The following is a 144,179-nucleotide window of genomic DNA, read 5'->3' on the forward strand; positions in this document are numbered from 1 at the left end:
TTGAAACTGGAAGAGACCTTAGAAGTCAACTAGGCCAACCCCCTCATTTTACATTCAAGGAAACTGAAGCTAATCAAGGTAAACTGACTAAGCATCAGAGCTAGAATTCAAACCCAGGTCCTCTGACTCCAAATCTACTCCTCCAAAGTCAGACAGTCTCTCCCATCACTGTAGTTGTCTTCCCACAGCTGATTGCAAGGAATGCTAGGCAGGTCACAATTACATGACTATCGTTTGAGAAGAGAATGGCATTGAGTTTTCATTTTTTCCAGAACAAAAGTTTCTAAATCACATTCCATTTCCAGTATTTGGCCCACACAATCAAAAATATGTAGGGTTAAAAAAAGAGATCATATTGGTATTCCAGACAAGACAGAACAACTCTATTGTAGCTGAATTTTTTTTATATTTCCGTATAATCAAGCTTCAAAGGATTTTAAAGACAATGGATGATTTGTAACAGATGGCTGAAGATACATAACTGGGACAACAAGCATGTGATTGTGCTAATGTGAATATGATGCATTTCATAAACGTTCAATCATGATGAATGACAAGGGGGTATTTACCTGGCCGTATCAGCTTGCTGGCACAAAAAAAGGGTTTAGAGACTGGAAAATGAATTGACTAAATACATTTTAAAATATTCATGACCCATGGTTCTCAACATCAGCATCTAGTCTTCAATATCCCCATTGGAGCATGATATAATGGCAGGGCATGCTATAAAAGAAATTAAGTTAATAGGACTGCCCATTTAAAGACATTTGCAATTTTCCTATTACCACCATGGCCATAGAGAAGAATCGTAATGAATATAATGAGGAATTCCTTCAATGAATACATCTTGATATCTACATTTCACTGTCGAACTTTCTTTACATGACAGACAGAATCTTTTTCTTATTAATACTATTTGATGGCCATCTTTTTGCAGGTGACATTGTATTGCTTATTGACATTGAGTGATGACATTTTATTGCGGATGCCATTGATGCTTATTGCCTCAAATTGAGATAAGCTATGTGAAGTGCTTTGCAAAACCCTACATAAATGTCAGTTATTGCTATTATTGTTATCAAGGATTGGACATTTCAAAGCCTTCTAAATGAGATCTAACATCAATCAAAAAACTTCCATATTACTGTATCTACACAGGCAAAAACAAAACAAAAATAAAAAGTGGATTAAAACACCTACTGTCCAGACTACATGCTTCAGCTAGGTAGCCCATTGGGTTGGTTCATAAGTATATATTGCATATACTTATGGATAGACACTGCAGATGGGCAATGAACAGGACCCAAAACTAAACAGGACAGCAAATTGGATTGAATTTGAGAAATTATATGGTGTTTTCAATGACCTCAAGATTCTCTCTGAGACAAAATGACAACCATTTAACATTAATATTCTATTAGAATAGAACATTTTATTCTATCACTGATAGCATTTGAATAAGCATCATAAATATAATCTTCTATAATCTCCAAAGAATCAACATTGTGGGTCAGTCAAGAAACAATGGAGAGTGTTATGGTAGGCATGGGTAGGATGAAGTATTTTAGCAAAGATAAATTTCCAAGCAGCTTAAGAAATATTGTCAAAGAGATGTGCAGCTAGCTATGGAAGTGGACCTGGCATGAAACAAGAAAAGGGGGCAATCAAAGGATGGCATGAGTGATACATTGATGCCTGTATAATGTCCTTAAGGACCCAAGAGATGGTATCAATTCCTTGTGGATAATTTGAGGGAGAAAATGGACAATAAATCCTTCAAATTGAAATTATATGGATGAGTTATGATTGGTACCATACAATCAATTTAATCTAATAAATATTTATTAAGTATTTACTTCATCAAAAGGAGCTAGGAATTAAAAACAAAAACAAAACAGTCACTGCCTTTAAAGGACTTAAAACCTACTGGGATAGATACCATGCATCCAAAAAGAATGCAAGAAAAATTGAAGAGAGAAACAGGCCTCAAAACGATAGGGGAGATGGATAAGGAAGGAGTCCATGTCAAGGAAGGCTTTGTGGTAAATCTGGCACCTAACTGTGTGGGCCATTTTTTTTTTATTATTATTACATATCAGTTTAATGTAAAGCTAAACTATATAAAACCAAAACTAAGCTCCAATGAAATTGCATTTTCTATTTAAATCAGTTGATGAATTTAACTCTTAGACTACAAAGCAAGGAAATAATAATTATAGCATTACATTTACTTAGTTCCCTTGGGGCAGGGAGTAAATCTAGATATCCCCTGCCTCAATGACTCTCCATTCCCTTTCCCACAATTACTATATAGAATCATTTCCCAAGTAATTTAATCAATCATAGTGTATTTATTCAGTGCCTACTATATATCAGGCACTGTGCTAGGCCTTGGAAATAGAAATACAAAATATGAAACAATCTCTATGCTCTAGGTGTTTATAATCTATAACTATTATTGTTTATACCCTCCCCAATATTTCTTGCATGTTGGAATTAGACTCAAGGACCTAAATTCCATTCCTGTTATGTGTATTTTTTTTACTGTTCAAATTATATAACATGATTTGGGCTTTTCATTTTTCTTTTGCTATCATTAAAACATTAAAAAATCTAAAAGTGATAAATGTCATCTGACTTTTAGATATCAGAGACTGAAACATGTATTGCAAGGATGAGGGCACAGAATGGAAAAAGCAAAGGTTAGGGGGAGCTTCACAGTAGTTTGTACCCACTCAGAAGTAGGGGAATTGAATTCCTTCCCTTCCCTTGTTTAAGCTTTAACAATGACACTACTCTGAAAGGCACTCAGTAGAGTTAATGGAGAGGTCCAGAGCAGAAAAGAGCTCTTAGTCCAGGCTCCAAGACAAATGCTTCTCATCTTCCCTTGTTAGAGGCATTCATTATATAGCGGGTTCTGATTGATTTCAGTAGGAGTTGTATGCCTGCAAGAGATACACAGGCAAGAAATTCTGGCTTTGAATCAAATTAACATCAGGTTTTCATTTTCCCTTCCCTTCCATTTCCCTTTCCCTTTCCCTTCCCTTTCCTTTTCCTTTCCTTCCCCTCCCTTTTTTTTTTTTGTTTCCTTTCCTTTTCCAACCATCAGTAAAGCATAACCACTTAGCTGGATCATGAAAGAATAGACTTTACATTCCATATTTTAACAGTGTAATCAAACACAAATAAATACAAAAGATATACAAGGGCATTTTATTAGGTACAATCAATTCTTTAGAAGCAGATGTACAAAAACAGCATAGCTTTTCTGATTGTAATGGCCAACAGAGCATGTTTCAAAATATCAAGTGATGATTATAAACTCATTTCTTTAAAATGTTAAACATGAAGCAGACCATATGTTTAAGATTAAATTTGAATTTGGAATGAAGGGTATTTGGGAGATTGCTTTGAGCAGCAATCATTAACACAAAAGTACCACCTATAACCTATGTCAGTAGACAGTTGAAGGTGGTTAAAGAAAGTTAAAGATGAGCAACACAGGGGGACAGGGTGGACTACAAATTTACAGTTGGAAGGAAACATGGGAGAAGATGCTGGAGAAGGGTTTGTGCTGAATAAAAAGAAGGAAATTTTTTTGTCAAGGCATTTTGGAGAGTCAAGGCCTTGTAAAAATGGCCAGAATTTGAATTTGGGGAGGAAGAATGTGAAGAAAATTGGGAGAAATTGAGAGAAAATGGAAAGGGAACATTTTCTTATTCAAGATTTTGCTTGCAGATGCTGTGAGGGAAGTTTGCAGGAAAAGGATCTGGAGAGGAGAAAATATCTTAAGCTAAAAAAGGAAAAATAAATTGTTAAAATGATTTTGACAAGTTTGGACTTGTAAAAAAGATCAGAATATGAAAGTGGGATAAGAAAATGTTGAAATAATTTAATAATAAGATGAAGGAAAAGGACTCAACTCGAAGAAAAGTAAGTACCTTAACAAAAGGCCTCAAGAAGAAGGTAGGGAAGGGAAGCAAGAAAACAAATAAAACAAATCAGGGAAACAAATAAGAGTCTAAGACTAGTATGAAAAGGGAAAGAAAGTTGGGTGTGTATGTAAATTATTGAGACAAAAGAAGTTAGCCTTGGTTATCAAGTTAAAAGGTGCTGAAAAGCTAGCAGATCTTAATGAAGTACTTAGGAGGTGAAGTATAAATACCCACAAGCAGTTTAAAAATTAAGGTTGAAAATATCAATCAATATAGAAAGCAGGTACAATTGTGCAGTGGCTTTAATTATGGGATATTTCTATTTCTGACATAGTCAAGTAACTACTGTGTTTCAACTGTGTGAGTTAATCTGCCTATGAGAAGGCAAGGTTAAATGATTCACAGGATACTTCTCCATACTCTAGGTAATCAGGGACAAAGAAAGGCCTCCCCAGCAAAAATAAATAAACAAATAAATAAAATGGAAATAGAGCTTTAATTTTAAAAAAATCATAAGGGAAGAAGAACAAGCTGATGTTTCAGGAGTAGAAAAATGTGAAACAGAGGAGAGATGTAAAAGAAAAAGAAAACTTAAACTTGTGTCTAAAAATAAAAGAATCATGCTCTTCCTGAAGAGGAAGAAGATGAATGAAGGTTCTGAAGTAAAATATCAGTGATAAATTAGATGCCACAGAGTGATATATTAGAGCCACAGAAGCTATAAGGTCAGAGATCATCCAGTAAAGGTTAGAGGTAATTAAAAAGAGCAATGCTGATCTGTAACATATAACTGAGAGGCATAACTATTTCTCAACCTGATAACAGTAGTTATACAACATAATATACATAATATGATAACATAAATAAATATTATATATAATATAACAGACAATGGCTAGTAAGACTATAGTTGCCTGATGTCTAGAAAATCTAATTCAAAGTATTGTATAGGGGATGTAGAACATAGAGCATTTAGCTACCCTTAATAAATTCATGGCACTTAGTCCAATGAACTACATCCTTGAATATTGAAAGAACTGGCAAATGTGATTCTTGTCATCATTGGTGATATCTGAAAGATTATGAAGAATAGGAGAAACTCTACAAGACTAGGAAAGGCGAGATATCCTGATTTTCCAAAAAGGGAAAGGAAGGAAGGGAATCAAGTCTATAAACTAGAAACCAGTGAATGTGACTTCAATATTTTTGTGGAGGAAAAAACAATTAAAAACTAAAATGGATCAGTAAAAAGATAGCTTATGAACACTCAGAAAAGGAAAGAAAAATTTAAGGAGGCAACATAACTTCTTCAAGAACAGGTCATGCCCAAAGAAATTTACTTCTTTTTTTTACTATAATGTCAGATCAGAAAAATTCTGTATCCATAGTATACCTGTTAGCAAATCATTTGATGAATTAGCTAATATTATTATAGAAAAAATATATAGAGATGTGGAGTAGATGATTTAAAAATTAGATGAAGGCAGAAAACAAGTATTTATTGGGTATCTACTTAATAGTGTCTTGAACTATTCTAAACACTTCACAAATATTATCTCATTTGGTCCTCACAACAATTTTAGGAAGTATGTGCTATTATTATTCACATTCTACATTTGAGGAAAGAGAATCATGTAAGGGTTAAGTGACTTGCCCAGGGTTACAGAGCCAGTGTCTAAGGCTAGATACTGACTCTGCCTTCACTTTGTATTGCCTTTATGGATTCAGAACTGATGGAATGGCCAGACCCAAAGGGTAGCATCCTTAATGGTCCCATGTCAGTTTGGTAGGAAGCTCCAGTTTAGAGTCCCAGAGATCTATAGTTAGCTTTATGCTATTTAACATTTTTATTAATGACTTGAATAAAGACATAGATGGTTTGCTTATCCAATCTGCCAATGACACAAAGCAAGGGGATGTAGCCAACACATTGGATGATAGGCAAGATCCAAAAGAGATCTTGACAGGCTAGAGTACATGGCTAAATCTACCAATGTGAAATGTGATAGGGATAAATGTAAAGATAGATAGCAGTTTGCTGAAAATAGAAAGATCTGAGGGTTTTAGATGTCTGCAAGCTTGATACGAGGTTTCAGTTTGATGAGGTGGCCAAAAATAACTCATGGTATTTCTGGCTGAAATAAGAGATATTTAGTTCCCAGGAATAAGGAGGTGATAATCCCTTTGTACTCTGGTCTAACCACATCTGAGAGGTTCAGTTCTAGGCACTAAAGTTTTGGAAGGGCATTGATAAACTGGAAAAGGTTCAAAGGGGAGCAACCAGCATGGAGAAGGACCTTGAGTTTATATCAGGTAAGAATCAGTTGAAGAAATCATGCATGTTTAGCCTGGAAAAGGGAAGACTCAAAGGATACCTCGGTTCAAGTATTTGGAGGACTATTATGTGGAAAGGGGATTAGATTTGCTCTGTTTGGCCCCAAGGGGAAGAGCTAGGAACAATGATTGGAAGTTGCAAAGAGGCAGATTTAAGCTTGGCCATCCAGAAAAAAAGGTTCTTAACCCATTGAGAGCTATCCCAGGAGAATCACTCTGGGAGGTAGTGGGGTCTTCTTTGTGGAGACCAGCAAAGGATAGAGGAGTACTTATTTATATCAAAGCTTCCTTTCAGGCATGGATCAGAATGGTCACTGAGGTTCCTTCCCAACTCCAAACTTGGTGATTTGGTGACTTTAGGAGTCATCTAGTCCAAATTCCTAATTTTACAGATGAAACAAAAGCCCCAGAAAGGATTTGCTTGCCAAAGGTAGTATGTGAAGAATCAGTTTCGTAGAGTAGAAACAATAACAGATGAGAGATCAGAAGGATCTTATCTTGAGTCTTGATTCTGACACTCATTAGCTAGGTGACCATGGACAATTCACTGCTTCTCTTTGATCTTCTTTTTCATTATTTGTTACATAGGAATAATAATGCAGAGTAAAAAGAACACTCTATTTGGAGTTGGAAGGCTTGAATTAAAATACTTTTATCTCACAAAAAGGAATATCCTGAAGAATACTAACCTTGGAGGTCGTCTTATGGGTAAACCCAGGTTTGAGAATCTTGGAATTCAACCTACTATATAGATAAAGAGGAGTTTCCTGGTGCTGTGATTCTGGAATCAAGCTGTCTAGTAAAGAAAGGAGATTTTTCTGAATAGTGCCTGCCTTCGAGGTTGACTGCTGGATAATTTCAAATTCTAGTATAATAGTATCCAATTGTCTACTCAGAGAGGGAGGAATTTTAGGCAGCATGATCCCTAAATCAAGCCTTCTAGTTAGGAAAGGGCATTTTCGAGGCAGTAACAGCCGTGGGAATAACCCAATTTCAAGATTTAGATAATCAGTCCTATATAGTCTGAAGTAGAAGAGGCTTTTATTTATTGTTGCTATTCACCCTATTTGAGGTTTTCTTGGGAAAGATCCTAGAGTGGTTTTCCATTTCCTTCTCCAGCTCATTTTACAGATGAGGATGCTGAGGCAAACAATGTGAAGTGACTTGCCCAGGGTCACATAGCCAGTTAGTGTCTGAGGCCAGATTTGAACTCATGAAGATGAGTCTTCCTGACTCCAGAGCCTAGCAACTATCCACTATGCCAACTAGCTGTCACTTTCCTTAATAGTGTCCCTCTTAATCTTCCCTGAAGCTGAAGGAGAAGTAAGGGAGAAAATTGGCCCTTATTGGACTGAATTATTTAGATAATGCATGTCTATTAGGAAAGGGGTTACCATCTAGCAGATCAAAATGGTATTTTGTTCCTGGAGAAATCCAGTCCAGCAGAATAATATCATAAAAGTAAATGTCTATATGAGTCCTTGGGGGACTAGAGAAAAAAAGTAGGGCATTGGTAAGGAAGTCAACAAAATGTTGAATGATTGTTCAGAGGAAGGAGGGAAAATGAACATGTACTTTTTAAGCTCCTATTATGTTCCAGGCATTGTGCTAAGTGCACAAATCACAAATACTTAATTGATCATTGATCCTGAAAACAATCCTCTAAGGTAGGTTCTGTTATGATTCTTTTTTACAGTTGAGGAAACTGAGGCAAACAGATTAAGTGACTTGTCTAGGGTCACACAGCTATTAGGTATTTGAGGTCAGATTTAAACTCATATTCCTAACTCCAGACCCAGTGATCTAACCACTGTGTCACCTTGTTGTTCTTGTTCAGTTGTTTCAATTGTGTCAGATTCTTCATGACCCCATTTGGGGTTTTGTTGGCAGAGATACTGGAATGGTTTACCTTTTCCTCCTCCAGTCCATTTTACAGATGAAGTAACTGAGTCAAACAGGGATAAGTGATTTGAACAGGGCCATAAAACTAGTACTTGCCTAAGGCTGGATTTGAACCCAGGTTTTCCTGACTCCAGGCCCAGTGCTCTATCCACTGTGCCTTCTAGCTGCCTATGCTGTACCACTTAGGTACCTAAAAAGACTTTCATTTTAGCAGCCCAAAAGTGTGTGTTTTTTCCCCTACCAGGAGCAATCTAAACCACAGCAGGGCATAAGGTTTGAGAGAGGAGCTGAGTAGGATCCTTTGAGAAAGTTAAAGAATACACAAAATGTGTCCAAAGGGGACCTCAAAGACAATCTCAAATTCTGTTCCTTCTAAGGGAAACTACTTTGAGGGTTTTATGTGTTTTTAGTCTTGATTTAAGGACTTCTATAAGTCTTTTGAATGCCTTATGTGTTTATAGTTCTGGGTTCCTTTGCATCTTCTATAGAAAGAATGTCCTATAACCAATTTGCATTTGTGACCTTCATGTTTGGGTAACCTAAGCTCAAGCTATAAACCTAATGTGTAAATGGAGATTTTCCAGGAGTGCAGTGCAGGTAGGGACAATGAGATGAAAAGAAAAAAAAAATTGGTGTCAGATTCCAGGATTATACCTACTCTGTATCTTTAGAGCCCCTAGGAAAAGGTTATGCATTTATCGCCTTTCCACTTGTTTTCAAAATCTGAATTTCTTAATGAGTCTGCTGTGAATCCACATTGTACTCTTTAGGCAGCTCCCTTTTTTCTTCTTAAAAACAATTTTTCCTTGTATATTCTGAATTTGATCCCATCACTCTTTAGCCAATTTCTTCACTAAGATATTGGCTTTTTGGATACTACCTATTTTTTTTTCTGAACTTTTTGCAGTCGGTTCCCCCCCAAATCTGGGAAGCTAAGTGATACAGTGGATAGAGTGCCAGGCCTGAAGACAGGAAGACTCCCCAAAATTAGGATATATGTCAAATTATAGTTAGCTCCCCTCTCCTTCATCACATAATCTTTACCATGGAGTGGTGACTTCTGGAGCTTCCTGCCATTTATACTTCAGCAACAATTCCTCTTTGGTGGTCAGAACCAGGTATAGAATACCAGTTTCTCCTTGATGCTTCTTCCACCTTTTGGAAGATAAAATTTCCATTAAGTCAAGCCATGAACATATCAGCTATTTTGGTTTTGGCAAAGAGAAGAGGAGATCCTGAGATAGTTGAAGTTCACCCATCTTGCACTAACATGGTTCTGTGCCAAGTTACATTGTTTCCCAAGTGAAACTAAGTCCCTGCTGGGGGCCAGGAACATCCTCTCATCCAGGGAATTTTCCATATACCTCTACAATAACATATCTTTTACTCTAACTCCATTTACCATCACTCAAATGTCTTCCACCATATTTTTATCCTCAGGTATCTAGATATTACATGACAGTGGATAATCTTGACATACAATGCTAGTCCATACTCATTTCTAATTATTCTATTTCATTGGTATTCACTGGTTTCTATTTCTGAGTTATCTATTCTCTTTCCTTGGTTGATTTCTCCACTTCTTTTTCAGAGTAAGTTTTATGATTATGGATTTTTAATATATTTTGAGATTTGATAATCTCCTTTTGCTGGTTTTCTTTTCCATAGTTCTTGATTTTTTTTCCTATCCACATTTTGTTGTGACTTCATTTCCATGAATGTCAGCAAGAGATAGCTTGGCATAAATGATATAGAATAATCATAACCACAATAAAAAAAAATAGCATTTATATAATGGTTTAAGGTTTCCAAAATTCTTTGCAAATCTTATCGTGGGAGTTGGTTGCTCTTATTATCCCCATTTTACAAATGAAGGAACTAAAACAAACAGAACACAGCTAATAAGTATCTTGGATAAGATTTGAATTCAGGTCTTCCTGACTTCAGAGCCAGTGCTCTATCCATCATACCACCTAGCTCTTTTACCGTCAGGATCACCTGGATTTGACACATGCTCATTATGTGACCACAAGCAAGTGTCTTAGCACTTCAATGCTCTAGTTAACTTTCTAAGACTCTAAATTGCAGTATACATGGTAACTTGCATTGATAAAGTTCTTTACTGGATGCTGCCCTCATAAAAGAAACAATAGTTCTTCTACTTATCTCTTATCCCACAAGAATCAGTATCGTATGGTGGAAAGAGAGTGGGCCTCATAGTCAGTAAAATCTGGCTTCAGAACCTGTGTCTGACCTGTACTTGCTGGGTACTCCAGTTATTTTTCTAAGACTTCTTCATTCCTCTCTAGGGTATACTCCTGACTGTCCTTCCTGGACTTTCTCTACAATATCCCAAGAAACCTTTGCACCCTGAAACCTTGCTCCACACCTGGACTTAATACATTGGAAATTTTACTCCACCCCCAACATACACCTTCCTGTGGCCTCTTCCTATGACTGGATGATTCCTCTTACAACCTCCATTTTAAGGAGAAGGTCCAGGCCAACTATGTCTTCTGTCCTCTCCAGGCTGCACTTCTGACTACCCCAGATATTTTCTACAATGTTCCCTAGCCTTTTTCAGGTATTTTTTTATGTGGTGTCATCTCTAATTAGAATATAAGCTCCCTGAGGGCAGGAACCACCTTTCTGCTTACATTGATCTGCCTCACACTTAGCATGGTTCCTGGCACACAGTAAATGCTTAATAAATGCTTCTTGATTTGACAATTTAAGATTATGATTTGGAGATCTGCATCAGTAATGGGAGCTTCCTGAATAGGAGTTTTCTATACAATAAAATCACAGGTGAAGATCAAAAACAAACAAAAAACAATGAAATAACCTACTACTGCTTTGGTTGGAATAACAAACTCAGTGCATTAGTTTGGGAACTACTGCTATTTTCACTATATTTGCTCAACCTAACCAAGGTCCACCCCTCCCTCCATTTCTTCAGTTATTTCTTGACTCTTGTCAGAATAATTTTGAAATTGTCTTTTTATAGGTATCGTATCTGTCTTGACAAGTATATACAAAATAGTTTATATTCTTTCTGATAATGGCAAAAATATTCTATTTTTCTATCCATTTTTCTTGCTCCTTAGTGGTGGTATAAAGAAAAGAAGATATTTTTGTAGGTTTACTATATACCCCACTATATTATTATTAAGGACAATTGTTACCTTCATTAATATTTTTATTGACTATCTTAGCTTTTCTAAATATGCAAATCATGTATCATGCAAATAAATATGTTTTAACATTCATTGCCAATGTTTATCCTTTTAATTTCTTTTTTCAATTCTTTGTTGCTGTGCTTAAGGTTCCTAAACACATTAAATAATAGTGAGAAGAATTGATATCCCTATTTTATATTGTTTTAATAATGCAAATATTTAAACTATACTCTTGTGAACAATATCAGCTGACTTTTGAAATATATTATTTTAATCAAATTATGGAAAATTTATTTCTATATTTTTATCAGAAGTGTTCTTTTCATCAAAATCATACAATCATGTTTTTTTTTCTCTTCTAATTCTTTGATACTTCATTTGGATCTGATCTCAACCATTCACGTACTTCTTGCATTCTGCATGATGATTGCCCATTTTTTCCTGCAAATTACCTATGGAGGGTCCACCCAATATTCTAGAGCCTTCCTGTGGTTCTCTTGACTTTACAAGGATACCGATGGAACCTATAGGCTGCCATTCAGTTATTTCTCACTCATACCATGAATAACCTCTCCTTTCCCTGGCTTTCCATTTCTCAGACATTCTTTATGATATTTCTCTTGAGTGAGCTTTTGTTAAATATATTATATTGATAATTTTCCTGGTATTAAAACACTCTGACAGTCCATTTATATCTAGCTATCATGATTACTTTTTAATATATTATGATGTTCTATTTGCAAATATTTTATGTGATATTTTTGCATCAATATTCATTAATTCTGTTGGCTTCGAGTTTTCGGCCTTTGGCTTAGGGATTGATTCCATATTTGCCTCCTGCATATAGAATAATATTGTCAGATAGTCAGAGAAGGAACTCTAAGTCTGTCCAGTCACTTTTCCAAAGAGAGTGATTGGGAGGATATTGGTTTATCTCTAAAATTTACTACCCATGCTGGCAAAATAGCACAACAATAACGGCAACATGATCTTTCCTTTATATTTTGTTCCTTTTCAATCAGACATTACTTTCCAGATTCAAATTTGAGGCATGAATGCCCTCCCTTGAGACTTTGTGATTCCATTAAACCCAATTTGCCTTTGTATTTTGAAGTCTATTATTCACTTATTTTCCAAGTCCAATTGCTAATTTACCTTCTATGTGGCAAGTTGGTGGTAATCAAACCAAGCCCAACCTTCAAATTTTTAAACTTTAACTTAGAAGAGCTATGTATAATAGGATCTCAGACCTTACTAAAAATAAAGAAAGATAGGTATATATAAAGTTTTACTGTGATTAGAAGGAAAGATACTTTGCTTAGGAATGATTGGTACAAGCATTGTAATGGGTTTCAAATGTCATTCTATGGCACAAGTGGGGAGGTGATCTACATACTTTATAACTACTCACTCTCTGTATACCATTATGTATCCCTGTAAAAAGACCAAAACAAAACCCAGAAACATTTTGTTTGGTTAAAAAGAGAGTGCAAAGAAAACATTCCTATGTTTCAACTGTGGGCTTTTTCCTACCAAACATATTAATTAATTTTGCCCACAGAACCAACAGAGTATAGCTGTTCAAATGGTTTTCATTCTAGTATGAGCTAATGTTCATGTGTAGAAGTTGGCACCCACAGTGGATCTCTTTGCAATGGGTAATTGCTCATGATAATTAAGTCCACCAGAGTCCAGTTAGTCAATTCACACAATCCAATGGAAGACGCCAAAGGAAGAACCACTGCAAATTTGGTCCACTGTTCTAGTTGTAAATCAAAAACCAAATAGGACAATTCTTTAGTCTCTTGCTTTCAAAAAATTGAAGAAATATCTGTCCACACACATTGACTCCATCAAGAGTTGCAAACACATTAGTCTTTGAGGATTATAACAATTGTTATATTTTAAAAACTTGAACATAGAAGTTAATTCATTTTTCTTCCTTGTTGTGAACTAACATTTTATCTGCTGTATTTCCAGGCTTTGATCTAATAAAAGTTCTTTTGTTTTTTATCCCAGAAACTGTATGTAAAATTATAACTAATACCATCCACTGTTTCATTTCTAATTAAATTAATTATATGAAATTACCTATTTCCTCTTTTTGCCTTCTTTCCCAGGGTTTCTCCTTCTTTAAAAGGTTCAAGACTTCACCATGTTTCCTATCGAAAAGATTCAATCACTTGGCTTTATCAGTGGCCACATCGAAGTTCACTTATCATGCCTTCATTTATACAGTGCTATAGTGATGCCATTATATATCCTTTAAAGAAATATCTTGGGTTGGGGCTCAGCATAAATTATGTAAAGTATCCACTGAGAAATCCATTATGAAAAGGAGGTGAAAAAAGAGAGCAGCCACAAGATATAGTTCTGTCTTTTTTAGTCAAATATGCTTACATGCTTAGCTAAGTATAGATCCCATTTGATGGGACTAGTTTCAGAATTCAATTCAACCATTTCTGGATATGAGTTGTGTCTAGTTCTGGCCAAATGTGACTTCCTGACTCAAAGGGGAAAAAAGACTTTAAGAAGCTTGTAAAGGGGGCTCATAAGGTTTCCTGGACATGAAATGAAATAAGTATTACAAAACAATATTTTGATGAGTTAAGTGTAAATGAATTAGAAACACACGGATTAAATTTCCCTTGAAATACACGTGGGTTTCAAAATTAAGGGAAATGAACTTCACCAAATGTGTTTTCAATTTCGCTTAACCCAAAATGTTTGATGCATAGATTGAGACATTTGGCTCTATGCCAGTTTTGCCTATCCTTACCATAGGCATTACTTAAAAAAAAAAAACTATCCTGTTTCTAAATGTCCAGTATCATACTATAGCATGATGTGAATTGAAGCATAACTAATGAGTTCATATACAGGTCAAATCCTGTTACAATAAACATTATTTAATGGCAAATTTTGTATAAAAAAATTCTAAACCCCCAAACCAGTCAATTTTGTATGTAACAAAATTACAGCATAACAAAATAAATTAAAGAATCCCTTAGAATTCATTATGATTGAACTTGACCTGTAGTGGATAAAGCATGTTCTCCCAAAGAATGAATGGTCATAATTCTGAGAATTTCCAACCATCCTATTATTATATCATTATTTATCATATCATCTTTTTTTTTAATGTGGCAAATGACAACTACTTCAAAAATTTAACAAATGAATAACTTTAGACACAAAGGGACTTCTCAGAAAGGCATTTGCATTGAACATTATGGCTATGTTTCTTTTTTTTTTTTTACCATTGTACAATGTTTAGGGATGGCATGCCAGCTCATTAGACCTTAGTTCAAAACTGCACAAAGTTTCTGCCTTTTGTTTCCCAACATTTCATGCTTTGTCATCTCCATTCTTTCTTCCCTGCTAGAGAAAAAAAAATAGCAGAAGGGTATCAAGCTTACATATCTGTCTGTAGATTTGTGTTTGTATCTATTTGTATAGATATGTGTCTGTAGATTATATAGATCTAGGCATAGATATAGATATAAACATTTACACATATGTATATATGTACATGCATGTATGTACACATTAGCATATCTATGTGTGCATACATAAATATGCTCTATACTTAATCTATATTTAGCTAATTTTCTACACTTAGCTAAACATGTAAGCATGTTTGACTAAAAAGTAGGCATTACAAAAGGCAGCTAGGTGGCGCAGTGGATAGAGTACTGGCCCTGAAGTCAGGAGGACCTGAGTTCAAATCCAACCTCAGACCAAACACTTGACACTTACTAGCTGTGTGACCCCAGGCAAGTCATTTAACCCCACTGGTCTAAAAAAAAAAAAGTAGGCATTACGTCTGGTAGCTATTCTTCTTTCCTCTAATTTCTATAATGGATTTTTCAGTGAATAGATGACTTAGTTTGTTCTGAGCTCTAATCTAAAAGTTTTCTTAAGAGAGATAATGCTGTCATTATATAAACAAAGAAGTGTGTGTGTATGTGTGTGTGTGTGTGTACATATATGTATTAAATGCGAAGTTTGTATGCAAAGCCACAGGTTGCAGTGATACCTCTCTGTATCCCCAGTACCTAATGCACAACATAAGTACAATAGATGAATATTGATTAACTAACCTTAGCTCTAGTGATGAATAAGCCAAAATGAGAGGCTCAGTAAGCTCTAAGTCCCAATTCTCAAATGCCAGACCTACAAAGAAATGAAATTCTAGGTGCCTTAAATGCAGATTTCATGTGTAACCCTCTAGGATGGCAGTCATGCTAGGATTGTCAACCCATGGTACTATGGGTATAGTCAAATCAACATCCTCATTATGCTCTCCTGAAAGGCAATTGATAATCCATACTATAGCAAAAGTTATTATCATAGGCTTTCTACCTAACGAGGAATGAGAAAATTCATACATATGTTGAAATTGTATATTCCCATAAAGGACTTTGTTTCTGTCCTGGCTAAATTGCCTGTCATAACTAAGAGGTCTTGAGTTCTAATCCTAGTGAGACTTTTCTTAATACTTAAGATATATCAATAATAGCTATTGGAAAAGAGGTTACCCAAGGTTTTGAGGTTTCAATCTTAGTTCCTTGACAAGTCAAAGATTTCCTCATTCCTATTGGGAGGAAAATGGTTTAGCCCTCAAAAAATTAATGTTATATGAATAGGGAAAGGCAGAATAATTAATAGTCTTTTATATCCTTCCCCAGGTATAAATACAGGGTATACCAAAACTTTTTAGTGAAATGTTTAGCTTTAATAGCTCAAAACTATCACTTCCTCACTATCTGGATGAATTTAGTCCTGGCTCCATCACTCTCTCAACTTACTGTCATTCGATAGGACTTCAGTGTCCATGTTGGTAACTTCTCAAACAACCTGACCACATAACTACTCAATTTCTATGTCCTTCTCTACCCCACTTCATCCACACACTGCTATGGTTACACCTAAACTCTTGCAACTGCCTACACTGATATTGACATTACACTTCATGATTGATATTGACTATACTTCATGACATTATACTATACTGATCCTTTGACATTACACTTCATAACCACAACATCTTATTCTATCATCTACTCTCTCACTTAGAGTGAGCCTACCCTTCCCCCTTACCATATTCTCATCTCTTAGCTCATTCTCTACTCCCCTACACCCTTTCTCTTATTCTTATCTCTATACACATCCCTCACCACATGTTTAGTCACTTCAACAGAGACAGATGGATGCATGGAATGAGGGACTTGGAGTCAGGAAGACCTGACATTCAAATCCTGCTTGTTTGACCCTAGGCAAACAAATTATTTAGCCTCTCTTAATCCTCAGTTTCCCTATCTATAAAATGGGGATAATACTGGCACCTACCTCCTAGGATTTTTGTGATATGTCAAATACTGGCACCTACCTCCTAGGATTTTTGTGATATGTCAAACACTCTCTCAACTTTAAAGTGATATAAAAATGCTAGTTATTATTACTTAACAGTCCAGTCATTACCAGCCTAAAGTTCCTTATCTCTCTGACCTTCTACCTTTCTCAATCTAAAAATCTTTATCCTTGGCCAACTCCAACCATTAGATTTTTGAAAATGGGGATGGATATGGGGCTGGAAAAGAATCCAGAGATCATCTAGTTCACCCAACTCATTCTATAGACAAAGTTTCTAAGGATCAGGGAGGTTAAATGCCTCTTTCTCAGTAATACAGTGGCAGAACCAGGATGTGTAACTAACATGTTCTCTGACTCTAAAACCGATGTTCTTTCCATTATAGAATGTTATTATCTCTTACTCTAAGCTGCCGAGAACCACCAGGGTAAGCTCTGAAACAGAGTTGTTTTTATTTGCTATAAACTTATGGTTCATAACTTCAGATGGGCTTTCCCTGCCACTCAACAATCATCCTACTTGTCAACTCATCTCATTCCTGAGAATAATTTTGCAAATCTTTCCTTTCCTCTCTTACTTCCAAGAACCCTCCTATCCACTACTCTTTTGGCATATGACCCAGTCTACAACTTCACTTATATGACTGAGGATGTTCAACATAAATTTCCATATATGATCTCCTCCATTTCTAAGAACATCTCAGAATAATTGCCTTCTTTCTTACTTTGCCCTCTGGCTGCAGAAGCACTACTACTTCTTACTAAGTATTGCTACTCCTTACTAAGAGTTGCACCCTTAATTTCTCATTCTCCCATGTTCTTACCTTTTCCATGTTTTTTCTCCAATACCATCAACTCTCTCTTGGGGAGCTTCAATTGTCCCTACTCCATAGGTTCATTTCTACCTGACTACAAATATGGTTGGATCCTAAAAAAAAAAAAAGACAAAAAGCTTACATGTAACCATTCCAAACTCTCTAGTTACTATCTCATCTTTTCTCCTTCACTCTTACATCTTGTTGTTGTTGTTATTGTTATTGTTGTTGTTGTTGTTGTTGTTTAGTTGTGTCCAATGCTTTGTGAGCCCATTTGAGATTTTCTTGGCAAAGATATTGGAGTGGTTTGCCATTTACCTTCTTCAGCTGACCCAAATCTCTCTTAAAAGGTGTCTATTTAGCTGTCACTGGGCCTTAGTTTACTCATCTGCAAAATGAATTGGGGCACCTAGGTGGCCCAGTGGGTACAGTGCCAGTCCTGGAGTCAGGAAGACTCATTTCCTGATTTCAAATCTGGCCTCAGATATTTACTAGCTGTGTGACCCTGGGCAAGTCACTTCACCCTCTTTGCCTCAGTTTTTTCATCTATATAATGATCTGGAGAAGGAAATGGCAAACCTTTCTAATATCTCTGCCAAGAAGACACCAAATGGGATCACAAAGAGTCAGACACAACTGAAAATGACTGAAAAACAACATGATGGTTCCTAAGGTCCCTTCTAGCTTTAATCTATCCTAGATAAAATGATATCTAAATGTAATGCTTCCTCTTTCTCAATATCATATTCTACTCAACGTCTTGCAAGGAGCTTTGTCTCCTACCATCATACTAAACTGCTTCCTCTACGGTCAGAAGTTATTTCTTGTTTATAAAATATGAAGACTTCTTTTTAAATTTTGTCCTTCTTAACTTTCCTGCCACTTTTGAAACTACCAAACACCCTTCCTTTATATTGAATGTTTTCTATTTCCTGGGCTTGGTAGACACCACAAATTCTGCTACTCCTATTTCTCAAACATCTTCTCTTCCTCCTCCTCATCTTCCCAATTTCTTAATGTAGATATTCCTGAAGGTGCTATTCTTTTTAACTTTGGACCTCTTCAATTCAAATAAATGTTTACTAACAACATGTGTATGGCATTGTGCTGAATGCTAGAAATACGAAGACATAAATTAAACATGCCCTTCCCTCAAGAAATTTACATTTAACTGAGAGCTTGAGGAGGGTGGGGTGATGGGGAGAAAGGGTGTACAGTATGCACACAAATAAGTAAATACTAAGTATACACAAAATTTAAAAGATGATCTTAAAGATAATGCACCAACAATGCATAGCATCAGGAAAGGTCTCATGGAAGGGGTATCACCTTTGCTATACTTTGAGAAATTGGAGGCATTCTAATAGATGGAGTAGGAATGCTCTTCCAACACAGAGAACCAGAAGTTCAGATGTAAAGAAGTGAGAGATGAAATGTCATATATAGGAAACATTTAGTGGGCCTTCTTAACTGAAAACAGGAGTGTATGAAGGGAAGTAGAACGCAGTAAGACTGGAAAAGCTGATGGGAGCCAACCTGTGGCTTACTCTTTCCCACAGGAATCTCATTTGTTATCTTAGCTTCTATTACCACCTATATGTAGATGATTGTCAAATCTCCATCTCTTCTTTTCTCCTCTCTCCTGAGAGTCAGACTTCCTTCTATAATTTCTTATAAGATGTCTCCACCTGCATGTCCCACCAGCACCTCAAACCTAATATTTCCAAAACTGGACCTATTATTTTTCCTCCTAAATCCATTCTTCCTTCAAACTTAATCATTTGTCTGTAGCACCACCATTTAATGTGTCCACCGTGTTCCAAACCTTACTATTTTTTTTATTCCTCTCACTCATTTGCCTGTCATATCTAAATCAATTACCAAGTCCACACACCCAACTCGTCCTCGTGGCCCTCATTGAAACCCACCTAGACTATTCATTGGCCTTCTAATTTCTAATGCCCCCAATCTCTCCATTCTACAATCTATCCCTCACACTACTATCAAAATAAATTTCCTTAAGCATACTTTCCATAAGTCATGTTACTCTGATCAAAACTCTTCAGTAGTACCTTATTCACTACTAAATAAATTTATAACTCTGTGCTTTAGAGGCCTCTCATAAACTGACACTATTCTACCTTTCCAGTCATTTCATATTGGTCTTTTAGGTATTCTGCATTCAGACAAATGGATACTTTTTATCCTGCCAAACACAGCCTGTACTCCCTGTTTCTGTGTCTTTGCTCATAATAATCCTTATGTCATGAATTATTTAACTCCTCTCTTTACCTTTTGAATTCTTACCAATCTTTGAAAGCACAGTTCAAATTTTGGCTTATTCAGGAAGCCTTCCTTTATCTCCTGGGTTGGTAACTGACTTCCTTTTTTTATGTGACACAGCACGTTGATGTATAACTCTCCAATGGTCTTACCATGTCTATTTAATAGCCATTTGTATTGCTTTCTTTAAGCTGCTCCTAGACTGTAAACTTTTTGAGGACAAGGGCTAAGTTTTATCTAAATTTTTACTTTCCTCTTCTGCTTAGAGAGTGCCCATAGTAAATGTTTAATAAATACTTTTTTGTTCTTCTTGTATTGTATGAATAATGGCCTTGACTTCCTAAAAGATTGAGCTCAAATCCTGCCTTCTACAGAGGTTCTTTCCCAGTGACCCCAGATGCTAGTGCCTTGTCTTCTGAGATTATTTTCCATCTACTATGCAATAGTCAACAGTCAACAAACATTTTCTTAGGCATTTAGTATGTGCCAGATACCGTGTTAAGTACTGGGGATACAAATACAAACTATAAAGAAATCCTCAAGAAGAATAGATTCTAACATGGAAAGACAGCATATAAAAAGAAGCTGAAAAGGTGGGGAGGGAGAAGAGGTGAAGGAGACATAGGTATCCAGCAAGGGAACATGGCAGAGCAGTCCAGAGTGCAGCCTGGGGAGAAATGAGACCTGGTTGGGAACCATCCTTAAATGAAGATTCTGAGAGGAACTCTCTAGTTAGAGAGAGAAGCAGCAGAAGCAGAGAGTGCTTCAGATGCTTCTGTTCTACTCATATTATGTGTACCTATAAATTTACATGCATACATTTACATGAGAACATAAACTCTTTGAGGTAGCCTTTCTTTGTATCCTTAGAGCTTAACAGCATTTTTTTGACTATCTGTCCTCACCAGCAGCTTATATAAAAAAGGTTAAAGATAACGTTTAGGAAAATGCCTTTGACTGACCAGAATAATTTTTCTTTAATATGCAGACACCTAAAATGAGGCAAGAAAGAGGGAAACAAAAAAGGTATAATTCCTCCAAATGTTGAGTAATACAGAGCTGGACATGCTAATGCTCTAAACTTGGTCCTGATACAAGAGGCCACTGGTTTCTGCTCATGGGCTTCATATGTGCACATCATAGGTGCCATTGGCTGTCTAATATCGGCCCAATTTACTCATTATTTATGACAAGACAATCCCAAGAAAATTTCTATGGATGTACTTTTCTCAAATTCTTGGCAAAAACAATTTAGTTGTTAATATGTTCCTTATGAAGCCATACCATTCTTTTGGAATCTCAAAAGCTTGTCAGACTTTTTTTACCTTTTATAGTAAAACCAAGTTTCTAAAAAATTTCATCTTTCACCCCATATTTTTTTCCACACTGTACTTTCTATCTTCATTCCCACTTTCAGCCCTTCACCATGGGACCACTAAGCTTACCCTTTCCTTCCTCTCATTCTTCCTTAATTAGAATAACCTCCCCTCCCCCTTCTCTTTAAACATCAAGGGCAGGAATACCAGTTCTCTCTCCAGCTCGGAGGAGTGACAGCTGCTCTCTGACCTTAGTCAAGGCTATTTCCAACTTTGCCTGGATAGTAGTCATCTGGAAGGAGAACAAACTATTCCTCATTAGTGGATGTGATAATTGATGAAAAAGATGCCTACCATATGGATAATCCCTCTTTTGTCTGGATTGAGTATGTTCAACACTGTAATCTGTTTATCATCATTTTTTCCCCTTTTCTTCCTGCTAACAATGTTTTCCAGATCAGTTCAGGTAATGTGCAGTTACTGCCACATTTAACTGCCGAACTATTAACATTGCGATTTGGGAGGCTTGGAAAATTCTGGGAACACACGCACAAGGTATGGTTAAGTTTATAAAATGAGCCATATTGTAAATGTTAGCATTTGGAACCAGTTTTGATCAAGATTATGGTTCCTTTCCCTCTTGCTTGATTACAATAACAGTTAAAATATTTACTTCTCTTATCTTCAGCTATTCCTCGTGTTTTTTAATATATATCCAATTCTATAAAGACAAACTAAAGACAAGCAACTGCATGTACCCCTTCTTTTTTAGTGGCATATGTCATGACTCAGTTACATTAAAAAAGCTAATGGTTCTTGGTTCTTATCTTCCTTAGCAACTGATAGTTCTGCTGAAAAGTAAACAGTAACCAAAATAACAAGTTCTAAGCTCTATGTCCTAATTAAGTGTAATGCATTATTAAACCACAATGTGCTGAAAGCTGGTGCTGGATCAAGCTATACAATTAACTTTGTGAATTAAACAAACACACTAAAGTCAGCTCTACAGATTGGTACTTTCAGAAATCTACACTTAGCAAAGAAATTGAGAACCTGGGTACCACCTTTCCTTTTAAATTTGGGACAAAGCCCAAAGGGTTTATTTTCATAATCAGGTGAAAACTCTGTCAGTTCAGGCTCTGTTCATTCGGAGTCATTGGTCATTTGACCTGGGTTGGGCTGGTGCCCATTCCTAGACAAATAATTCATTGCACTCTTTGTGAAGAAAGAACTGACTTACTAAGCAAATTGACAATGCACAAAAGATTTCTGAGAGAAGGAAAGGGAGAGCATTCATAGGAAGTTAGTAACTATAGATGGGCAAAAGTAATAATATAGGATTTCTTTTAACATCGGTAATTTCAAGCTAGTCTATAGCAATCAAATTAAGGTTTTACTCTAAGTTTTTATAAAATACAATTAGGAAAGAATATCTATCATTGCTCCTTTGCCGCAAGTGAGAAAATAGATACATCTTGCACAGATACAAGAACACACAATATAAAATAAGTACATTAGAAAGGTGCAAGGCCTGAGGTCAAAAGTCAATCCAGATGAGCGAAAATCAGGAAAGACTCCATAGAGCTGGTGTCATTTCATATCAGCTTAAAGGAATGGTTAGGAACTCAATCAGAAAAGAAAGGAAAAGAGGACATTCCAGTCATTGGGGAACGACATGAGCAATGACCTGGAGCTGATAAAGTACAGGGTATATTTGTGGGTCCTAAAGTAGTCCAACTTCTTAAAAGTGTATAACATAAGTGTAGGGGAAAAATGGATGGTATTAGATTGTGGAAGGCCCTGAATGTCAGACTTGCTAGGTGGTAGGGAGCCTCTGTAAATTTTTAAGTAAACAGACAGATGTCTACATAAGAAAGCTTCTGGCAGTGCTAGGATTAATGGAAAAGTAGGTCTTACCTCACTACTCTAACTCATTTTTCCCTTAGTTCTTTAGGTTTGACAAATATTCCTTGGAAATAGCAGTGTATCCTAAATTATGCTCTTGTAATAGTAGAGTTTGAAAGGCTCAAACTATTGGGCCTGAAAATCATAGTAGAAGCTATTAAGCTGTAGTTCCAAATTTTCTGTTTTCTGTATCTTGTAGCTATTCTTCCCCCACAAATAGGACTACCGATCAAAGTGATTACACTGTGCTGGTGGTGATGGCTAGTGCTCATGGAAAGTTGGGAGGAGTCACAGAACACAGTCTTTCAGTACAAGAACTGTAGTTCTGAAACCCACCCTTTCTTTAGAGCTGAGTTTCACATCCTGATAAAGCCTGACTTTTATGTTGTTGTTTCAGATGCTTCATGATCCCATTTGGCATTTTCTTGGCAAAGATGCTGGAGTGGTTTGCCTCCAGCTCATTTTATTGCTAAGGAACTGAGGTCAACAGAGTTAAGTGACTTGCCCAGGGTCACACATCTAGTAAATGTCTGAGGCCAGATTTGGCCTCATGAAGACGATTCCAAGCCCAGTGCTCTATCCATGGCGCCACTTAGCTGCCGACCTTTTTTTTCCACTAAATTGTAAGCTCCGAGAGTAAGGATTGGGTCCTTTTCAAATTTGTATCCTCTACACACACACACACACACACACACACACACACACACACACACACACACATTCCCAACCTGCTGGGACTATCCAGAGTTAAAATTAATACCTTTTAATTTTAAAATTAGGTGACAATTTTAAGTCATTTTAACTCATAGTTAAATAAGATAGGTCTAGAAACTCTAGTCTTCAAAGTTTCTTTAGAGAAGAGTTGTAGTCAAGAGTGAACTATAAGTGACTGATATATTTTGAATTGATCAATGACTTCAAAGCAAAGAAATAAAGGATTCCACTTAAGATGATAGGCTGGTTTGATTTTCTAAATATATTTCATTTCAGTGCGAAAGAGTAGACTCCTGCCCAGTGTTAATTTCACAAGTTAAAACAAGAATGCTTGAATGTCCAGTTCTCAGTTTAGCCTGCTAAATTCTTCTAGCAGCTCAACAAACATGTGTTAAGCTTTTACTATGTGCAAGGAACTGCAATAGATGTTGGGGGCACAAAAAACAAAATAAAAAATAAACCTGCCCTCAAAGACCTAACAGTCTATCATGCAGATACAACACATAGATGGATAGAGAGATAGATGGATAGATAGATAGATAGATAGATAGATAGATAGATAGATGATAGATAGATAGATAGATAGATAGATAGATAGATAGATAGATAGATAGATGGATGGATGGATAAACAGAAGGTGAGAGAGAACTCTAAAACTAGAGGGTCAAGGAATAGGGAAATCAGTAAAGATTTTTGTTTTGTTTTATTTTGTTTTTTCTTGGAGGGTGGTACATGACATAAGAATTGGAGTTAGATATTTCTAAGAGGTGGAGGTCAAAAGAAAGTGTATTGAATCATAGAATAGTATAAAAACATAGAGATGGAATATGGAATACTGAGTTTGGGTAACAGGAAGTTGACCAGTCTGTCTGAAAAGTAGTGTGTGAATGGGGAGAAAGAGGAAATAAGTCTGGAAAGACAGGTGAGAATCAGACTGTGAAGGCCTTTAAATGTTTGAATGAGAAATTTTACTTTATCCTGAAGCAACAGGAAGCCATTGAAATTTTGTTTGTTTCGGCCTATTGCTTCTCTTTTGCATGCAAATGTGACACCATTGGACCATGAACTATGATTTGCTTTTCTATTAATGAAGATGAGTTTGTGCTATTCTACTGTATGTTGATGGATAGGAGATACTAATGGCTGGTTTACAGTTTGCTGAACACAAAATATGTTGATGGCAAAGATGTTAACAATTAATTCGAGTTTTCCAAACTAGAAAGTGTGCCACACTGGGGGAGATGAGGAGAGAGAAAAGATGAAGGAACTTGAAAAGCAATGAAGAAAATTATTGAACATATTTAAGGATAACTCCAATATAAAAGTATCTGTTTTTTAATGAAAGTATAGTTCAAATAAAAGCAAAGAAAAATGAAACACAGTGAACTCAATTCAACCAACAGAGAATTCAGTGAAGCAATTATGTAATAGAATATGAACAAATGAGGTCAAATTTGTGTTGGTGCACATTGAATGTCACAACCTGACACCTTCATCACCAGATGGAGATGAAATACATAAACTCAATGTTTAATAAGCTTTGTTAAACAATGTTAAACAAGTAGCATTGTATCTGTTATTTATGCAGCTGGGTGGTGCAGTGGATAGAGCTCTATGCCCGGAATTGGTAAGCCCTTATTTCACATCTGACCTAAAACACTTACTAGCTGTGTGACCCCAGGCAAGCCTCTGAACCTCTCTTGTTCTCAGTTTCCTCATCTGTAAAATGAGGATAACAATATCACTTACCTTACAACATTGTTGCAAGGATCAAATGAGATAATACAAAGAGCCCTTTGTAAACGTTAAAGAGTTATACAAATGCTAAGTATTGTCATCATTGATATTTCTCACTAATATTAATAAAATATATTAAACTGTTGTTCTAAAATATCACATCATAAATTACCTTAAAATTTAAATATTTTGACTAATAATCATTAACATTTTTAACAATATATTTGTCAAATTTTTGTTTCAATTTTAAGTGAGATAGTATCCTTTCATAATTGAAAATTATAATACCGGTTTGAAGAGAAAGTCTACTGGAACTACTGAAACCAATATAAGCAAAGACAATAGGAAGAGTTTAAGTAGCAGACACATAGAAATACTAAGCAAGAAGTCCAAATATAGATAATATGATCTACTATATTTATCACTGGAATTCTCAAGTTCTGTTATTGATAGAAAGAAAAACTACTGTGTTTGCTCCATGGTCAGCATATTCCCTTTCACTGGAGGTATGATACAGTAAGGTTTTCTTTTAGATATCAGTTGGACTAAATAGCTACTAAAGACCCTTTCAACATGCAAATTCATAATACAATAAATTAAAATGGCATCTTCAAAGTGTTATATAAAATGCATTAATGTTTTTTAACAAACAACAACAAACTCCCTCCCCCAAAATAAGTATGTGAAATCAAGAAGATAGTTGCTATTAGAAAGGCTACCTATGAAATAGCAAAGTACAAAATTTCTCATTTCATAGGAAGGAAGTCAGAATTTTCTAAGCACCTACCATGCTAAGTGCCTTACAAATATAGTATTGCATCATTTGATTCTCAAAAGAACATTGGGAGGTAGGTACTATAATTATCCCCATTTTATGGGTGAGGAAACTGAAGCAGAGAATAGTTTAGTGGCTTGCCCAAGGTCACACAGCTAGTAAATATGTGAAGCTGGACTTTACTTCAGACCTAGTGCTTTTTCCACTGTGCCATCTCACTGCCTTTCTTAGCAGAGAGATTGATGCTACCTGACACTCAAAGCAATGCTTGGGGAACCTCAACTTCAAATGATTTCACTTACAAATAGTATGGTGGAAAAGAACTGCCTGCAATATGTATGTTGGAAAATCTTTCCAATCAATTAATTGAGAAACTAAAACTTTTTTTTATTTCAAGGAGATCAAACAATAGATATAATTAGATGTGGTCCTTTGATTAAATATGTATGATATGCTTTTGAAATGGATGTCATGGAAGATCAGTTACTTTGAAGATTTACTGATGATAATCAAGTCAAGAAAAATATTAAATATAATTGATGGATTTTTAGTGAAAATCATATAATATAGGCTCTACAATGACGCCATGATGAAATGCAGTTCTACAAACACAAGTTAAAAATATGGCCCCTTATGCAATTTGGTTACATGGCAAGCTAGAATTTGACCACCATGATTCAACTGAGTTTTCTCACCATTCAGTATCCCTCTACAAGGCCACCTTCTTTCTCCTATTTGCAAGTTCTTTTTGGTACCTTCATTTTAGAGATGGTCCCAAGTTGGCCATGCATCATCATTCTACTCCTGACTATGGTTCTTTCTGGAATTCATCATCATGCTTGCACATAGTTTTTTTTTTTGTCTCCACCCCTCTTTTTCAGCCTTTTTTTATATATTGTCTTCTCTCATCAGAATGTAAGATACCTGTGGGCAGGAATTTTCTTTGTGCTTATATTTCTATCCCCAGTGCTTAGCACAGTGTCATTCTAAGAAATGCATGTTATCTGAATAAGTAAGTATTATTCTTACCTACCCCTAAATGCAATTTGAATATATCAAAAGTTTTATAGGTAATAAGTTGTATTGAGAAATATGAATAGGGAGTTAGAGTCAGGTTCTGAAGTAGGCTAAAGGGAAGATTCTTTGCAAAACTATGTTATCATATGATGTTGCAAAGCAAGCCAGCTTTCTCTTGCCTGACTATTTTGTAAAGTGTTTAAAACAGAAGAAGAATTGAGGTACCATATCACATCTATCAGATTGGCCAACATGGCAAAACAGGAAAATGATAAATGTTGGAGAAGATGTGGGAAAATTGGAACACTAATGCATTGTTGGTGGAGTTGTGAAGTGATCCAACCATTTTGGAGAACAATTTGGAACTATACCCAAAGGGCTATAAAAATGTGCATACTTTTTGACCCAGCAATAGCACTTCTAGGGCTATATCCCCAAGAGATCATACAGATGGGAAAAGGATCCATATGTACAAAAATATTTATAGCAGCTCTTTTTGTGGTGGCAAAGAATTGGAAATTGAGAGGATGCCCATCAATTGGAGAATGGCTGGCATGTGAATGTAATGGAATACACAATAGTACAATAGTGCTATAAGACATGATGAACCGGCTGACTTCAGAAAAACCTGGAAAGAATTAGAAGAAGAAATCACCATTTTTCTTAGTGGTAATTATAATGATAAAGGAAGTTATTTTATCAAAAATATCTGCTACTGAAACTTGTATATTCAGTTGTTATTGTTGTTTCTTTAAGTGGAATATCCTAAATAAATATGTGGCTGTTAAATTGATATTTTGATCCAGAAAGATAAAATGGTTGAATTTATGAAAAAGCTGGAGATACAGATTATAAATTTATAAAATAATATTATATTTAATGTTTCCCAACTTTTATAAATATTAATGAAACAGAAAATTCTGCTAATGAAATAGAAAAAAAATAAAAACCTGCTTACTGGTTATTTGAATGTATTACAGAAGCAAATGTGATTTTATTTTAAAGACTTAAAATTTCTACATATGAGTGTATAAAGGTACTCATTTATCTTGAACAAACATAACAAATTTGGTCTTACTGCAGCTAGATTCAGAGAGACATATTGAGCGCTTATTAAATACTATCTTCTAGGCAGTATGCTAAGTGCTGGGGATATCACACAAGCAACAAAACAGTCCCTGTTATCAAGTCTTTTCATTTGAATGGGGGGGAAGAGAAAGAGAGATGAAGCAGGGGAGCTTGTTGTTGTTGTTGTTGCTTGTCCTTCACTCTGCAAGAGGACCAAGACGTCAGGAAGGTGATGCCATGATATGCAAGTGAATTGGATTTAAGTGAGGCAGGACTGTACAAAGTCACCAGCCTCACTTTCACCTCTGGAGCCATCTGGGTCCAGTGACCAGATACAGATCAGGATGACTGGAGATGGCCTTGGGTGTGGTGGAAGTGAATCCAGGGAGCAAGGTGAAAGAAAAGAAGGAGAAAGAGGAGAATCTGGACAACAAGTTCAAGGCCTGAGCGAGCTAAAGCATAGCTTCACAAAATGGTGCTCCTGGGGAGGGAGTTACCTATTTGGAGAGGAGGGCCTCAGGTTTCTACAAAGCAACAGAGCAGCAAGAGAAGAGAAGAAAAAGAGTGAGTTTAGATGTGATAACATGTTGAAACAGGTATTTGGATCTAAAACCATTTGCTTGTAAATAAAAAGTATCTGTAAATAAAAGCAAATAAAGTAAGTAAAAAAATGTAACTGGTTTATCAAGCAAAACAATACAAATCTGATTTCTGTTCATAATATCTTATTCATGTGAAATGAAGTTCTCTGCTAGAGCTGTTATAAAAACAAAAATTTTCCTCACTTAGTGGTTGAAAAAGAATTACAAATATCATTGTCAGTGATGCCATGTTTTGAATAACTTTTCATTCAGCAAGCCCAACCATCCCAATAACATTATTATGATGATAATTATTTTTATATTATAAAATACAAATTGCCCATGATTTTATTAATTTGAAAGTATTACATCATAAAGTATTTTATATTGCTTTACTATATTTAATATTTTATAAGCAATGTTAGTAAATCATTATTTAAATAAAATATGATAAAAATTATTTTCCTGAGTTATTTTATAGAAAATATGAAAAATGGATAATTTTTCCTACAAACAGAATGGATTATATAAAGTTTGGAAACCACAGTCCTAAGTATTATGTGAGAACAATAAAATATGAGAGCTGGATAAGGACTTATAGATCATTAGTCCCTCATATTTCAGATAAAGAAACTGAAGCGCACATGAGTAAAATAACTTGTTCAAGATAGCATGGCTTATAACTAGGCCAGTAATTGAACCCAAATATTTTTAAACTCCAAAATGCTTCTATATTCCACACTGGCTGATTAGGTTTCCCATCTCACCATTTACCATCCATTTTGTCAAATTATCATTGCCCATTTCCCTTTCAGAATTCCTCTAATTGGACCACATGGGGATCAGACCTGGCACCTTGGCTCTCCTTTACTCAAATTAACTAACTAGCTACCTGTTCTCAGTAAAGCACTAGTTCTACCCAGAGAAAGGTATTTTGGTACAGCAGAAAATAAGACAAGCAATTGCCTTCACAGTTTTTTTTTTTAAGTGTCATTTAATGACTTTTTCTCTAAGCACTTACTTTTTTTTCTCCTCTTCTTGGCAGATTCCACTCCTGTGTTTCTTTCACCATTTGGCGAGCTGGACTATACTCGCTCACACATGCAGTTGGATGAGGCATTGTAAGTAGGACCAGTCTCTTGGCATACGTGCCCTGCCACATGCTTAGAATGCCAATCTGCGACTGTTGAATGTTCACTGGTGCTGTTCCTCAAAAGCTTTTGGAAATTCATTCGCTAGAAAAGACCTTGCCAAGGCTTGCTAAAGTACAGCTCTCATTAGCTCTGATGAGCCCCATATGTAGGATGGCTCAGGCCTCACTCTTCCAGAGTAAGATATCTCTCTCAGAGTTCTAGGGACAGTCCTAAGGAATTATGAGCTGTTAATATGATCAATTTAAACTCCCATTCAGCTATCCCCTCAACCCCACTGTTAGCTTCCAACGATTAGTGCTAATTTATTTATAAACAACTCTCTTAGCAAGAGGTATCTGATTGTTAGCTATAATAGTAATAATAAAAGTAGTTAACAATTGTATAACACCTTAAGGTCTTTGAAGTGATTTAGTTTATGCATATTATCTAATATGATTAATAAGTATTTTTTGCAATTTGGAACAATATTGGACCATATGAGTTCAATCGTTTCTTTGCAGTTGACTCAAATTTCTATTATTGGCCTGACTCTCTAAGACACCTAGGCTCTTGACCCCTCACTCTCTCACTGGACTAATCCAATCAGTTGCCAAGTTCAGTTGCTTCTATCTTAGTAACATCTTCTGAATATGCACCCTTCTCTTCTTTGACACTGTTGCCACACCGTTACAGGCCCTCCTCACCTCAGGGCTGGCCTATTGTAACAGCATTACATAGCATTTGGTCTCTCTGCCTTAAGTCTCTCCACACTCAACTGTCCATCCTCCACTCAACTGTCAAATTGATCTTCCTAAAGCACAGAACTGACTTTGTCAACCCTCTTTCAATAAACCCCAGTGGCTTCCTATTACCTCTAGGATCATATATAAAATGCCGTTTGGCTTTGAAAGCTCTTGATAGCTTGGCCTTTTCCCACCTTTCCAACCTGATTATATCTCATCCCTCTCTTCCCACCTACTCTCTAATCCAATAATACCAGTCTTGCTGTTCCCCACACAAGACATTCAAAGTCTTCAGGAATTTTCACTAGCTAACCCCCGTGCCTGGAATTCTCTCCCTCCTCGTCTTTGCCCCCGGTTTCCTTCAAGTCTCAGTATCATCTTCTTCAAGAAGCCTTTCCCTGTTCTCTGAAGTCCTCCCTATTCTTAATGCTTTCCCTCTGAGATCATCCTCAATTTCCCCTGCATATTCTCGTTAGTACATAGTTGTTGCATTTTATCTCCCCCAGTAAGCTCTGAGCTCTTTGAGAACTGGGACTGGTTTTTCCTCTTTGAATCCCCAGAACTTATATGTAGTAGCCTTAATGAATGCTAGTTGACTTGACTCCAGAGCCAATAAATTGTCATGTCTTGTCATCCTCATTTCTACAAAATCTCTCGCATGGCCAGCATCTTAGTTCTAGCCCATATCACAACTCACCTGAACCAATGAAAAATCGTGTTATTTAGTCTCTTTCCCCTAAGCCTCTCTCTCTTCTATTCTATCCTCCACATAGCTGCCATTCCTAAAGCATGGGTCTGACCGTGTCACTCTCCTGCTCAATAAACTCTAGTGGTTCCCTATTATTTCTAAGATCATATATAAACTTGGTCTGGCATTTCACAATCTGGCTCAAATCTAACTTTCCAGGCTTATTATACATTAATTCCTTTCACGCAGTTTTTGGTCTAGCTAAAATGGCTTTCTTGTTTTCCTCACATCTGACCCTCCATTTCCCATCTCCATTTCTTTCCACAGACTATCACCTTTCAAGGAAACTAGACCCCCTACTAGGTGCTTAATAAATGCTTGTTGGTTGATTGACATTTTCCTAATTCAACATTATAGCTACCGCCTCCATGCCCTCCCAAAATCAAATTCCCATGGCATAGAATGCACTCCCTCCCCAGTTCTGACTTTCTAATTTTCTTCCTTTAAGCTTTTGCTTAGTTTCCACCTCCTCTAGGAAGCCTTCCTTACTTCCCCCTGTGTTGTTAATGTTTTCTCCCTTCAAATTGCCCTTTATTTATCTGTGTGTATGTTATACGTCCAGAACAAACACACCTTAAGTGAAAGGACTATTTCATCTTTACCTTTTTAATGTCAGCATCTAGCACAGCATCTGGCATACAGTGAGTGCTTAATAAATGTTTGTTGCATTAAGTTGAATTTTTAGGAACTTGTAGAATTGAGCTTGCTGTCCATCATTAGGATTATAGGATCACCTATGGAAGGGACTCTAGAAGGAACCTAGTAGATATATGAAAGCTAAAGGCACAAGAAGGGATAATAAGTAGCAGAACGGAGACTTGAACCCAGATCCTCAATTCCAAATTCAGTGATTTAACTTTTTTCTTCATGGAATGCCTTGTACACTTCTTAATAGAACCAGGTTCCATGAAACACTGAGAAACACTGGTCTAGTTCTTAGAATCTAGTAGGAGAGGGTGACACTCACATAAACCATAACACAAAGCAGAACATGATGATTGCATTACGTATTGTCCTTTTTCTCCTCTAACTCTTGTTTCTTACTAGAAACAGCAACAAAAGCTTCATAAAAGAGGCAAAGTTTGAATTGGGCCTTGAATGAGATTTTAGCCAGCAAAGTAGGGACCAGGAAGCATAGAGGAAGGAAATTCCAAGCATAGGCATTTGTGTAAGCAAAGACAGAGACAGAAATTTAAAGGACAAGTTCATGGAACACTGAACAGCCTGCTTTAGTTAAAATATTATCCTTATAGTAAGATTAGAATTTAAATATGAACATGACTTTGTAAATTATCAGGTACAGTTATTTTATTCTAAACATGAAGAAATCAAGACACAGAGGAAGGGAGGGAGAGGGAAGAGCATTTGTTAAATGTCTACTATGTCCTAACAGCTATGGGACCTACTAGGTGGTACAGTGGATAGAGTACCAGGCCTGAAGTCAGGAAAACATCTTTCTGAGTTCAAATCTTACCTCAGACACTTACTATCTGGGCAAGTCACTTAACTCTGTTTGTCTCATTTTTCTCATCTGTAAAATGAACTGGAGGAGGAAATGGCAAACCACTCCAGTATCTTTGCCAAGAAAACTCCAAATTGCATGTGAAAATGATTAAATGACAACAACAAAAAGAAGGAGGAGAAATACAAATAGTAAGGAGGAGATGAGAATTCAAACCTTGATCCTAGGACTCCAAATCTAATGTTCTTTCCACTAAACCACACGCTCTCATTATTATTCCCATTTTTTATTAGGAAATTTAGGCTCAAAGAAATGAAGTGGCAGAACAGGGATATAACATAAAAACCAGTTTTCTATCTCAGTCTCCAGTTCTAGCATTTTCATTACGCTTTGCTGAGAAGTCACTGGTTTTGAGTTTTACAGTCAACGATTTCCCTAAAACAACTGTCTCATTCTCCTCAAGTACCTCATTTGACATGATCTGGTGGTAGGTGCACTATCACTATCCTGTCATCAAATAAATGAATAAATGACTTAAAGTCATTCAATAAAGTCAACAGCTTTTTTTCAATTAATGCATATCCCTTCCATTTCCAATTCTTTGTCACCATGAAAAGAGCTGCTATAAATATTTTTGAACAAATGGGTCCTTTTACAAGACAATGTTTCATGGCATTTACTTTCACTTAATGAGACATACTTAATCAGTAAGTATTTGTTAAGAGCTTACTACTTTTCAGGACTTGTGCTGAATCCAGGAAAACAACCAAAAAAGTAAACAGCCCCTGCCCTCAAGAAACTTACATTCAATTGGAGGAGAAAGGGTACATAAAGCAAAGTAGCCAAGATGAATATAGGGGAGATGGAAGGTAAGGATTAGGGCAGAAAACACTGGCAGCTATAAAGGATGGCCTTCTGCAGGAGGTAGCACTTAAACTGAAGAGTTAAGGGAAATTATGGATTCTAAAAATCGGGAGTGAAAAGGCAAAGCCCTCAAAGCATGCAGGAAAGTCAGAACAAAGGCCAAAGTCAAGATGTGGAGTGTTTGTATATGAGAACAACAAGTAGATCAGCATGGCTGGACTATGGAATATGTAGAGAAAAGTAAAGTAATAAAAGACTAGAAAGATAGGAGGGGACCAGGTTGAGAAAATGTTAAATATCAAACAGAGATTTATATTTGATGCTGGAGGTGATAGGGAGATATTGGAGTTGTTGTTGTTGCTGTTGTTGTGTTTCAGTTGAGAGCACCATGGTTAGATTGGCATTTTAGGAAAATCACATACTCCATCCTTTCCAACTCCATCCAGCAAAGAGACCAACTATTCATCCACATATATACCAATTGTTCTCAAAAGGATCTTGACAGGCTGGAATATGAGCCAAAACAAGAGAACAATTTGTATAATAATTACAATAATTCAAAGGGAAACAACTAGAGAGAACTTAAGAACCCTGAACAATGTGATGGCCAATCCTGATTTCAGACAACTGATGATGAAGCATGTTCCCCCTATTTCTTGGCAGAGAAGCATACAATGAGAAATAAATTTTCAGATACAGTCAATGTGTGAATTTGTATTGCTTGACTACATTTATGTGTTAAAAGGAAGATATTCTATTTAGTGGTAGTTAGTTCATGGGAAATGAATGTAATGGAAAAGGAAGGAAAAGAGGGAGGGAAGGGGGTTTGTGGTTTGTCTTTCATTCTCAAAGAGGACCATGACATCAGGGAGATGATGATATGACCTGCAAATGACTTTGATTTGAGAAAGAGAGAGAGAGAGCTATGCAAGGTCACCAGTCTCACTTTCTCCTCCAGAGCCATCTGGGTCCAGTGTCCTGATATTCATCAGAATGGAGGGAGGAAAGAAAAGAAGGAAGGAGCTCAAAAAATATTTTTACAATGCATAGATGTAACCAGAAGGTAGCTTGGAAGGGGCACAAACTAAACAGTTTTGTTGTTGCTATGCTGGCCTTAATATATCGATTTTTTTTTTTAAAGCTAGGCAGTGGGGTTAAGAGACTTGCCCAGGGTCACACAGCTAGTAAGTGTTATGTGTCTGAGGCCAGATTTGAACTTGGGTCCTCCTGAATCCAGGGCTGGTGCTCTACCTACTGCGCCACCTAGCTGCCCCAATATATTGAAAATTAAAAGAAAAATCTATGTAATTGAAGTTCACTTTCATAGGTATTTCTCTTTTTGTTGTTTCTTGTATACTGGCAGATTCATGTTTGTTGCTGTTTGGCAATTAAAAATAAAATGAATTTTTTTGAATGATCTAAAGGTATTCATGGGCAGCAAACTTTGTGAATCAGCAGTGACACAGCTGCCAAGAAAACTGAGATAGGAAGCTTCATCAAGGCAGCCAAAGCATTCAAGATTAAGGCAGTGACAGCAACTCTGATCCTGCCATGGTCACATTCAGATCTGCATTATTGTGCTGAGTTTGAATTTTACAAAGAACATCAATAAACAGGAAAGAGACCAGAGGAGAGCAACCAGGAGGGTGAAATGCCTCAAATTCCACCGCATGTGGATAATTTGAAGGAAAAGGAATATATAATCTAAACAAAGAAATAGTGGGTAGAGGAGGTGTTCCACACCTAGCACAGTGCCTAGTAAATAGAAGCTTAATTTATTAGTTGATTTGATAGTTATCTTTAATCACTCAAGGAGCTGTCACCCATTCAGTCACTCCTTGATAGAGTTAGGGGTTTAGCCCAAGCTCCCCTAGAAACATACCATGTGGAGTTCTGTCCTCCCTTAAGAAACAAAACTTAAACTGAAGTGAGCAAAGGGATGTTTATTTATTTAAGATTCTTGCAAGAAGTGGGTGTGTGATACACACCCTACTGACGCCAGAGCAAGGCTTTTATGCAGTTATTTCCTTCTTGTCCCTCCCTTCAAAGCCGGGATTGGCCCCTGTTCTTCCGGGTTACCCTCTTCCTGATACTCCCACTTCATAACATGTCCCTCCGCCTGAGATAAGAGATGAAATGTGCCTAGTTCTGAGCTATTGCTCCCCTCTTGGTCGAGAGGTTAGTATTAATGAGCCAATTATGCATGTGCACTCTAAGTAAAGCTTAACGTTTGTCCTGTTTCCAGCCTTTTTAACCAAACAACCAACTTCATCCACTTTTAGACTGTTCTAGAACCTCTGACCTAGAGCTACCTTTGCTCTAAATTTCTTTATAAGGAAATATAATTGCTTCTTACCTCTCACACCCAGAAGAAGGATTCCACTTCCTTTCAGAAGGCAGAACCAGAATCAATGGGTGGAAGGTATAAAGAGTCAAATTGCAGATCATTATAAGGGAGATTTGGTAATAAAGTTTCCAAAAGTAGAGGTTGGGTAATGAATGTCTCCCCTCTCCCTATCTTTTCCCCACTTCTAGATGATTTAAATCTCATTCCTCAAAAGTGCTAATGGTTATGGATGTCTAGGAGGTAAATTACCAGCCCCCTGGAAAATGAGAACATCTTCCTGCCATAAACCCTGAAACCCTCAGGCCAGAAGATCACATTGGCCCTCTCTTTCTTTGAGCCATCAGTACTAATCTGTTCTCTGAGATACTAAGGTTTCTCTAGAAAATATCTGGCCCTCGTTTGGGCAAAAACCTTTGTTTCCTTAATGAAACTAAAGCATAGATGAAGTTTTTGAAATCTCACTTTTAATATTAATGGACAAATTATGATATTCACGGAAGTACAAGATTGTCAAGTTTGTGAAAGCGCAGACATCTTCAATCATCACTTACCTATACCCATCTTGGGAAGTTCTAGTCTCACCCCTAAACATTCAACTACAGCAAGTGAGCCTGCTTATGTCTTGTCCTGCCTGATGACCTACAGTGCACAGTTGCTCCAGGTCAATAAAAATCTAGGCTAGGATTTCCACTCAGCTGAAATTCCATTTCTTTGTTTCTACCCAGAATCTCCGCCTAGTCTATATTTAGTTCACATAGCAGTTAATGGCTCTGTCAGTTTAAGCCAAAAGCCTTCTCTGAATTGGGTTTCTCCCCTCCATCACAGCCTTCCTTTTCCATTTTCCAAGCTCACACTCTACCACTTTCTAATACATTCTAGCTTCTAGTCTGACTATGCTTGCAGGACTGGATTAATTCTCAGACCACCCAAAGAGCTAAAATAATTTATCTCTGTTCTCCCCAGTTTATAAGCACAACTGATATCTCTAAGTGTTCTCCTTGCTCTCCAGTTGATGAGCCATGTACTCAGGAAGTGGTCATCAAAGGGTTCATCTTCTAATTTTATATAATCCTACTATTTCAAGCACATGATAACAACAGAGGCAATTTCTTCCCCCAAAAGAAAGATATGTTCACACTATAAGATTGGATTTTTAAAAATCTTAATAAAACTGTTTTCTTAGAATTCTGGTCTTATAACACAAAGAGTTAAACCAAAAAAAAAAAAAGGAAAGGAAAAGGAAGAAAAATTGGCATTATACAAAGCTTAAACTTAAATCTGGTTCAAAAAGTCAGGTTGGATTGAATCCTGATCTCCAAACAGACATCCCACCTTTCAGTTTGCTGCTTGCCTTAATCACCAAACATGCTGAGCTGGACCATGCAGGCCCGATGTCAATAAATGGGTTGTATCAAAAGCCGTATACCTTCTGCATCTTGAAATAATCCAGCACCAAGTTATTCCATTTATCCAACTCTTTTTACTTATGCATTAGGTTCCATGGAGAGGAATATTTTCTCTTGGTTACACCACTATGGTTTCTGGCATATTGTCTTATCTCCAGGGGTCATTTCATACATGACGATTTGCAGTTGTAAAATCTATACTGATCTGGGCAGTGTACATCCAGCACATGAACATGTTTCTCATTATCAGCACAAAAATCACTGGCTGGGCCTACTTTTATCAAAATAAAAATAACTTGGATTATAAATGATTGTTAAGAAAAGCAAAGATCTTTGGTGGTAAGACTGCTGCCAACAAGATCAAAATTTCCCTTTGTTTTCCTGATCAAACAACTTAGATATCTTCATTCATTCATTTTTAAATGGTTTTCAGCTATATCATTTCCTGCAGCTGCCTCAAACATTAGTGATAATGAGTTTAGAATAAATTGCTATATGGGTGACCTCTGGATATTGTTGACTTAAGTTGGGTAAATTATTACCCTGTTTATTTGCCCCTGTGATGTCTACTAACCAAAGGAACACCATGTTATGAATGTCTATACAAACCAATATGGGCATATATCATCAGTAATGCATCACTGAGGTTTAAAGACTTGTCAGCATAATGTTGAGCTGTATTTCTCTTTACTCTGTTTCTGATTTGGAGTCTGTCAAACAGCAATCATTGGGGAACATCACATTGTTCACTAAAAGGGAACATAGCAAAATCTGACTAGCAATGGACCAATTGTAAACATATTACAGTTCTGTTCTCAAAGTCATTTTGTTCTATTAGAACACTAATTATTAAACTAGGATTTGCTTTGAAATAGTTACCAACAGGCATAAAAATTCTTTCATCACAGAAGGCTTGGAAAAAACCCTTTTTCGGGAAATTTCAAATCAACTCTTTCAGCATTGTGTGTTCCAGAACAAACATTTTCCCTAAGGACGACTGAGGGGGGAAGGGGATTCAAATGGGCTGTTCTCACTATATGCTAGCCAGATAGTCACTCAGAGGTGAAGCCAAGGAACAGAAAGAAAAGTGAGTTGAAAGGTAGTGCAGTCAAATAAACAGAATTGGACTTGGAACACGGTGGGGAAGGAATCCGGGCAAACTTCTTTACCTCAAGGACTTGTGGGTAAGCAAAGAAATCTGGTTTTGGCGGGGAAGGGCTGCCCTGAGTGGGAAGTTTTCGCTTAACATATGATGTTTTAGAAATGCATTCACAGTGTATCAATTGTGCATGCCTTCATGAAAGCCAAAAACTGGCATTCCAACAAAAATGTATGAGCATCTTTTCTGACAAACACAAAGAAGTTCAAGGAAGATATTTCATCAGTATATGCTCAGAGCCACTTCCTATCTGGACTATTGCAGTTCTTTCATTTGAACACTCCCTAAGTGCTACATTAGAAGGCATCCAGAATGCTATGGTTAGACCACTCACTCTCTCAGTGCAAAAGAGAAAGTTGCATCAATGGCTTTAAACTCCTTTTCTGCCTTATAGCCTGGGATGGCAGTCAACAAAAATCGTAACATTAGGTAGTGTTTGGGTTCATGGAACCCAGGAATCAAGAATGTTTGAATTCAGGGAGTTCCCATCTATCCAAGACCATAGCAGCTCTTCTGTCTTCCCCTTCCCAGATTCAGAAAGCCACTTACCATTTTCTGGGCAAACTGCCTAGTGAACAGTTATTTCTTTAACTGGGATGTTTTCCCTGGTGTCATATAAGAAATATATAAAATTCCCAGTAATAGCATTTATATAGTGCCTTAAGATTTGTAAAGTGCTTTACACTTTTAGACTTAATTTCATTTAATCATCCCAACAGCACTGGGAAGTAGGTACTATTATTATCTCTATTATACAACTGAGAAAACTGAGGCAAATAGAGGTGAAGTGACTTGACCAGGGTTGGGGTCACTCAGCTATTAAGTGTCTGAGGAAAGTTTTGAATAATACCTTCCATAATCCATGTCCAAAGCTCTCTTCATTGCATCATCTAGCTACTTCATGAATTGCTTTTTCTCCTGAAAGAAGACTATATACTAAAACACTTTTCTTGTGCTTTTTTTTTTGCTACCACTTGTACAACCAATTCTTTCTCTCTCATTAATGTTTCATTTGTATCTGTTCCAATGAGAAACTAGATTTGTGTGTGTGTGTGTGTGTGTGTGTTTTACTCTTGAGTTCTGATTTATAGATGAACAATCTGCTTAATCCCAGTGGCTGCATTTTAGGAGTTCCCTTTGTTCCATCCTTCAACATTTTGATTTTCAATGAGGTATAGGAGAAAGAGTGCTGGATTTGAAGTCACAGGACCTGAGTTCAAATTACACTTCTCTCAGACTGCCTACAGGAATTTGAGCATATTAAATCACTTCTTTAGTCCTTTTTCCTCACCTATACAATTAGGGAGTTGGACTCAGTTTCCTCTGAAGTCTCTTCCAACTCTAAATCTATGATTCCATGAACAAGTATTTACTGAGATCCGGCCATAGTATTAATACTGTCTTCAACACTGTGGGAGACTTGTCTTAATCTATTCATCTATTCAACTTCAAGGCTGATGACATCTACCAACTGCCAAACATATGCATTAAGGCTTTGGGGACACTTAGAAGTTCTTTTTCCAAATTCCTCCCGGCATCTCAAATATTTACTTTCATTTCTGACTCAGACGTAACAAAACCTGTTCACTGTGCTTCGGAGGCTGCAGTGGAATTGTGGCATGTCTACAAGAGATGCATTAGAAAGACTCTAATAGAACATGTATTTACAGTACCTATAGCAATTAACCCAACAGTTGTCTGTCAAGGGCTTAACATTCACAAATTATTCAAGTGGCAGTTTTATTGGCACAGGCTATGCCAGTTCTTTTAAATGTCTTGGAAAGAAATCTGAGTTTGACCTTGATAAATAAACATACCAGTATGTGCTGAAAACTCAGGACTAACACTCCTTAAGCATTTCTAGACTCATTTCTGTGGTAGTAAAGTTTATACAATAACCAGGTGCTATTGTTTTCACTTGAAAATAGTGCTACTCTGTGAGTTTCAGTGGCAATATTTAGTATGCAGAAAAGAGATGGGTACACACCCTTGAGAAGTCCAGAACAAAATAATCATCATGTGATTAGATCTGTTATATAAAATCTAATCAAATGATAATGATTTTTCTCTGGATTTCACAAGGGTATGTACTATTTCTTTGGGGGGGTACTAAATAATGAAGAAAATGTTATAGATAGTTAATATGCTTAATTCCATTAGTAAGGAAACCACTATTTATCATTAAAGTGCTTTAATCAATGAACTTGGCTGGGTTTTTTTGTGGTTGTCAAAAGGTAAAAATGATATCTAAAAATCATACTCTCAATTTATGTATGGGAATAGTGTTACCCTGGATTTTTGGGAAACAGACTATAAAAGATTCAGGGGAAAGAAGATAGGATCCCATAGGCCAAAATGCTTCAGACGGTACAAGCCCAGCAAGGATGAAAGATACTCAAGAATAAAATTCTACATACAAAGAGAATTATTTCCAGTGAGGAGGGAAAAAATGGGATATTTCTGAAGAGATCAATGTGAATCCACAGAGGACTCACCAGCCAACTTAGATTTAAGTAATAAATATATAGTATATAAAATGGAAGCAAGGCCAGGCAACAGAAAATTAATGAGTGGCAAAGTCCTGTAAACAACAATGTTACAAATGCTCAAGTAGAAAATGAATGAATAAATAAAAAAGAATTTATCATGTGCTTACTATATGCAAAGTCCCGTTAATACAAAGAGAAAAAAAAAACAGGATAATCTTTGCTGTCAATTGACTAATATTCTAGTAGAAAGAGATGCAAGTCTGGTGGAAAGAACCCATTGTAATTAGGGTGTGTTGACAAAACATATGGTAATAAAAATTTTTAATGTTATTTCCACTGATAAAATTGTTCATTTCTTATGTTTAACCATTTAACAATGGAAAGGAATTTTGTTGCAATAATTTCCTTTTCCAAACCTGGGAAGACATATACAAACTGAGACAAAGTAAAGTGAGCAGAACCAGGAGAAGAGTATACTAATTGCAATATTGTAACAATGACAGATTTAGCTACTCTGATCAACGCAATGATACATGACAATTCCAAAGGTCTCATAATGAAAAATGGTATCCATCTCCAGAGATAGAAATAACTCTAAGTGCAAATTGAAACACATTGTGTGTGTGTGTGTGTGTGTGCACGCATGCGTGCGCACACGTGTTTTACTTTCTTTACTTTTCTTGGATTTTTGCCATGTGAATAATGTGGAAATATGTTTGTATGACTCTATATCTATAATTGATATCATATTTCTTTCCTCCTCAGTGGGTGTGGAAGGGGCTGGAGAGATGAAATTTAAAACTCAATTTAAAAAAAATGTAAAAAATAGAAAAAAATTTAAAAGTAAAAAACAGAATTTCTTCTGGATTTTCAGTAGTTATGGCTACTGAGGATCCAATTGTTAGATTCCGTCTCCACAAAGGCTGATTTCCTTCATGATGGACGTAGGGGTTGAGTTCAAGGTAGAGCTGGTGGCCAGGATGAAAGAGGATGAAAATCCTTGGGATCTCAGGCTTAGTGTATAGGATTGTCTCCGTCAGAGTGTGAAGGGAGGTGGTTGTTGTGGTTTAACTCAGTTGGCACCTGTAACTTTATAACTCTCCCTCTGGGTGCCTTGCTGCTTTAGCTGAACTGGCTTGGTTAAAATTGCTTCTAGTCTAATTACAATCCAACATATAATCTTCAATAAATGAGCTGAAGCTGATGAAGAAAACTAAGGACAACAAAAGAAATTTGAGGAGTTTTGCTTTTGTTTTAACTATATTTGGAGGAAAAGAAGGATTGAGACTTGTGATTGAAAAGATGAAATAATAATTGACAACAGCCAGAAGGTAAGAGTTGCTCAACTTGTATTTTCCTTTTTTCTCAGCAAAAGAGAATGACAGTTACTTAGAAAATGACAGGACAAAATTATTAACATGGTGTTGATATCCAAGATAAATAAGAAGTTAAGGGGAGGGCGGCTGGCTGTCCTTGATGAATTCAAGTCACCTGGCATATATAAGCTGCATCCTTACCTACATCCCTATCATACTAGAAAGTATGATTTCTGTGCCACTGTCTGTCATATTTGAAAGACTATGGAAAATGAGAGAGGTACCAAAAGAGTGAATAATATTAAATATTGTCACAATTGTTAAAAACTGTAAGTAAACACTACAAATTATAAGCCAATGAGCTTGACTTGATTCCTGGGAAAATTCCAGAAAAGATTGTTAAAGAGACGATTGGCAAACATCTAGAAATGGAAGCAGTGATTACAAAGTGTCAATGTGGCTTCATCTAAAACAAGTCATTCTCAGGATCAGATGGATTTACAAGCTAATTCTATCAAACCCACAAAGAACAATTAATTCTAATACTATATAAATTGTTTGAGAGATAAGAAAAGATGTCCTAGCAAATTTCTTCTGTGACAAAAATGTAGTATTGACACTTAACCAGAGAGAGAGTCAAAATAGAGAAAGAAAAATATAGAACAATATTCTTAATGAATATTGATGCAAAAATGTAAATATAATATTAGCAAAAAGACCACAGCAGTATATCACAAAGATTATACATTATAAACAGATTAGATTTGTAGCAGGAATGCAGTGCTGATTCAATATTACGAAAATGATAAGCGTAATTGGACAAATTAATAGTAAAAACCAACTCAAATCATATGACTATATTGATAAGTGCAGAAAAAAAAGAGTTTTTAACAAGATGCAACATCAATTTCTCCTAAAAATACTAGAAGCAATATGGAAATGTTTTGCTTGATTGCACATGTATAATCTATGTCAGATTGCTTGCTCTCTCAGTGAGGCAGGGGGAGAGAGAGAGTGAGGGATAGAATTTGGAAGTCAAAACTTATAAAAAAAAGAAAGTTAAAATTGTTTAAAAACACTATAAAGCACAGGAATAAATGGAGCTTTATTTAAAATGATAATTCTATGATTATAACTAAGAGCCAGCATTATCTGCAAAGTACATGAGCTACAGGCCTTTCCAATAAAATCAGAGGTGAAGCAAGGATGTGCCTCATCACTATTACTATCTAAAATAGTCCTATAAATGCTAGCTATGGTGCAAAGAGAAGAAACAGTCATTGAAAGAGTAAGCGTTGGCAACGAGGAATAATAGTTATCACTTTTGTAGATGATACGATGGTTTACTTAGAGAAACCTAGAGAGATAACTAGAAACTAATCAAAACAATTAATAACTTCAGCAAAGATGCAAGCTATAAAATAAATCCACACAATTTCTATTTCCTGTAGTCTACATTCCAAATTTCTACACACACAGCATTTCCATATGTGACCAACAAAATCCATCATGAAAAGACAGAAAGAGAAATTGTATTTAAAATAATTATAGAAAGTACAAGATATTGGAAAGTCCACCTGCCAAGACACACATAGGAACTATATGAACATAATCACAAAACACTCTTTATATTAATAAAAAAAATAAATATTTGGAGAAATATTCATTGTTCATGGTTAGACCAAGCCAATATATTAAAAATGACAATACCACTTATCTTAATTTATTTATTCAATCTCATGCTAATAAAACTACCAAATAATTGCTTTATAGATCTAGAAAAAGTAATAACAAAAGTCATCTGAAGGAACAAAACTCAAGAAGAGCAAGGGAATTAGTGGGAAAAGTGGGGAAGGAGTTTTAGCAGCACCAAATCTTAAGCTGTATACAAAGCTATAATCATCAAAACAAATTGTTGCTGGGTAAGAAATATAAGGTTTAATCAGTGGAACAAATTAAGTACACAATATATAGAAGCAAAAGAATGTAATAACCTAGAGCTTAATAAACCCTAAGATCCCAGCTATTGGGTTAAGAACTCACTATTAGACAAAAACTTTTGGGAAAACTGGAAAGAAGTCTGGCGGAAACTAAGTATAGACCAACATGTCATATTATATATCAAGATAAGCTCCAAATGGGTACATAATCTAGACATAAAGGTTAACATCATAAATTAGAAAAGCATGAAAGAAATTATCTATCAAATCTCTTAAAAAAGAAAGAGTTCATGACAAAACAAGTGGAAGAGAGACTTGCGAAAGTTAAAATGGACAATTTTGGTTACATGAAATTAAAGTTTTTGTACAAACAAAACGAAAACAGCTAAAATTAGAAAAGAAGTAATTAACTGAGGAAGTGTTTTTTTTAGCAAATTTCTCTGATAAAAGTCTCATTAAGCTGTAGAGAGAACTAATACAAATTTATAAGAATAATACTTTCCTGATAGAAAACCACAATTTGGCTCTTTGAAACATTTTGAAATTGCCAAATGGTCAAAGGATAGAAAATGGGCTTTTTTTTTTTCAGAAGAAGCAATTCAAGATATCAAAAACCATATCAAAATGATCTAAATAACTAATAATTAAACACAAATTAAAACAACTCTGAAGGAGCAACTCACACTCATCTGATTGACAAAGTTGACAAAAATGGAAAATGGAAAATTTTGGGAAAACAAGGACATTAATGCACTGTTGGTGGAGCCACAGATCCAGGCCCATCCATTCTGGAAAGAAATTTGGGACAATGCCCTAAAAGTTATTAAACTGCACAAACCTCTGACCCAGTGATGCTGCTACTAAGTCTTTACCCCCAGTGAGATCAAGAAGGACTAAAAGGACACATTTGTACAAAAATTTTCGTAGTGGCAAAGAACTGGAAATGGAGTGGATGCCCGTCAGTTGAGAAATGGCTGAACAGGTTATGATGTATGAATGTGATGAAATACTACTGTGCTATAAGAACTGATGAAGGGGATAATTTCAAAGAAACCTGGGAAGACATATGAACTGATGCAAAGTGAAGGAGACCAATTCATACAATAACAATGATATTTTGAAGATAAACACCTTTGAAGGACTTAAAAGCTCTAATTAACACAAGGACCAACCAAAGTTTCAGAGGACTCATGATAAAATATGCTATCTACCTCCAGATAGAGAGATGATTGAAGTTTGTTCTTCTTGAGCATAACTAATGTGGAATTTTTTGTTTGTTTGTTTGACTAGATTCATAATGGGTTTTATGCTTCTGTAGGGAGGGAGAGAATCTGGAGCTAAAAATAAAATAAAATTGAATTTAAAGGGAAAAAAAGTGTCCTGCTAGACTAACTTCACTGCCTTTCCAAGTCCTCCTTAGTACCAGTTCCTTCTCTCTGAACTAATCTTCCATTTAACCTATGTATTTTTAGGTATACATAGCTAATTGCATGTTGTCTTTCCATTAGAATGTAAGCTCTTTGAAAGCAGGAGTTGTTTTTACCTTCCTTGTCTGTCTAACTCTCAGTACAGTGCCTGGTGCACAATAAGCAGTTTAATGAATGCTTCTTGATTGCTAACTGACCATCAGTAAGCTCCCAACCCCAAAGAACTTCCACATAAGACATAGTATTTTCCACATAGTAGATGGTCAGTAAATGTTTGATAGTCAGACATTAAAACAGATTGCTGTGGCTTGTCCTTCATTCTCGAAAAGGACCATAACATAAGGAAGATGATGCCATGACTTGCAAGTGAATTGAGTTTAAGTGAAATGCAAAGGGCAAAGTCACCAGCCTTACTGTCTTCTCAGGAGCCATCTGGGTCCAGTGGCCAGATATGGATCAGAATAACTGGAGATGGCCCCCAAAACAGATTAGTAGTCCACTTTCAAGCATCTTCAAGCATCATTTCCCCAACCAGAGATTTATGTAACAGGAAAAGCATGATGTTTTGGGACTAAAATGCCAAGAGGTCTAGATTCCATAACACCACAGACTTCAAGCTGGAATGGACTTAGCTGAAGCCCCTTATAGTAGAATAGAAGCTCTTTAAGAGAAGGGGCTGGCTTCTTCTCTGTCTCTATATTCCAAGTTCCTGGAACAGTGACTTACACAGAGTGGAATCTTTTGGAATTGAACCTTTAAATTTGATGAATGAGGAATTTAAGGCCTAGAGACGATGAAAGATTGCAAAAAGTCACACAAGTAGTAACAGTGCATGAATTCTAAGCCAGGTCTTCAGATTTCAAAGCTAGGGCCCTTTCCACTACCATATTAAGAATGGTTTCTAGAAGCTTCTGAAATCCTGGCATTTGTGATATGATGCCATGGGACGCAAAATGTTTCCTATGTACCATCCCAAACTTTTTAATAAATGTTCTCTCATTAAGCCCAGATTATGGCTCACTGGTACCCCCATGAGGTTTCAAGTTGTTTTCATTTCCATTTGCTTAAGGAGTTCCACAAATTTCAGTCATCCTATAGGGGAAAAAAAGAGCACACAGTCACTGGCCATGGCCTGCAGATACCTGTCGTTCCCTCATCCGTTTAAATTCTAGGAAAAACGATTTTCTGATATGGACCCCCAAGCTGAGTTACCAGAGTTTCAAGTACTGACCCCTATATCACCTTTTTGAAAGGCCTCCCTGTTTTTGCCTTTTTGAAATAGCTTTCCCATCTTCCTTAATGTTTTAGCAAATTTAACCTTATTGCCACCCCACTTGAACTAAGCAGGACTTCAGTCATCCCCAACCAGTCTCTCCACACATCCATTCCGTATCGCTTACAGAACCCATGCTTCCCCTACATTCTTACCACCCCCTACTGGACTAGCTGAATGACAGACACACATAGTTCTCAGCTAGGGATTCAAATATTTCCCCCACTTCAGAGTTGGGCCTCACTGGTCCAGCTTGGACATCTCTCCTTGACAATTTGCTCTGAAAATATAGGCTGCTACAATCTGACCTATCAAAGGTGATGTGCACACTCTCCCTACTAGAGAGAATGATTTCATTTAAATCTGCCTTTATAGATGTTGAAGAGCATAAGAAGTTAGAGGAATTCTATGAAGGACTATGTAAGACTCTCCAAATTAAAGTAATTCATACTTTGATAAGAATAAGCTCTAGACCTGTCTTCCATTGGTAGATGGAAAGTCTCTCCACCAATGATAATTTTCTAGAGAAATGAGAAATTAAGTGATTTGCCCGGAGTCTCACAGAAGCAGAACTTTACTGCAGGGTAGCTCACTACCCACTATGTCACATAGCATCTCTTAGACTTTAATAGGTACGTATTTAATGGTAGAAGCAATGTTGGCATAGGGGATAGAGTACTTGGAGTTAGGAACAGCTGTATTCAGATCTTGTCTCTAATATCATCTAGGACACCATAGACAAGTCAACTATCTTCTAACTAAGGAAACTCCCTAGGCATTATCTACAAAGTAGTAAATGGATGGTGGTTGTAGAGTTTCTATCCCTATAATTTCCCCACAGAAGGAATCATAGTTCCTTCATTAATTTCCCATTTACTTTCATACTCAGCAACTTTAATGCAAAAGTGAATATAGGGGAGGTATTCTTCCCACCCACCTGCTCCCAGTAGATCCAAAATATTTTTCCCCAGTGTGAACTACCAATTTTTACTAAAACATAAGCTATGTTGTAGACTATGGACATTCTGCTGGGAGAAGCCTGAAGCAGGCAAGTTCCCATCTCTCTACTTAGTATTTTGGCTAAGATTCCTGAAAAAAAAAGTCTCAGTATGATTCAATTCATTTACTGAATATTTCTTAAGTACCCACTATATGAAGAATACTTTTCTAAGCATATAAAGCCTGAACTACATATAGTTGCAACCCTCATGGAACTTATTATGGTTTAGTAGGAATGTTTCATAATATGCAAGGTTGAAGCTCTGCTGATAACTAGCAGTTTCCACTAGTAGTTCTAACAATTGGGAAGAACTGTTCTCCATTATATTTCCACTTGAAAGAGTATGGTACTATGTTTTTCTATCCATTAGCCGTAGGGATTGATTGTTTTGCTTGATTCCTTGGTATTACCACTATTACACAGTTATTTTTTGCCCATTAGGATTTCTCACTGAGCTCTATCTCCTGGTTGAAAGAGAAATTGGTTCTCAGCTTTTCTCTTGGCCTACTATCTACAAATCAATGACCCTGCTTTAGGTTTCCCATGGATTTTTACTCCCAGTCACTATTAGCAACACAAGTCTCAGCTCTATCCTTTACCACCTGGGTAACAGCCTCTCTAGACCTTAGTTCACTCATACATATAATGAGTTGGACTATATGGTTTCCATCACCCCCTGTCAGCTAAATAATGTGATATTCTACATTCCCGTGGGCCGTGCAACCTCATCTTCACCTTGGACATTTTACACTCTACCTTGGCTTCTGCTGCCTGTGCCACCCTCTAAATCATATCACCTGAGATTGTGTTTCAGAGGAGCTAAGCTACTTAGTTCTGTGCTTACTAGTTCCCTCATCTTTAGGTCACCTATTTTCTGCCCTGCTGTTTCTCTTACCAATTCCACCCACCCACCCACACTCATAATTTCACCTTCTAATATCATAAGAGTAATGAAATCAACACTACCATGGCCTCCTCCAGAAAGGGTATGTCCATTAAAGTCCCCATAACTGTATTCACCATCTTTGTGACTTCCCAAACTCCCTTCCTGGGCCACCATTTCCCTATATGCATTCTCTCCATTATTAGAATTTAAGGGCCTTGAAGGCAGGAATTAAACCAGAATCATAAAATTTAGGGGCTAGAAAGGACCTCAATGGCCATCCAATCTAATCCATAAATGAAAAGAATTCCCATTAAAATATGTCAGAGATGTTATAATCCAGCTTTTGAAGACCTCTAACGAGAGAGAGAACCCACCACCTCTGAGGCATTTACTCTCAGAAGACTCTAGGTATTAGAAAATTTTCCTGATATGAAGCTTAAATTAGTCTCTTTGCAACTTCCCACCCTTGTTCTTGATTCTTCTCTCTGGGGCCAACCAGAACAAATCCAATTCATCCTCCAAATGCCAGCCCTTCAAATACTTGAAGACAGCTATTGTCTCCATGAATCTTTTTCTTTACCAGGCTGAACAGGCCGAATTCCTCCAACCAATCCTCATATGTCAGCCTCCAACTACATATACTGGTTCCACCTCTGAACACTCTAGATTATCAATTTCTAAATTTTGTATGTGTATTCTCAGAGTTTAATGTGTTAAGCATATAGTGAGCTCTTGATACATGCTTTCCATTCCACTGTCAGTCTTTCATAAGTGTATCATAGAGATAAGGGAAAGATTGGACCTATGATTTCATTGAAAGAGGGAATTCCCAGGTGATGAAATTCCCTCTATCAATGCAGTTTGACATGTTCTCTGCAATTTAGAGAAGTCATGACCTAGAACACTGAGAAGGTAAGCTCTAAATCTATATATCCAAATACCTATAGGCCATAGACTTTCACTGTTCCATTCATGTTGCCACACAAGACTGGCCAAAAGTGGGAATTGTAGAATAGGACTTTTTCTCTACTATGGAACAAATAAGGAGTTGATATAATTAGTGAATAGAATCTCAGTTCCCAAACTATGTACCATATCACTCCTTGGATGGAATATCTTAACAAATGCACAAGGGCATGATGGGATATTTTAAAATTTCAGGGGAAACAGTGATATTCAATAAATATCGGATACCACACAAACTACTAGCTCAAAGTAGTGCATAGTTTCAACATTAGATCACATTCTCTAATGTTTGAGATGTATTTTTTATTTGTACTTTTGACTATACCAGTAACATACTGAACTTTATTGTTTATAATACATCTCTGCAAAGCTGCTTTTTGCTCTGATTAAAAAGTAAGTACCTCATGAAAATCACTTCAGAAAAGAAAATAAGGGTGCTGGTGTTCAGTATGACTCCAAGGTTTGAGAAGTTATGTAGTGCTCAACAGATTTACAATCCCCTTTAAAAAAAATAAGTGGTTATTTAGGAATAAAATTTTAAATGTTTTCTTTCCATTTATATGCATTTTTTTAAAATGGCTACTAAATTGTTAGTGCATAAACAGTTATCAAGCTCTTTAGACCTAACTATTAATAAATGGCACTGGTATGTGCTTCTTTTAGGCTGGTTACATCATGAAAAAAATTCTCAGATGAGGCAGCTAGGTGGCACAGTGGATAGAGCACAAGCCCTGGAGTCAGGAAGACCTGAGTTCGAATCCGACCTCAGACATATAACACTAGCTGTGTGACTCTGGGAAAGTCACTTAACCCCAATTGCCTCACAGACACACACACACACACACACACACACACACACACACACACACATACACAAAAATCTCAGACAACAAAGGTATTTTGAACTGAGAAAGTTTGGGAAACTGAGACATAGAAAAGAGCTCAGAATAAGGAAGACCTGTGTTTGAATTCTACCTCAAATACCTCTCTAGGTCTCAACTGTAAAATGAGGGGTTTGTACTCAATGACCTCTAAAGTCCCTTCCAGCTCAGAATCAGTGATCCTATGATCTTATGACTCTGACAACCATGTTCTAAATGTATGAATTATCTCAGTTCACCAATCAGCATTTAAAAGTACCTACTACATGCAACTTTCTAGGGATACAAAGAAAAAACTGAAATAGTTCAGGGAACTTCTATCCTGCCCAGGTTTTAGGGCAGGCACAGGGTATGACATGCTACTGTTGCAATAACCAATGACCTCAGTAGGAACAATGTGGTTTCTAAAATGAAATGTTGTGTGACCCAAAGTCCAGTGTTTTACAACAATGAATTGCTCTATAAATGCAATAACAATTCTCTTATTCAGTGCCCTGTCAGCATCTTTAAAATGAGCCCAAAATATAGATAAATTGCAAATAATATATTTTGGATGGCTTTCCGTATTACCAACTTTTTCTTTTGGCCAAGTGAGCACTGAAAAAAGTATTTTGTTGTTACATTTGAATGCACACTGGAGTCATGCTCTGCATTTTGGTGTATATTCAATTCATTTCTAAAAGGGCTAGATTATAAAAACATGCATGTTCAGCTCTTTAATACAGATACTCTGGCGTAGTTGGAAAGAATTTGTGAATAAGCTACTTTCATTTCCAAAATGCACAGATTCCTAAAAGGCTATGTTGGTTGGACACTGAATCAATATAAATGATATCAGCCCTTTTGGTTTGTGATGATGGCCTTGTCTTTTACATATTATATTATAATCTGCAGTCCAGTGGCACAATTATTTACATAATTGCTGCATTTCCTTCCTTTTCTAACTCTCTATTTACATTTTTGTGCCTTCTTTAATGGACCTGAGAATGAAATCCTGCAGGCATATGGATTGGGCAGGAATGTTGAATGATTTCTGCTGCATTTGTTCTTTGGCTTTAGACAATGTCCTTTTAATTGGACAGCGTGGGGATGGGGGAGGATATAAAACTTTCCTGGGAAAAAAGAACAAGCCAGTACCAGTCCTTTACTAACCCTGTGCCTACCCCAAAGGCTCAGCTGCTTTAAATTAGTTTTAATCTTATTTGTCAAATTTATGTCACTTTGTGGTATTAGAAGATTTTTGTTTGTTTGTTTGTTTGTTTTGCAACACAGAAGTTAACTGGAAGATTCTAGGAAGTTGGCTTGTCAACCTTCCTTACCCCAACTCCCATCCCTGCCATGTTCCCCCTCCTGCTTATTATTTTACTTTTTATTATTTATTTAATTGTTATTTCCTGTAACAATGACTACTGTAAATATAACTTTCATAAGACAACATTCTCTTAGAATAAAATTCAAACATTACTTCTATCCATCTTCCAAATATTCTTTTTCAGATTCTATTAAGCTGTAAAAGTTCTGTTTGGTTTAATAATTTGCCATTGGCTATACCCATATTCATCCAGGCTTCCCCTTAGCCAAGACATCCTTAGTTCTATTTAGTAAGTGCTCCATCTCACTTCACATAAGAGACATTTTTTCAGCATCTATTAGAGGATTGTAGATTTAGAGCTGGAAGGTACTTTAAAGACCATTTATAGCAGTCTATCTCTCTCGCTTTAGATGAGGAAGTGACATGTTCAAGGTAACACAAATAGTATGTAGCAAAGTCAAGATTAAAACGTGGACCTTTCCCTATAGATACTGTATTCTTTCCAACTTACCACCTGGAAAAAATACAGGTTGGTTTATCTCATGTTTGGGACTTTGGGGTTTTTTGATGCTTTGAGAAAAACTTACTAAAGTTAGGTCCCCTTGAACATTTTTTGAGTGATTATACCCACAAACACACACACGCATTTAATCACTCAAAAAATGGTCATTACATATATATATATATATATATATATATATATATATACTTAATAATTATGTATATATGTCAAATAGATAATTATAACATGAGTGTGTGTGTGTGTGTGTGTGTGTGTGTGTGTGTGTGTATAGGTCCACTCTATTCTCTTTTGGATGGGGGAGTAAGTTTATTGCATAATGTTTTGCAAACCATAATGGGGTTATAGAAATGTAAGTAACTAGTATAGATTATGGTTAAATATATATATGTATATGTATATGAACACATGTGTGTGTGTGTGTGTGTGATAAAATGGCTAGATTTGTATTCAGAAAGACATGAGTTCAAATTGTGCCTCAGATACCACTAGCTGTGGTATCCTAAGTAAGGAGCTTTAACCTCTCTAGTCTGAATTTCCTTATCTGTAAATTCCTTATCACTTAACTCCCAAGGTTGTGGATAAGAGCAAATGAGATAACATGTAAAATGCTTTACAAATCTTACAACTACAAAAATTCTACCTATTATTACTTGGGTTTTAAGCTAATAGAGATTAATCAGAGAATAAAGTCTCCTTCTGATCCTGTAGCTGAAATGAGAAATAAATAATTCACTATAGGTCAAAGCATTCTCCCCCAAATGTTATACATAAAATTTCCTAGTGATTGTACCAATCAACTAACACCAACCCAGTCCTCCCTTCTCCCCTGAACCTCAAAATAAAACAAACGAAAGCCCTCATGTCTTTGTTTTTGTTGTTGTTGTTTTATTTTTTGGCGAGGCAAAGGGGTTAAGTGACTTGCCCATGGTCACACAGCTAGTGAATATCATGTATCTGAGGACAGATTTGAACTCAGGTCCTCCTGACTCCAGGGCTGGTGCTCTCTCCGCTGCCCCCACCCTCATGTCTTTGGAAAGATGCTATACCATTTTGCAGTGAGCAGATTTAGTCAAAAATCTCTTCCAACTTCTGGCAATTTCTACCAGGTTAGACTCCCCTAGAACCCACGCACTGGGGACATGTCTCAACCTGAGAAAAGAATCAGTTTCCTTGTTAAGCAGAGAAAAGTAATAGGAAATTGAACCTTACCTTTTGTCTCAGTGTAACAACAGGGAGATATTGGGATTCAGTTTCTTCCTCTATAAAATATAGAGGTTGAACTTGAATTCTGACATCCCTTCCAGTTTGTAACCCTGTGATTCTAAGAATTTCAGACTATTTCTCAGTGAAAATGTTTGTAAGGAGGTCTCTTTTATCATTCTTCTCTAATTCATATTTTCAGTGACTTCAAGATTTACTATTCAAGCTAATCAGTCAGTCAGTCAGTCAACAAACTTTTATGAAGTGCACATAGATGTGCCAGGCACTGTGTTGTGCTTTGGAGATACAAAGAAAGAAAGAAAAAATAGTCCTTCCCCTTGAGAATCTCACAGTTTAATAAGGGAGGCAACATGCAAACAGTTACATACAAACTATAGATAGAATTGATTGGAGCTCATATCTTAGGATATTATCAAGCTTAAGGATGGAGAATTTTGATGAAAAGAAAATCATTTAAAATATCTGAAGATGGTGTCATTACTTATGCATAAATATCTAGCTTAAAATTCCTAAACCAGAATGAAATCAGTTAAAAGAGTATCAAAAGACTGTTGGGGTTGGTTGTCCTTTGTACTCAAAGAGAACCAAAATGATGTCACTATGTCAGGGTCAAGGTACAGTGTGTCCAACTGGGGCTGATCAGATCAATACTAGCTTGGAAGGCACAATACAAGCTCAGGTCAGACACACATAGTCCATGTGAACATTTGCAGTGGAGATGTCTCTAAATTCATGCATCTCACATTTCTTTTGAGCTACTACAATTCTGCTTTCCTTATAGAGCACGGCATCTTCTTTGATGTGGGCAGGCCATGCTGGATGGTCCTGTGCCAGTGTCCCCTATGTCTCACAATTGATTCCAGAGTTCTTCAGAGAGACCTTGAGAGTGTCCTTGTATTGCCTTTTCTGACCTCCATATGAAATCTTGCCTTTGGTGAGTTCACCATAAAATAGTCTTGTAGGTAAACATACATTTGGTATTCAAACAAGGCCAGCCCATTAGAATTTTGCTGGCTGTAGTAGAGTTTGAATACTTGGCAGTTCAGCTCAAAAAAAGACCACAGTATCTAGTAGCTTATCCTGCCAGGTGGATCTTCAGAATCTTCCTAAGACAATTCAAATGGAAGCAATTCAGTTTCCTGGCATGGCACTGGTATACTGTCCAGGTTTTATAGGCATACAACAATAAGGCCAGCATAAGGGCTCTGTAGACCTTCAGATTGGTAGGCATTCTAATATAGTTTCTCTCCTACACTTCCCTTCAGAGTCTCCCAAACACTGAGCTAGCTCTGGCAATGTGTGCATCCACCTCATTTTATATGTATATATATACATACATATGTGTGTGTATATATATATATATATATATATATATATATATATATATATATATATATATATACACATATGTATGTATATATACACACATATGTATGTATATATACGTATATATATATATATATACGTATATATGTATATATATGTATATATGTATATATATGTATATATATATATATACGTATAGAGAGAGAGAGAGACATCTGTGGAAAGTATACAGTCAAGGTAAGTAAATTTATCCACAGAATTCAAAATTTCTCCATTTGCTATAATTGGTGGTTCCACATACAGATGGTGTAGTGCTGGCTGGTGGAGAACCTCTCTCTTCTTGATGTTAGTTTTCAGGCCAAAATTATCACTGGCAACAGAGAATCCATCCATACTTTGTTGCATCTCAGCCTCAGAGGCTTCACTGAGTGCATGATCATTTGTGAACAAAAAGTCACATACCACCTTTCCCTCCAGTTCAGTCTTGGCTTATAGCCTTTTCAAGGTAAATGATTTATTACCAGAGCAGTAGCTGACCTTGATGCCATTTTCATCTTCACTGAAGGTGCCTGACAATATCACTGAAAACACTATGCTAAAAAGTCCTGCTTCACTCCATTGGTGACTGGGAAAGTGGGAGAGCATCATTATCATCCAGAAGCTTTACAAGAATGCTGTCATGAACCTACAGTACAATACTGATCAAGTTCTCCAGGCAACTAAATTCTGCCATGATCTTCCGCAAGCCCTTACAACTGGTGGTATCAAAGGCCTTCGTCAGGTCAATAAACATTGTGTACAGAGATGTCTGTTCTGCTCCTGGCATTTCTCCTTTTGTCAGGCAGAAAACACCACATTGACTATTCCTTGGCCCTTTCTGATGCCATGCTGGCTCTCAGATAGATGACCATCTTCCAGGTGAAGGATCAGCCTATTAAGGAGGACTCTGGCAAGAATCTTTCCAGCAATGACTAAGAGAGGGATCTGGCCCCCATAATTGCCACAGGACAATCTATTACCTTTACCTTTATAGAGATGGACAATGGAGTCATCCTTTAACTCCTGAGGGATAACCTCCTCTTGCCAAATAACCCAGAAAAATTCAGTCAGCTTTTGTAAGAGCAGTAGGCTCCCTGCTTTGTAAGCTTTAGCTGCAATAGAATCAGCACAAGGTGCTTTGCCACATGAGAGGAGCCTAATGGTACTCAAAACCTCTTCTTCAGTTGGAAATTTGGCTAGAGAGGAACTGACTTCAACCTGAGGTATATGGTCAATGGCTTTAACATTGGTTGATGATAATCTGTTAAGAACACTGTGGAAGTGTTTTGGCCCATCTCTCCAGATCAATGTGGTTCTATCAGTTCTGAGTAATTGAGATGCACCATAGGTCGTTGGCCCACAAATAGCTTTAGGGAATCATTAAAGTACTTTGAAATTGTACTATCAGCATAAAACTGAATTTTAACTGCCTTCTTACTGAGCCAAGAATCCTGAATCTCTCTGAGTTTCACTTGCATTTTACTTTTGATGTAGTTAAACTCTGCTTTCTCAGAGAGAGAAACTATCCTGCTGGCAAATTCTGTGTTTTCATTTTTGTTTAGCAGCTTCTGAATTTCCCCATAATTTTCATCAAACTAATCTTGATGTTTGTAAGTGTTCTAGCCCAAGTGAGTAAATGTGGTGCTGTACATGAAATATCTGAAAGTTGCCTACTCCTTTTTCTGTTCTACTGTTACCATGTGTTGCCTCAGCTTTCCTTCCAATTTAGCAATGAACTGTTCAGGCTCTAAGAAACTCTCTAATCTGTTGACATTAAATCTTCTGGTAGTCATCTTGCCTGGGGGCCACCGCTTTTGTTGAGTAAAAATGTTTAGCGTGGAGAGAATAAGGCTATGATCAGTCCAGCACTCTGTACCACACATCACCTTTGTCGCTCTCACATCCTGTCTGTCTCTTCTTCATAAAATGATATAGTCTATTAAATGTCAATTTTGCTGTGAGGGTGCAACTCTGAAGTTTCATTGTGCTTGAGTAAACAGAAGACAGTGTTGGTGATAAGGTCATGAGACATACAAGTCTTTAGCAGTCAGTGATGTTGGCTGTTGATTTTTCCAACTCCATCCCTCTCGAGGGCTCCCCGCCATGTCTGAAAATCTGTGTCTATTCTGGCATTAAAGTCACCATGAATCACAAGCTAGTCTTTTTACAGCATGTTGATGATAAGCCTCTAAGTCTTCGTAAATTTTTTCTTTTTCTTCATCAAGGTTTGTCATGGGGGAGCATAGGCACTGAAGATAGTGGTATGGCACTTTCCAACAAGTTGAAATTACATTGTCATGAGCCCCTAATTTACTCCTTTGGGGAGGCATACAAGCTTGTTGACTAGATTAGATTTGTTTGCAAAACCTATGGCAGCTTCATAGAGCTCCCCATTGCTGAGGCCACTCCAGGAAAAAAAAAAACAACATGTATCCGGCTGCAGCTTTGAGAAGCTGGCCTTCATTTGACAGCGTTGTTTCACTCAGAGCTGCTATTTGGATGTAGTACCTACTGAGTTCTATCATAACAAAAGCTGTTTGTCTTTCAGATCTAGTGGATTTTGCTTTGTCCATAAGCATACATCCCATGTACCAATGGTAAATGGAATCATCTTCACAAGTTCTAGTACATTTTTTATATTTTCACCACAGGGTAGGATTTCCACCTGCCAAATAAGGAAGCCAGGGTTGGGTGAAACAGACAATTTTTAGGCAGCCTCTTCTTGCCCTTTCCTCATGCCAGGAGGTAAGCAATGTTGTCCTTTAAATCAGCTGCTCAGGGGGCAGCTAGGTGGTACAGTGGATAGAGCACTGGCCTTGGATTCAGGAGGACCTGAGTTCAAATCTGGCCTCAGACACATAACACTTACTAGCTGGGTGACCTGGGCAAGTCACTTAACCCCATTGCCTAACAAAGAAGAAGAAGAAGAAGAAGAAGAAGAAGAAGAAGAAGAAGAAGAAGAAGAAGAAGAAATAAATAAATCAGCTGCTCAGACACCCAGAGGGCTGCACAGTCCCACCTGTGTGTAGGGATGTGACTACAGCTCCCAGTAGATCTGCACCTGCTGCTTCATCACTTGCCTGTTGCCACAGGACTTCAAGGTATACAAAAATGGTAAAATGGTGTGGATGATGTCTTTTGACTCACACAAAAATTGGATTTAAGTGAGGCAGAGTTGCCAAGTCCAGGGGCAAGATACAAGTAAAGATGACTGGCAGTGGCTTAGGATGACCTTGGCATCTTTGATGTCTAACAAAGCTCTAAGCTTTCCACAGCATCTGCTTCTGCCACCTTCATAGCCTAGTGAAACAAATTGTTCCACATTGTCCTGTTCCACTGAAGAAGTCTTCACATGCTTGGGGTAGACGCTCCCTTAGCTCCCTGATGGATTTAAAGCCCCTTGGTTACCCTCAACCTACTTTAACCTGTCTGCCAAAACAGTTTACCAGGGGGTGGCCATTGTTCCTGCTACAGCTTCTTGGAGCCACAGGTGAGAATTGGATGGCAGGTAGACACCAAAGGTGGAAAGCAGCCCTGAAAATGGCTCTGCATTCCTCATACCAGTGGTATTACTCTTCCCCAAATACCTATACATGCCAAAAGGGAAATGGAAGTTTTGATAAAAGAAGCTAAAAGTATGGTTGAAAAATTCACCTGAAATGGCATGGATGGACATTGATGAAGTGAATTTCTAGCAAAATCAAAGGTAAAGTTATGTTCATATATTAAAAATAAGGCTGTCCTCTTTGAGGAAAGGTAGTTGGCTAGTATTCTGGAGTACTGGAAATTGTGAATAGAAAATCCATAAATGGGTCACCTACATTTTTCTGTACCTTTGCTAATTTACTAAATATATGTAATTAAACAACATAGCGATTTATATTTAATTCTACTTTTATAATTTACATTACTTTATAATACTAAAACTGAAAAGAAACCTTATAGATCAAAAAATACAACTCCTTCATTTTAAAGATGAAACTGAGGAAAAAGAAAATGAAGTAGCTTGCTCAACATCTCACAGAGAGTTCTCTACAAAGTCCTTACTAAAATTTCCATTAAAAGAAACTGTGATTCTAGTCTACTCATATGAGCCTAAAGTGTATTTTTTTTCTACATTATAATGCATATCTTGCTCTTCTTAGGTTAGTCACCTACTTACCACCACTATATTCAATACAAGGGAGTTAGGGGCCAGTCTTAATTTGCTCGTGTCATATTAGAAAGGACAGGGTAGCGGGGAAAAGGCTTTATCTAAGCAAGGTCAAAGGAACAGTAGTAAAGGAGGGAATCCACAGGAAACCCACAGTGTGATGATATTTTCTCAGTGGTGGCTAGATCATTCATCATTGCAAAGAAAAAAAAAAGGCCCTGGATCTCTCCCTAGGTGCACATATGTTCATCATTAGCCACCCTGGGCAAAGAGGAAAGGTGAGTTGACTGCAGGTTTTGCAGACATACTCACACAAATATTGATAATACAAACCACATTGTAGGTATCTCTCAAAGGATTACTCAGAGCCATTTCCAAGTCTACTGTATAATCTGGCCCTGACACTTTCCCTCAGTCGCTGTTGCCCAACTTTGTGGCATGCAGTAAGACAAAGAGAGTGTTCAAGAAAAGGCAACACTTTTAGTTTTCTGTAGACTGGTGGTCTCAGCACCTGGAACAGGTATGAGTGGCCACGTCACTTATCTTCAACACCCTTGTCTTAATCCCTCTCTGGAATGGAAGGGTGTAGACCTTGGCTGATATTTTTGTCTTCACTCTGTCATATTATTCATCATTCACACCTGACCAATTAACAGAGCTTCTTCAGAAAGCTGAGGTCCCAGGCAGCTAAGCTGCTATGAAGCAATACTTTGGTTATAAGTGCAGATTTCTCCAGCTTAGAAGGTGAGCCATATAGGGTCAGAGTGTCTCTGTTTACTTGCTTTGGGGCAATCCAGACACAAGGCCATCCTCTATCCTTGGTGTATGCTCCCATTACTGCTTTCCAAGGGAGATAAAACAGAATTTTAAAAAAAACCAAACAAACAAGGGACAATCAGAGAAACTTTCAAGAGAGAACAAGGGCAGTACTCTTTTAGGGATGCTAGTTGAAAATTTTCAGATTTCAAGAGATTGGCTGAAAGGAAACTGAGGTGGAGTCAGCACCTCATCTCGCTCTTCTACCTCAAATTGCATCTCTCTCCTATCAGGCACACTATACCATGTTCTTCCTATTTTAGTCTCCTGACTTCTGGAATCCCAGAAGAAAATTATCTGGGCTCTGTTTTGAGGCAGCTGGGTGGTGCAGTGGATAGAGTACTGGACTTGGAGTCAAGAAAACCTGAATTCAAATGTGACCTCAGACACTTCCTTTATGTGCAACATGGGGCAAAATAACAACCTCTACCTGTGTCAGTTTCCCTATCTGTGAAATAGAGGTAACAGCAGCACCTACCTCACAGGGCTGTTGTGAGGATAAAATGAATTAATATTTGTAAAGCACTTTGCAAACCTTAAAGTGCTATATAAATGCTAGCTATTATTGTTAACACCCTAGAACACTTCATTATTCCATGACTAGAGCCCTAAGGATACAGAGTGCACAGGCTGGGTGTGCACTGAGAGGGGAAAGGAAAGGCTCAATAGTAGCGTCCCACTTTCCCTAAGGAGTGCTGGAATACCCAGATACACTGGTCTACATTCTATGCATACTGATGCTATTGACACATCTAAGACAGCCAGTGGTCCATTTTTCTAGATAATGAAAAAAAAGGCCTTGTTGAAAACCATCCAGACTTCCAGTTCTCTTCTGCTAGAGCTATGGATATGTCACTACGATCCTAAAGAACAAAGGCATAGTTAAGTACGTTGAAAGCTTGCTGGATTATGAGTATACAATTCAATTAAACAAACAGTGATTAAGTATCTACTTTGTGCCAGGTACTACACTAGGTGCCAGTTTACAAAGACAAAAATTAATCAACTAACAAATATTTACTAAGTGCCTGCTATGTGTCAGGTACCATTCTATGTGCTGAGGACACAAAAAGAGGCAAAAGACAGTTCCTGCCCTCAAAGAGCTTAGAATATAATGGGAGAGACAACTTGCAAACAAATGTATCCGAAGCAAGCTATATATAAGATAAATTAGGAAATATTTAAGAAAGGGAAGGAATGGGAATAAAGAAGGCTAGGGAAGGCTTCCTGTAGATGGTGGGATTTTAGTTGGCATTTAAAGAAAGCCAGACAAGTCAAAAGTCAGAGTGGAGGAGGGAGAATGTTTCAAGCATGGGAGATAGCCAGAGATTATATTCAGAGTCAAGAGACAGAGGGTCTTGTTCGTGGAATACCCAGGAGGCCAGCCTCTGTATTGAAGAGTGTATGTTGGAAAGTAAGGTGGGAGTGACATGATCACATCTGGATTTTAGAAAAATCATTTTATTGACTGAATAGAGAATCTATTGGAGTGTTGAGGGACTTGAGGCAGGCAGACTCACCAGTAGGCTATTGCAATAATCCAGGTGTGAGGTGTTGAAGGCCTGCACTAAAGTGGTAGTAGTGTCGGGGCGAGGTGGGGGGCGCACAAAGAGAGATGTTGCAAAGGTGAAATCTACAGACCTTGGCAATAGCTTGGATATAAGGGGTAAGAGATAGTGAAGAAGCCAGGATGACTCCTAGGTTGTGAGCCTAAGGCACTGGGAGATGGGTGTTGCTCTCTACAGAAATAGAGAAAGTGAGGACTGGGTGGGCAGGGGTTTAGAAGGAAAGATAACAAGTTCTGTTTTGAACGTATTGAGTTTAAGATGTCTATTGGACATCTAGTTCAAGATATCTTAAAGGCAGTTGGAGATGGGAAGTTGGAGGTGAGCAGAGTTTAGGTAAATTTGAGAATTATCAGCATAAAGATAGTTACTAAATTGATGGGAGCTGATGAGATCATTGAATGAAGTAGTATACAGGGAGAAGAGAAGTCCTTGCCATCTAGGAGCATATATCATGCATGGCAAACAACTAACAGGTTAGGTTGGCTGAAAGAAAGAATATGTGAAGGGTAATAACATGAAATAATGTTGGAAAAATAAGGAATCCTTATTATGGAAGTCCTAAAATGCCAGGCTGGGGACTTTATATTTTCTGTGACCACTGTCTGCAGATACCCTTGCTCTTCTGTTTGATACCATTTCCCTAAATGTACCCTCTTGAGCTCCATCTCCATTTTCCCCCCTCCCACCCTAACTTTAAACTGGGCAAGAATGAAACTGTTGTTATTGCTGATTCATTTGAAAAGATAACAGTATTTCTATGCCTCAAGTGTGCCCCAAGCAACAAATTCTCCCCAAGAAAAAGACAAAGAGACACATTGTGAAGTGCTTGCACGTGCCTCCAAACAGGGCAGCAGCATGAAGTGACACCCTTGCAATCAATTTGCTTGCTCATCAAGTTGATTTTGGGAAGTCTTACCATTGTGAAAGTGAATAAGTTGTTAAGACTATGCCCAGTTCTACTACCCTCACGACAATTTATTTGCCACTGTTCTCTTAAGAATCCTCCCCTCCATTACCACAAATAAAAAGACAGTGTTTTGAAATAAACTTCGGGATAGGTCAAAAGAATTTGAAAAAACTACATGAACATATGGCCTACAGCTTCAGGCCACAGAGGTGTGCGACAGATCCCCTTAAGGATGTTTTAATTAACTTTGCTGAGGATAAAACCTTAACTGTAATTCAATTCCACACACATTGGATCCTTCTGCATCATTTTTAAAAGTTTTACTTCTACACAAAAGAAAAATACACGTAATTTTCACCCAGGGATATCATTCATGTTGCTGTTCTGATCTGGTCTTGTCTTAGAAAAACACAGAGGGCCAGCTGAGTTGTTTGAAATCTATGTCATGAATTCAATATTAGAGAGTCACCAAAATCTCCTGTATAGTGTTCTCCACTGGTGCAAAAAAGGAATCAATATTTTCCCCCATCCCATCAGACTATTATGATTTTGTCCCTTCTCTCTATATAACTTGTTCCTCTCCCTCTAATGGAGAAGGTGAGAGAGGAAGGAATAAGCATTTTAAAACACCTACTATGTGCCAGGCACTGTGCTAGGCCTTCTTACCACATGACTCTGTGGTGGACACTTGGTATGTTCTAAATTCAGTGTTTTTAGGACCACAAATGCATTGTTCCTCTTCTACCTAAAAGTGTGTATGTTCTGCACTAGGTTTCATGCCCAATTTCTTCTGTTTCACATACTATTATTGAACTTACATAGAAACTATTTAGCTAAAATGCTATTCTTCATGTTTTGCTCATATTCAATTCTAAAAGTCTATGTTGCAAAATACACTGCTATGATGATGGAAGATGGAAAATATTTCAGAACCAAGAGGCAGCGGTGTGTAGTGGGTAGAAACTGAACTCAGAATTAGGAAATCTACATCCAAAGCAGACCTATTCCAGCACACCAAAGCACACATATTAGCTATATGATCATGAATAAATCACTAAATCTTTCAGAGCATCAGTTTCTTCATCTATGAGAATAATTATATTTTTACTACCCACCTCATAGGGATGCCATGAGGAAAACATTTTAAACACATTAAAATGACCAAATGTAAATTACAAATGTAAATGTAATTATTTATAATCTAGACAATGATCTTCTCTAGCCATTAATACTTTAAAAATTCATTAGTGTCTTCTGTTGTTACATTCCCTTTATTTCTGAATACATCACTTTCCTTCTTCTCCATAGACAGCCATCTCTCATAGCAAAGAAAACAAAAGAAATAGAAAAAAAAATAAGCAAAACTAACCAATACATCAACTGAGTCTGATGGTATATATGAAGTTTTACAGGTATAATCACTCATCTTTTCAAAGGAAAAATAGAAATATATTTTCATTCTAAATCCATAGCATTTAGTTTTGTTTGGAGGTACTTTCTATTTATATTGTTGTGGTAATTTTCCTGGTTCTTCTCATTTTATTTTGTATCAATTCATATAAGTATTGTCATGCTTCTATGAATTCTTTATATTCATCATTCCTTACGTTGTGATAATATTACAATGCATTTAATTCCAGGGGTGGAAGCAAGATGGCAGAGTAAAGAAAGCACTTAGGGGAGCTCTCCCAACATTCCCTTCCAAACAATTTTAAAATAATGCCTGAAATTGAATTCTGTAGTGATGGAGTCAATGAAAGGTCAGAGTGAGATATTCATCTAGCCCAAGACAACTTTAGAAATTCTAAAAGAGAAATCTATGATTCTGGGGTACAGGCTAGCCCAGAGTTCACATGGATGAAACACACCATTGGTGGGACTAGGTGGTGGTGAAAGAAGTATTAGAAGCTTCAGGAGTTCTAAAGCTAGAGATGGTAAGGGAACCTGGCAATTAGTCAGAAGAAGGTTACGGGGGACCCTTGCACCAATACCGAACACAGGACCAGGGGCTGTTTGGCAAAAAACACAGCCTATGGCTACTTTGGGGATATAGGTCAAAGACAGAGAAGAGCGCTTTTTGTCAAGGAGTGGGAGTCCTAAGGAACAGTATCACTTTTGGTCCAAAGAGATCAGAGACCCTGAAGAACAGTATCATTTCTGGTTCCAAGGGAGGAGGGGCCCTGAGAAACAATACTGATTGCAATGCCAATGGATAAAGGCCCAACCTAGGTAAGGACCAGAATGCAAACCAGGACAGTAGGACCACACCTCTTCCCAGAACACTCTCTCTTAGAAGCACTGAAAACTTCCAAACCTCCAGGACTATTTCTGAAAATAGCAGTGAAAAAAAAAGTCTAAAGCTTGAGATAGTGCTCTTTCTCACCCCTATGACAAGAATAGAGCCCAACTTTAACACACAATTCAAAATCAATAAATATGATGAGAAAATAATGAAACAACAAAAATAAAAGAGAATCTGACCATAACAAGCTACTATGGTGACAGGGAAGATCAAGGTAAAAACTCAGAAGACAATGAAGTTAAAACAGTTAGAAGCGAAGCCTCAAAGAAAGAAATTGTGAATTGGATACAACCCAACAAGAATTCCTTGAAAAGCTTAAGAATTATTTTCAAACTGAAATAAGAGTGGTATAAGAAGTTAGGTAAAGAAGTGAGAGAAAAGGAAGAAAATTATGAAAAGACAATGAATAACTTAGTGGGAAAAAAAGGCACAAAAATACTGAAGAAAATAACAACTTGAAAAGTAGAATTGGCCAAGTGGGAGAAGAGGTACAGAAGCTCACTAAAGAAAATAACTGCTTAAAAATTAGATTTGGGCAAGTGGAAGTTGAAGATTCCATGAGATATCAAGAAAAAAATAAAAACAAAGTCAAAAAGAAAAAAAAACAAGAAGAAAATATGAAATCTCTCATTGGAAAAACAACTGATGTGGAAAAAAAGATTAGGAAGAGATAATACAAGAATTATTGGACCATCTGAAGGTCATACTCAAAAAAAGAGCCTAGACTTAATATTTCAAAAAGTTTTCAAGGAAAATAGCCCTAATATCCTAAAACCAGAAAGTAAAATATAAATTGAAAAAATCCACCGATCACCTCCTGAAAGAGGTCCCAGAATGAAAACTTCCAGAAATAGCCAGATTCCAGAACAACCAGGTCAAGGAGAAAATACTTCAAGCAGGCAGAAGGAAAACATTCAAATACCAAAGAGGTACAGTCAGGATCACACAAGACTTAGCATTTATCATGTTAAATGAGCAGGGGATTTAAAAATGATATTCCAAAAGGCAAAAGAACTGGGATTACAACCAAGAATAACCTACCCAGAAAAACTTAGTATTATCCTTGAAATAAAAAATGGATATTTAATGAAATAGAGGACTTTCGAGCATTCCTGATGCAAAGACTAGCGCTGAATGGAAAAATTGACTTTCAATTTCAAAAGACCCAAGAGAAGTATGAAAAGCTAAACATGAATGAGAAATAATGAGGGACTCAACATGGTTAAACTGTTTATCTTTCTGAATTGGAAGATGGTACATATAACTTCTAATCATTATTAGGACAGTTAAAAGGATTTTACATAGAAAGAGAGTTCAGGAATGAGTTGATTATGTTGAGATGAAGTAAAAAAAAATGGATAGATGAGAAAGAGGGATGCCCTGGAAGAGGGGAAGATAGGGGAAGAGTGAGGAAAATTATATTGCATAAAAGTCCATAATACAACAAAATTACATTTAATAAAGTGTCTTGGAAGCATAGATTAAAAATTAATTGGAAACCAAACAACCTAATCCCAAAGAATGAAATGGTCAAAGAACACATCACAGGAACAATCAATAATCTCATTAAAAAGAATATCAATGAGGAAACATTCCAAAATTTATGGGATGCAACAAAAGCAGTACTTAGAGGAAAATTTATGTGTCTAAAAACATATATCAAGAGAAAAAGAGCAGGTCAATGAATTGGAAATGCAACTAAAAAAACTAGAAAAACAATTTAAAATCCCCAATTAAACAGCAAAATGAAAATCCTAAAAATCAAAGGAGAGATTAATAAAATTGAAAGTAAAAAAAAATTGAACTAATAAATTAATCTAGGATCTGGTTTTATGAAAAACCCAATAAAATACATAAACTTTTGGTTAATTTAATTCTTAAAAAAAGAAAATCAAATTACTAGTATCAAAAATGAAGAGTGAACACACCACCAATGAAGATGAAATTAAAGCAATTATTAGGATTCATATAGTCCAATTACATGCCCATAAAACTAATAATCTAAATAAAATAGATGAATATTTATGAACATACAAGCTTTCCAGATTAACAGAAGAGGAATGGAATACTTAAATAACCCTATGTTAGAAAAAGAAATTGAACAAGTTATAAATGAGCTCCCTTAAAAAAACTCCCCAGGACCAAATGGATTTACAAGTGAATTCTACCCAACATTTAAGCAACAATTAGCCCCAAAACTATATAAAATATTTTTTAAAAAAAATAGGTAAAGAATGAGTCCTACCAAATTCTTTTTGTGACACAAATATGGTTTTGATACCTACATCAGGGAGAGAAGAAATAGAGAAAGAAAACTATATACCAATTTCCTTAATGAATATCAATGCAAAAATTTTAAGTAAAATGTTAGCAAGAAGGTTATAACAATATATTGCAAAGATTATACATTATGTCCAGGTGGATTTATACCAGAAATGCAGGCCTGATTCAGTATTAGGAAAACTATCAGCGTAATTGACCATATCAATAAAAAAAAAACATGATTATCTCAATAGATGCAGAAAAAACTTTTGACAAATTACAGTACTATTTCTATTAAAAACACTAGAGAGCATAGGAATCAATGGAAACATAAAATGATAAGTAGTACCTATCTAAAGCCAAGAGCAAGCATTATCTGTAATGGAGATAAACTTGAAGCCTTCCCAATAAGATCATGAGTAAAGTAAGGATGTCCATTATCATCATTATCGTTCAATAACATACTAGAAATGCTAGCTACAGCAATGACAAGAAAAAAGTTGAAGGAATAAAATAGTCAATGAGGAAAAAAACTGTCACTCTTTGTATGATATGATAATATACTTAAAGAACCCTAGAGATTCAACTAAAGTTTTGTAGGTACAAGTAACAACTTTGCCAAAGTTGCAGGATACAAAATAACCTCACATAAATCATCAACATTTCTATATACTATCAAAAGAAAAACCAGAAAGAAGAGATAGAAAGAGAAATCCAATTTAAAATAACTCTAGACTACATAAAATACTTGGGAGTCTAACTGCCAAGACAAATCCAGGGACTATATGAAAGCAATTACAAAGCACTTTTTCATGCAAATAAAATAAATCTAAATAATTGTAGAAATATTAATTGTTCATGGGTGCCCAATATAATATAATAAAAATGACAATTACACCTAAGTTAATCTGCTTATACAGTGCAATGCTAATCAAACTACCCAATAATTATTTCGTAGAGCTAGAAAAAAATAATAAAAATTCATCTGGAAGAATAAAATATCAAGAATATCAAAGGAATAAAAAATATGAAGGATGGAAGCCTAGCAATACCAGATTTAAAATTATATTACAAAGTGATAATCATCAAAACAATAGAGTGATGGATCAGCAGAATAGATTAAGTACACAATACACTATAGTAAATGATCATAGTAATCTGATGTTTGATAAAGCCAAAGACTCCAGCTTTGGGGGTAAGAACTCAACATTTGACAAAAATTACTGTGAAAACCAAAAAGCAGTTTGACAGAAACTAGGCATAGACCAACATCTCACACTATATACCAAGATAAGGTTAAAAATGGATAAATGATTTAGACATAAAGGGTGAAATCATAAGTGAATTTAGGGGAACACATTAAAAATGTATCTGTCTGATATATGGGTACGGGAAGGATTTATGACTAACCAAGAGTCAGAGGATCACAGGAAGAAAAATGGGTAATTTTGATTACATGAAATTAAGAAGATTTTGCACAAACAAAACCAATGCAGCCAAAATTAGAAGAGAAACAAAACTAGGGGGAGATTTTTATAGCAAATTATTCTGATAAAGACCTCATTTCTTGAATATTAAGGTATTTAGCCAAATATATAAAAATAAGCACCATTCCCCAGTTAATTAATGGTCAAAGGATATGAACATGCAATTTTCAGAAGAGGAAATCAAATATATAAATAGTCACATGAAAAAATGCTCCATCGCTACTGATTAGAGAAATGCAGATTAAAACAACTCTGAAGTGCTACCTCACACCTATCAGATTGACTAACATGACAAAAACAGAAAATGATAAATGTTGGCTGGGATGTCAAAAAATTGGGACGCTGATGCGCTGTTGGTTGAGTTGTGAACTGGTCCAAGCATTCCAAAGAACAAGTTGGAACTGTGCCAAAAGGGCCATAAACTGTGCTTACCTTTTAATCCAGCAATGTTGGGTCTGTATTCCAAGTGGATCAAAGAAAAGGTAAAGACCTATTTGTAGAAAAATACTTATAGCAACTCTTTTTGTTGTGATAAAGAATTGAAAATTTATGGGATCCTTATCAGTTGGGGAATGATTGAATAAGTTGTGGTATATAATTGTGACAAAATGCTATTGTGCTATAAGAAAGGATGAACAGTACAATTTCAGAAAAATGTGGGAAGACTTATATGAACTCATGCAAAATGAACTGAGCAGAACCAGGTGAACTTTGTACACAGCGCTATTGCAAGGATGATCAACTATGAAAGACTTAGCTACTGGATTCAAGAAAATGATCCTAGACAATTCCAAAGGATCCATGAAGAAAAATACTATCTACCTCCAGACAGAATTAATGAACTCTTACTGCATAATGAAGCATATTTTTTTACTTTCTCTATTTTTCCTTCTTATCTGTTTTCTTTTGCAACATCAGTAATATGGAAATGTTTTTGTATGTCATTATGTATTATCAATCAAAATAAAATTGCTTGCCTTCTCAAAGAGAGGGAGAATGGGAGGGAGGAAAAGAATTTGGAACTCAATGATAAAAAATGAATGCTAATTTTTACATGTGATTGGGAAATGCTTAACATAATAAATAAAATATATTTTAAAATATCCCAATGCATTCACATATCATAGTTTCTTTAGTTATTTCCCCAATCAATGTACATCCATTTTTTTCCCGTTCTTTGCTATTAGACAAAGTACTTCTATCAATACTTTGGTGTCTATGTGACCTCTTCTGTTTTTATTTTCATTCTGTTTTACCTACTTGAGGCATATGCCTGACAGTATGATCTCTGGGTCAAAAGTTATGGCATTTTAATTAGTACTTTATTAACATTGTTCAACATTTCTTTCCAAAACACATGCACCACCAACAGTGTATTATTGTGCCTTTCTTACTGTGGTACCTGTAAAATCTGCTGTTGCCCTCTGTTGCCATCTTTGCCAAATTGTTGGTTGTGATGTGAAAATATCACAGTTGTTTTGATTTGTATTTCTCTTACTATTGGTGTCTTTTTTTTCTTGAGGCAGTCAGGGTTAAGTGACATGCCCAGGGTCATGTGTCTAAGGCCAGGTTTGAACTCAGGTACTCCTGACTCCAAAGCCAGAGTTCTATCCATTGCACCACCGAGCTGCCCCTACTATTGGTGTCTTAGAGCAATCTTTCATATGGTCATTAACAATCCACAACTTTTACTTTGAGAACTATTTGTCCACATCCTTTGAAGATTTATTCACTGGGAAAATTTGCCATTAAAAATTGTCCTATCTTATTTGTCCTATCTTGTTATCATAATGTGCAAAAGCCAGTTGCCTAAGTAGCCTTAACAAATTTTGGAGATGTTATTTTTTCTGGCACTGCTTCAAAACAATAAGTGTTTGATAAATAGTTTTTGGTGAGACAAGAATTGCAATGGTTTGGAACTCAAGTTTACAATGGGTTTTTCTTCTATTTTGTTTTTCTTGGTGAGGCAATGGGGGTTAAGGGACTTGCCCAAGGTCACACAGCTAGTAAGTGTCAAGTGTCTGAGGCCGTATTTGAACTCAGGTCTTCCTGACTCCAAGGCTGGAGCTATATCCACTAAGCCACCTAGCTGTCCCTACAATGTGCTTTTCTAAGTAACTATTTTTATAAAAACAGCTAATATTCTTATATCCCTTGAAGGATTACAAAGCATTTTACAGAGGTTATTTTATTCTTATAGGTAGTGATTATTGTGTCCCCAATTTTCACTATAAGTAACACAATAAGGAGTTTATTGATTATATAAGTAAAAAGATTTTGAGTAAGAACACAAGAATAGGCATCTTTTGGCTATATGGTCCATCATTTTCCAAAAGTGACCCTTTACAGCTCCAGACCTTTATTACTTATGACCTTAAGCTCTCATTCTGTTCCATTCTACTAAAATACTAAATGAGAATAAAGAGACTAAATAACTTAAAATAGAACTTCAGTTTGGGCCTTAAAAATGATATTTATGTTTAATGAACTTCCCACTCTATACATATCTGTTTGACTAGAAACAGCACATCACAATTGTGATGTGCCAGTTTTCAAACAGGCCACATGGGGAAGTCATTAACTGTGATTTGGTATGGCAAAAAAAAATTGGATCTTCTATGAGTTGGAATAAGTCAGACAGTTAGGATGGCTACTGTGGTTCAAGATAAATCCAGGCCAAAAAGTGATGGAGCCAAGATGGCGGAGTGAAAGCAGTGACTTGCTTGAGCTCTCCTCTAAACCCCTCCAAATACTCATAAAAAATGGCTCTAAACAAATTCTGAAGCAGCAGAACCCACAAAAAGACAGAGTGATGATTGATCAGAAAGGTGTATCACGCCGGGCTGAGAGTTCAGTGCAGTGCGGTGTGGGCGCGCAGGCCACAGCGAACCTGGAGCAGGCCTCAGAGGACTGAATCACGGGCAGCTGTGGAGGTTTCCAGACTCCTCAGTCCACCAATGCCGAAAACAACTTAGAAGGTCAGTGGGAAAAGTCTGTTTCTGTCGTTGCTGAGAAAAGAAGGCAGGGTTTCAGCTCCATTACCCAAGAGCGTGGCCCTGGCGGGGGGGAGCAGCTGCTTCCCAAGCTTCCAGCCCACAGACTGAGGGGACATCCAGTGGCTGATCAGAGAGGGATTGCAGGGATCTCTTTGCCAGTGCTGAGGCAGGAATCTCTTGCTTTGCCTGTGTTTGGATCTGGGCCACAGTTCTGGGAGGTGGTGCTGGGGTGAGGAGGAGCCCTGGTGTGGTGGAGCTTGTAGTGGCTGTACAGAGGAACCCCTCCTCACAGTTACAGGACAGAAAGGAATACTTGTGGTCACAAGCCAGGAAAGGAGTAAACACCTCGCCCCTTATCATACCACCTTGGAAGAACTGAAAATTTACAGGTCCCTACAAGTATCTCTGAAAACAGCTGCATAAACCCCTGAAGCTTGGGACAGTACATTCTCCACATTGGAAGCAGATTTGTACCTTAACAAAGAGTTTAAAACTCAAGTAATTGGCCAGGATCATGAGCAAGCAGCGCAAAAAGAGTAAGACCATAGAATCTTACTTTGGTGAAAAAGAAGATCAAAATATACAACCAGAAGAACACAACAAAGTGAAAGCTCCTATATCCAAAGCCTCCAAGAAAAATATGAATCAGTCCCAGGCCTTGGAAGAGAACAAAAGGGATCTTGAGAAGCAAATAAGGGAAGTAGAGGAAAAACTGAGAGTGATGCAAGAAAATCACAAAAAACAAGCCAACAGCTTGCTAAAGGAGACCCAAAAAAATACTGAAGAAAATAACACCCTAAAAAATAGCCTAACGCAAATGGCAAAAGAGGTCCAAAAAGCTAATGAGGAGAAAAATGCCCTAAAAGGCAAAATTGGCCAAATGGAAAAGGAAGTCCAAAAGCTTACTGAAGAAAATACTTCCTTAAAAATTAAGATAGAGCAATTGGAAGCTAGTGACTTTATGAGAAATCACGACACAGTAGAACAAATCCAAAAGAATGAAAAATTAGAAAACAATGTGAAATATCTCATTGGAAAAACAACTGACCTGGAAAATAGATCCAGGAGAGAGAATTTAAAAATTATTGGACTATCTGAAAGCCATGATCAAAAAAAGAGCCTACACATCATCTTTCAAGAAATTATAAAGGAAAACTGCCCTGATATATTAGAACCAGAGGGCAAAATAGAAATTGAAAGAATCCACAGATCTCCTCCTGAAAGAGATCCCCAAAGGAAAACTTATAGTCAAATTCCAGAGTTCCCAGGGCAAGGAAAAAATATTACAAGCTGCCAGAAGGAAACAGTTCAAGTACTGTGGAAACACAATCAGGATAACACAAGATTTAGCAGCTTCTACATTAAAGGACCACAGGGCATGGAATATAATATTCTGGAGGGCAAAGGAGATAGGATTACAACCAAGAATCACCTACCCAGCAAAACTGAGTATAATTCTTCAGGGGAAAAAATGGTCATTCAGTGAAATAGAGGACTTTCAAGCATTCCTGATGAAAAGACCAGAGCTAAACAGAAAATTTGACTTTCAAATACAGGACTCCAGTGGAACATGAAGAGGTAAACAGGAAAGAGAAATCATAAGAGACTTATTAAGATTGAACTGTTTACATTCCTGCATGGAAAGATGATATTTGTAACTCATGAGACCTTTGTCAGTATCAGGGTAGTTGGAGGAAAAAAATTATATGTATGTAGATGTAGATAGATAGATAGATAGAGGGCACAGGGTGAGCTGAAGATTAAGGGGTCATATCTGGAGAATAAAATTAAGGGATGAGAGAGGATGATACTCAGAGAAGAAAGGGAGAGGTAGAATGGGGTAAATTATCTCACACATAAAAAAACAGAAAAGAAAAGTCTCTCACAGTGGAGGGGAAGGTGAGAGGGAATGATGGAATCTTATTCTCATAGGATTTGGCTTAAGGAGGGAATAACATACACATTCAATTGGGTATGGAAATCTGTCTTACCATATAGGAAAATAGGGGGAGAAGGGGACAAGAGAGCAAGGGGATGATAGAGAGGAGGGCAGATTGGGAAAGGGGGTAATCAGAAGTAAATACTTCTGAGGAGGGACAGGGTCAAAACAAAGAATAGAATAAATGGGAGGGCAGGATAGGATTAAGGGAAATAGAGTTAGTTTTTCACAACTTGTCTACTATGGACATGTTTTGCATAACTGCACATGTACAACCTATATTGAGTTGCTTGCCTTTTCAATGAGGGTGGGTGGGGAGGGAGGAAGAGAGAAAATTTGAAACCTAAAGTTTTAAAAACATTTGTTTAAAAAAATGTTTTTACATGCTCCTGGGAAATAAGAAATACAGGAAATGGGGTACAGAAGTCTATCCTGCTGTACAGGAAAATAGAAGGGGAAGGGGATAAGAGAAGGGAGGGGGGGAGAGATAGAAGAGAAGGCAGACCAGGGGAAGGTTTATTCAGAATGCATGCCATCTTGGGGTGGGAGGAGGGGGGAGATGGGGTGAAAATTTGGAACTCAAAAACTTGAAGTGAATGTTGAAAACTAAAAATAAATAAATTTATATTAAAAAAAACTATTGAACTAATAAAAAAAAAAGATAAATCCAGGCCAAATTCTTAGATCCCTAAACAATCTTCAGCTGAGAAAGGGGAAGTGATAACATGCAGGGTGCTGATCGTGGCACCAGGAGGCCCTGATCTAAGTGTCACTGAAAAGACTGGGACAACTTAATGTTTCATCAAATTTTGCTTCAATGAAAAGGATGTAATCATCAGGGTCAAATGTAAAAATGATCTGCCTGCTGATTGAAAACATCTCTCACCTCAGTGGTCTTTGCATAGGCTCTCTTCCATGGCTAGACCTCACTCCTTCCTCATTTCCACTTCTTAGACTCTCTAGTGGCCTTCAAGGTTATTTTTCATGTGTCACCTCTTTTTCAGAAACCAGTCACGATTTCCCTAGTGTTTATTGCTCTCTATCTCTTCAAATTATATTCTATTTATTTGTATGTGCTTATGTTGTACCTTCCTCACCCCACTCCCATAAAATATAAGGTCCACAAGGTAAGGAACTTTTTCTTCATTTTTATTTTGGTTTCCCCATTCTCTAGCACAGTGCTTATACAATAGTAGACAATAAATACTTGCTGACTTAAATTCAACAAGCCTCTGTCCAAAATTTATGTACATCATGACATACATGAAAGTGTTTTACAATAATGAAAAATAGTTGTATTACAAGAATTGACCATGTAATCTTTTAAAAGGCTGTTAAGTGTAAAAAAAAAATTAAAGTATGGAGAGTGGTGTAATTTTAATAGCAGAGAAAAAGCAAAAAAAAAAAAAAACCTCAGCTTTTTTGCTTTTGTGTTCTCCATCAAGGAAAATTATATTTATGCTAAAGTAAAGGAGGTCTGATATGCACACAGAGCACCTGGATGGTTTCTGTCTATGTGGAGAACCTAGGAAAACTATCTCCAAGAGAATTGGAATGACACATAGGTGAAGCAACTTAGAGGGGCCCCAACTGTCCAGCATGCGTAGACATTCTGTAACCAGTTCCTGTCAGCTAAGTTTGTGTTGAAGAGAAAGCTCTTTGATTGGCTACAGGTGAATTTAAAAAGGCCTATCAGCTTCAGCTACCTTTTCTTTGCCTCATTCATTCCTGGCACATCTCAGTGGCTCCTTTGCTTATAGCATCTATTGAAGTGAATAGAGTTTCTGACCTTGGGAATTTTAAAAGATCAGGAGAACAAATCACAGGAATGTAGGAATCAGAGTTCAAGCCAGGCTACTCAGCCAGCATAGTATAGATGCTCCAGGAAGCAAAGCAGAGCAACCTTCAGGATTCTAGACCAGTGGGAGGATTTATCTGGGCACGAACTTGATGGGACCAATACTATGTAGGAACTGAGCTAAGTTTTGAGCCTAGCCACTGAGGTAGGACAGAGGAGAGTATATACCCAAATTATTGGGGAAAATGTACTTTTGTTCTTGCTATATCTTAAAGTAAATATTGCCATTTAAAAGCTACCTGATGTTAAGTGGTTAAATGAAACTAGGGCTGCTAGTTACTGACCCCTAACAAATGGTGATGGGGAAGGAAACAGCTGGTGAGGATTCAAGCTAATGGTAGAAAAGAGAAACCTCAACCCCTCAGGGTATCCTATAACTTTGAGAAGGGAGATATAACCACCCAGCTGAGAGAGAGGGCAAAAGCACACATGCTGTACTGGTAAGAGTAGAACAAACATAGTTAAGAGGAAATTGAAATCTAAATTAGGTGGTCAGTTCTCAACAGCATCCTGCTGTTTTAAATAAGTTCAAGTTCACTATATCAAATGAATTATGTCCTAGGATACTGGGGGGAGGGATGTGGGGAGGAATCATGCAGGTGCCATCACAAAACCATTATTGATCATTTTTGAGCAACTCTGGCATGAGAAATCCTAGAGAAGTGGAAGCTGGCATGCCTCATTCCAGTTTTCCAAATAGGACTTAAGGTAGATTCTGGGGAATGATAACCAGCAAACTTGATATTGATCTGTATCAAAAGCCTAGAACAGTTTACTAAACAGATGACTCCTGAACACTTAAGGAAACTAATATGTAAGCTTATCATTAAGCATGTCCTACCCAATGCCACAAACTTCCTCTTGGGGCAGAGTTACTATACTATTAGATTAAGTGAATGCTTGAAATAAAGTATATCTGGATTTCAGTAAGATTTTTAAAAAAGATCTCAGGGGGGCAGCTAGGTGACACAGTGGATAGAGCACCAGCCCTGAAGTCAGGAGGACCTGAGTTCAAATCCAGCCTCAGACCAAACACTTGCCTCTTACTAGCTGTGTGACCCTGGGCAAGTCACTTAGCCCCAGTTGCCTAAAAGAAAAAAATAAAATAAAAAAGATCTCAGGATGTTTTGTGGACAAGATGAAGAAATTGAGGATAGATTTTAAAATATTTAGGCAGATTCACAGCTATTTGGATGGTGGTATCAAAAAAATAATTGACCAATTTCAACCTGGAATGAGATATCTAACAAAATACTGCAGAGATCTTTGACATTCAACAATTTCTCTGCATTGGTTTTGTTTGTGCAAAAGCTTCTTAATTTTGTGTAATCAAAATTATCCATTTTTCTTCCTGTGATCCTCTGTCTCTTGTTTAGTTGTAAATTCCTCCCATAGCCATATATCTGACAGGTACATTTTTCCATGTTCCCCTAAATTCACTTATGACATCACGCTTTATGTCTAAATCATTTATCCATTTTTAACCTTATCTTGGTATACAGTGTGAGATGTTGGTCTGTGACTAGTTTCTGTCAAACTAGTCAAAAGATGGAGTCTTTGAGTCTGTCAAACACCAGGTTACTATGATCATTTACTACAGTGTGTTATGTACTTAATCTATTCTGCGGATCCACCACTCTGTTGTTTCACTTTGTGAAAACTTTGGGGAAAAAAAGATATTGATAGCATATTTGTCAAATTTGAACATGAGACTAAAATGGGAAGGATGTCCACCTAAAATAAGAATTAGAATCCAAAAAGTATTCTATAGGCTGGAATGATAAATCAAATCTAATAATTTTAGATTTAATAGGCATAAATTTAAAGTTCAGCACTAAAGTGACTCCTCCTCAAAAAATGAAGTTAGTGCAATTGTTTGTGTGCTAGTAGAAGTGTTGTGGGCTAGCTATGCTCAGTGTTCCTACTTCTACCTTATGGAATCAGGTACAACATGGCTAATCCCTCTTTCAAATGACTTCCCTTCATATACTTGAAGACAGTTAATATAGAATCACAGAGTTAGAGCTGTAAGGGACATTGGATCCCTTCAAATAACCCCTTAGTTTTCAGATGAGGGAAATGAAGCAAAATGACTTGCCAAGCATCATAAAACTATTAAGGATCTGAGGTGGAATTCATACAATTCTAGCTATAGGTGAGTAGCCTTTGGCCTTATTCTCTCAGGGCCAGGTAGACTACATTTGCCCCCTCATAGTTCCAGGATACCCTAAGGAATTTGTGAATGTTTTTCTTCTCTAAGCGTGGGCTTAGTCCTTGACTGTGTTCCCTCCATCTTAAGAGGTCCGTGACAGTTATCTCAGTTCCATTTAACCACTTAACATGTATTGGCTTTTACAAAGGGATATTTACTTCCCAAGACATAACAGAAACAAACATGCAAACATTTCCTTCAACACGTTGGAGCATGATTCCCCTCTAAAACTCTTCAGTCTCCAGGGAATATCAGACTCAAACTTATCTCAGTTTCCACATAGCATAATATTGGTCCTACCAAGTTTATATCTAAATATAGCATAAGTGCTGGATGAGCCTATGGCTCAGGAACCACTGGACTGAGCTCCCAAAGCCAAATGTTGCTCCTTGCTCCTTAGGCATGCTGCACTGGCAATGAAACTGTCCTCAGAAGCAATAGGATACTGAGGAAAGCTTCACTCTTTACTTCGGGGCATTAATCTTTCATTGGCTTGCAAACCTGAACTCTGGAAGGATGGGATGTTGAACAGCTATCTGCACCTTTCAAACTTACAGGGTTGTAGACCCCACTCTTTTCACCGGTTACTGAGTTCCCTTCCCCAACCCCAAGAGTATTGAGGCAAAGAGACCATAACTCAGGCTGATTAAATGTTTTGAATGTCTCTATAGCCAATTGAAGAGGCTCCTCATCCGCATGTGGTTAGCCAACTGGAGTCTGTTATAGAGTGTCTATTTCAGCTCCACAGTCTATCTCTCCAAGGAGGTCTGGACATGGTACAAACACTTACCACAATTTGAACCAAGGACTTCATGACTGAAAGTCCTATATAGCCTACCATATACTATCATATCCTTCCTAAGTCTATGCTCATCAGAGTCACTCAATAAACATTTATTAAGTGCCCACTATGTGTTAGGCACACACACACATTCTAGGCACTCTCTAAATACTAAGATTACATTATGTTTATTGGCTGCTATGTCACAGTTTTGACTCGTATTGATCTTACCATCCACTAAAAATCCCAGATCTTTTTTACAGATGGAATGCTATCTAACCACTCCTGCCCCATCTCGTTTTTGTAAAGTTTATATTTTAACTCAACTGTAATACTACATTTACTTCTATTAAATTTTATCTTATTAGAGTCAGCATGTAAGATAATTCACAATGACTGTCTTCAAATGTTACAAAGGCTGTTTGCCATGTGGAAGGGGGATTAAATTTATTGGCTCTAAAAGAGAGGGACAAATGGAAGAAAATTATAGGGAAGTTGATTTCAGTACAATAAAAGGAAGAACTTCTTCACTATTAGATACATTTTAAAATGGATGGATTGACTTGTAAGGAACTCATTCCTTATCATTTCTCATTGCACAGTATGTTTGTAAGGGTAGAATTGATTGATTTACTTGATCAAGGCCCCATCTGAAGTAAATGATAAAATATCATGGTACCTGAAACAGCACTCAATCGGTCATAGACTTCAGAGTAAACTTGAAAAGTCCTTGGAGCAAGACCAACATTACACAGAGAGAAGGATTCAGTTGTGTTGAAGAAACTTGGTCACACTACAGGGGTTGTCTGTAAATTAGCAAGTGAGTTGAGAAAGGAGTCATTCAAGGCTTTTTATCAAGTGTAGTCACTGGTCCAGTAAAACCCATGAAAAGGAATTGCCTGAAGGAGGAGAGGCTTTGGTTTCAGCCTTGGCCTAGGTCTCTTCCATTACTCTATTTGGCCAGAGGAGGATCTTGTGAGCTTCAAAGCATCTAGAGAATGCTGGACTCCCCATCTTCACATCAGTGTCCTAATGTTATCCATTAGTACATTGCTAATTGTTCTGTCTACATTGAATGCTAAGGACAGAATAGATGTAGATTCCTAACTCCACAAGAAGCACAATGAAGAAGCTACATTGTGCTTAAGGAGAACTTCTTGAGCGCTCCCTGAATGAGAGAAAAAGACTTCTAGCAACTAGGAATTATGAATTGCCACATGTGGTCTCTAACTTTGAACCCACTTTTCCCTGGACTCTGTATGTATTTGTGAGAGAGTGTTTTTTTTCTTATAACACCTATTCTTGCTGCATCACCAAAAAAAGGTACTTTAAAAAGCTACTTAAGACTGACAGACTAAAATGATTCTGAAATCACTCTCACCTCCTCAGAAGCACCCCTAGAATCCTGAGAATGCACAAGTGACAAAATAACCCCATAGAGATGAGTAGGTTGTGCAGTATATAAAGTGTTAGACTTGAAGTCTTAGAAAGAACTGAGTTCAAATCCTACTACATATACTTACTAGCTATGTAATCCTGAGTGAGTTATTTAATCTCTCTCAGACTCAATTTCCTTAGCTTTGGGATAATAATAGCCACTACTTCAGATATCATCATTATTGTTATTACTACAACCACCAAAACTAGTGCGATTACTTTTACTACTACTACTACTACTACTACTACTACTAGTAGTAGTACTACTACTACTACTATTACTACTACTACTACTACTACTAATAGTAATATGCTTTGCTTCTGGACTCAAGACTTATTTGTGAAAATGGAGTGTAGGGATGAGAATTTTCAGAGCTAATATGGGGTACCCATTCCTGTTTCAGTTTTCTCATCTACAAAATTGGAATAACAATACACACACCACTTACTTTACAAAGTTGTTTTAAGAACAAAATGAGATAAAATACTTCGCAACCGCAAAGATCCATTCATTCTCTTCTAGCAGTGTTTTGTACTTATGCTCATCTCATTGTCCTGTTAAACATTCATTTAACAATTTAAGTACATGCTATATATAAAGTTCTACCCTAGGTGCCAAGGGAGATGAAAATATGATTAAGTCATAGCCTCTGCTTTCATGGAAATTATAGTCTCATTGAAATAAGTATTCAATAACTAGAGAATAAGTATAAGCTACCAATATTTTCCAAAGTTATCTTCAAGTCAATGTCAGAAGTTTGTCATTGAATTTACTAGATATTCAAACACAAAAGAATATGAGCTCCTCGAGAACAGAGACTATTTTATTTTTTGCCTTTCTATCTCTAGCACATAGTAGGCATTTCATAAATTCTGATTGTCTGAATAAATGAACACTTCAAATGCATAGTTCTTCTCTTAACCATTCTATGGGTTCAGGCAGTTTTTGAAAGTGATGCTTAATTGACTCAAGGAATCATCCAGAAACACTAACAAATATTGATCCTAATATTAAAAATCTTTAAAAACATTACAATTTTACAAAAGTTTGAAATCTGATGTGTGTGCATATAGTAGCAATAGTAATAGTAATATCCATGCACAACTTAAGTAATGACAAAAAACTAACACAAGGTTGAAAGAAAAAAGTTAAGAAGATCCACACATTATTATTTCATGACCCCCAGAGAGTCATAATTTGTTTGGTTCATTTGGTGCCTAAATCCAAAACAAATGATGACAATAAATGGCATCAACAGGTACTGGATGTCTTTCTCACATTTCTCAAAAGCTGTGGAATATAAATGATGCTACTGAAGATTCCCTGTGCTGAAGCTGTTGTTTTGCCATGTGGGAGACTTTGTCTTCACCATGCATCACACATCTCACATCACTGCCCCCTTTTAAGCTCAGGAACCTTTGTTGTTACAGTATTTCTTGCCACTGATACATGTACTACCATGAATTAGGTCCATATTGATGCATAGGACAAAGCTTTATTCAGTTGCTGCCTCCTTTAGTAGGAGTGCAAAGAGATTGCCTCTGAGAAGGAAGGTTGTGCTGTTTATACAGAGCAATTAGGTGTCTGGGAAATAGCATTAGCCTAGCTTCCAGGTCACTTGGACTCTAATCCTAGCTTAGCACCTAGCCCTACATATGAACTTGAGCAAGTCATAACATCAGAGGATTTATAGCTAGAAGGGAACTTAGTCTAATTCCCTCAAATTACAAATGGGGAAAGTGAGACCACGGACCTTCCAGGGTCTTATTAACCTCATCTATACAATGAGAAGAGGGGGGGATAATAACAGAAGTCTTTGATCTTGATTTTTTTAAATGTTTTGATAAATCTACTCCAATAGAATTGATTTCCTTTGTAATCCTATGTATTTTATTTTATGCATTTAAAAAGTCTATTTTGAAAAAGGGTCCATAAGGTTCATTAAATTGCCAAGGGATAGATGAAACAAAAAAGGATAAAAACACTTGAATTCTCTAAGGACTCTTCCAGAACTAAAATTCTCTACTACATGCTGGTTAGAGAACTCTCCTCAATAGGCACCTTGGAGATTCAAGTTGTGTTAGTAGAAAGCAGGAAGGCACAGCTTCTCTTCCATTTATTATGACATAACATTTTAGAGAAGCAACATAGAACACCAAAATTGGAATTAGGAAGGCCTAGGTTTGAATGTGATGCTGTGTGACCATAAATAAATCATATAACTTCTCTGAAACTCACTTTCCTCATCTGTAAAATAGAGCTAGTAATAGAATCTTTTTCAGAGGGTTGTTGTAAGGAGTCAATGAAATGACACATGTAGAGTACTTTGTAAATCTGAAATCTGTATAAATGCCAGTTAATGTTATTGTCTGCAGTGATAAGATTGAACTCCATCAAATTGTAACAGATTTAGGGACAGAAGATGCCTTAGAGGTCATGTAGTTCAATCCCTTCATTTTAAAAATGGAGAAAATGAGGCCCTGAGAGTTAAAATGGTTTGCCCCAAGTAAGTAATTTAGACAGGATATGGACTCAGACCCTCTCACATTACAGTTACAACATGCCATTCTACCTAAACTTCCCTCCTAAAATGTTTCAGCAGCAAGGAATAGAAGCAGCTGCTAATAAAATCATAGGGCTTCTAGAAGAAGCAGCCCAAGCCCTTGGCTGTCCAGCTACTTTGTACAAGTCGAAGTGACACCTTACAGGTCTCAAGGACGATTTTGCTGCTCAGTGCCTCACCCCTACCACTCTTAACTAGGTGCCCTACTTCTGTTCAGTATATACATCAAAATAAACTCCATGTCTTTCCCTAATTATAGCTTATACTATAAGATAATAATAGTTATACATAATTTTAAGGTCCACAAGGTATTTTATATACTTGATCCCATTTGATCCTCACAAAAACTCTATGAGTTGGGTGTTACAAGTATCATTATACCCATATTACAGATTATTAAACTGAAGCTTAGAAAACCTAATGACTTTCCCAGGGTCATATAGTGAGTAAGTGTCAGAGGTAGAATTTGAATCCAGATCTCTTTTGTCTCTTTTGACTTCATCCAGAGCTTTTTTTTTTTCACTATGTCACATGAACCACATAAAAGAACTGTGCATATTATCAGAGGTTTATTCAGTTTATGCATGTTCATAACATATAGCATATAACACATATTTGTATATATCATGTATGATATATATGAAATACATTATATATAATATACATATATAATATTGAGGTGTGTATATGTGTGTATGTGTGTATGTTTTCCTTTCAACGAGATTTCATCTTAGGGCTCAGCCTATTTTCAGACCAAGATTTTGCAAAGATGTGTGTATATGTATGTGGAATGGGTGTAGGGTAGTAGGCAAGGAAGTAGGTGGGTAGCAAGTAGGTCCACATAGAAGAAAAATCAACCTAAGGAAGTCATGCATTCAAGCTAAGAGCAATCTGGAACAATGGCACATGGACTGAAGCTAATGAAATTAAACGTGTATTTATAAATTGTTAAGTGTTCTATAAATGCCAGATATGAAAGACTCTGTGTAGCAAGGTGCTGGATAAACCAGAAGTTATGTAAGAAATTCAGGCCTGTCACATCAGGAACAACAATGAGGCATGGTACTATTCTAAAAGCTGTGAAAAAAATTGTGACACATGGGACACTCTGAGCCAGAGTAGAAACAACATGGAACCAGCACATTTGCCCCTTTCCCCAGATTCTGACTTCCTAGCCAAGAAATGCAGACTCTGGAGAAGAATGGCTAAATACGGGAGAATTCTGATGTTATGAAAATGACACTGGCTGGAATTATAACACAAAGACTTGGATTCAAGTCCAGCTTTGCCCTTCAGTAGCTGGGTGTGAAAACAAGCAATTCTCTTTTTGGATGATCTCTAAGATTCCTTCTAGCCCTAATATTCTGTGAAACCTCATAATGTTTATTTAATAAATTAACTTAGCAGTCTTTGTCTTTTCTAATCCATGAGACAATTCTAAACATAATTTACCTCTTTTAGTGCCTAATCTGAGTTCTCATAGTAAACCTTTTTTTTCTTATGCCCCTCCGCATCTCTCCTAAAATAAGTCATTACCAAGGATCACAAACAAACTGTGAAATAAGAGTGCGCTATGTGTATACAATATCTGTAATTTATATCACCATCATTTTCAAACTGTTTGGCCACATTTCTAATTCTTGAAAATGACTAGAGACCATAAGAGACATATATTTTCTCATTATAACAATATTATGATAACCTTTAAGAATTGTTGACTCACAAGAAAAAAATTTTCTGAATTAAATCAAGTCTTTAAGTTATGTATCAGTTATGTTCTTCCTAATAAGCATGCCATGCCAGTGTCCCTTCTCTTGGACTAATTCCCCAGCCAATGTTTATTTTTCTTTTTTGAGTTGAATACAGTCCATTTATACCACTCTCTTTTTCTTTTGTTTGCTGTCATTTATAAGCTGTTAAGTTACAGCCCCAACTTTCACAATTACTTTAGCTCATGGTCTCCCTTTACAACTCATCAATCCAAGAGACTACAGTGTTAATATTGATGACCTCTCTAATTATGACCAAATAATTCTTAAACCCCAATTCTCATTCTCACTTTAGCCACATTCGTGGTCATAACTTAGACCTCAGTTTCACTGAACATCACGTCACTTTCAAGGTGTGGAACTTCCTCATTCTCTTTCTTTAAGTATTGGTATTGAGTATTGAGTAAGTATTGAGCACAATGCAAGTGCTTCTTCTTTCATGAAATTTTCCTTGATCAATATAGGCCTGCCCCCTCGGACCTCACATAACACTTTGTGTTTTAACTATACTCTTATCATGGAATACTGTGTATCATTTTTATGTATTTACTTCTTATCCTTCTACCAGACCATAATCTTTAAGAAGACAGGGACTGTGTCTTCCTTAAACTTTGTATCTCCCTAGCACTTAACAGAAGATGCTTAATACGTGTTTGTTGAATGAATGAGTGGAAGCATAAAATAAATATAAACCCACTTACTAGGATATAAAGAGTTCTTAATAAATTCTGTCCTCTTATGCTACAGTTCCTATTAAGGGCATCAAAGTGTAATGGAAAGTACATCAGACTTCTGAGTACTAAAGATTGCAAGGAGCTCCAGCCCTCTCTCTAAGGCATCTGAACATAGACTGACAGGATGACTTACATCAGGAAGCTGGGCTCTGCTGAATCAATGTGATGCTGTTCTTGAATATCCTTGTTAAATGTCCTTCTTGTACTATAACTAAGTAAACCTCCTTTTGTAAACCGTTTTGTTATTTTTTGAAAGTATATGGTAACTGAAGTCGGGGAGACCTACAAAATTTCCCACATATGTGCTCACAGGAAAATCACTGAACCTCTCTGAGCTTCAAGGTTTTCTTTAAAATGAGCTAACAATGCCTTTACCACCTTCCTCACAGAATTGTTGTGATAATTAAAATACTATTTGTAAAGTGTTTTGTAAACCAAAAGCCCTGTATGGAAGTGAGCTATTAATTGTTTTGTAAAGACTTCAAGGTAGTTGAAAGTGGGGAAAAAAACCTACTTTATATTTGAAAGCATAAAAGGACAGCACTTTAATTGAGTTTATGAAAATACAGGATATTTTCTTCCACTGTGAACATAGTACTGAATTTGAATATGTTTTCTCATCTGCCCTTTATGAAATAGGTTATGGAAAGAGTCCAGCTTCATAAATATATGCATACAATGACATCATTTAGCCTGATTGCAAATAATCAGTAAAGAAATAATCCTGACCCACAGAACTGATTGAAATGGTTTATATTTATAAGATGCAACCCACACGTATCTTTAAGCACACTCCCACTCTTATAGTTTCACTCTTACTTCAATCCTTTTTAAAACTCTTAAAATATCCTTTCTGGAAGTACTCCCTATCTTACTAGGATAACAGGATCACAGGATTTTAGTACTCCACAGGACCTTAAGGATCATCCAGTACAACCTCTTCATTTTATAGAGGAATTGGGAGTGGAATGCCCATTTCCCCTACTTGCCTATATACTTCTCATATATTTTACCCACTCCCTCTTCCATACCACAAAAATGGCAAACTATCAAGACCCTTAAAGTATTCAGATTAGCACTACTCACTGTTAGCATATGCTTATATGGCTGAGATATCTGTCATGTCCATTTTGTCCTTTTAGAGTATAAAATCCTAAGGGACAGAGACTTTTTCTCATTAGCTCTGTCACTGAGCCCAGGACAGCATCATAAGCATGTGAATACTCAATGAACTCAAATAAAGGTTATAATAAGTGGCTGGTTACATTTATTCCCAATTACAAATAAGACCCTGCACCCCCACCAAAAAAAAAAAACAACAACCCTGTACCACTTCCTCTTATAATTTTAAAATTCACTAATTAAATGTAGTGTGGGTATAGTAGATAGGAAGCAGACCTTAGAGTCAAAAAGACCTGCTTGACGTCCTGCCCCTGCAATACACTAGCTATGCTCAATTCCCTAAGTAAAAGTCATGTTGACAATCTGTATCAATAGAGAGATTTTCCTGTATTAATGAGATCACATATTTGGGCCTCTCCCAATCCCTCTCAAAATGTACTTATCATGTAATATCTCATGTATCATGTAATATGATAGATACTATCTGTCTGCTAGATTGAAGGGGACTGTTATAACATAGAACCTTCCTAGGCCCAAACTTAATAGAGTTTACCAACAGTTCCATTGTAACATTTTCCCTACAAATAACTTTTCCCTCTTTTTCATTCCTCTGGAAAATATTAGAAGAGGATTTCACTGCCTCACAAAATTGTTATACTAAGTAACTCCCTACAGATTCTAAAGTCAGTGCTTCCAACTAACCACACCCAATCTCAGGCAGCAGCCTAAGTAAAAAGATAGGACTTCACCAATTGTCATCCCAAAGCCAGAGTAAATAGAATGGCCTTCCAGTGCGATTGGAAGGTCAACACTATAGGACTTTCTAATCCTGGCAACTGGAAGTCAATTCCCATACAAAGGGCAATCTATGCCAAACCCTCTGAAGTTATAGGGGTGGAAATTTGGGAAGGTGGGGGGATTTATTTGATAATGTATATTTGCATTGAAGGACATAAAAGCATGTTTAAAATATTTAAAATTTGTCACATGCCTACTCAAATGTGACTATTGAACTTAGAAGGAAAAAAAATGTTGGTATAGGAGAATTCATTGCTGTGTTGTCTAAAGAACACCAGTCTTGGAATCAGCAAACTTGAATTCCATTCTTGGCTTTGCCAATAACTAGCAGTGTGGCTTTGAGCAAGTCACTAAACCTATCAGGGTTTTAGTATATTCTTCTCTCAAAAAAAGACAAGGAACTAGGTGGTGTCCAATATTCTTTTCAATTCTTAAGAAAAATCAATGATTATAAAACTTTATTCCCACAAGTATTTCTTCCAGATCTGAAATGCAAAAGGGAGCATATGCTTAATGTAGCACTTGAACTGTATGGAATTAGAGATAGAAAAAATCAGCACCTTAAATAAATAGACAAGTAGAAAAGAGCTATAACAACAACAAGTTTATTACTCCATGAATTCCATATGTTGGTTTTGGGAAAGGGTATCTGTTGTTATTAAATAAGAGATATTATTTTGATCGGGGTTGGGGGGGGGTTGGTAAAACCTATTATTTTTCTTTAGGTAACCTTACAGACAAAGGAAAGATCTTAGCAGGTAATGATTGGGGGAAGTACAGACAATCTTCATTAAAATGCTAGCAGATTGTTTATCTCCCCTCATTATTCCAAAGATATTTCTCAACTGCAAGCACACCTACATGTGGCCCCAAATGGTTATTTATTAATGCATTCAATAGCCATTTCAACAATTCTTTATTAATGATGGAATTGAGAGGATTAGGACGTGAAGTGGTTAATCGTGGGAGTTGAGTGAACCACACTGACTCCATCTTGTGACTCAATCCTGGAACTAGCTCAGTTCCCTTTCTATTCAAATTGTGGGCCTGAGAGGAAACTTTGTTCAATTGTGGGAATTGGGAGAAAATTTTACTGCATTATTTGAACCTAGCTCTACATGGCTGCAAAGCCAGACCACACCTACCTGCTGCTTAGAGATCCTTAATTAAGGACCTAGGTTATTCTGACCACAAACCCAGTCAGATCCAAAGATTGATGCAAGGAATTTTCTCACAATTGTACAACTCAAGCAACCCATATGCCTTATCAGAAACCTGGCCCCATACTGATCAATCAGTTATCATTTCCATGTTCTTTTGATTGCTTACAGATATTCAAGGAGTAGGACACTTCCTTTTCTGAATTCAGGGAATTTCACCTGTTCAATCTCCCCTTCCCAACTTTGAAAGTTCCTAATTTTTCATCCAATTAGAAATCAGATTACCTAATATTGCGTTGTTTCCTTTTAATTAATTGGCCTTTTTTGATTATTTTTTTAATGTACGAAAGTCTGTCTCCCCCTGTATTCAGTTTCCAGGCCTACGCTGAGGAGGTCTAGTCCTGGGCAATTCACAAACATTGCTTAATAAATCAGTAAGTTTAGAAGATCAAACCTTTGTTTTCCTCAATCATTTCATCTTTCACCTGCTACATTAAGCACCTATTATATGCAAGGCAAGAAGTAGTGGGGCATAGCAGATACAGTGCTAAACTGGATAAAACCAAGAAGAATTAGGTCCAAATTCTCCCTCTGAGACTTCAGTGTAAGCATGGGCACGTCTCTTAGTCTTCCTAAGTCTCAGGCAAATTTGGGGAATTGATTCATCATGTTGGCGTTGGTGGAGAGAGACCTTACACCAAGAGTAATCACACAGACAAAATTACAGGCCCTTAGTTATGCGTACAAGGTGCAATTGCCATCCTCTTCCCATTAATCTTATCAAAGCACAATTAGTCACCATGCACTGGGAAATTGGGAAGAGAAGATTGCCTAGTTGTATCTTTGTTCAAATGAATACTTAAAAATTATTTTAGGTAGACAAATGCATATTCAGTAGGAAGAAATGATGGTTATACAAGCATAATTCAGTGTTTTATCCTCAATGATTTATAGGGCAGTATAATATAAATAACTTTCCCCACCTCCCATAAAAATACATTTTATGCCTGTAAATCCACATTAAAACCATGACTCTTATCTGTCTATTCTACTGAGAATATCTAAAGGTTTCAACAATTCTTTGGAGAATCTGGATTCTGTCCAAATACTTAATCAACATTTATTAAGTGTCTACTACTTGCCAGGCACTGGGGTAAGGGCCGAGGATACAAAAAGAGGCAAAAGACAGGCTTTTGAGGAGCTCGCAATCTAATGGAGAATATAGAGAACTTTATATTTTGGCTAATGGGAACAGTCCCAAATAGAATTATTTCAATCTAGAGGACTTTATTTTCCCAATAGGATACAGAGGACTTTGCTTCACACATCAATTAAATTAGGCTGATAGAGGTTAAGCAATTTGTCCATTATGCATAATAGAACACAACTTCTTTATAAGTACTATTTAATTGCACCTAGCACAGTGCCTGGAAAATAAAAAGTACTTATTAAATGTTTGTTGAATTTAATTTAATTGATGGCATAAGCATGGTCTGAATCTGAAATTCACAAAGTATTTCTAAAAACTAGCTTGCAGGAATGTTCATTATTAAGGAGATAATGTAGAGGCAAGGTTGTGAAGTTGCATCAAACTGCTACTTTTTAAATTCCCCACACTCCAGGCTTTTTCTCCCCTTCTCTCATCACTGATGAACAGGGATGGGGAAACAAAGAGATCTTAAAGTCCCTTCTCTAGTAAATAAGAGAATAATAATGCCTGACACTTGCCTAGACCTTCAGGGTTTATAGACATATTCTATGTACTTTCATTAGATAATAATTCCCATTTGTATGGTTCTTTAATATTTGTAAAGCAATTTCTTCACTACTCTGTAATGTAGGTAATGACAGCATTATTCTTCCCGTTTCATAGATGAGGAAAATGAGGCTCTGAGAAATTAAGTGATTTGTCCACAATCATACAGCTATTAACTATATAAAACAGAATGTGAACCCAGGTCTCCACACTCCAAGTTCCACACTTTATCCATTACACCACTATGATTTTCCTTTGAGCCTCCTGTTAACCCTGTTAGGTAGACAGTGCTGATATTGTCATTCCCATTTTTATTAATTTCATTGAGTGGTCACCTAGCCTTGGCATAAAACCTGTAGTGAGGGACAACACACTATCTCTTGGGGCAGCCCCATCCACTTTTGAAGAGCTCTAATTGTTAGGAAGGCTTCTTCTATTGAGCTAAAATCTCCCTTTTGGTTACTTCTACCAATTAATCTTAATTCTACCCTCAGGAGCCAAGCAAAACTGTCCAATTCTTCTTCTGTAGGACAGCACTTCAAATGCTTGGAAATTATTATTTTGCCCCCCATCAAATTTCTGTTCTCCAGACTAAGCAGCTATGATTCCTTCAATTTATCTTATTATGAGATGAGTCTGGGGTCCTATACCATCCTGGTTGCCTTCTCTGGACATTTTCTGTTTTATTAATTCCCTTCCTAAAAAAAAATAGTGTCCAGAACTAAACTTGATACACTCTCAATCAATCAATACACATTTGTTGTGTCAACTATTGCCAGATACCATGCTAGATGCTAAGAATGCAAATACAAAGTTGAGAGAGCCCCTGCCCTGGAGGTCTTGTATTATATTGGGGATATACCATATATTCACACCTAAGTAATAAATTATAATAATAATGTGTAAATACTATAATGTATAATAATATGTAAAACATATAAAATAATAAAATAAATGCATTTATTCAAAGATATTTACAAAACAAACGCATTAATATGTCCATACTTTTAGACATAGATTCCACTGCTAGACAGATAACCTATGGAGATTAAAACAGAAAGATCTATATACAACAAAATATAAGAGTAGCATTTTGTAGCAGCAAAAAACTGGACATAAAGTAGAAGCTGACTGACTGGAATTAACTGAATAAATTGTGGGACATGGATCTAAGTGGATATTATTACAAGAAATAAGGAATGTGAACAATTCAGAGAAGCATAAGAAATCAAATGAAAGGATGCAGAACAAAGGTTTTTTTTTAAAAAAAGGAAAACTATATACAACAGTGCAAATGGAAAGAACATCTAAAAAATAAATTAAACACAGCTATAATGACCAAGCCTGGTGCTTTAGAAGAAATGAAGAAAAAAAAACACCTTTTCTTCTTTGCTGAGAAGGGGGTTTATGAGCGTAGAATGTCACTTCTACTGCCAGGTCAGTCTAACATGTTGGTTAGTTTTGCTGAACTGTGGGTTTTTTCCTCTCTTTTTTAATTCTTTGTTCTTAAGGAGAAAGGGATAGTGGTGTATATTTAGAAATAAAAATCTTATAAAATAAATATATCAAAAAGGCTAAAAATAAATACATAGTGACTTCATAATAACTGGAGGAATCAGGGAAGAACTTGCAAAAGGTTGTATTATGGTTAACAATAATAATAATAATTTGCATTTATGTATACTTATTTTGCAAAGTGATTTACCAATATTATTTCATTTTACCCTCACAACAACTCTGAGCAGTAAAGTGCTATTGTTATTCCGATTTTACATATGAGAAACTTGAAGCAGACAGAGGTTAAGTGAGTTGCCCAGGGTATCACATCTAGTAAGTGTTTGAGCCTAGACTGATCTGAGGTCTTTCTGACTCTAGATTTAGTAGCTCTCTCCACTGTGCGATATACCTAGCTAAGCCTTAAAGCATGGGATTTTTAACATGGGATTCACTGATCTAAATTACATTTACTCTGATTCAATTGTATCTTGCCCTGTTCAGCACATGTTAACACAGCAGTCTAGGTGGAAGTACAAAGACTCAGGCATAGATTTTCCAATTCCAAATCCACGTATCTTTCCATTTATCTGCAGAGGCCTCAACCCTGAAACCCTTAGGTCAGAGATAACAAATCTTGTACCAGATGTGAGATTCCCTAGTTTACTTCCACTAGCAATAGAAGACTTAGGGTGAGAAAATGCCACCAGAATACTAATAAATAACTCTCTGCTTTCTAGCTTTTCTCACAAGTGCATTATGTATATATTTTAAGTCATCTCCTTATCCAGCTAACACTTCTATTTCCAAAATTATTTATATCACCATGAAAAATGAAATTTTGCCCACCAGTGAATGTCAGTTTTGAAGCATGCATGCAGATGGCTCCATCCACAGGTTATTCTTCTTTCTGCTTGTTCCACAGTCACAGTCAAGGGGATACAGAAGAGAGCTGGAATGTTCATGAATGTGAGGGCTGGAGCTGATAGTTGGAAAAGATGGAACTAATTGTGTTTTCACTGTAAAGTATCCAAGGAGGCATTTGCCTGACAGGTGCTCTAATGTTACAAAACAAATAGAAGTGGCAAGATATGGTCACTTGATCAGCATGGAAATAACTGGGTCACTTTAAAATATCCTGAAGATCTTTTTTGAGATTCTTCACTTTTGCAGTTGTTTTCTAGCTATAACCCTGGTTGCTAAGGAGAAAAACAGAAATGAAACAATCCCTGTCCTCAAAAAGCTTATATTCTTGTGGGAATATATACACAGATAAAAGTACCAAATGTATACAAATTGGCAGGAGAAGAGAGAAGCAGGAGAGAGAGAGAGAGAGAGAGAGAGAGAGAGAGAGAGAGAGAGAGAGAGAGACAGAGAGAGAGAGAGACAGAGAGACAGAGAGACAGAGAGACAGAGACAGAAAGAGAGAGACAGAGAGAGAGACAGAGAGACAGAGACAGAGAGAATTGGGAAGATCAAGAAAGATCTCACAGAGGAGGTATACTTGAGCTTGTTGGAAGCTAGAAATTCTGAGAAGATGGAGGAGTAAAAACAATCCAAGAAAATTATGAAAAAAAATTTAACCAATTGGAAAAAGAGGTACAAAATCTTAAGGAAGAAAACAACTCCTTGAAAACTAGAATTGGACAAGTAGAATCGAATGACATTAGACACCAAGAAATTCTGAAATGACTTTCAAATATAGAGGAAGTGTCTGTCTAAAGAAAATATTCAGTGTTCATAATGGCATCCCCCAATTCATACTCAATATACTGCCATAGTAAGGGAAGGAAAAGGAAATGTGTTATTTATATTCATCAGATAGACAACTTTTTAAAAAGGCACCTCAAGTAACAGATGAGAGAGTCACAGATGAGTAAGACAACTGTTTAGGTCACATACTGCTGCTAAATCCAGGAACAGGAGCTAAATTGTAACATCTTTCAAAGAGTTCTCCTGGGGTCCATATGTGTAGACTGCTAAAGCTGTTAACGTACCCAATTAGGTTTTAATTTATCTTAGTTTCCTCAACACTGCCATTAAAAGTCACACCATACAACCGTTAAACCTTAACATTACCAGACTCACAGTTTTGTCAGGTGTTGACCACTGAGTTTAACTATATACAAGCTGCAAAAACTGGACCTTAATCCAAGCTAAAAAGAAAAAAAAAGTTTAAATGGGTCAGGAACATTTACCCCAGCCATCTGTTTGACGTATAATGTGAGGATATTCAAAAGTCTCTTAGCAAAACAAATAAAGGCTTCCACATTCCCAAGGACAGAAACCATTTCATCCACTCGTACAGTCCTTTCAAGAATGTAATATTTTGGCAGGACATGGATGTCAGGAAAGAAACAGCCAATGAGATTTATGGTGGCTAATTTATGTCTGTGGCTGTTAAGACATGTTCCTGGGTAGTCATACTCACAACGGGCAGTATTTTCCTTCCTGCACATTCTTATTGTTTCAGTTTATTACAGCAGTCCGCCTTGTGAGGTCATTTATTGCTTAGCACGAAGGTACAGCTGACCCATTTATTACAGGGAGACATCAACACCTTGAGTGAGATCACTTATTTCCCTTTGGATGTGCATACTGTAGGTGATGAAATCATGTATTTATCTACAACTTATTAGATTCATTTGATTGACTAGGGATCAATTTTTGTTTAACCAACTGTGCAGGTTACTGGGTAGGAAGTTTCTTGGTACTCCACTGTGATGTTTCAAAACAGCAGTTAAAATAATTATCCTAATATGGGACCACTGGGTAGTTCTCAAACACATGTTGGAGGCCATAAGAAGACAGCATTTGGAACCGAAAATATCAAACACATGGAAAAGTCATTGGGCTCTAAAGGCTGCTGTAGTTTCTTTATGAATTAGGAATGATACAGTAAATGTTTGGGATAGCTCAGGCCACCAGTAGGTCTTTCCTGCCATCAGTGAACTTGCGACCTTATTTCCTTAGAGAGCTATTAAAATGAAGTCAGAGGGCAGAGGAGTTATTTGCAAGTACCATTTTGACTTGTGTGGTCTAGAGAGCTAACAGATTTATCCATACGATGGACAATGTAAGGAAGGTTAAAAGAAGCATCTGGTTAATTAAAGGTTCAGCTCAAAACAGAAAGCTAGCCAAAAGAAACTGAAGAATCATTTTTTGACTTGGCTTTGGCAAACCTTGACCATCTCAGTAGCAACCATCTCATCTTGTCAAGAATAAACAACCTGGCACAGTGGTCTCTAGCAGAATACTGAAATGGCTGGCTTTGGATGGGGGAAACTTTTTCTCTTGAACAGGGAGTATGACAGAAGCTGTGTATTTGTCCCTTGGGTAGGGGTGAGAGGACAGAGAGACCAGCTGTGTTGCTCTAGGACAAACTTTCTGACCCTTCAGGGAGTCAGGCATTGATAAATTTGAAAGGCAATCATGTCCAGATTTCTTAACCTGAAAGAAAAGATGACTTCTCTGACACAAGGGCCTGGGAGGTGATAGGAAGGGCAGCATTGACTTAAAGAGAAGACAGAGAATTTAAGAAAAGGAAAGAAGGATATTTTATGAAGCAACAAGGAAAGTTGTTTTTTTCTTTTGAAAAGTCGACTGCACTTTGTGTAAATCTCCAATGGAATTCTTCATAATATTCACCCATGTATAAAAATAAATCAATGTGAACATTATATTCCTTATGGAATGGGGATCATTCTTCTTATAATACATACAAAAGTGACAAGGATGTTGGCTCCTTACCATTAAAATGGACAAAAATCAAGATTTAGAGTTCCACAAGTCCAATCTACAACCTGCAAAAATGATTTTTGGATAGTCTTAAAATTCATAGTTGTGAAATGGGAAGAATATTCCCCATACTGTTTTATTTATATCCCTTTTGGGGATTATTTCCTTTCTACCTTGTCACCCATAACTACTCCCCTATTCACCTAAGAGAGAGATATCTTAAGTTTGTTGACATGGAACTAAATCAAGAGAACAACTTCCTTTAAGCTACTTCCAGTTTTGTTAAGATTTCAAACTGTCTCATCACACCATCCAGCCCCACATTGATTTGATCATATACATTATTTTACTATTAGCCGTTGACATAATTCCATTCATTTTCCCAGCAGGACTTAGAGTCAAGAAGGCTTGGATTCAAACGTCTTCTTGAAACATTAATTATGCGACCCCTGGACAAATCAATTGGCCCCTCTGAGTCTCAGTTTCCACATCTGCAAAATGGGCATAAAAATAGCTAAATAGTTAATAATAGTTGGTGTTTATGTTGCACTTTAATGTTTACCTAGTGCTTTACATGTTAATTCAGTTGATTCTCACAACCCTGTGAGGTAACTGTAATTATAGCTCTATTTTAAAGATGAAGAAAGTGAGACACAGAGAGATTTGGTGATTCGCCCAGTGTCACAAAGCTAGTAAATGTCTGAGGTAGGATTAAAACTCAGGTCTTCCTCACTCTAAGTCCCACACTTTATCTACTGTGCTGCCCAGATTCCCTTATTATATACCTTATAGGTCTGGAGTGAGGATCAAATGAGAAGATGTATTGAAAGTCCTTGGCTAATTTTAAAACTCTATTTTGTTGGTTATTATTGTTCTCCTGGAAACAGAGTCAGAAGATAGGCTTGGAGTCAGGAAGACCTGAACTCAAAGCCAGCCTCAGACATTTACTAGCTTTGCGACCCTGGACAAGTCATTTAACCCTTCTTTCCCTCAGTTTCCTCAACTGTAAAGTGATGATAATAACAGCACCTGCCTTGAAGGGTTTTTGTGAGGATAAATGAGATAACATTTGTAAGAAGCGTTTAGCACAGTGCCTGGAATATAGTAAGTGCAGTATAAATATGTCTTTCCTTCCTTCCTTCCTACACAGCTATGGCACAGCCACTTAGGAGAACCACTCAGACCTTGCCCAGTGGTCACTATGTTTTTCCTCTGTCTCTCCATATCTGCTCCTCGTTTCTACCCCCCAGTTTACAATGAACCTCTTTTTTTTTTGCCTGATCCACTAAAGAAGGAAATGCAAACTGCTCCATATCTTTGCAAAGAAAACCCTGTATGTGGGCATGAAGAATTTGACATGACTGACCAACAAAAACCAGGGCTTTGCCGCGAGAAGCTGAGATTAGAAGGACTCCCAGTAATTGCAGAGAATCTCTAAGGTGATCAGGCGATATACGGATCAAGGGGTTCTTGTTGCTTATTGTTGCTGTCTTCAGAAGATCCTGAATGACTCAATAGGCACAACTCATTAGAAAGAGCTGATTAGTTTCTTATGTGATTATAAACAAGAGTCAGGCACCATCTGGGGCTTTAAGGATATATACCCACCCCGACCTTAGCATTCATCAGTTTAAAATCTGAATACTGAAGAAACCCACAGGGAATGGCTATATTAAAGTACAGGTTCAATGCTTCTCCCAAAGGCAAACCATATGACATCACATTTTGATGTGTAAGTTTTTTATTTCAGGACGCAGACTATCATCATTTAGGGACCAAAAGGAATTCATCAGGCCCCACCTCAAGTTTCCAGATGAGGAAACAGAAGGCCAAACAGAAGTATCTTTCCAAAGGTCACAACATAGGAAATGGCAGAGCCAGGATTGGAATCTAGGTCTTCTGAATTTAAAGCTAGCCTTATTTCCAAAACACTTGTAATATCCCCAAAACTACATCATGCGACTACTGCTGTAAGCCACGTTATAATTAAGTTGTACTGTATATAAATTCTGCCTTTTGTGCTTTTTGCTTGAGATAAAAGTTTTTCTTTAGAAACAGTACCAAGAATGACAAGAAAAACATTCTGCTTTTAAAGAGAATGCCTAATAGGTTTTTAATACAATGATTGCTGTAACTATCACTTTCTTTTCTAGTTTCTTGCTTTTCAGGTCAGGCTGCATTCTATAACACACTGTGAAGACAAAGGTGGTTTTGATTCAGAAATATATAAAATCTGCAGTGTTAATTCATAAAAAAATAAATAAATGAAAATCCTTACTCAAAAAAAAAAAGAAATGTAAATAGGAATTTTGCACAGAAGTTAAGCACTACAAACTATGTCCATGGCAAGCAGCATGAAAGATATTCTCAGTTGAGGGGAAAAGGAGACAGAGACCCAGAGGCACTGGGCTAAAGCCTCTTCTGGGGAGGATGAAGGGCGAGCTCACCCAGGGAAGGGAGGACAGACAGTTCACTCTAGCACACCACCTGGTAAATTAATATTCTTATTAGTTATTCTTGCTAAGTGATGCCAAGGGACTGCAAGTGCTATCTGTACCTTCTAATCTCAGCTCCTTGAGGCAAAGCCCTGGTTTTTGTTGTTCAGTCATTCAGTCATGTCCAATTCTTCATGACCACATATATGGTTTTCTTGGCAAAGATATGGAGTAGTTTGCCATTTCCTTCTCTAGTGGATCAGGCAAACAGAGGTTAATGACTTGCTCAGGGTCATGCAGCTCGTAAGTGTCTGGGGCCAGATTAGAAATCAGGTATTCCTAACTCCAGGTGCAGTACTCTATCCACTGAGCCACCTAGCTTGCCTCGAAGCCCTGGTTACCTCAACCTAATTAGAGCTCTGTGAATATAGGTAGTGTATATAAGGTCACTGACCATAGAGGCAATTTTGAGCACAGACAAATGCTTCAGAACTTTAAATACATGAAAATTTACCTCTAGGACATATTCTCCATCAGTTCAAATATGGTATTTATTTGTAAAACCCAGGAACACTTGAAAGTTGGGGTGAAACTCTGAAGAGGTAGAAATCTCTCTTTCCCACTTTTTCTCTATGGAAAGTATTCTCAAAGTTCTACTCCTGTCATGAAAAGAAGTTTTAGTCCCCATGAGACATACATTTTAAGGAGGTAAGATTACTCCCAGGGATGCCTCACTCATTCTTCACACCACTACCAAAATTGAGCACTGCAGGGTTATATCATTAATTGCTTGTGAAGTTTTTCCAGTTTTGTTGATGGGAGACCAGAAGCATAGCTTCTTTTGAAATGCCTCCTCAGCTCCCAAAGTCCCTCCCTGTTCTGACTTTAAGGACATAGAGCCAAGATCCTACTTTTGGAGCTAACCTTCCCAAATGAGGCAGTATTTTAAGTCTGATATTTTAAATACCTGTTATTTTATCTGCCTTTCCATGTAACATGATTTGATTCAAAAATATACAACTTGTTCTGTTTACACGCCACTTCAGTGGAAGATAAAACTTTGTCCTCAAACAAAAGTAACATTTATTTTCATACATATGTGGCATTCATTGCCCCTCTCATTCATGAACTGTGCAGAAAATTACCAAAAGATACTTTGTGAATAAAATTCTTCTTCAAACCATAGCTTAAAATTTTCTGTTTGTATATTTATTTTTACTAATCAACTAGAGGAGACATTTCCACATAATGAAATAGTATAATAATGATAAAAATAACAATATAACATTTCCTCTTATAACTGCCCCACAAATACACAGACTTTTCAGTGGAGTCAAAGTGTGGGTCATACATACATGAGACATATAGATAGATAGATAGATAGATAGATAGATAGATAGATAGATAGATAGATAGATAGATAGAAAGATAGATAGTTAGATAGATAGATAGATAGATAGATATAGATATAGATATAGATATAGATATAGATATAGATATAGATATAGATATAGATATAGATATAGATATAGATATAGATATAGATATAGATATAGATATAGATATAGATATAGATATAGATGATATAGATATAGATATAGATATAGATATAGATATAGATATAGATATAGATATAGATATAGATATAGATATAGATATAGATATAGATATAGATATAGATATAGATATGTATCTGTGTGGCATCTTTGTGGAGGTGCAAAGATGCAGGGAAGACATGTGGCCAGAGAACTCATGTGGAAGGGCACCTTACTCCTCTAATGCTTCAGAGATTTCTAAGTCTTTTGATGATATCATCACATTTTTCCCTGCTAAGCCTTAGACTTCAACAGAGAAGCTATCAGTACCACCTGTAACTCTATCCACCTGCCACTAAAGAACACTGTAGTTTGAAAGTCTCTTCCTGATAGAAGGTTATACTCTTACCATGCAATATCTGAACCACTTTTTAGCCAGGATGCACCAAAGGTTTGCAAATTTCTCAGATTGAGATAATTTCAGCTATTTGAGCTAGTTTCTTCTCTATTCCTTCTTCTGATTCCATCAGTTTAACTGTCATTGACATGAGGTCATTAACCTATTTTCATTCTTAGTTGTTATCGTAATCTGCTTTACATGGAAAGTATTCTCAGGTCTCTACTTTCTCACACACAAAAAAGCAACCTTCCTACATCAGTCTCTTTGGATCTACACAAATAACAAGGGCTCTACTGGTTATACAGGATTGAAAAAGATGATAGCCTTTGTGTAATTTTTGTCCATCAATAAATTATAACCTGGTCTTTACTACCTCTGTACAAATGTATTAAATATTTATAAATATTTAAATAACATTCATTTTAATATATTGTATATGGAAACAAATGTGTTGAATGAATGTGTATTTGAGCATTCATTCTCATGTGGTGTTTTTCATTTTATGACAGCAAAATTATTTTTAAAAGTATTATTACACACTGATTTAGGACAAAAAGGTTTTTTTAAATCATTATATTGCATTGAAAATGTAGACAGAGAACACTGAAGTTAATTACCAAGTCACATGAAAGTAAAAATAATAGCTCTATTATTTGTGATAATAATAATAAAACATAAAATCCAAATCTTTACCTTCTCTTCTCACTTAGCTATTGGCCTTTTCACACCAGTCAATGTCATGGAGCCTGGATATTGCAGTATGACGTGCCAAGTAACAATATGTTGACATAGTGGTGTTGAACAAATGGTTTTTATATAGATTCATTTATGGTAACAGATGGGTTAATGATGATAATTCAAGACAAGGGCATCACAGCACCAGAAATTAAAGAAGGCTGATCATTAATGAGCTCTACTTAAGTGACTGATGTAGATTATTCAATGGAAGAGTAGAAACTGAGCAACACATCACTGTAGACTTCAAATTTGTAGCAGACATCAAATGCCTAGCACAATATGACCTAAGGGCCACTGTTACACATCAGAATCTCACCATCTTTCATGGACAGACAGACAATACATTCCTATAATACAAACATAGACCTCAATATATCTTTGAGAACTCAGCTAATAAACTATACCAGAATAGGACTGTTGCCTGCAACTGACCAACCATAACATCATTCCATTTAAAACTTAAGAATAATGAGTTTGATACACATCACCATAGCAAATACTCATAATCTCCAAGTTGTATATAAAAAGCTTTCCAAATATAGAGACTTTGTAGAGGAGATCAAAATCACATGGGATCAGAATGGAATACATGTCCCTGCCATACTACCAGCTGTGAGACTTGTGAGGAGGTTGCTACTGAAGTTGAATTTACATTCTAATACTTTTACTTAACTATATAAAGTAGTTTTTTCACTCTCCTGTGTAATAATCCACAGAATATGAAATATAAAAGAATAATAGCAGGACAATGACCTGTCCTAGAAATATTTATATCTCAACTACATCAAATAAATGAAAAATGATAAAAAATAGTAATCATTTATAAAAATGCTATTCAGTTTTGCAAAACACAAATACACATTATGTCCATTTGACCCTCATAGCCACTCTATTTGGTAGCTACTATTTTTATTCCCATTTTTGAGATGAAGAAACTGAATTTAAGTGATTTTGTCCATGGTCACAGAGGTAATGCATATCAGAGGATGGTTATTCCAACAAATCATAGTTTACTCCTTCACAATCATTGCTATTTATTCTTGAAATACAACCAGTAATTCCACCATATTTAATAAGTGAAGAAGTATCCAGGCACTAATTTAGTAAAGTATATCTAGATGCCTAGAAAAATCACACTTCTTTCCTCATGCTTTGCCTAACCTGCTTTAGTTTAGGACTGCATTTCTGGTGAGAATGTTGCCATTTTGTAAATACCAAGTTGCTGGTGTGTGATGTCATGACCCAGATGTTCAGGTGCCTTTGGAGGATAATTCTTCTGGAAATCTGGTGATGCAGAGAGCATTGAAGTTCACACAAGACAGTATCAGGGTAGTTGCACCTGGCCACAGGAGCCCACCAAGGCAATCACTATTCCCCAGACCTTAGGTATCCTAATGAATGAGTCTGGAGCTCAGCAGTTGTAGGAAGGAACTGAAGCATAAAAGTCAATAACAAAAGGCATAGGTTCCATTTCTCATCACATTCCCAAAAGCACCAGACATGTGTTCCTTTTCTGACCACAATCCCAACACCTAAGGTGGATCTCATGAAGCACCACCCAACTACTTTCAGCGTTCTGCTGTGATGAAATGTTTCAGACATATGGTCACAAAGATTAATATCTGTGCAGACCATTCCCAAAATAGCCCAGGAATGGCTTGGGAACACGTGGCATGAGAGGAATAAAAATTCTCCGTGTGAATCTCCTTTGGACACCTGGGTTTCCCTATGAAGTCATCAGAAGAATTTCTTAAAGGGCTAAGTGGTGGGCCACCAAACACAAATTTCAGAAAGGACAGTCTTCAAAGATTTCAAAAGGAAGATCTGCATGGAAGTGCTCCTGGCAGTCTGGTGTAGAGGAAGCACAACTGATTTCAAGTCAAAGAGTATGGTTTTTCATCGTGTCTCTATTTCTTACAAAGCACTGCTCTTCTGGTTTTCTTTTTAATCAGTAAAATGTGATTGTTGAACTTACTGATCTCTAAGGTCACTTCTAGCTCTAAATCCTATAATCTCCACCATAATTCAGAGACTATTTGATCACTATTTATGCTTACATTCTTGGAGTTTCCTCATGAAGAAAGATTAGTAAAAATAGCATAGCCCTTTCCAGGGTCTCTCCCAACCTCAGGGTACTCATATAGGAGCTTTGATTACCCAAAGTCTGCTTTGTCCATTTCAGTGTCTTTAAATTATTATTTATTCAGAGGTTCTGTGAAATCTACCTCAGGATGATCTTTTAGGGGAAAAAAATATAATACATATGAAGTAGGGGCCCATCAGGCTGCCTTTGCAAATGGCTTGCAGAAATTTCACACACTCTTGCCTCTCCAAAAACACTGCTTTTCAATGGTTTCAATTGTGGTTAGAAAACATGTGCCTCATGTTTTGCAAAAGCAACACACCAGAGTCTATTGATAAGTCTAAGGTGGCATTTTCAACTTAAATTTTGGCAGCCAAATAGTAATCACTCCAGGATAAAAATTCTTTCAAAACCAAGACAGTATATGTGGGATTCAAACACAGTAGTCTTCCACCTCCCTCACCACCACCCCCAAAAAAGGGGGGCAAAAGAAAGAAGTAAAATATGATAATTGATTTGAGATAGGAAAATTATCATTTTTTTAAATTACCAAGTTGTGAGCACTTTTTAGAAAGAGAACTTCCTATTAAACTGCTTCACAAAGTTATTGCAAAACTAGATTAGGAAATATTGTTATGTATTCTAACTATACTAATAATTATTATTATTACTATCACATTATTATAGCTAGCATTTATGTAGAGCTTTCTCATTTGATTCTCACAATTGTGAGAGACAGGTGTTATTATTATCCCAATTCTACTTATGGGGAAACTGAGGTAAATAGAAGTGAAGTGACTTGTCCAGGGTCAAATAGCTAGCCAGTATCTAAGATAGGATTTGAACTCAGATCATCCTGACTCCTGGTCTGGCATTCTGTCCACTACACCTCCAGATGCCAGTAAGTGACATTATTTATACCCAAAAATAGGAAAAAAAATGCTTTGTTCCAATAGCATTCCCAGAGAAGTAGCTCTGTCTCTGAATTTTGCGACTACAGTGGTTTATGATCTAATACTATTTGTTACATTATGTCATCATTATGACATCATTTTGAATATCACTTAAATGCAAAGCTTCCCAGTTTATATTAAATAAAATTCAAGGATATGTTAAATAAAATGAAGGGGAGTCTCATTTGAGCTAAAATAGACTACATCAAGCCATAAGTTTTTTCACTGGCGGTGTCACTCCCTAGATGTCATCTCCTGCTGTAGAAAAGAAGTTTGGCGTTTAAAGCCTGCCATGATCTAGCTCCATCCTACCTTCTCAGGCCTTTTTGCATAAGTCTGGGGTGGCATTTCCAACTTGGACTTTGGTCTCCTTTTACATTGCTCTCCTTTAAGCCCTCCATACTCAGCTAAAATGATTTAGTTACTGTTCTCCAAAATCTACTTTTTATTTCCCACATCAGTGACTTTGCTCAGACTATTCCCCATGCCTGGAATGAACTCCCTCTTTACCATCAGTCCATGAAACATCTTCAATGAGAACTCTTTCTCAATTTCCTTAGTTGTTAGTGTCTGCTCCCTTCTCAAATGATTATGTTTACCTATTTTAATCTCTAGTAGCATGTAAACTCCTTGAGGTTAAGGGCTAGTCTCTTATTTTGTCTTTGTATTCAACACACCTAATATAATGGTTTGCACATGGTAGGTACTTGTTAGATGGGAAGGGGTGGATGGGATGGGATAGGATATCTTAGTATGTTCCCTGGAGCCTTCTGCCAAATGGTGAATGTACCTCAGGACAAGCCCATCTCCCAACCCTTATAATAACACAATTTGTGGAATGGGAGGGTCAACACAGGCACGTTCCAGGAGTCTAGGGAGAGATCTCTGCAGCACATATGTTGCCCACCATGATTTTAAGGGATTTGGTGACAAAGTAGGCAAAATTCTTTTGTAATGCTCAGACAGATAACCAAATATAGAATCTTTAAACATCTGCCCTAAATCTGTCCCATCAATATCATTACTTGAGTTGACCCAATCTATTCTTTTTACCACATTTCTCAAAGGTCACTACTATGTCCCTTGTATGATTTCTACACTGGATGTGAAAAGGACAGTTCTGATCTCCATTCTATGACCCCAGAACTTTTTGATTTGGGAATTAAGCCTTGGACAACATCTTCTACTTTAAATCTTTCAGGTCCCCATAAGAGGGTATAATCAGATTTCAGCTGAAATAATGAAAGGTTGGGAAATCCTTAAGAGGCACCTTTCTTCTGAAGCCAGGGAAAAGAGAAGTGTCGACAGAGAGCAGATCTCTTAAGTGCATGGTGAATGGAAGGTTTTTGTTTTTTTAATCTTCTCTATTATTTCATTCACAAAGAACACAAGGAAGAACAAGGGAAATTTAAGATTTGAAGTAATGTCATTCACAACCTTCTAAGAAAAGATTCTGTATAAAAACTGTTTTTCTTTGAAAAACGTGATCAACTGTATTCCTCAGTGTTTTGGACCTATTTCAGCTACCTCCAGTGTATTGCTTTCATACAACAAGAAAATCACCCAAATTTTCTGATGGAATTGATTTTTTTCTAAGAAACTGCTCACTTAGAAGGATATTTAAAAAATGAATCTCCTTACAGAGATTCTCATCTCTTTATTAAACCTGCGAGGTCACAGGCTCAAACCTTCAGAGACAGAGGTCATGAAATGATGATAAAAGAAAAATGGGGAAATCTAAATCTCCCCAAATCATTGGTTATTAATCATCATTTCTCTTATTCAAAAACTACTATTCTGACATGATTACAAAATGGAGCTGTTCTTGAGAGTCCTCACTGTTGTAGAATATTCTCAGTTAATATAGGAAAAGCTAAAGGAACTTGCCTGGCCTACTTTATGCAAAAGGACAAGCTGCAAGGAGATTCCATCTGCTACAAGAAACCAGTTCAGCGTACATAGCTATCTTTCAATTACTTGAACTCAAGAAAAGGAGAAACAGTGAAGATAGTTAAAAACAAAACATGTAATCTACTTCTTTATAGCTTTGCAATTCAAAGACATACAGAGAAGGACACACTTAAGACATACACCTCTTCCTCCATGCTCAACTCCAACTGGAAAGCTAATTCTCATCTTGGTCTGAAACTCAATTGAATAATGGAGCCTAAATTTCCCAAAATATTCCACTTACAGTGAATCAGACATTAAATATATGTATGTGTCCATTTGTGTATATAGGTATTGCTTTTCTGCAATTGAATTTTATCTGGCAACATCTCTCTTAAAAAAGTACATATGCCTTAAACATTTCCATCCTGAATCCATGTGGGCCTTCTGAAGTTAGGGAAACAGGAGGGAAAAGTCACAAGGTGATTAGGATTATTCATCGAGCTGCTTCCATGCTAAATCAGTCATTAAGTTTTTGGAGCTGGATGGAAAAAACCTTTAATCCTCAGGTGTGCTGTTAAGCCCATAAATTGCATGATTTCTAGGACACTTTATATTACAGTTGAAACAGCTCCCTGGTATGTGCAAGAACATTTTCCAAAAGAAGTCACTCATAGAAAACTTTAAAATATACTCTTCTCAGCGTCATGTATTGTCCAGAAAGAAAGAGCAAAACTTTCTGACTTATGAAGTAAATTTCGTCCCAAGGTTCTGCTGACTCAAAATTTACTCCCATTCTTTATGACATCACCAGAATCCCTTGATGGAACTAGTGCTCTGTAACTTATAGCCACCAATTATCCCTATTTGGTCTATATGACCTTTATACCTCATTAACGTAGAGAGCTAGTCAGTGGTTTTGGTTTTCAATTATATGAAGCCGAATAGAAAAAAAAAAAGGAAAAGGAAAAAAAATTGGTTCCAGTTTGCAGTGATTATCCTATCCATCTGAGAAGGAAAGCTTCTGTATTACTCAAAGAAATTTGAGCTATGCTTTGGAAATTGGGGTTTTGCATTTTGGAAAGCAATTTGAATTATGCAAATACAATGGCTAAGATGCCCATACTCTAGGAACCAGAAATTCCATTACTGGGCTTATACCCCAAGGACCCATGAACTCTTAAATATTTGTTGTGACACTTTTTGTGATAGGAAAAATTGGAAACACAAGAGCTGCCCACCAATTGGAGAAAGGGAAAAAAAACGCAACTATGGCATATGAATGTAATGGAATATTACTGTGTTGTAAGAAATGATCTATATGATGAATACAGAAGTACAGAAATATTTATATGAACTGATAGAGCAAAGTAAGAAAAACTAAGAAAACAATACACACAGTGACTACAACAATGTAAATGAAAAGAAAAACTAAACATCAAAAAATCTTAAGTAATTGTAGTGAAATTACGAAGATCAGGACTGGAAGACATATAAGAGGATACCCCTCCAACCTACCCCTTCATGGAAGTGAGAGGAACACAAATGTAACATATTACACGTTTCTGGACTTCTCCAAAGTATTAATCAGTTGCGATGATTTCTTTTTCTCTCTAAAAAAATATTATTTGTTAAATGTAATTGCTTTGTAGGAGAGGAAGAAGAGACATATTCAGGATAACTAAGATAATGTAAGAAACAGATGATATTAATAAAAACTTATTAAAAAAACTAAAGAAAGAAAACCAAATTTCAGAAGTGATCCCTACTACTCCTCATGAATATATATAAAAGCAAATCCTTATCATTGTGATACTAAAGTGAAAGGACACCATATTTAAGGCACAGCTTGCATCACATCATCTCCATGAAGCCTTCCTGACTATTGTTCAATGTTTTCTCCTGGTGAACTCCTAGTGAACTAACAGTATGTACCCTACCTCTTAACATGGAATTCCATGATGCTTCTATTAATATCTGCTCCACTGTAAGTATCTCCAGAGGAAAGACTTTAATTGTACCTCTCCTTTATGCTACACAGAAAATGGTACAGTACCTAGCACACACCAGGACTGGGTACAAAGTAGTTGCTCCATTAAACCCTTGTTGATTGAGATATGTCATATAGAAATATAAATTCTTTGTCATAAATAGGCATGAAGTTTGAAAGTTAAAAAAAGACCTGGGGTGAGATCATGCCTCTTAGTAACTTTGTGAATTTGGACAAGTCACCTCTCTGTGCCTCTCACATCTTCCTAGAACTTATCTAATAAATCTGTGACTATGGCTGGTGGAAATAATTCCTTATACTGATAAAAGCTTAGATCCTTCAAATGTTCATGTATGTATTCATACCCACATAAATATAAAATGGCAAACTAAATGCTCAATTTTGACTGCCAGATATACATGCATTATCAGAATATATTAGGTCCCATATAAGACAGCTGCAAGGATTGTATTTTGCCTCCTTTTGTATCTGCAGTACTTAGCACACTTGGCACATAGTAGGTGTGTAATAAATGTTTATTGATTGTTTATTGATTGAAGAAAAACCAAAATGCTTTAAAAATAGAGCTCCTCTTTTGCTGGCTACTTTGTTCAGTGTTTTTCTTTTCTCTACCAGGAGGGAGCATCTGTCATAAGGCTACAGTAAATCAAAGAACAGACTATTTATGCATCAGTACTAACCAATAAATTAAAGTCCAAATTGCAAGATGTGGATGCTAAAAAGATACAAGGAGTACTGAAACTGTGCCCACATTTTTCACTATTTCATAAAGCGACAAAAAGATGAAAGACTAATATGAAGCCTGTAAAAGAAGACTTTTCTAGAATTTACTTTTTTTCTTTTTCATTATAGAGAAGGGAGCACAATCTTTGTGCCTTCTGATATCAAAAAAGGTTCCCTCAAAATGTTTATTTTAGAAATTATGCCCAGTGGAATCTTTGCATTTTATAGTCTATCATGGGGGAATACTTTTTCATGTATCATTTAGTCCTTTCTAGGGGTAAAGAATCTCAGATCTTACATATGGTGACATTTCACTTTATGTAGGGAAAAAAAGCTAGGGAAACATGTACTTAGATGGATAAATTGAAGAAGAAGACCTCAAAGAGATCAAAGAAACAATAAAAGAACCCATACATACAAAAAATATTTATGGCAGCTCTCCTCTTTTTATAATAGCAAAGAACTGGAAACTAAGGGATATGGCTGAACAAATTATGGTATATGAATGTAATGGAATATCATGACCCTGTAAGAAATTATGAAAGGGATAATTTCAGAGAAGACTAGAAAAACTTGTACAAACTGATGCAAAATAAAGTGAATAAACCCAGGAAAACAATTTATACAATGACAACAACATTGTAAGATTTAAGAACTTAATCAATTCAGTAACCAGCTAGGATTTCAGAGCACCAATACAGAAGTATGTATCTGCAGCTAGTGAAAGAGAGATTTCACAATGTAGAATAAGACATGCCCAACATAGAAATGTTTCATCTTATTATCTATATTTGTTACAGGGGTTTTGTTTTTCTCTTTTCCTCATTTTTTTTCAGGGATGGGAAGGAGAAGAGAGACAGGGATAGGGTTGCCAAAACATTTTTTAAAGAAAAAAAAGGATCAATGGAGGATAAGAGAAAATAGGAAGAATGGAAGGAATCTCAGATGAACAGAAAAGCTTTGAAAGTTACATGTTGGGTTTATGATATACTGTAGAAAAAAAGCAATCCATAAAAAAAGAAATATTTACAATTCCATATACAATCTTCTATTTCTTTCCTGCTATGTATGTAGAAATGCTTGATTTATTTTGATTTTTAAGTTCAGAATTTTAAAAACTTTTAAAGAAAAAAAATTAAAGAGCACCCATCACAAAATCAAAATAGAAACGGGGATCTAATAATTCCCCTCCTCCTCCTTCCATTAAATTCTATACTTAAGCCTTGACTATTACTGCAGAGCCATAATTAGGAATTATTTTGCTACGGTAAGTAATATGAAGCATGACCTCAGTTGACAAAAATCTGGGAATCAAGAAAGAGTCTACAGGACACTAGTTAACCATGTGTGTCTGGCAGGGGTGATGGACAAGATGGCACAGCAAGTAATTCATATAATCTGGTAGCTTCCTACTTTGACTAATTATTCTTGCTAACTAAAAGTAAATTACTATATTAGAGACAGCTAGGTAGGAAAGTGGATAGAGCCTTGGACCTGGAGTAAGGACAACCTGATATCAAATGCAACCTCAGACACTTATTATGTGACCCTGGGCAAGACTCTTAACCTCTATCTGCCTCAGTCTCCTTACCTGTAAAATGGAGATAATAGAACCTACTTCACAGGGTTGCTGTGAGGATCAAATGAAATAATATTTGTAAAGAGCATGTAGCACAGTACCTGGCACATAATAGGTATTTAACAAATTTCCTTCCCTAGCAGGGAGATTCTTCCCTAAAATCAAGAAGACAGGAGTTTTAAGTCCTGTCTTTTACACATACTAGGTGTGTGACCATAAGCTAATTCTGTCAATGTTCTAGGAAACTTTCTAAGACTTAGTTAAGGAATAGTAACTGTCCATCTGCATTGGTAGAAAGAATGTTCACCCCCACGTTAAACACACACACACACACACACACACACACACACCCCAATGAAATCACAGGTTTAGCTTCTCCCCTCCCCCCCAAAAAAAAACCTAACACCCAAAAGATTAAGTGCTAAGCCCAGTTATTTCAACATTGATAAAGAACGGCTGTCAGCACCATCAAAGCGTCAGTTGTCACGCCTTAGTTATAGCCCTACATTAATGTCTAAATAAGTACTAAGAGCTACCCAAGCAAAAAGAACTGCCATTTCCTTCCTACAGATGGACCAGCTGAGGAATGAAATGAGGTGCTTCAGCAACCTAGAGGTGGAACAGCAGATTGCAGAGAGGCCAATTGCAGGTTCCCAGAGATGCTTGTGGGCCCAAACTGAATTTCAGCTTTGTCTGGGCCCTTCGTTTTTAAAACTTGTTTTTACTCAATTCACAGAAATATTTTTTCAGTGTTTCCAATTTTTGCAATGGGAAATACTCAACGTGCAGCCAATATATTAGATGAGATTTAATTCTCCACCAAAGGACAGTTTTTGGAAACCTCCCCCTTACCACCACCTCTTTTTGAGTATCAAAATGCAAACATCTCACTGTATTTAGGAACTCTTCAAACAGAGAACTCCCCTAACTATTTAGAATCTTCATAATAGACCTCCCACAAATGATAACTTCTTTAAAGTAGAAATTCCACCCAAAGATGCACAAATCTTCAAAAAAGAATACCCCTCAAATGATTGGAACCTTATAAAATCCCATCTGGATTTGAGTTCTAATAATAAGGGTCAAAACCTTGTCCATACCTAGTAAAAAATACTGTAGGAAAGCACATTTTTTAGTATTTCCAGATGTAGATGGAACATTTTTCTTTTTGAAATACAATGAGAAAACTTTTTCAAGTTATTTTGGAAACAATATACAGGCCAGAACAGGCAACAAAAGCTATTTGAGAGTGGCCAGGCCAAAGACATTTTAAGGCAGGTGACTTTGGAGATAGAATGGCAGAACAAGAAGTCTTTTTTCCTCTTTTCCCTTCAGTTCCATACCCCTCCTTTTTTAATGAACAGTAATTAAAATCTTAAAATTATGATGAAAGCAAGTTATAAAAAGGGGTTTCCACTTCAATCTCATTCAAACACGACATGAAAGGAATAATGCTACCTCAGAAAGACATGGCAGCTGGAAAAGACATGATCAGCCATAAACAAGATCTGGTCTTCTCTCTCTCTCTCTCCCTCTCTCTCTCTCTCTCTCTCTCTCTCTCTCTCTCTCTCTCTCTCTCTCCCCCCCTCTCCTCTTTCTCCCTCTCTCTCTCCTTCTCTCCCTCTCTCTCCTTCCCTCATCTCCCTCTCCCTTTGTCTCTCTCTCCCTCTCTCTTTCTCTCTTCTCTTCCTCCCTCCTCTCCCTCTCTCACTCTCTTGCTCTCTCTCTCTCTCTCTCTCTCTCTCTCTCTGCCTCTCTCTCCTTCTCTCCCTCTCTCTCCTTCCCTCATCTCCCTCTCCCTTTGTCTCTCTCTCCCTCTCTCTTTCTCTCTTCTCTTCCTCCCTCCTCTCCCTCTCTCACTCTCTTGCTCTCTCTCTCTCTCTCTCTCTCTCTCTTCTCACACACACACACACACACACATACATACACACACACACAGATACACACACACATGAAATGCTTTTTCATATTTTTTAGGTATTGATCACCTGTGTTTATTCAATCATAGTGATATTGCTATTACCAAAAACATATGGAAACACAGAATCCATATCAAGCACCCACTTTCATGTCTCTAATCCACTATCCTAAAATCATTCCATCCAAAAATCATTTTTAAGTGTTTACTATCTGCCAAAGGCACTGTGCTAAGTGGTAAGAATACAAAGAAAGACAAAAATAGTCTCTGCCTTCAGGGAGCTTATTTTCTAATGGGAATGTAAACCAGGGATATACAAGAAATAGATAGGAGGTAACTTCCAAGGGAAAGGTATTGAGGGGACAAGAGAAAGGCCTCTTGAAAGAGGAGAGATTGGAGTGAAGACATGAAGGAAGCCAGGGGAATAAAAAGATAGGCAGAAGTGAGGATTCCAGGCAAGGTGGACAGCTAGTTCAAAGACATGGCGAAGGAGAAGATATGAAGTGTCATGTAAAAGAAGCAGCAAGTTAACTAGTTGCTGCATTGGCAAGGAGGGGTAAGGGGTCGGGGAGGATAAAGTATAAGAAGACTAAAAAGGTCAAATGGGGGGTGGGGCAGGTGATGACCGAGGACTTTAGATTTGAATATGGAGTTAATCAGGAGCCAAGAGTTTATTGAATAGGAGGATGAAACAGGAAGACCTACACTTTAGAAAACTTTGCCAGATGAGTGGAGGTTTGATTGGAGTGAGGAGAGTCTTGAGATAAGATCAATGGGAAAGCTATTGAGATAGTCCAGGTGAGAGGTGATGAGAGTCCAGACTAGGGTGGTGACTGGGTGAGTGGAGAGAATTCATATGAAAGACTTTGTGAAGGTTAAAATGAACAGATGGGATATGTGAGCTAAGTCAGAATGAGCTGGTTGTGAGCCTGGCTTAGTAGAAGGATGGTAGTGCCCTTGGCAATAGGGAAGTTGAGAAGGGGGGATGGTTTTTTTGGGGGAAAAGGAATTATTTTTTTGTAAATGTTGAGTTTCAGGTACCTACAGAACATGCTGCTTGAGATGTCCAAAATACAGATAATGTGACTATAGTTTTGGGGAGAGAGACTAGGTAAGGCTGGCTATTCTGGGTGTTCCAAAAGTCTTAGTGTTGTTTAAAGCTGAAAACGCATTAAGACTTTTGAGACATCTTGTATAGATCTGGGAATAGTTTGTAGAGAGTTGGTAAATGAACCCATGGAAGCTGATATTTTCACCAACTAATATACATTAGAGCAAAAAGAAATAAAGTCCCAAGATAGAGTCTGTTAGTGGGTGAGATGTGGATAAAAAACCAGCAAAGGAGACTGAGGAATGATCAGACAGGTAGGAGGAGGTTCATAAGAGACTCATATCCTGAAATATGAGACAGAGAGATAAACGAAGGAAGACGGAGAGAGAGAGAGAGAGAGAGAGAGAGAGAGAGAGAGAGAGAGAGAGAGATGGACAGAGGCAAGGAGAAAGAGATAGAAAAATAAAGAGAGACAAAGAAGTAGAGAGAGGAAAAAAGAGATAGAGACACACAGAGAGAGTTGAGAATTGAGAATATCATCAGTAACTTTGAAGAAAATTGTTTCAGTTGACTGATGAGGTGGAGAAAATTAAGATAAAACAGAGTAGCAATGGTAGTTCAGATAATCTGCTGGAAAAGAGTGGAGAAGGTATAGGGGGTATATATAGAGGGGTTGATCTTGGCAAGAAGAACCACACCTTCATCTGAGTCTGGAAGTAAAGAAATTGTGTGCTCCCTCATGGCCTTATTTCTGTTCTGTATTGCATTCTCTCTGGCATATGTGTACATTGACCTCCAAGAATTTTATAGATGTCTGTTACACGTTCACACATAGTTTATATCCACAGTATTCTTCAAATATGTTTGAGTATTGAAAACACAAATGCAAAAAAAAATTGCTAACGTATTACCAAATATTTGAGTTCTCATCACTATGGAAACTTTTTTTTTCAATCCCCATTTCACTATCTACACCACCTTCATGAAGTTCTTTGTTTTGTTTTGTTTGTGTTTGGTTGTTTGGTTGGTTGTTTTTTTTAAGGTTAACATAAGAGATACACACTATCTCCAACTACCTGCCAATTCTCATTTCCTTTGGCTCCAATGATAGCGTTCTCCCATATAGAGTTGTTTTGTTTTGGGTTTTTTTGTATTTTTTTTAACTAAGCGGCAGGATGAACGTTGGCATCGTGCTAACTCCATATCTCAACATGTACCCTAACCTGAGGATCCCAGTGACATTCTTCCAGAACTTGTGATTATAATGTAATTATATAGGGGTAAAGCTGACTCTAGTGCTATGAAGAAACAGAACAAAGTCTTATTATTGTGATTAGAAGTCTACCACCACAAAAGCAACATGTCTTTATATTCTGGGACCTCCTCTCTTCTGCCATTATGAAGATATAAGCTGTTTGAAGTAGAGACCATGTCCTTTTTTCCCCTAACTTTGACATGCTTGATGCAATTAATGAATGAAAATTATTTGAATGATTCAATCAATGAATGAAAGAGGAAGCATTTATTACATGCTTACTATGTGCCAAGCAATGTACAAATGATGGGGATATAAATAAAAAGAAAGTCAGCCTCTGCAATCAAGGACCTCGAGACCCAGAGGTCCTTCAGGTATGTCAGTGTGTCAGACAGCATCAATAGGGAAGTCTAGAAAAGGAATGAGTTTGAGGGAGTGGGATGGAGTGGCTTGCCAACCACTATTAGGAAGTGAAGGCATAGGCCTAAGAATTGGAGCAAAGCAAACACTCTGGATTCCTTCTTTCAGGGGTGAAGATAGGGCATCAGCATCTATCTAGAGGGGTAAATGGAAATTTGTAGGAAGTTTAGGAAAAAGGAATCCCCACAATCCTTACACAAGTTGGGCCCTCCAACCCCAAGATGAGGTCTAGGCAAGTCAAGCTTTTATAGTTACTCCCATCATCTTTTGAATAGCAAACTCATACAGTATTGTGGGTAAAAAAATCATTGAGCTTAGAGTCAAGAAGACCTGAATTGAAATTCTGCCCCAGACACTTCCAGAATACCTTGCCCCCCTCAAGATGCTCTACCCTGAATCCTACTCTCCTGATGAGTGAGTCTAGCCAGAACTGCCATTGGTGAGGAATACCCAGCCATGCTTACTTGACTCCCAGCTCGACTCACTCTCTGGGCCTGTTCAACACCTTGCCAGCATCCTTGGTCCTACAGGGGTACCCCATTTTACATCCTCACTTTGTAGCTCCCCTTTGTCTTACCCTCCTCTATTAGAATGTAAGCTCCCTGAGAGTAGGGGCTGTCTTATTTGTTTGTATTTGAATTCTCAGCACTAAGTACAGTGCCTGGCACAGAATAAGGCTTAATCAATGCTTTAGTCATCTACTAAAATTTTAGAGTTGGTTTTTAGAGACTACATAATCCAACTCATACTTTTAAAAAAAATCCCAGATGCAACGTGCCTCTGACTGAAGACCACCAAAGAGGAGGAAACTGCCACTTCTTGAGGCCACCCATTCCACTTTGGGCACAGCTCTCATTGTTCAGAAATATTTCCTCATAACCAGCCTAAATTCTCCTCTTTGGAACTTCCACCCATTGTTCCTGCTTCTTCCCTCAGGAGCTAAAGCAAGCAAGTCTAAGCTCTCTTCCCCATGGCAGCCTTTAAAGACAGGAATCACATCCTCCTGGAGTTCTCTTCTCCAGGGTAAACCTTCCCAGGTCCTCCCAAGGCATGGACTCAAGGTCGTTTATATTCCTGAGTGACCTCCCCTGAACACTCTCCAGTTGATCAATGTCCATCTTAAACTGTAATGCCAAGAATGGAATAAGAAATTTCACATGCAGACCAATGCAGTGAATACAACAGTGTATTTATATATATATATATATATATATATATATATATATATATATATATATATATATATATATAAAACAGTGTATGGTGGGACCATTGCCTCCTTATTTCTGGAGGCATATATTTCTTGATGAAGCCTAAAATCATATTAGCTTTTCTTATTACTATGATATAACAGGTCCAGCATTTAGGAATTGAGATGACCTACAGAGACTGGAGTATCTGTGCCTCCTTATCCTGTAGCAATGGTACCTACCTCATAGGGCTGTTATGGGGATCAATAAGATAATGTATATAAAGTGCTTTGCAGACCTTAAAGTGCTATACAAATGTGAGTTGGTATTTCTACTATTGCTACTACTACTACTACTATTGATATCTCATTTTCGTCAATCTAGAGGCAATGAGACACCACCACCACCACCACTACTACTACGATGATGACAACAAAGACTACTGCTACTATTTCTTTTATATCAAACACAGAGCTAGGTTCAGTATTGTTTTTTTTTAACCAATCTATATATGCTACTTGATTTCTATTTGACTTCTAATCTAACTTTAATTTTTTTTTACTCCTCCATTCACATCCCTTTGAAAGAAGTAGAATTATCAGTAAGGTCAAGGAGGGGCTCTGAGGACCTGGCTGCCAAGAAGAGATAACCCTATTCTCTAGACCTCATTCTAGATTTAAGGGATCTAAAGGATTTCACTTTGAAAATGAAGAAACTGAAGCCCACAGAAGGAAAAGGACTCACCCATGGCTACCTACATAGTAAGTGTCAAAGCTGGGAATTGAACGAAGATCATCTCATACTAAACCCACTCTTTTTGCTATACCAAGTCCCACTTACTAACTCCTAAAATGTTAACAAGTAGTTCTGATGAGGTTTCTTTAGATGTTATTTTGCCCTTGTACCTCATCTAGGTTTGGATGTGCATCAAACTCTGAATGAGAGGCAGACCTTCCAGGTCCCATACACACACCCTAGCAAAACCCTGAAGTTGCATCATACCAAATTATGACTGAGAAACACAAGAAGAAACTGCTAGAAATGAACTTCCTCCACCCCAGAATTGCACAAGGCCAGTAGAAAAGGAAGAAATCAGCAAAGTCAATGACAACACAGGATAGCTTCCCAGCCAGAAATACATGTAGGCTGTAAGGATCTGTGTCTGGAGGCAGCAAGAGAGGATGACTCCCCCCAAGAAAGCTCTGGGAGGAAATCTTGGAAGACCTGGAAAGCAGAAGCAGGAGGTAGGTAGTTATCAGAACAGTACCATATTGTTCAGATGTGGATAGTCCAGGCCTAAGAGATCTAAGGTCCCAAACACTCTGTCCTGAGCTGACAGAGAAGACCCTGAAGCGGAAAATTAATTATTCAATTTATTATACTATGCACTCTCTAAATTTAGTGCCCTGTGGCAAAGCCCTTATTGTCCAGTCCTAGTTATGTCTCTTGGTATGGAGAATAGAAGTTAAATGATTAGTCTGTTAATTGTACCAAGAAGCTGAAATAATATACTAATTCTATAAGTCTCTAGCACAACAGAGTACCCTTCATCCTAGGGTTCTTCACCATCATAATAAGGAAGTCATATCTTACATTTGGTTTAAGTCTTTCTCTCATAAATCAATTCTCACTAGCTCCTGCCAAAGGAAACTTAATCATTTTTCTTAGAGCTGACCTAACTTTCAGCTTTTGGTTGAAGGTTTGATGCTTTTTTTTTCCTTCAAAAAAAGCCATAATGGAGAAAGACTGGAAAGTAGGAAGGCTCTTTCCTATACTTCATTAAAATGAATTTCTTCTTAGACTGGGTTCCTTTTGTTGTTGACACATTGATACAGTCTGTTTTCTTTATGGTAATGTCCATCACCCCATGGGGAGTGCCTGTTACCAAAAGGCATGTGAGAGAAAAGGAAAACACTGAACAAAGCAAGATAGATCTCCCTTTTGGCATCTTTCTCCTGCTATGTTGCTTTCCTTGTTGTTCTCTCTGTCTCTCTCTCTCTCTCTCTGTTTCTCTCTCTTTCTGTCTCTGACTCTTTCCTCTGAATCCTTCTGTCTTTTTCTTTCTCTCTTTCCTTTTCTCCTGCTTCCCTTTCTCTTTCTCCCTTCCTCTTACTATGAAAATCACAAGAACTCTTGATAGAAGATATGATGAACCTCAAGATTGTTTGCTTTGGTTTTCTCAGCATTAGGCAAAAAGTCTCAGTATCACATGTAACTGGGAAGCCAGTTTTGTTTTTGCTCTTTCTTCAGCTTGTGGAATGAGAGAGGCCTTATAAGGTTAATAAGGCTAAGTGAACAAAAATGTTTGGTAAACTTTGTAAAATGTTTCTTGTTGTATTGGCTTTTTGGAAAATTTCATGAAATGTTCATTGTTCTCTTTTGTATTTGGAGATAATTGTGATTCAAACACATGGGATTACATATATTTGAGACATGACTGGATGACATTGGGGAGGCAAGTGAAAGGACATTGCATATGTCTCCTCAGAAACCACAAAAAAACTATTCTGAATTTAGATTAAGGGCTGTGAAAAAAGGGAAAAATGCACCCTTGCCTAGTTTCCACGGATGACAAATTTCAAACAGGGGGAAATGTATAGCTCAGGCTGGGAATGCTCACTTCCAACATGGAGAGTCCCTTGAAAGGGGCCTTTTGAGTAGGGCCAGTTTGTCTAACATGGAACCCACTTCATTCCACACCATGTGGGTGATTGGTTGTCTGCATCTTTAAAACTGGTAAGACTAGTTGTGCTCTCTCTTTTCCACCCTTGTTGTCTTCACTCTCTCTTTTGACACTCTCTTTTTTCAGCTGTGTTCTTTTTGGCAACTTTATCTTCTATGCCCAAAATGGACATCATGAACTGAACTGATGAGAAAGGTAGGAACATCTTTCCCCTCCTATTTCTCTTTTACTCTAGCTCCAAGAAATGGGCCTGGGGGCATTTATTTTTATTCTGTTTGTACTCGGTTTCATACTCTTAATGTGATCCTTATGGACTTCAGGGTTAGAATCCTGGAGACCTTAGAGCCAGGATTTCAGGTGAGGTGGTTGAGTATATGAATAGGTGTCACACAAAAGAAGAAGGCATAGATGGGTCACTAACCACATCACTGGAAGGAATACTCACATGGATGAGACAGATTGATTAGAGTATTGAAAAGTAAACAATCTTGTAAAGTTAGGATGAGTTCAAAAGGCCAGAATAATGTTTAAACCAGAGCAACAAAAGTGTTATTAGATGTAGAGACTGTGGGCAAGTCACTTCCTTTCTCATGGTCTGTTTCCTCATTTGTAAAATGAGAAAGCTGGCAAGATCTGTGGTTCTTAACCTCATTTTGTGTGTCATGGACCCCTGTGTTGAAGCATGTGGAACTCTGATGTGAATAATGTTTTTAATTGCATAAAATAAAAAATATAAGACTATAAAGGAAATTAATTATATTGAAATACAGTTTTCAAAATATTTTTTAAAAAGTTCAGAGACTCCAGGTTAAGAACCCTTGGACTAGATAGTCTCCAGCCCTAAATCGATGTGCAATATAAGAACTTTTACAAAGGAATGTTTGCTTCTAAAGGTATAATCATAAATATACAAAATCACTTCTCTAATACATGGAAGATATAACCTGCCTCCTCCCCTATACCACCTCAACCTCTGTGGGAGGGAAGAAGATTAGGTTTATAGCTTAGCTTACTACCTACAGAGCACAGTCTCAGCCCCAAGTCTAGTTCCACTCTGCACCCCACCCTGCACCCACAGACCCATCTTCCTGGGTTCAAATCTGTCCTCAGGCACTTACTAGCTGTGTGACCCTAGGGAAGTCACTTAACCTCTGTGTACCTGAGTTTCCTCATCTGTGAAATGATCTGAAGAAGGAAATAGCAAACTATACTCTCCTAAATTCTGCCCTCCCCTCTCCAGGGGAAGGGAGGTCCACCCAACATGGCAGGAGCCTTCCTCTAGTTCTCTTGACATTACATGGAAATCAAAGGAGCATATAGGCTCCTTTTGGAATGTATATATCTTACTCTTACTCTATGACAAAAGGTATCTCATCCCACCCATACATTCCTCTGATAGTACTATTACACTAGTTAATCTTGTGCAATGCCTCTTTTGTAATTTTTCAAATTTATTTTTTTGCTGTCATCATGGTAAATACATTTTACTTTTTAAGCCATTTTCAAAATGTAAATTTGGAAGTACAAGAAAAGCAACTAGTTGGTTTTTTAATCATAATTTCCTTTCTGATAAAGAATTTTCCCCAAACACTATTTGGTATATAAAAAGAGAAAATAAAATTTTCTTGTAGATAATTACTAGATGTTGAATAATAATAACTAACATTTATATAGCACCTGCTATGTGCCAAGCACTTTAAAAATATTATCTCATTTGATCCTCACAATAATCCTGGGATGTAGGTACTGTTATCATCCTCACTTTACACTTGAGGAAACTAAAACAAACAGAGGTCAAGTGATTTCCTGAAGGTCACATATGTAGTAAGTGTCTGAAGTCACAACTGAACTCAGGTCTTCCTGACTCCAGGCTCAACACTGTATTCACTACACCACCCAGCTGCCATTATTTTTTATGTCTTTTCACTTCAACCCTATTATCTTTCTTAGCCTTTTTTTTCAACATTTAAAACATTGCTTAGGGAAGAAAAACTATGTCAGCCCACTTACTAAGGTCTATTTTGAATGTCATTCCCCACTCCACCCTACCCCCCACCAAGTAAAAGCCCAGAAAAAAAATGGACAAACCTAGTGGCTTTAGCACCGGATTTGTGAGAGACCATGGAGTGGACTATGGTCGATATTTGTCTCTTCTCTGGAGAAGTTTATCCATAATCACAACAGACTAGCCTCACTGCAGCCATTCAGCTTCTGACGGCACTGTGGCCTGTTTTCAGCACTGAGCTACCACATTTTTCCTGGCATGGATTAGGTGGTTGTAGAGATCCTTGTTCTAGTTCAGCTGTGGAATTTTTAGAAATAGAGCTAGCAGGTACATTTTCAGTTCCAGTGGTATGTACAGCCCTGTAACTTCCTCAATATATTTTTGTATAATCTGCCAAAAAGACTTGGGGGGGGGGACAGCCCCACCACATGTGAGTGAAAAGTACCTTCCTTTGCCTCCCAACAATGGCCTGCCTGATTCTGAAACATGCAGTCTGCTCATCCTGAGATTGGACCTCTCCTGTATTTACTTTAACCACAAAAGGATGCTTTTCAGAAAGAGCAGGCTGAGTATTCCTGATGGTTTCTTGAACTGCTTTTTTGTGTATGTATGGGGTTGGAGGTAGGAGGAATATCTAATGTTCTCCTTGTTCAGTCATGGTACCATTCCTATCCAAATATTCATTCTCTTTTCTTTGGGAAAGGGGTAGAAATCATAGCCACACATTTTCAGTTTAATTTTAATTTTCTCTACTTTAACTTCCATTTTTCCAGCAAATTAAATCAATTGTTGAGCTACAAACTACTGAGCTAGACCAGCAGTAAAAAAAAAAAAGACAAAGAAAAAGAAAAATTATCATAACACATTCAGAATAAATGTATAGCCTAAGAGGCTATATTCCACAAAGTAGAAGGGAAAATAATGGAATCAGAACACCTCAGATTCCAGATTTGCTTTTGACACCATGTGACCATTGGGTAAATCTTTTGGCCTTTATTGTCCCAAGTAACTCTGCAAGTATATAAAGTATAGATGAGTTGCAAGTCTAAATTGATCAGAAGGGGGGAGCCCCAAACCAGGAGTTCTTTATACACAAGTCTCAAACATCTTTACCCAAGAGAGCTGAGGACCAAGCAAATATTGTCATCACTTCTTTTCATATGATGAAACTGGAGCATTGCATGTTCATGCTTTTTGTCTACTGGAAGGCAAGAATTAGGTGGAATCTGGGTGGAAAACGCAGAATTAAGCTTCAGCGAGAAGAGTTACCCTGCCCATTCTCAAGGATTAGTTCAATTTAATGAATTAATGTAGGGATAGAGCTGTGTTAATCATTCTGATCTCTCTGACAAGCTAATATGAGAGAGGAGTCAATAGTTAGCTAAGCCATCAGGTATTGATTGAGTCCCACAGGATTCCTAGCCCTCTCCTAAGCACTTGGAAGTATAGTAGAATGTAGACACAGAACCTTATACTTATGACTTTAAGAAATAAGTAGGAGATAGAACACAGACAGAGAAGTAAATCAACAGAAATAAAATTAATTAATGCAAAGTGCCATGAGGGAAAACAGTAACGCATGGATTGTTCAGATAAGAAGAATGGGTAGAGTTTAGTCAAAGAGATCTCCCAGAGGAGGTGAATATAGCAGGCAGGGGAAAGGAAATTGTTAAAGCATCTCCAATTGCTTGAGGAAAGGCTGGAAAATAAGAATGTGAACACCAGGCATGGAGTAGCCACAAGAAGGGCAGTTTGGTGTGGACAGCAGCTGAAGATAAAGGCAAGACATGGAGATGGACATAGAACAAGGAGTCATTGAAATTCAAGCCTCCGTCAAAATAGAAGAAAGGTTCATCAGTGCAGCTGAATTAGCAGAGCCCTTTTGTGAAGATAGTTTTACAAGATTCCTGGCTGCCTAAATGTACATTTTCAGCCCCCAAACTGACCATTTTGGGCAGAGACACTCAAGTTACATTGCTTAAAAAAAAAGTCACTGTTGATATTACTATTTTGTGCATTATGCAGAAGGATCCAAAAACAATAGTGATTAATTTTCTTCAAGAGCTTTAGCCAAAAAGTTAGTGAGGTGCCAGGTTTCCATGATCTTCTTAGATCATCTGGCATCTGTGAACAATGGTTCCAAGTAACAAGTCTTTGGAGGCTTGTTATGTCCTGTTATAACCCCCATTTCAGAGGTTTCATATCTTGGCCGGTTCACATCACAGCAGGTAGAAAATGTAGGATGGAAAATGTCAGCCCGGATACAAGTTTTCTCCACAAAATACTGCTTAAACATAGTTTAAATCCATAGAGATACTTTCTGCTGTAAAGCTTCAAAAACACATTGGCCTTGGCTTCAGATGGGTTTTTGATGCAGCTCCAGATATATTTAAGAAATAGGTCTAATTTTGAAGGATGCACTTTTGCAGCCAACTAAGCCTTAAAATGAGCCATAGTGGTATTAGTCAGAGAGAGGGAGAAAGAGAGACAGACAGACACACACATACACATACAGAGAGAGAGAGAGAGAGAGAGAGAGAGAGAGAGAGAGAGAGAGAGTAAAATAAAGAAATAAAGTAAAAGTGGCCAAAAGTTGCATGTTTCCAAAGTTATCCACACTCATCTTGCTAGATCTCTTGAAGATCTGGGCTAAGGCAAGCACAAGTATTAAACAAGAACATTAAAAAAGTACTAAATAAGAACAAGTTTGGATGTTGAGTATGAAAGTTAGACTCTTCCCCCTGTCAAAGCTGGATCATGTTTGTACAAAGGCTTTGGAAGGAAGTAGAGACAACTTTGTTGTGTACAAGAGCTCATGAAAACCTTCCACGAAATAGTACCTTCAATTTAAGAGTCCTCCAGCCACAAATGAAGTGATTATGCTTCAAATAGTAATGCTTCCTGATTCCCTAAAGTCATAATTCTAGTAGGTTCGGGATCTTTTGTTTGTCCTTTATCCTAAAGCACAGTGTTGTTCTTGGTATTCAGTCTTTTCAGTCATGTCCAACTCTTTGTCACCCCATTTGGGATTTTATTGACAAAGATACTTGGAGAGGTTTGCCATTTCCTTCCCCAGCTCATTTTGCTGATGAGGAAACTGAGGCAAACAGCATAGACAATGCAATCTTCAACCATTCACTATGGTTAATCAGACATTTGCATGGTTTCAGCAAAAGAGAGATGTAGCATGGTAAGCACATTGATGCATTTAGATACAGTATCCCACTCCCTGAAGGACACCCAGGCTGCTACTGGAAGCTTTCTTTTCTCACCCCATTTTTATGTGTTGCATAATGATTGGGGCAGGGGGAGTGGAAGAATGGAGAAGAGAGAATTGGGCAATAAGTACAAATTTCTTCATATATAAGTACAAATTTCCATATATACATATATATATATATGTGTGTATATATGTATATGTATATATGTGTATATATACATATATGCATATATGCATATATATGTGTATATATACACATATATGTGTGTGTATATATGTATATGTATATATGTGTATATATACATATACATATATGTATATATGTGTGTATATATACATATATGCATATATGCATATATATGTGTATATATACACATATATGTATGTGTGTGTGTGTGTATACGTATATATATATAAATCTCCAAGTGTCTATGAAAAGTAACTTCAAACAAGTAGTAAGCACATATTTACTAGTAAGATGGTACTAGATTTCATGGAAAATAAAATTAATATATTATGTATTCCCTGCCCTCAAGGCATCTACTTTTAATAGGAAAAATAAGACATACACATGGAAAATTAAGGTCACATATGATGTATTCTATGACTAGGGTAGATAATAAATGCCACAGGCTTCAGAGGAGAAAGAGAGATCACTTGATGGACAGGTGATGTGATGAGGAAGAGGTCACAGAGGAAGTTGGGTTTGAATTGGATCTTTAAAAGATGGTACAGGGGCAGCTAGGTGGTACAGTGGACACAGCACCGTCCCTGAAGTCAGGAGGACTTGAGTTCAAATCCAGCCTCCAACCAAACACTTGATACTTACTAGCTCTGTGACCCTGGGCAAGTCACTTAACCCCAATTGCCTAAAAATTTTAAAAAAAAATTTTAAAGATGGTACAGCTACTTTGGTCTTGGATCTCAAGGAACAGAAAATGCTCATACCTTCCTCTAATGTAACTATACATTTTACTAATAAAAACATAAAAATACTTATTCCCCAAAATATTGATTCAAAGAAACATCTGCTTCTACTGCACTACCACCCTAGATCCTAATATTTTACTGCTTTTGGGAAAGCAAGCCTTTAACCTAACCATAAGGTATGAAATCAGCCCTGTCCAAAGATACAAAATGAGTAGAGTGGCCCAAAGGAAACAGGGTCTGGCTGTTCTTTTTGTTTTCCCCAAGAGTGATAAATGAAAGCTAAAGCATCTTATAAATTCACCAGTTTAAAGTGAGCAGAACCTAGGTACCTTTTCACATTCTAATCATGAGATACCAGACTAGGATAAGTTGACAGAGTGGGAGAGAACTTTCCACATAGTTGGACTGCATAGGGTTTAGCCCTCCAAGAAACAAACAAACAAAAAAATTGAGAATTGGATATTCTACCCCAGTTCTACTGATGACTAGCATAGTGTTTATGCCCTAGTGTATAGGGCATATAACATTTATATACCCAATGGTATACTGGTAAATGTTTAACAACTTGCTGTAGAGGGGGAAGAGTTATGCATACACAACTTCTGTTTAACTTTAGTCTGAATTATTAATATTTTCTCCAATTTCTAAGTCTAGAAAATCAATGAAATAATCAAATCCTAATTTGCAGCTTTGGCTGATTTATGATGTGTAAATGCTCACACTGAAGGTATCACAAGCAGGTCACTATAACCTATATTTACAGGCACCAGCAGCACTCCTGCCAGAATCCCACAATAGCTCTCTTTACTTCAATATGAGATAGGTCTATCTCGGATACTTTCCAAAGGGATGGCTACTTTTCAAAGTTATCAAAAGGGTTAAAAAAAATTCTTCTTACTCAGCTTCACACTGCATGAGACAGTTCAGTGTCATGGAGAGAGATCTGGCCTCAAAACCAGGAAGACCTGGGTTCAAGTCCTGCCTCTGACAGATACTGATTGTGTGACCCTGGGCAAGACACAAACTCTAAGTACTCTATGTAACACTAAGACAATAAGATACAGAAAAAGTGCCAACCTGTATCAGTAGAAGGAGTTCCCTCATGGGGAGTTCTGTATGAAATCATGGTCAAAACCCTAGACAAACTGGTTTAGTTGGTATTTCCCAAACTTGGCGCTACATCTACTGCTCCCATGCCTTTGCCCAAAGTGCCCAGTGTACTTGGAAGGTTCTCCCTCCCCACTTCTGCCTCTTAGAATCCTTAGCTTTCTTCAAAGATCACCTCCAGGAGGTGAAAAATACCCTTTCCAAGCTATTTGGTATCAGAGGTGGGCTTGAACTATTTTTTTTCCATCTATTCTACCTATAACCTTTGTGTTGAAGGTGTAGTGACTGGGTACTCTGGGGAACTTTATATTTTTCAGCCTCAACCCTGGTAACCTGTGAAATGACACTATTCAGTGTATTGTTACCAACTTCACCTTGGAAGCACTCTGTTTCAACATGCTCAAAGAATGAACAAATCTTATTAATGGGTCAATGAAAACAAAATTCATTTTAAAGTCTATAGAAATACCTTAAACCTCATTAAAGTTACATAGGCCTTGTCCAGAAGTCTCAGTCTCTCTCAGTCTCTCTCACTCTCTCTCTGTCTCTCTCTCTCTCTGTCATATATATAATACATATTATATTTATTTATATATCATATATATTTATTTATATATCATATATATTTATATATCTTTAGCCACTCACAACACACAATGGGCAGATCTCCCACAGCATTTCTCCCAAGAGGCTTCTCAGTAAATATATCCTATAGAGGCATTTGTAATCTCTCAAATGAAGCGGGTGGGTGGCATGGTGGGTAGAATACTGAGCCTGGGGTCAGGAAGACCTGAGTTCAAATCCAGCCTTAAAAACTTACTGACTGTGTGACCTTGAACAAGTCACTAAACCTCTGTCTGCCTCAGTTTCTTCATTTGAAAAATGGAAATAATAATATATCCTACACGGTTGTTATAAAGACCAACTGAGATAATATTTGTAAAGTGCTTAGCACATACCTGACATACACATAGTAAGCACTGCGTAAATGCTTCCTGCTTTCCTTTCCCTCTTCCAGTTGTATTACTTCCTCCACATCACATCCCAGGAGTTGATGATCATCACCTCAGCTTCCAGAGTCTGTTGCAGGTTCTTCAAATAGTCACTCAATAAGCAGATATATTCCAAGGCCTGGGCTAAGAACCAGGGATTTGAAGAAAAGTAAAAACATGATCTCTGCCTTCAGAGTTCATGTTCTAATGGGGGAGACAACATAGTGCCAGTTGTTTTCTACCTCCAGTCTATACCAGGGGTGTCCTGGACCTTAGACAGAGAGCTAGAAGGGACCTCAGAGGCTATCTAGTCCTACTCCTCTCATTTGACAGATGAAGAAACTGAGGCAGGCAGATAGGCATTTGTCAAGCATTTGCTATGTGCTAGGATCTGTACTAAGTTCTAAGTCTGCATATACAACTAAAAAGCAGGCCAGGCCCTTTCTTCATGGAGTTTACATTCTAATTAGGAAAATAATGTATGAAAAGGAGTTTTAAAAAGAGAGGATGGAGAAAAGAGAAGATATTCACACAGGAGGTACAATGACAAAGTCCAGAGAGTCAGAAGAATAGCTGGGAGGAGAATAAAGTTTGGGCAGCCTGGGCCAAGATCTTCCTGGCTTTGAGGTCAATTCTCTATCCATGACACTGAACTGTCTCATGGAGGCCCCATAAAGAACTTGCTAATGGAAGAAGGGGGCTGGCATGGTGGACAAATGTTCCAGAGTAAGAAGGATGCAGGCAATGAAGGAAGTCTCAAAGTGATAAGGCAGTCTAGTCACAGTGGTAAAATCCAGAAAGCAGGAAACACAGGCAGGAAGGAAATGAAGTATGATCAGACTGAGCCCATCCCCCAAATGGAGATCCCAGAAGGAACTCACCAGTGGGAAAAGAGGGCCAGCATGATGGAGGGATGTTCCAAGGGGAGAAGGCTTCAAGCAGTGAGGGAAGAGCCAAGGTGGAAAACCTGGGAATTTAAGTGCTTTGCTTAAGTTCACACATCACCATAAATGAGATGCTCCCAGAGTTCCCTTGTCCAGGCCAAAGATTCAGGGAACTGCCTCATCCCCTGTATCCATCTCTGACATGGAACCAAAATAGGACCCCACTTTGGATTTCTTCCTTGAATTATAGTTTGGACACCCTTTTTCAACACAAGAACAAGCCCTGACTTCAGGAACACTTTATCAAAAGCATCCCACTTTCTACCAGTTGGATCTTAGATGACCTTCTTTTTCCCTCTAATCCTTTGACAATTTCTTGGATATTTCTGAATCAAGAAATATAGAAAAATTACCACAGTTTGTGGACAGCTACCTGTTCATAATTTCAGGAACAGGACAGAAGGAAGGGAAAGCCTAGTGCTGTTTCATATTCCACAATCCCACTACATAGTCTTTGAAGGGAGTTTTCCCTTAAATATTGGTCTTAGGAACTATACTTTCCAGTATTACAGACTTAGAACTGGAAGGGACCTTAGAGGCCTCTTAGTCTACCTTTCTCAATTACAGATGAGGAAACTGAGGCTAAGAGAGATTAAATGCCCAAGATCATACAGCTAATGATTGTCAAAGACCAGATCGGAATTCAGGTTTTCCTGGATCTGAAATCTAGTATGCTATGTACTGCGTGCCATGCAGAAAACCATGTGATAGAGTGGAAAGGACACTAGATTTATAGACAGAAGACCTGGGTTTCAATCCTGGCACTGCTCTCTACTACTTCTGTGATTCTGAGCAAGTAATTTCTTTTTTCCTCTATAAAATGGGAGGGGGAAATGAGAGGAATGGAGTTTAATGAGATGATCTCTAAAGTTCTCCCAACCCCAGGTCAAAATCCTGTAATAACTGGAAGGGCTTTGTGACAAAGATACATTCTCTTTTTTTTTTCTCATAGAATGAGAAAACAAACTACAAAACTATGTTAAAAAATGCCAAACACTGAGACCCAAAGTTACCCTTGTTGTGTCATAAATGAGTTCTCTAAGCTGCATCAGCTAGCCTTGTAATGGGATACATATAATTAAGGTGTACTTCTTTATGGAAGAACCCCACAGGGCCTTGGGAGACCTCAAAACTTTGTTTAAGCCATTTCAGTAAAGCTCCATTATTCTTCTCAAATGTTAAAATGGCAGCCCCATTGTTTCTTAAATTGAGCCATTGTTTTTTGAATGGCAGAGACTCAATCTCTAGTCCCTTCAGGATTTTCCTGGCATTCCCACTGTGTCCAAGTCTGAGAGGCTCAAACAGGGCCTGCATACTTGTGTAATAGGCTTCATCCTACAGTGGAAGAGACACAGGAGTGATCTCATTTATACAGAACCCTGGTGAGGTAAATGAAGAATGCAGGGGTAACCTCTCCACATATCATGCTGGCAAAGTCAATAGAGAACTCCAGAACTATGCCAGAATCTATTATTAATGTGAGTTATAATCTACAACAGAGGAGAAATATTAATAGAGAAACAAGAAAAAAATTCAAAAGACCCTGGATTGCTAAGGGGTGAATTAGAGATATTATAGATGTGTACATGTACATATGTATATGTATATGTATATGTATATGTATATGTATATGTATATGTATATGTATATGTATATGTATATGTATGTGTATGTGTATGTGTATGTGTATATGTATATGTATATGCACACATACATACATACATGTATGTTTCAAAACTATAAGACAATTTGACCTCTGAACTGAAGCAATCACACACCAGAAAGTCTATATTAAAAGAAACGTGTTTTAAGTAGTTTAGGGCTTGGAGTTTGAAAAATGTCCTAATCATCATTACCATCCCTTAGACTTTTTTCCTCCCCTCCTGAGATAATCTAGTGCAGTGGCTCCCAACCTGCAGGTCATGGATCCCTGAGGAGTTGGGGGTTAGGGATGTCTGTGGAAATACTGGCAAGGGGGTTATTAATACATATGTCAAAAAGTCAAAGATCTGTGGTTTCTTCAGTGACTGAGACAGATGCTTCCCCTCTGTATCTTAGACCAGTTGGAAAAGCAACAGGCTTGATTCATGTGAGATAAACCCAATGTGGTCATGTGTATCTTCTGTAATGCATGATGCTGGCTGCATCTTCTTATTTGCCTAGCAGGTAACCCATCCCATGTAATCACAGGTAGTAATGGTGTAATTTGAGAGTGAAAGAACACTTGAGATAAGACCTGGGTCTAAGATGTAGTCTCTTTAACATGCAGGCAGGGAAATTCAGTGGTGACTGGAACAGCTACCGCCTAAAAAGACCAGATAAGGCTGCTAGGGATCCTACTTAAAGATGTGTTTAAAGTGATTCTAAACCACAAAAAGAAGAAAAATGAGTAATAAATGAAGCAGTCTTTGTGGATAAGGATCAATGCATTTTTCAAGCCATCCACTGTCTAAGTAGGTGTGGGACACATTGCCTATTAGCAACCACAAAGTACAGCTGAGCTCTGTTTATATTTTTATTCCTGATCTTGTATTTATTATTTTCATAGTAACACAGAATCTCAGAGGTGGAAGGGACCTCAGAGATCCTGGAGCAATGCATATCTGATCAGCAGGCCCCTCTACAACATGCCCACCAAGTGGCAATCCAACCTTTGCTTAAGACCCACAATGAGAGGGAATCCACTACCTTCATCATCATCATCATCAACATAGCACTTTAAGGTTCACAGAGTAATTTACAAATATGACTTCATTTTCTTTTCATAACAATCCTGGAAGGTAGGTGCTAAGATTAGCATTTTATAGATGAGGAAACAGGTATGTTCTATTTTTTGTATAACTCTGTTTGTACAAGTAATTATTATTTTTTTTATTTACTTCAGTTTAAACCTACCCCTTTGTAACTTTAACCTATTTCTGCCCTCTAGGCTAGGGTCGAACAGTATTATGTAGTGGAAAGACTTGGGATTAAAATCCAAGGATCTGGGTTTGAATCCCAGCTCTGTCATTTCCAGATGTGACCTTGGATAAGTCATTTACCCCACTGGGCCTCTGTTTCTTATGTATATAGAGTGTGTACACTATGCTCTCTTTTCCAGAACCAGACAGCTACATCTACCCTTAGGAGTTCCAGGGGGTAAACTTGAGAGGGTGAGGTATCTCTATTCTACTGTTATCAGCTCGATTCCCCACAAACAATGTTCTCCCATTTTTTAGGGCCTGGTGATCAGCATCCCAGTCCCATTGAAGTACATAACGTTGAACACCTTTGGCAAAAGGATATTTACTTTAAAAATGTTACCAGAATAAATGTACAAACATTTCCCCCAACACCTGGGTATCTATTCCTTCTGATTCTACCTCAGTTTCTAATTGAGAGAAAGCTCAAAACTTAGCTCAGTTCCTGTATAGCACTGGTCCTAGCAAGTTCACATCTAGATATGGCATGACTGTCAAATGAGTACTTCTGCCGGTCCTGAAGGTCACTCCAAAGATTACTTCTTGCTTCTTTGGACACCAACGCTACATTGGCTCTGGAAACCAAACTCCAAAATGCCAAATACAAGTGTGCCCTCTTGATGACTCTAGGTCATAAGATTCTATCTATTCCTTTCACCTGTAACAGAAAACAACAAATGAAAAGGTGAAAGACCAAGGTCTGTTTCTTGGGACAACATGGCAACAGAGGGGAGAAGATCCTAAGGCCTTTCACCTGACAGTGTGGTTTCTCACTAGATGCCATGAGTGAAGAAGTCACCAAATGAAGGGAAGAGAGGAAAAGAATGGTAATAGAAACCAACTAAGACCCTTTAAAAGACTCCAAAGTCAATCAAAGAGCCTCCCATTTACTGAGTAGTTAGTTAACTACAACTAGTTTCAAAATGCCTATGCATGCTCTAGTCCACAGTATCTCCAGGGTATTCCCCTTACACATCATCCCAGTTCTCCCAGAAGCAAGTTGTCTAATGTCTTTCAGGTGGAGAGGTTGCATCAACCAAGCAAGGTCTGAGCATCTACTTCCATTACATATAAAATGAATGACTTGAACTAGATGAACTTCTAATTATAAATCTATGATCCTCTAAGTTTAATACTCCTTCTATGTGACAGTCTTTCAAATACTTAGAATTATAAATGTAGAAGGAGCTGGAAGAAGTCTTAGGGGTCGTTCAGTCTAGCTCCTCCTGCTCCAGACACATTTTTAAATTTCTATTGACATGTTTTTTTAAATTTTTGCAGCACTCTCATTTTAGAGTATATTCTTCCTCTCTCCGCTCAGCAATCCATCCTTTGCAATGAAGATTTTAAAAAATGTTCAAAAGCAGCTGAGCAAAATCAACACTTTAACCATGTATTTGCAATATTCTTCAACTCATTTCTGCAAGGTGTCAGTCCCTCTAATTTTACAGATGAGGAAAAAAAACCCCGGAGGATCTAAATGAATTGTTCAAGGTCATGTAGGCTAAAAAAAAAACACAGCAGAAATTAGGTATGAATTTACTCTGAATCCAATGTTTTTTGTTTTTTGTTTTTTACTATAGTAGACTGTGTACAGCAAACATATTTTCCCACCTATGAAATATTCTCTTCTCCTGGCTAAGCATTTCTTCCCATCAATTCATATGATATAAACTCAAGGTCCTTCACCACTTAGTTGCCTCTGTCTGGATGCTCTTTAGCTTTCAAATGCCCTTCCTAAAATATGGCACCCAAGTCAGAATACAATATACCAGATAAATATCAGTTTTAGTTTCAGCTGCATGGTCTTTATAAGAAATTTACAAGACTAAAGTGGAGGAATTGTTTATGCATAATTTGTTGTTGTTGTTTGCAGGTGATTGTGTGCTCAATGCAGCCTCTGAAGCTGAGATGCAACAAATTATGGATCGATTCTCTGCTGCTTGTGCTAATTTTGGCCTAACACCACCAAGAAAACACAGGTGCTCTATCAGCCAGCACCACACCACATGTGGAGCCACCAATTACAGCAAATAGAGAAGTTTTGAATACTGTGGGTAAGTTCACTTATCTTAGTAGTACACTTTCCAGGGATGTACATATTGATAATGGAGTTGACACATGCATTGCCAGAGATAGCTCAGTGTTTGGGAGGCTCCAAAGGAAAGTGTGAGAGAGAAGAGGTTTTAGACTGATTACCAGACTGAAGGTTTACAGAGCCATCGTGCTGACTTCATTGTCGTATGCCTGTGAAACCTGAACAGTATACCAGCGCCATGCCAGGAAACTGAACCACTTCCATTTGAATTGTGGTAGGAAGATTCTTCAGTTCACCTGACAGGATAAGATACCAGACACTGAGGTCTTTTCTTGAACTAAATTGCCAAGCATTCAAATTCTGCTGCAGAGAGCCCAACTCCAAGGGACTAGCCACATTGTTTGAAAGCCAAATATATGCTTGTCAAAAAGAATATTTTATGAAGAACACACACAGGGCAGGCATTCACATGGTGGTCAGAAAAAGTGATACAAGGACACTCTCAAGATCTCTCTTAAGAACTTTGGAATTGATTGTGTGACATGAGAATCACTGGCATGGGACTATCCAGCACAGTGTGCCCACATCAAAAAAGGTTTATGAGCCAAGCAGAATTGAAGTAGCTCAAAAGAGATGTGACATGTTCAAATTTAGAGAATCCATCCCAAATATGCACATGGACCATTTGTATCTGACCTATTGTAGAGCATTCCAAGCTTGTATTGGTCTGATCAGCCACAGTCAGACACACTCTCATTTTACTCTAGTGTAGTGATGTCATTTTGTTCCTCTTTGAGAATGAAGGACAACAACAAAGCAACTAACATAATTCACATCCTGGTGAATCTTTAAAAAATTAACCAAGCCTTAGGGAACTTAATTTTGATTACCCTTTAACCTTATTTCTATACCTATGTTTTAGTTTCACAGAATCTCAGTGTCAGAAGAGACCTCAGAGGTCACTTAGACAACCTATATGCGGGAAATAATCCTTTTTCAACACCTGTGTTGGAAGTACTAGTTGTGATAAATGTCTGCTGATTTGTCAAACATGAACTAAAAAGAAGTGTTATTCATTTTGACCCAAACACAAAAAAGTTATACTTTAATTTTATTAAGAAGTATATCAGGGGGGAAAAATGAATGACAAAATATCAAAAAACAAAAACTGCAATTCCAAAAATTTTTATGGCATCTTTGGCATTATTCAAACTTTGTGATCTTATTCAAGAAACATCTTTCATTTCAAGGCTTTAGTAAATCCTGATTGGGAGTATGGGCCTTCCAGACTGAGGCAGGGTGGCTATCAGTCAATAAACATTTAGGTGGCTACTATGTGCCAGGTACTGTGCAGAGCACCAGGGATACAAAGAAAAGCAAAAGGTAATCCCTTCTCCAAGGAGCTTGCAGTCAAATCAGGGAGACAACATGAAAACAATAATGTAACACAAGCTATGTACAAGATAAATTGGAAATAATCAACAGAGGGAAGGTAGAAGTAAAAGGGATTGGGAAAGGCTTCCTTGTAGAAGGTAAGATTGTAGCTGGAATTTGAAGGAATCCAGGGAAACCAGGAGGCAGAGTTGAGGGGGGGAGAGCATTCCAAAAACAGGTCAGACAATGAAAATGCCCAGAATTTGGAAATGTGGCATCTTATTTGAAGAACAAATAGGCTGGTGTCACTGGAGGCAGGGAGGAAAAGGGGCTGTAAGCTGTTAGAAGACTGGAAACTGGTGGGGTGGAGATGGTTATGAAGGGCTTTGAAAGCCAAGCGGAGGGTTTAATATTTGATCATAGAGGTGATAGGAAGCCATTGGAGTTTATTGAGTAGAGGAGAGGGTGACATGGTCAGATCTGCCCTTTAGGAAGATTACTTTGACAGCTGAGTGGAAGATGGACTAGAGGTGGAAGACACTTGTGGCAGGCAGAATAATCAGCAGGCTATTGCCATAGTCCGGACCTGAGATGATGAGGGTCTGTATTAGGGTGTCGACGGTGTCAAAGCAGAGAAGGAAGGCTATGCAAGAAATATTGGACATTGTGTGCTGGGGGATGGAGATGTGAAAAAATAAAGAAACTGGAAGTTTTTTAAAAAGACAATGGGTTTTAGAGAAAAAGAATATAAAATATATACAATGGGTAACTCCATCCTAAAGTTAGCATAATTAGAAGGAAAATTTGAGAACTTCGAAGGCAGTGTTCTAGCAAGATGGCAAGTTTTGGATCACTCTAGACTTTGAAGAATTGCAAGTGCCTGACAGTCAAGGGCAATGGACTTTTATATAGTGGGTGAGAGCAGGCTATAAAGCATGTCACAAATAAGAAATGTCACAGAAGAACTGGAGTGAAGAATTTAGAGTACAAACAGAAGGGATTTCTTAAAAATCAAACCCTTCTTTCTATTCCCCCATGTACAACACGTGATCAAGAACTAAGATGATGGAGAATGAGACCTAACTAGTGGTCAGTCTGTGCACTCCATTAGTATACTCTTGCTGTCAAGAGACATCAAGAAAGGTTCTCAGGATGTTGGATGGATTCCCCTATAGAAACCAGTTGAGTGCACGGATGATAGTCACACAGGATGAGCAGACACAGGTGAGTTATGACCTGCATTGGTGGAAGGAATCCCCTATCTGTGAAATCACAGAATCATTTGTGGATTTGAATATGGTGTCCTACTAGTCTCAGATATGTGTTCAATGGACCTTCCCTTATTCACCTAGAGCAGGACTTCTTACCCTTTTTTGTGATATGGACACTCTGCCAACCTGGCAAAGCCTATGCACATTTTCTCAGAATAATGTTTTTAAACACACAAAATAAAAGACGTACGTAGTAAACCAATCATACTGAAAAACAATTATCAATTTTTTTAATAAAATTATGGACCACAGGTGAAGAATACCTGAAGATGAATCAATTTTCTTTATTTCTCTCATTTCTTCCTTTTCATCAACCTCCTTTCTCTTAGAAAAGTTCTGCCAATTTTCTTAAAATTCATGCAATGTTCTGTCACTACCATATACACATAAATATATCTGTGTGTATGTGTATATACATACATAGAGATCATACTACATATGCATGTGTGTATGTATACATAATACAGTTTTTATCCTTTTATTTGTTTGACAAAGAAAAAACAAAGTTGTAAACAAAAATTTATGAGATGACTTTAGGCTTATCGGTCTTAGAAAATTAAATGTCTTTCCTCCAATTAGATTTTGAATGGATAAAAAACAAATGACGAAGCTTTCCAAACTAGACTATGGTTTAAGTCATTAGGAGTTTTGTCCTAAACTTTTGAACCATTTATAGATACATCTTTTTTGTTTGTTTGTTTCTTTCATTTTTTATTTTTGTTTTTGCTAGGCAATGGGGTTAAGTGACTTACTCAGGGTCACACAGCTAGTAAGTGTCAAGTGTCTGGGCCAGATTTTGAACTCAGGTCCTCCTGACTCCAAGACTGGTACTCTATCCACTGCGCCACCTAGCTTCCCCTATAGATATAGCTTGACTGTCAAAAATGTACAGATGTCTATTTATAAATATAATCTTCTTGAGGGCAGGTATGAGTTTCCATTTTTCTTTGCACTTCTCATGGCTAGCACAGTGCTTTGAATACAGTAGGTGCTTAATAATATGCTTGTTGGATTAAATGAATTGTGTTGGAATTCTCTGGTGCTTGTTCTGATTTGTGAAAGGCATGGACACTATGAATCAGGGATGTATATGATGGAAAATTTCAATTAAACACGAATCTACTTTCAGCTGTTCATCTTAATAAAATGTCCCATCTAGAGGCTAACAATTTACTTGTCACGTGTAAGTACGAGTGTAAAGTTTAAAGTTGCTTTTACTGAAATCACCAGATTGTCAATGTTCCAATATTTTGGACCGTTTTGTTCCATTTTGATGAATGGAATACCTATCAGTAAGTACAATTTTTATAGTAGAATAAGCCTTTCCACATATCCTATCCCCCCACTCTGCAAAGATTCCCACCCCTTGGAGCTTAAGCCTAACCTCTTCCCCCTACCATCATATGGTCTAGCATGCAAATAATATTTCCTGTCCCTGCCTCCAATGGCACAGGCAATCATGAATTGGTTGTAATCGTGCTATTGAATGGTAATGAGAAGAGTTTATTCTTGGCTTTCAAGAGATTAGTCAAAGGAAATGGAATCAGAAGGCAGTGTAGTATAGTATAAGACGAACTGATTTGGGGTGAGAGGACCCTGGTACAAATCCCATCTCTTTAACTTTTATAAGAAAATTCATTTGAGAGTAGGAGAAAATAGGGAATTGAGGGAGTAACTGGACATTCAAGAATAGATTTAGGAGTGAGGGAGAAATGGAGGGACAAGACTTTCAATTTAAGAAGCAAATTAAATGCCTACCATTTCTAAGGCACAATGCTAGGCCCTGAGAATAAAAAAGCAAAATCTAAGTTGTCCCTGCCCTAAAATGGCTTCCATTCTACTGAGATGTTGAAAAAAAAAAGATGTTGAAAAAAGTATACATATTAGTAAATACAAATTATATACAGTGGAATATAAAATTATTTCTAGAGGAAGAGAGCATAAATAGCATCAATGAAGGCCTCATGTAGGAAGTGGTACTTTCACTCTTTCTTAAAGAAAGTTAGGATTCCAAAAGGAAAAGAGAAGAAAATTTAGGGTTCAAGGACATTTGGGTAAGGTCCAAGGGAGAGTGGAGATAGGGAAATAAGAGCAGAAGAGGTTAATTGGGAGGCATATTATTTCAATTAGGCATCAATATGAATGTTAAAATGACCAAGAATGAGTGTAGACACTCCAGTGTACAGAAAAACTAAGTCAAGTACTGAGGCTTGTAAGAAAGGAGAGATATTGACCTAGAGGCCTCTGGATGTCAGCAAAAACATTTGAACAGAATGATAGAGACCTTACAAAGTCCCTCACCATGCCTCAGAAGTGGTTCAGCTAGCATGGGAAAAACTGAGCTTTGATTGTTTACCTATTTCTTTATGGGTTCATTTGGGGACCGAGTTAGCCTCTTCTCAGCAATCCCAGGCACACTCTCTTCTCTGGTTTAGAAAGCAAAGCCCTAGCCTTGGTTCATTTGTAAAGCCTCATGTTTCTAATGAGTGTTTATGGAGTGTGGCATATAAGTAAAAAGTGAATTTGCATCTTGGCCCCACCACAGTTTGCATGTACAGCCAGGAGGTCCCAGGGTGTCACCAAAGTTGTGCGTCATGTGACAGACAGTTGTTGTTCAACATTTATTGGATGTGACAGTGTACTAGGTGCAGTCCCTCCCTGGGGGGCATGCAACCTAAATAAATCTCTAACTGTCTTTGATGTATGGTATTTTCCTTTGCTTTCATTCAGTGGTTCTTTGCAGTAGGTGTTGACATTTTTATTATTCACACATACGTCTCCAGGATATCATCTCACAATAATACTTTGAATTTATGCAGGAACTTTCTTCCAAAGAGTCCAAAGCCCTTCTCAATAAATGATCTCTGTCATCACAGGATTTTTTAACTAAAAAAAAAAATCACAACATCTTTATGGAGGAAATAAGGAGTGGGAATTTTTACCCCAATTTTTCAAATGGAGAAATCTAGGAATAAAACAGTAAGGTGGATTGAGCAGCTTTCAAAGGAAGTTTCCAGAAAAACTTGGCTAGATCAAGAACTGATTAATTCTCAGTCCTGTTTCTGTTCCATCCATCAGAGTGTGATTTGTTACATAATTCAGGTGTAGTAGAAAAAGAGTAAAAGTATTCCATTCTGCCTATATTAACCATATCACATAGAACCATAAATTCATAAGCCAGGATCAGGATCATAGATTTTAGCATAAAATACTATTTATTCCAACCCTACCCCTCATCCTCCTTTCTTACAGATGAAGAAAATGAGACCTGAAGAGGATAAGTGATTTGTCTAAGGTCACATAGAATAGAAGGAATAGAAACAGGATTTTAACTCAGTAGTTTTTATTCCAAATCCAGGGCTCTTTCCATTGTTCCACACTAGATTCATCTCATCAAGAAACTCCTAAATTTTGTAGACCAAATTCCAACAATTCTATATATGGATACCAAATTGTGTGTGTATTTTAATCATATGATTCAAACTTATACTCATGTGATTTAACTGGGTTTTGTTTTATCTGCAATACTCTTAGATTCCTATATGGCAAATCTTGATCTCGAATGCTGCCATTTGGACTGGGACCCAAAGTTCCTGTATTTCATTAGGGCTGTTAGAGTGCTCTCACAAATAAATGGTTCTCCTGATTTGTAGAATTTGTTTGAATAGAGAAAATCAACTTAAATTCTGCTAGAGTACATATGTTGGCCGCATGTGTAAGCTGAACAGGCAAGTACCTGTAAATCGTTCTTTGAACAGTGGTAGAAGGTTCATTTGTCAACACAATTCCCCTTCCCCTGACCCATGCCAGCCAGCTACAGGTTAAAATTCCCACTAATAGAGATGCTGCTTTTGGTCAGGACGTTATTTGCTGAACATTCTTGTAAAACCTACGAAAAAATCATTGATCCATTCATACCTATTATTATATTAGCATGTTAATTTATCTGGTTACCTGTTCTTATTGTGTTGTTGTAGGACATTAAGCGGGTAGTCTACACATTAGTTCTTTTCATGGGTACTAGAGGGAGGGAAATATTTGGAGTATGGGGCAATGCTTTGGGCACAAGCGTGAGAGGTCCTTAAAATCCAAGAAGCATCATTACATCGTAGAGCAACTTGCTGAAGACAGACAAGGGAGATCCTGTATATGGCAAAGTGGAAAGGAGGACACAAAGAAGGCAAGAGGGGTAATAAAGTATCTAAAGACCAGCACTGCTGGTTTCATGGTCTTTATTAAGCTCCAATCTAGGTAGGAACCTAGATACTCTATGTGCTTATCCTTGGGCACACTGACTTTAAGTTAGACACAAAACATAGCTTAGGTCTGCAGTTTTTATTTTTCATTTCAAATCAAAAGTTTGGACACCTGATGACATTTTCTCTTTCAATAACTTTTTGGTTCTCTCTCTCTCCCTCTCTCTCTCTCTCTCTCTCTCTCTCTCTCTCTCTCTCTCTCTCTCTGTCTGTCTCTCAAAATAACAGGTAGAGAACAGGCAACATTCCAAGAATAAATCCAAGCAGCTGCCAGCCGACAGGATGGGTGGCCACAGCATTTGGAAACTGCCTATTGCCTGATGACATTCCCACCATATTTGGTTTGCCAGATTGTTAAATATCATTCATCTTCATACAAACTTCTAAGTCAATTCATCTATCCTTTATTTGTCTTCTATCCATCACCTTGTCTTGCATAAGAAAAAATGTCTCCACTATGTTCATCTAAAAGGCTGTTTATTTTTTTAAATGAATCAGTCATCATAGTACTTAATTTTGCTTAATTTTAAAATGTCTTACATATATGTGTGTGATTTTAAAAGTTTTCTTGTCGAAGACACAGTTCTAGAGGTATACTTTGAATCTGAAAATGCAGTGAATTTGCACAGAAATTTAAAGACTGATTTTTTAAAAATTTTGTTGCCTTCTTAAGATATGCTAAAGGAATAAGTAACCTAAGGCTAAAATAACTGGATGGCTTCTCAATTAGATGATAAGTACTAGGCTAGTTTTCAGATATGGTTCCTTACCTTGGTGCCCTTCCTGGGATCTGTAACTAGGTCTGATGTAAGAGTGAAGGGCAAAGCCTATAAATTATCAACTCTTTGATTTCACCATAAGTTTCTAGGAGGAGGACATAGAACAAACTGAGGTCAGAACTTAAAAATAAGGCCTTGGCCTATTTTAGGATATTTTAACCCTTTGGTCTCAGTTCATCAAGACCCCTGTAAAAAAAAAAAAGTCTCCATGAAAATGGCTTGACTGCTCTATTACCTCGCTAACTAATAAATACAGAAATATCTATGGCAAAATATGATTTATGGATGAAAGGCATTCCAGAAACCATTGCTTCACTTTTGTTGTAAAAAAAACTTCCATGGCTGACAACTTTATAAAATGCTATGGAAAACCAAGCAAGCAAAACCACTTCTGAAAGATTGTCTTTTTCAGATTGTCAAGTCTGTGAGCTGAAGTCCTATTTGCAAAGACAAACTTTAAAAGTCCAGGAGACCTTTATAACAAAATACCATGGCTGCTTCCTTATAGGTCATTTTTTAGATTCAAATGAAGACAAAGTTTATTGAGTGGGGTCTGATAACCCCCACATTTTTTAAATGAGATCTGTTGGGTTTTTAAAGAGTCCATGAAACACTCAAACTAACTTCAGATGGTGAGTTTAACCTCAACTGCTCTGAGACCAAAGAAACATTAAATCTTTTCATCTAAATTCCAATAAAATCCTGTTTCTTTTATTTTGTGACTGCCTCAAACTATACTTCTAATGCTTCTAATTACTTATAAAGGATTTTTTTCCAGGTGACAAACTAACATTTAATAACGTTACAATAAATATATTCACAACTTCCTTAGCTTTCATTATTTAGAGTATAGTCTAAATGCCAACAATATATGAAGTCACAGCAAACAACATCAGAAAGTGCAAAGTCTTCATATAGGATACTCTTCTTTTTTGCCAAATGTTTTCCTGTTTATTAATAAGGCTGACATTTGTCAGGTCAAAACTTTCTTCAAATATAAGTGTGATATAGCAAAGAGGAATGTGGTATATAAGATAGTCCATCATTTAAAAAGCACATTTAGTGCACTTTAGTGTAAACTGTGAGGCGTATATTGAGTGTCCAAAGAGGACAGTGCACCTTCAGAAATACTTTAGCAATCTATAATTGCGCCAGTGTGAGTTGCTATTGTTTGTCCTTCATTTTTGAAGAGGACCAATCATCACAGGGTGATGTCTTGACTTGTGAGTAAATTGGATTTAAGTGAGGCAGAGTTGCACAGTCATCAGCTTCACTTTCTCTTCTGAAATCATCAGAGTTCAGTGGCAAGACAAAAGTCAGCATGACTGGAAATGGCCTGAGACGCAATGGATGACTTTGGCATCTTTGATGTCTGACCAAACTCTAATTGTTCCACAGCACCTGCTTCAGCTGCCTTCATGGCAATTGAAACAAATTTTTCTCATCCACCTACTGCACCGGGGGGGAAGTCTTCACATGCTTGTGATCAATATCCTTGTAGGTCACCAATGGCTTTGAGGCTCGTCAGTTACCCTCAACCTGGTTTAGCCTGTTTGCTGAAATGGTTTTACCTGGGTGTGGACACTACACAAGCTACAACTTCTTGGAGCCATATGTGAGAGTTGAGTGACTGGTTGGACACCAAAGGTGGACATGCAGCCCTCAAAAGGGCACAGCAAGTCCTAACACCAGAGGTTCAGATCCTCCCTCAACACCCCATACACCCTAATATGTGTACTCCTTTCATTGACGTAGATCACAACTGTGCTGTGAATTTGGACAGCTAGGTGGTGTAGTAGATAGAGTGCCAGGCCTGAAATCAGGACAACTCATCTTCCTCAGTTCAAATCTGGCCTCAGACACTCACTAGCTATGTGACCCTAAGTTAGTGACTTAACCCTATTTGCCTCAGTTTCCTCATATGTAAAATAAACTAGAGAAAGAACTGGCAAACCACTCCAGTATCTTTGCCAAAAAAACCCTAAATTGGGTCACAAAGAGTCAGATGCTATCAAAACAACAGAATGACAACAACAAACTGCTTTGAATTTAAGGTCATAATTCCTTGGTGATTCCTTCAAGGTCATTGAGAATTACTGTTGCCAAAACATTCTTCAAGCTGTTGTCAAAATGGTTATAAGCCTTTGAAGTCAGCTAAGCTGGTTCTAGGATGAAAGACCTATAGTCCATTACCAGCTCCATTCTTGAATACATTATTTTTTTCATTCTTTTGGAACATTGCCCACATTGATATATGTTCACCTCCAATCTCAATTTTTTAATTATTCTTTCTTTTGAAAATGATGATCATCAGAGTCACTGTCTTTACTTTTGTCCATTTCCCAATTTTTAAAGACTTAACAGATTGTCTAAACCACTTCAGTTGAAGCTGCAGTAGTCATTTGCACCATCTGCTTATCACTTTTACCCTTTCTTCTTCTTTAGTATTGGCTTTCACATTCACTACCTCCTTAAGTTCTTCCTAAGATTTCTTTAATTCTTCATTCTTTGCAAAAGATGTTGGCACATCAGCTGCAGTTATCTCCATGATAATATGGTTATTTACACTCATCAAAAACATTATAAGGTAAGATGACAAAATGTCCCACAAAATTGTGTTTCTTGCTACCTTTAAAACATAATGGAAGCAACTTCTTTATTTGTCCCTCTGGGTAGAGCCTGTAAGCTGTCCAACTCTGCGCTTTAAGTGAGGAAAGCATAGCATCTGTCCATGAAATGTGAGCCGCTATTGAGAGCCAATACCACTGTGTACCAGTCATATTAATAATCTGAAAAAAACACACAGCTTATTATGAACCATGAGACTTTCATGTGTGATGTCACTGGTGTGGATGCTACATCCATTAATGCCTTATTCCAATTAAGTTGTCAATTCCTTTATGACAAGGTCTATGTCATAATTTTCTTTGAGGTCCCTACAATGCCTAATATAGTTTTCTACACATATTTATAGTTCAATAAATATTTGTAGACTTAGTGAAAAGGAGTTCTTGAAGTAATTCTTCCCAGATTTCAAGGCAAGTTAATAAGCATGTATTAAATATTATATACAAGGGACTGTGCTAAGTTCTAGGGATACAAAGAAAGGCAAAAAACAGTTCTTGCCCTTGAGGAGCTCACAGTCTAGTGAGGGAGACAACATAAAAATAACTATGTACAAATAAGAGACATACAGGATAAACTGGAGACAGTCTCAATGGTAAGTCAAAAATACTAAGAAGGACCAGGAAAGGCATTTTGAAGAATCTGAGATTTTAGTTGAGTCTTGAAGGAATCTAAGGAAAGCAGGAGGCAGAGGTAAGGAGGGAGATAATCAAGGCACGAGAGCAGCCAGTGAAAAGGCAACAGGGTCAGGAGATAGTGTGTCTTGTGAGAGGAACACCATGAAATCCAAAATGGCTGGATCATAGTGTACACTGAGGACACTAATATATAAGAAGATTAGAAAGGTAGGAAGAGACCAGGTTCTAAAAGGCTTTACAAGCCAAACAGGATTTTATGCTTGATTTTGGAGGCAATAGGGAGTCACTAGACTCTAATGAATAGGAGAATGATATGGTCAGCCCTGTGCTTTAGAAAAAATCACTCATGAAACTGTAGAACACCTAGCCAATAAAGGTCCTACAGGTCACCCATGCCAAGATGACTAATCTTATTTCTTTTTGAACTTTGTATATTCTGCCAGCTGTGTTTGGAAAGAGAGTTTACTAATGAATAGAGCCCCTCTCAGGGTAACCAGAGGTCCCACCATATGATTCATGAAAAGCTTATGGTAAATGACAGGTGGTATCCTCTGACCATCTCCAGAAAGTTCTGCTGGGTCTGTTGCCAGCTTGCTACAGAGACGCTTATATGCATGATGAGTAGAAAGTGCTGATGACTTCTCAGCAAAAGGCAGATTGTATCCTCACATCATAAATTTTATAAAACTGTTTCATGAAAAAAAATAACTTTGAATCCAGGAGTGCTGCAAGTAAAATACCTAACCTGTCTTCAAATTTGGGAAGTTTGAAAAGATTGCATACCAGCAGGTCAGGATTCAGTTCGTCCATCTTAGTGCTCCTGTGTACTCTATTTGGCTAGAGAGCTGAATGCCCAATTTCTGGCGAACCACACTGTATTCATAGGTGTGAGCTCTTAAAGCAAGTTCTGTCAAGTTGCCATTTAGCC

Source organism: Phascolarctos cinereus, unplaced genomic scaffold (assembly GCF_003287225.1).
Source record: "Phascolarctos cinereus isolate Bilbo 61053 unplaced genomic scaffold, phaCin_HiC Scaffold_2;HRSCAF=192, whole genome shotgun sequence".
Taxonomy (NCBI): domain Eukaryota; kingdom Metazoa; phylum Chordata; class Mammalia; order Diprotodontia; family Phascolarctidae; genus Phascolarctos; species Phascolarctos cinereus.